At 39.9% G+C, this 144,179-nt stretch overlaps 2 long non-coding RNA genes and 1 other non-coding gene across 4 annotated transcripts; 2 read left to right on the top strand and 1 right to left on the bottom strand.

Moving 5' to 3' along the window:
* Window positions 1-33,550: 33,550 nt before the first annotated feature.
* Window positions 33,551-33,657, top strand: LOC131252412 (small nucleolar RNA R71). The gene has a single exon (XR_009174434.1). It is a non-coding gene; the product is annotated as a small nucleolar RNA R71 (small nucleolar RNA).
* Window positions 33,658-54,830: 21,173 nt separating this feature from the next.
* Window positions 54,831-90,085, top strand: LOC131251343 (uncharacterized). Of its 2 annotated transcripts, XR_009173756.1 has the most exons (4): window positions 54,831-54,935; window positions 86,194-86,395; window positions 88,386-88,511; window positions 89,477-90,085. It is a non-coding gene; the product is annotated as an uncharacterized LOC131251343 (long non-coding RNA). The 2 variants fall into 2 exon arrangements; XR_009173755.1 differs by lacking the exons at window positions 54,831-54,935; window positions 86,194-86,395 and having other exon boundaries at window positions 88,278-88,511; window positions 89,477-89,547; window positions 89,754-90,085.
* On the bottom strand, window positions 55,462-66,934 carry LOC131251344 (uncharacterized). Its single transcript, XR_009173757.1, has 3 exons — window positions 66,828-66,934; window positions 66,551-66,635; window positions 55,462-55,811 (listed from the first exon to the last, which is right to left on the bottom strand). It is a non-coding gene; the product is annotated as an uncharacterized LOC131251344 (long non-coding RNA).
* Window positions 90,086-144,179: the final 54,094 nt, after the last annotated feature.

The raw sequence follows: 144,179 nt of genomic DNA, 5'->3' as shown, positions 1-144,179 counted from the left end.
GGTGCACGGTTTTCACTTCATATTGGGGATTTTTCACTTTCTTCCTCATTTCTTCTTTCTTCTCCTTGGAGCCGAACTTCGACTCGTCGAACCCATCTTTCAAGTTCTTCAAGGTTAGTGTTCCAAATCCGTTTTTCTTGCATATTTGTGTCAAGATTGCTTCCTTTTCTCTCTTGAAGCTTTCTATCTTGAAAATCATTGAGATTTGGGGTTGAGATTTTGAAAAATCTGTTTTGAGCAAACCCTCTTCTCAATCCTTTGCAACTTCTTTATTCCTTTAAATCCTTGTTGCAAATGGCTTCTAGAGGTAAGAAAACTACTTCACGTGGTCCTTCTTCTTCCTCCAGGATCTACCCCTTTATCTAAACGTCATCTTCTTGTTCCCAATGATGATCCATCATTTGTTAGGGACATTAGATCTCGTAAGGTTATCGTTGAACATCTTTGTTGATGTCAATCACATTGCTCCATTTGACATCCTTCCTATGCTTGAAGTTGTAGGTTGGACTAACTTATTGCATTGGGGTGGGCCTGCATAACGGTCCATTGCCCAATCCATGTTTTCATGTATTAGTGCATTTTCACAGGATAATTTAACTTTTCAAATTTCTACTAGAGAAGGGCCATTTGACGTTGATCGTCATTTAATTTCAGCCCTTATGGAAATTCTGTGAATGATGAGGGTATTCCAATTCATAATTTAACCGATAAACCCTCAATGGCTGAAAAACGCATGCTCACTAGAGACTTGTGTAATATGGATGTTCAATGGACTCAAAAGGGAATGCGCTCCCCGCAAGGTATTTGTTACCCAAATACGAGAATTCTTCACAGAATCTTTGTGTCTAATTTATATCCTCGATCGGGTAATAAATCCGATTTAACTTCATTTATGGTTCGTGTTATCCATGCTATCTCAAATGGTACTCGATTTGTTTACCTTCCTTAATCTGTCATTTCATTCTTGATTTCGACTCCATCCTTGTCATAGTGACATTCCATTTGCATACTTTATGACCGTATTGGCTACTCATATGTTAGTCGATATGCCTGTTGATGAAGCACCAATCCATCATCGATCTTCAACAATACAAATATTAATAAGATGAAGTTGGATCTCCTTCCCGAACAAGGTGGTGGTGTTGATGGTGGTCTTGAAAAAGCTGGTGTTGATATTAATATGGATGATATTTTTGAGGAACCGGATTCGACTCGCTAATGATCCGATTATGAGCCTTCTTCATTTGATGCACGTCGAGTGCATTAGAAGATAAAGTTGAGAATATTAATGTTAAGTTGGAGAACATGTCTCGTTGCTCATGATTTGCAATTCAAATACATGCGCAAATACCTAAGGCGCTTGAACAAAGGCATGCACCAACTTGATCCTTCTATTCTGCTCCATCTTCAAGTTCTAATTCCGACTAGTTTCTATGAGACTTTTGGTATGTAATAACTTTATTACTTTGCTCTTGTTTGATTGAGTTTGAGTTGGATTCTATGCTGGATGTTTGTTCTTAATGTAATATTTATGCTGGATATCTGTGATGCTATCTTGAGTATCTCTATGACTCTTTTGCTATACTCTATTTCCTCCTCATATTTACTCTCATTCCTTTATTTAGTTCTCCTTTGTCATCTTGTGACAAAAAGGGGGAGAATGGTTTGTTGTTAATGTGATTGTGAGAGGAGTAGCATTGGTTATGTTACTCAGGGGGAGTGGGGTGTCAAGAAGAATATATGTTTGATCTTGTTTCTTGTTGAATGTTGAAACTGGTTGAATGTTAAATGTTGATTTGCATGTATTAACCAGTTGTTTTACTTTTGTTTGGTTATGTGTTTTGTCACTAATTTCACAAAGGGGGAGATTGTAAGTGCTATACTTTATATCCCTGTTTGTTGTCAAATTTGTGATGCCAAAATCACTGTTATGTTATATATAACCTGCTTAAGTGAAGCTCTCTCTCAAGGATCAACATTCATGACTTCATGAACAAGCTAAGCTCACATCAAGCAAAGCTCTCAAGTACAAGACTCAGGATCTTGAATGAAAGAACTGATCACAAGACAAGACTCTTGAATGAAAGAACTGCTCACAAGACTCAAGCTGAAAAGAAAAAGAAAGTACAAGGCAAGACTCAAGCTGAACTCAAGACTCAAGTTGAAACTCAAGCCACTTTCATGATTGAGCTACTTCAAGGTTTAGTCTACATCAAGACTTCAAGGCTCATTCTTCATGGTCTCTTGTTTCAATGTCCATACTTCTTGATTGAGGTTTGTTTGACCATAGGATGACCATAGAAAGTAGGTCATTTCGGATACATAAGTCGAATGTTATTTTACATGTGATTGGTCTGTTCTTCGACCAGTCTTAGGTCTGCTTCGACTAGTCCTAGACTTGCTTCGACCAGTCTAAGAAAATCCTCGACCAGTCGTAAGTTTGTTACAAATTCCGGATAAAATCTGTTAGCCTTCGACTAGTCACGGAATCTGCTCGACCCGTAGGAACAGTGTTTACGCATCTTCGACCGGTCGTAGAATCTACGACTCGAAGTCCAGAACCTTTGCGGGACCTACGACCCGAAGGAAACCTACGACCAGTCGTAGGTGACCTACGACCAGTCGTAGGAGGGCTACGACCAGTCGTAGAACGGTCAAAGCATATCCCGCCGGATTTTTCAAATATCTCATTAGAGCTTCGACTAGTCGTAAAGCACTCTAGACCAATCGAAGACCTGATCTTTTCACTTATAAATAGAGCACGAATCTCAAGAAATCATCGATTTAATTATAGTATTCAAGCCAATCTTCGTCGAACTTCGAGAGATAATTTTGTGCTCCATTTAAGCTAAGTGTGCTTATTTAATATCTTCTTTCCTTAGCTTTATTTTAATTGATTTTGTTTCGTATATTCCAATCTGATTTGAAAAGAGGAATTGTTATTCCCTTTCTTTGGAATCAAAATCAATTAAGGCAAGCCCTGTTTGGTTTAATTTAAAATCAATTAGAACTAGAACCATTGTAATCGAGTACTGGACATTGAACTTGGACATTCAATCATCTACTTTGATTTGGTTCTACCGGGCTGCTACAACGAAGAAGATATTCAGGTATTTTACATATTGTAAATTCCTTTCTATTATTTTGGTTTCTTTCAAGATTTGCCAGAAAAATCTTGTTATATTGGTTATCTGAGGAAAGCCAGGAAAACTCAGAAGTGGGGTTTTTTTAATTGTGTAAGCCCACATACAAAGACACAATTGTAAGGGTTTTGGGTGAACCTGGGAAAACCTATCTTTAGTGAACGCTAATATCCCCTATGTGAGGATATTAGGAGTGGAGTAGCTTTTTGTGTGGCTGTTGGATAACAGTTGGTGAACACACAGGCGAACCACTATAAATCCTTTGAGTTGTGGTTGATTGATTTATTCTTTTAATTGTTTTTATTCTTTTTGTGGGATGTATGAATGGTGGTGAATGTTGTAATTATTTCAAGCTTTGTGAGAATGTTGTAATAGCTTAGAATTTACTTTCTGCTATTCCTTTATAAGCTTGTTTTTCAATTTCATTTTGAAAGTTGTTCCAGCAAGGTTGCCCTGCCATTTTTATGGTGTATGGCTGTCCCTAGAACAATACATCTTTAATTACAAGTTATTTCAATTCAGTTCATATTTGTTTTTGTATTCCTCTTCGATTTGAGACTTGATACAAAGACCTTTCTAGAAATAAGGTTGTCCTACCATAAACTCTGTTTTTGGTGTAAGGTTGTCCTTAGAATAACGTTTGTATCAACCTCTCAAGATCTGAATTTTGAGGTTGTTTTTCTTTCCTGCATTATTATTTAATTTGGCTATCATTTTCTTTATTATTCCGCTGTTATAAGTTTTTATTTGGCATTGTCCTATTCACCCCCCCTCTAGGACATATAGCTTGGCCTTTTCAATAACCTAAACCTAACCCTAAACCTAATCCTAAACCTAAAGCTATAACCTATAACCTATAACCTAAACCTAAAACCTAAATGTACTCTCAAATTCCTAAACCTAAACCTACACCTAATCCTACTCTCAACTCCCTAACCTAAACCTAAACCTAAACTTGAAAACCCAAACCTAAACCGGATCCCAAACCCGAACCCGATTTTCTAAACCTAAACCTTAACCTACTCTCAATTCCCTAAATCTATAGCTTATAACTAAACCTAAACCTAAACCTATAACCTATAACCTAAACCTAAACCTAAAACCTAATGTATTCTCAAATCCCTAAACCTAAACCTACACTTAATCCTAATGTCTACCCCCTAAACCTAAACCTAAACTTGAAAACCCAAACCTAAACCCGATCTCGAACCCGAACCCGATTTCCTAAACCTAAACCTTAACCTATTCTCAATTCTCTAAACTTATAGCTTATAACCTAAACCTAAACCTAAACCTAAACCTAAACCTATAACCTATAACCTAAACCTAAACCTAAAACCTAATGTATTCTCAAATCCCTAAACCTAAACCTACACCTAATCCTAATCTCAACTCCCTAACCTAAACCTAAACATTAACTTGAAAACCCAAACATAAACCCGATCCCAAATACGAACCCGATTTCCTAAACCTAAACCTTAACCTATTCTTAATTCCCTAAACCTATAGCTTATAACCTAAACCTAAACCTAAACCTTAACCTAAACCTAAAACTAAACCTAAACCTATAACCTATAACCTAAACCTAAACCTAAAACCTAAAAGTATTCTCAAATCCCTAAACCTAAACCTACACTTAATCCTAATCTCAACTCCCTAACCTAAACCTAAACTTGAAAACCCAAACCTAACCCCGATCTCAAACCCGAACCCGATTTCCTAAACCTTAACCTTAACCTATTCTCAATTCCCTAAACATATAGCTTATAACCTAAACCTAAACCTAAACCTAAACCCAAACCTAAACCTATAACCTATAACCTAAACCTAAATCTAAAACCTAATGTATTCTCAAATCCCTAAACCTAAACCTACACCTATTCCTAATCTCAACTCCCTAACCTAAACCTAACCCTAAACTTGAAAACTCAAACCTAAACCCGTTCCTGAACCCGAACCGTATTTTCTAAACCTAAACCTTAACCTATTCTCAATTCCCTAAACCTATAGCTTATAACCTAAACCTAAACCTTAATCTTAACCTAAACCTAAACCTATAACCTATAACCTAACTCTAAATCTAAAGCCTAAATGTATTCTTAAATCCCTAAACCTAAACCTACACTTAATCCTAATCTCAACTCCCTAACTTAAACCTAAAGCTAAACATGAAAACCCAAATCTAAACCCGATCCCGAACCCGAACCCAATTTCCTAAACCTAAACCTTAACCTATTCTCAATTCCTTAAACCTATAGCTTATAACCTAAACCTAAACCTAAACCTAAACCTTAACCTAAACCTAAACCTAAACCTATAACCTATAACCTAAACCTAAACCTAAAACCTAAATATATTCTCAAATCCCTAAACCTAAACCTACACCTAATCCTAATCTCAACTCCCTAACCTAAACCTAAACCTAAACTTGAAAACCCAAACCTAAACCCGATCTTGAACCCGAACCCGATTTCTTAAACCTAAACCTTAACTAATTCTCAATTCCCTAAACCTTAACCTATAACCTAACCTAAACCTAAACATATAAGCTGCACTTATAACCTAAACCTATAACCTAAACCTAAGCCTAAAACCTAAACCTAAACCTAGAACCGAAATGTATTCTCAAATCCTTAAACCTAAACTTACACCTAATCCTAATCTCAACTCCCTAACCTAAATTTAAACCTAAACTTGAAAACCCAAACCTAAACCCGATCTCGAACCCGGACCCAATTTCCTAAACTTAAACCTTAACCTTAACCTATTCTCATTTCCCTAAACCTATAACCTGTATACTATAACCTATAACTAAACCCTAAACCTTAACCTAAACATATAACCTAAATCTAAACCTTAACCTAAACCTAAACCAAAACCTATAACCTAAACCATAACCTATAACCTATAACCTATAATCTAAACTTATAACGTATAACCTAAAACCTAAACGTAAACCTAAACCTAAACCTATAACCTAAAACCTAAAACCTAAACCTAAACCTAAAACCTAAATGTATTCTCAAATCCCTAAACCTAGACCTACACCTACTCCTAATCTCAACTCCCTAACCTAAACCTAATCCTAAACTTGAAAACCCAAACCTAAACCCGATCCCGAACCTGAACCCGGTTGCTATAATAATGTAGCCCAATCACATGACAAGAAACAAGAATGTATCCCTTTTAACACATGCCCCTTTTTATAAAGCTTTAATTTTTGTTGTTATTTCTATTAACTTGAATTGTAGCCTAATCACATGGCAACAAACAAGAATGTATCCCTTTTAACACATGCCCCTTTTTACAAAGTTTTAATTTTTGTTGTTGTTTCTATTAACTTGAATTGAAACACTTTTTGGCATTATTTGCTTGCATTAGTTTTATTTTAATGATCAGTTTTATTTTAAAAAAGTGCCCTCTTTTTTGTAAGAAGTTTATGCAATTCTTCATGATTCAGAATTATAATGTTTTATTGGTTTAATATTTTTTTAAGATGAAAGACAAAAAGAAAATTGTTGCTAATTTTTTATTTTTTATTTTTTATATTAAACTTATATGTATTTATGCGTGGATGAATGTAATGTGGATAAGATTGCTTGTGTTTGGATGGATGTAGTTTATGTTGGCTTTACGTAGTTTGGGTTTAGATTGATGTGAATGTGAATATGATGAAATATATTATATAATAGGTGTATATCAGGAAGAATACGATGAAATATATTGTAACAGGTGTATATTGACCCTCTCAAATTTGAAAATGTGCTTTAAAGGCTCATAAGGGACCGTCCATGACAGTCCTTTTTAAGGACGGTCCATGACCGTCCTTTTAAAGGATGGTCCATGGCCGTCCTTTGAAGGCTCATAAGAGACAGTCCATGATAGTCCTTTTTAAGGACGGTCCATGGCCGTCCTTTGAAGGCTCATAAGAGACGGTCCATGACAGTCCTTTTTAAAGACGGTCCATGGCCGTCCTTTGAAAGCTCATTAGAGACGGTCTATGACAATCCTTTTTAAGGACGGTCCATGACCGTCCTTTTAAAGGACGATCGATGGCCATCCTTTAAAGGCTCATAAGAGACGGTCCATGACTGTCCTTTTTTCATAAATAAGAATGATGGGTTTTGATTGTCCTTTAAGTAATACGACATGTCAAAATTTGACAGCCCATGCAACGGTCCATGACCATCCTTTTTGGTCATTTGAGACGGTTTTGGACCGTCCTTTTTTCGCTATTTTGGCATAATGATAGTCTGTCCCCATCCTGGTCTGCTCACAGAGACATGTTCACTAGCTTAGCATAGTTGAAAATGCTAGCGCAACATATCTTTATACGTATCTCAGGCCGCAGACCCTCAGAAAATCACCGCATTCGCATCAGCTCGTCTGCTAATATCAAGGGAGCGTATCTGGCCAGCTCCATGAACCTATTCTCATACTCGGCCACAGTCATTCCTCCTTGTAGGGGGCGAAGGAATTCACCCTACTTCTCATTACGGTACGTGAGGGGAAAGTACTTCTCATAGAAGCAGGTCTCAAAAGCTTCCCATATCCACATATACCCCTCGGGAACGATCCGAAGGATGCTGTCCCACCAGAGACTGGCTTCCTTCTCAAACATATATGTGACCAACTCAATCTGCTTTGCCTCAGTGCAGTGCAGCGACTTCAACATCTTAGAGATGCAGTCAAGCCAATATTCAACCTCCTCAGGTTTGTGAGTACCCGCGAAAGTGGGAGGTCAGAAGCGGTGGAATTGCTCGAATAAGCCACTGACATTTAGGTATCCAGCAGGGTGCACAGGTGGTGCAGGTGGAACCACATTCATGTTTTGGGCAAGGGCCCCTGCGATGGTGGTCTAAATCTATTGTTGCTGCTACATAAGGAGCATCATCTGCTCCAACCTATCAGGAGGAGCCTGATGCATGTGGGGAGTCGACAAGGATGCACGGTTTTGTTCCGGAACCAGTGGTGTAAAAGGTGTTAGCCCATTGGTGAGGCCAGTGGCCGATTGAGAATCCGGCATAATCTCCTGATTCGGGCCCAAACTAGGGTCCTTATGGCTATCGCTTAGGGGAGGTACCCCGTCACTCGATTGGCCAAGTGTAAGACGTGTTATACTCCAAGTGGCCTTAGGTGGCATTCCCTATATACAACATAGGGTGCAACTTGTGTAAGGTTTTGCATAACAACACTCAATTTCTCAAGCATTCTACACATTTCATAACAAAAGGAGCTGCAAGCATTTCATTTAACCAAAATTATCACAATACATGAGATGTAGTTTTACATGAATCGTGACAGGAGATGCATGTGAGCTAATCTAACAGAGCTTTAAACACCAAAACACACCAACAACTCTACCCTACTACTAAGCCGATTAAGGCTGTAGCATAAAAAATAAGAAAGCAAAGAAAACCCAATGATGACTATAACATAGGACTAGTCGTCTGAATCTGATGATGGAGGAGGAGCGCCCTTGTCCTGCAGATAGCACAGGAGAGCCTTCAAGGTGCGAGACGCCTTCTTAAATTTTTGCTTCATATAGGCCTGATTCTCTTCAAGCTTAGCCCGAGTCTCTCTGACCTCTTGTCACACGTTGACTTGGCCCTCCTAAATCTGAGCCAAGCGGGCTTCTAAAGCAGCCCGATCATGGTGGTGCTCATGGGTAGCAGGTGGAGAGACCTCATCAGAGTCTTGGGTCTCCTCTTCTTCCTCTTCCTGTTCTCCCTGTTCCTCGCTTCCTTCGTCTATTTCATTTTCCTCCTCTTCTTCATCACTTTCTTCCTCTTCACTTCCCATCTCATCCTCACTCTCATCGAGTTGGGCTTGACGTTGTAGAGGGCCAAATCCCATGTTGTTGAGCATAGTGTCTTTAATGAAATGGATCGGCACCAGCTCCGTGTTAACTTGGTAGCCGAACTCTCGAGCAAGCTTGCATATGAGTCAGCCAAATGGGAGTGAAATACTATCCTAGGAGAACGTGCAGTCTAAACTATCTGTAATAGGACAAATGTAGGCAGGCACAGCTTGTCCCCCTACCCAGCTTTGTATAGGAAGCCCACCTTCAAACACGTGCATTCAGAGCAATTACTCCACCTAGGATACACATTATGTGTGAATATGTGGTGGAGTAGCGGAAGTCATGAGTCATTTTGGTCGCTGGGAGGCAATTGCCTCGATTCCAATGGATCAGTCGGCCACAAAGAAATCACGTATGGCGATCTCTTTCATGTACACTCTTGAGATTCTTCTCGCTAGCATGGACCTCACCATGCTCCATCCCCATGATCCGAGCTATCATACCAACATCAACCGTGGCTCCTCGCCTTCCCACGGGAACAGTGAACTGTAGAGGCTCCAGCAATGGGTCCCGTATGTGGGCATAGAAGGCTCAGACAGTGCTCTCACACGCACGTGACTTGCCTTCAAATATGAGACCCCATCCAGCAACCAATAGAAGGTCCATTGTTGGATATAACCCAAATATCTTTTCGTCCACGTGTGCTTCACAGAGAACTCTACGACCCTAAAACCTATCATGTGCAATCCTCGGCAGTAGGGCCCTTTCGAGAGGAATTTGGGGATCGAGATCCCGCTTCGTCCTCTACTCTCATGCGGCACTTGTACTTGCTTCAGCGCATGATTTCTTCCTTGGACAGGTTGGGCGGCTAGGCCCAACTTCATCTATGAAAGCCCTCTTCTTTTCCATGAGGGAAAGAAGTGTGGAGAGAGAGAAGCTAGCAGCCACAAGCTCGAAAAGAGCCATGAGAGTGAGACAAGATGGAGGGATAGGATGGGTTGATAGATCTTGAGATTTTTGAGACACAAAGAAGGGTTTGTGTACTAAAATGGAAGAAAAAAGGGAGATAGGAGATGGGTTTGAAGAATATTATGGAGAGTGGGTATGTAATGAAGAAGATGAAGAAGATATGAGAATGGAGGGAGACTTGAAGAGAAAAATCAGATTTTTGAGAGCTTGGAGGGGTTTGGAGACTTGAAAATGGAAAAATGAAGCAAAAGGGAACATATAGAGGGGTCCCACACATGTTTCGTGGGCCCTACATGCGTGTACACCATCGGCTCGACGCGGCCCCCTGCGGCCCGACCGGCCCGCTGGTTTGGACCGCGAGGCCTCACGGTAGGCGTGATACCATCGCGGTCCACTGGACCTAGGGCGATGGTATCCACACACCCCCCCCCCCCCCCGGGGTACCGAAAATGTACGGGGGCCACTTTGGTCCCCCCCCCCTCCCCCGATTTGTGTCATTTGGGCCTTCGAGTCCGTTTGAGACGTTTACGGAGTCTATCTCGCGTATATTCATGCGTTCCAATCATTTGAGTGTGGAATATATTGAATTATCATCTAAACTCGTCGATTGATGGTCTAGAAAAGAACTGGGATCATCTCACGTGATCGCAGACGTATACGGGTCATATTCCAATGGTCAGTTTTGCTCATCGGCGAAACTTGGAATCTTACGTTCGTTTCTATATTTTAACGCTCCCTCCTAAGTCAAAGTACATCAGTGTGTGTTGTGTGTCCATAACCCAGGTCCAGTTTCATCCAAATCATGCTCTGATACCAACTTGTAACGCCCTAAATATCGAGGGTCGAGCAACATAGATAATGATGATTAAATGTTGTCCATATTAGTGCATTAAACATGAGTGGGATTACACTAAACCAGCATATCATACTCCAGAGACAATTAGATTACGAAAACGGAAGACTATGATAAATATATAAAGCATATAAGTGGTTGTAAGTCCTCAGAGTATGAACATGTCACCAGGTTAAATAATTACATGTATAGTTTTAAATTTTACAAAATGATACAATGTAATGGCATCTAATCCGTATCCCTGTAACCCCGTTGACGCAACTCCAGGTCTATATAGACCCGCCAGAGAGTTGCATGTAAGAGAACTCCTCCTCATCATTATAAAAGTCAGGCTCCATCTCGTAAGCCTCGCCATCACCCGTGGCTACAACAGAGTCTGGTTGGTGTTTTAAAACACCATCCCAGAGTGGGAGTGAGTGATCAACTCAGTGGAGCTATAAGCCAAAGGTTAACATGTTATCAATTCAGTCAAGTAGTAATGATAAAACAATACAACAATCATGTCCTAAGTACTCTTGTTAATGCAATAATGGTATGTAATAATGATGCATTCCCTCGTCTGCACTCCCTTAGCGACATCATCTTACGATCACGCATGCACCATTCTGGACATGTGCACTTCCTCGCCAAAGTACATGCAATACGGTGCATGATCATGTTAGTCAATATTAAGTTAGGCTTATTTATACAACAGATTCTGGAAGCTAAGGTACTTCCCTTTATATCATTTACCCAATCAATGATCCATCTAGGGTCGTTAATCGAAGTTAATCACATACGATAGGCAAGTTGTAGGGCAGCATCACCCCTAATTTGGAAAGCAGTGGATAAGTAAGTTCAAGTTGCTATGGAGGGCTCGTCACCTCAGTGTAGGCCTAGTTTATACTTGAGGTCACTACATAAAGGCTCGTCACCTTAGTGTAGGCTGACAGCTCGAATACAGTGTCCCATACCATTGTATTCGGGTCACGAGTTTGGGTTCCTTAATGGGCACTATGGGGAGGCTCGTCACCTTAGCATAGGCTAACAACTCGACCAAGGTGTCCCATACCACCATGCCCCGCTCATGAGTCTTAGTGGATCGTGGCACCAAGGTTAAACGGGTTTTTCAATGGTAAGTGTTACGTTAGATTCAAACAGTAGCATCCATACATGGTGAACATACATTAGGCCAATCGGGTTACTTGACAAGCTCGACTAGTATGAGCGCACATTAAATTAATCGACATAGAGCGCATATGCACTCCTCGTGGCCTAATCACTGTCGATCATCACCGTACGACTCAGATTCATCGAACGTATCCGTTGTGGTGAACTAGTTCGGCCACCAATCATAAACCGTTATTGATTGCCTGGACTACGTATTAGTCCCAATCATACTCAAACATAATAGGCATTCATATGTGATAGTTAAACAACATGTGACAACCAATTCAAATATAAATCTCATTTTAGCATTTTAACAAACACATAGTACACATGTTGTCATACATAAGCATTTCATCCATAACTCACGTAGTAGCAAGATAAGTTACATGAAGAAAATTGTAACTATAGATAAGGAAATTGAGAATCATATCTCAACACCCTCATTAAATACATTTCAACAAGCATTTGCTCATTTAGGCATTTTATCAAACACTTAGACTACACATATCAACATACATGTAATAAATTTGTTATAACATGTATTATAACAAATCCTTCCACAAGGAGTTGCCACACATACAACAATCATATATTCTCAATCAATAATCATGGCAAGCACAAATCATGATTCCATATTCATTCAAACATTTCAACAAACACATGGAATGCATTATATTCAACATAGTTCATATATATATGTGTGTGTGTGTGTATGTGTGTGTGTGTGTAATATACGGGAAACATCGCATCTAAATACATGTGACAGCAATCAAGTCAGTCATAAATCATTAACTGACATTGAAAGTCTTGAAAACCATAACCTAAATGTTTATAGTCCGCACCTTTCACTGATACGCTCATTACTAATTCGATTCGTACACTAGGTCTTTGTCTACGGCACAACGGCTACCTAAATCATGAAATAGGTTAGCTATTTCACTAGTTTCTCTATTTAGATCCTTAAAATAGATTAGGGTTAGGATTTCTTACCCAAAAATGAACTTGGATTCGGTGGTGTAGCATTACAAGAGGGATGATTCGGCACGTGGAGTTGTGGGAGTGAATCCCAGCAACAAACCACTGATCTCACTCTCTTCTCCTCACTCCTTTCTCCTCTTTTCTCTCTTCACTCTCCTAGGGTTTTAGGAAATTCGTATGGAATGAGAGAGGGATGGGTTTAGGGCTTTAAATAGGCCCAAAAGTCATGTCAATGGCCCCAGTGCCATCGAATACTTAGGTTATAGCCAAGAGGTGGCTGTTTTGGGCCAATAAAGCTCATATGGAGGTCCATTACCTGCATTCAGTCTGAAAAAAGTTCCCTGGCAATAGATCTATGTCAGGTTAAGATTTCGGTCCGATTAAATTTGTGGATCGACCGAGGAGGACCAGTTTCACTTCAATAGTTATTGCCACCCGATCGGGGCCACAAGTACACTGACATGTGTAGAGAAATTTTCCTGATCCGAGGGTGTAGTTGGGTTAGAATCTAACGGTCTGAAATCTTAAATTTGGCCTGTAAGCGAACTATCCAATTCACTTAAGTTTGAGTTCATTTTCTAAAGATATTCACGTTTCTCAAGCACTTCGCTCCAGGCTTAAGTTGTGCATTTCGGGATATTATTTGGGCTTGATTCCGATGATGGTAGTCAGGCCCAGTAAGTCGGTCATAATCGTATAGTTTTATGGTAATCGGACTTTCGACGCATGGTCCAGGTCCGATACGAAGTTCCAATGTGCACCCGACACCAACTGAGTTTTGAGATTGATCTTAGGTTTCTAGGTAATGTTGGGTTAGCAATTCTATTGGTTTTGGGTCTTGCAGTTCGTATAGAAAGTGATTCGAACTAATTCGCCGATTAATTCACCTCAGTACTTAATTAATTTTTGTTTAATTTCTGAAGGATTCGGTCCTTAATGATTTCTGCCTGAGGTGGATTCAGGTCCTTATACGGATTTTTTCGAGATGTTACACTTCCCTATGCTCTTACAACCCATCCTTTCACTCCCTCTCTCATCTCTCTTCCCTCTCTCTCTCTCTCTCTCTCTCTCTCTCTCTCTTCTTCTTCTTATTCTTCATTTTCTTCCTTAGCAAGGGAGGAACAAAAAACGTCCATGCCAGCCCTCCCATTTCCAGCCACATTCACCTTAGATCTCCTTTAATCCAGCCATTAAAAGCCCATCTCCACCATTGAAGGATCCTCATTGGAGCTTTGGAGCAGTACGAAGGAAGAAGAAGGAAAGGTGGGTGCTTCTCTCTCTCTTTCTCTCTTCCCTTCTCTCTCGACTCCTCTCTCTTTTTCTCCTTCCCATCTTACGGCCCACCTTAATTGTATGGGTTTTATCCATGTTGCCTAGACCTTGGGGCGTGTTGCTGTCCGCCAGTCGTTCCACCTTGCTGGACCGTTTGGATAGGCTTAGATAAAGGGAAACACAAAGATCAACTTGATCAACGCTGGGTGGCCCGCCTATGTGGACCCCTTTAATGCATGTATTTTATCCATGTCATCCACCTACTGGGCCCGCCGTGCTGCCGTCATAGGGCCTGCAAGGCCGTCCGTCCATGTAGGGCTGTCTGGTGGGAAAACATAAATATCAGCTTGATTCTCAGCCGTGAAACCCACCTGTGGGGACCCTACTGTGATGTGTCCCTTTTATATCCACCCTGGCCATTGTCTGGCAATCTAAAGCCTGGCCAGATGGGCTATGACCTGGGGGACGGGCTGCTGTCCAGCAGCAGACGATGTTGGAAAAAAATAAAAAAAGTATCTATATATATATATATATATCAATTTGATTAAACACTGGTGGACCACACCGACGTGGACCCCACCTTGAGGAATGTATTGTACCCATACCGTCCATATGCAATGGACTAGATCCAGCGCTTTCGTGGGCTCAACCACAACAACAGTTGAACCGTCCACCTACTGGACCACATGAAAGGAAAACACGAGTACCAGCTTGATCCAAAAAAAATCTGGTGGGCCACTCACGTGGACCCCACCTTGATGTATTTATCTGATCCACACCGTCCATCCTATTTCCTAGCTTATTTTAGGCGTTGAGCCGAAAAATGGAGCTAATCCAAATCTCTGGTAAGCCACACCACCAAAAGATCATTTCACTAGTGATAAACTGTCAGGGCCCTCTGTGAATTTTTTTTTAATCCTTTAAAACATATCAAATATTGGGCTCATTAGACCTGTCTCGAGCCCTGGAACCTAACCGATGGAGTGGATCGACCTTATGTGGGCCCCCCTATTAAAAATCATGGAAAAAAAATAATAAATGCAAGACGCCGCTGCTTCCAGCATCCAGCTGCTTAGGATGGCTGGGACCGTGGGGCCCAGCAGTAGACCCTACCATGATGTATGTTAAACATCCACACTGTGCATTTGATGGGTCCCCTTTAGAAATTAGGACACCCTAAAAATTAGTCGTACATGGAACTCAGGTGGCCCACACCATCAAAAATCATGTGAAGATGTGCTAAATCATATAAAAGCACTTGCTAGGTTCCATTTGAGATTTGGATGCACCTAAAACTTAGTCTGACCCCTTAACCTAGTAGGACACACATAATTGATGGGCTGGATTTGTGAACCACGGCTTAGTGGGCCCAACAAATAATTATGAATGTTTCAATGGAGGGTAAACCTCTCAACTGTTGTGCATGGCATGGCCCACACAAGCCACAGATTGACTTAATTTTAAGTCTTAGGGCTCACCGTGATGAATATGATTATATACATAATGCCCAATCATTTTTTTAGAGCTCTAAGGCCGTGGGACACCATTGCTATGACAGGTCCACCTTATATATGGGCCCAATTAGGTGTCTAGATTGCTGGATGTCCAGCAGGCCCAGATGGGCTGGACGTCTAGCCATCGAGCCCACCTTGTTGTATGTATAATATGTACAGGTTGCATTCCAATTTGTTGGACCATGGACTGACATGTAAGGCCCACTATGATGTACGTGATAAATGTAAACTGTTCATCCATGTTTAGGGCCATGGCCCCCACTGTTTTGAGAGGCCCACCCTACGTATGTGCCCAATCATGGGCTGCCTTATGCAGGCCCACCATGATGTATGTGTGTTACACACACTATTCCTTTGTCCTTAGGGTCGTGGGTCCATGGTCTTGTGAGGTCCGCCATGAGTTATATGTATGTGCATGCTGCCCATCTACTTTCCTAAGCCATGGGTTGCTTTATAAGGCCCACTATGACTAATATGTTATATCCATTATATTCATCCATTTAGGAGTAGTGGGCCACCTTGTGAGGCCCTGCCATATAAATAAGTAGTATGCACATGTTGTCCATCTGTTTACCAGATTGTGTATAGGTCGTGGACCCCATTATGAGTTAGATTCCATATTCCAATTGGGTCGTACCATATTGAATGTACCATATTCATGCTGGCTACCTTTGGTGAGGCCATTTATGATGTACAAGGGCTCCATTTGTTGTATGATTGGCTGCCCTTTGTACAGTTGTGAGGCCCACCTTGATGTGTGTATTGGAAACACACTGTTTATCAGTTCCCTGGTCACGGGCTGCTCCATGAGGGCCTATTATGATGCGTGTGCTGCACATGTTGTCCATCTATTTCGTTGGATTTTATAGGCCGCCCCATAAGGGCCCAATATGATATATGTGACTAGATCCTTGCCGCCCACCCAACTTGACTAGTTTTTGGATGAATTGTAAAGCACACATTGTTGGATGTTGGTTACACCTTGGCTATTTAATTGGGGCATGTGGGTTGTCCATGAAGTCCAAAATAATGCATGGGTAGGATGTTATCCTTGGCCATGATGTTTTTGGGCCATAACCTGCCCCTCATGTAGCCCATTTTGGTGTATTTAGGCCTTGGGCGTTTACTTGGAGCCCAACATGGTGTGTAGAATATTGTGGATGATGCCCATTAATTTTCCAGCTATTATGTAGGCAATGGGTTGTCTCATGAGAACCTTGTATGAGGTCCAACATGGTTTGTTTATGACCCTTACATGAGGCCCAGTATGGTATGTTTATGGCCCTTGAGAGAGGCCCAATATGATGTATTTACGACCCTTGTTAAGGCCCAATGCGATATATGAGAGGCCCATGTGATGTGGCCAATGTAATGTGTAATTCCACTATAATTATGTTTGCCCAATCATTCTCTTGGTTAGTATAAGCCTTGGGTCCCCATCATGAGATAGATTCTATGGGCCATGCCTTGGGAGCAATGATGGTTAAATGTCTACATTGTAAGAGCAATGGTGGTTAAATGTCCATCTTGTGATCCTTCATAGGGCCCATTGATTAGTCCTGTTCTCATTCCCTCCTTAGTGGGTGTAAGTGCTATAGTTTATATCCCTGTTTGTTGTCAAATTTGTGGTGCCAAAATCACTATTATGTTATATATAACCTGCTTAAGTGAAGCTCTCTCAAGGATCAACATTCATGACTCCATGACCAAGCTAAGCTCATAACAAGCAAAGCTCACAAGACAAGACTCAAGCTGCAAGACTTCAAGAAGAGTTCAAAGCAGTTAATACACTTTCAAGATTAAGCTGCATCAAGGTTTGATCTACATCAAGATTACAAGGCTCATACTTCAAGGTCTCAAGTTCCGAATGTTTCAATGTCCATACTTCATGTTTGAGGTTTGATTGACCATAGGTTGACCTTAGAAGTAGGTCATTTCGGATATATAAACCGAATGTTTATTTTACATGTGATTGGTCTGTTCTTCGACCAGTCTTAGGTCTTCTTCGACTAGTCCTAGACTTGCTTCGACCAGTCTAAGATATTCCTCGACCAGTCGTAAGTTTGTTACATATTCCGGATAAAATCTGTTAGCCTTCGACTAGTCCAGGAATCTATTCGACCAGTCGTAGGAACACTGTCGACTGATCTTCGACCAGTCGTACAACCTTCGACTCGAAGTCCAGCGAAGGTTTACAGGACCTACGACCAGTCGAAGGAAACCTACAACCAGTCGTAGGTGACCTACGACCAGTCGTAGGAGGGCTACGACCAGTCGTAGAACGGTCAAAGTATATCCCGCCGAATTTTTCAAATATCTGTTACTGCTTCGACTAGTCGAAGAGCATTCTAGACCAGTCGAAGACTCGATCTTCTCACCTATAAATAGTGCATGAATCTCAGAAGAAATCATCGATTTAATTATAGTATTCAAGCCAATCTTTGTCGAACTTCTGAGAGATAATTCTGTGCTCCATCTAAGCTAAGTGTGCTTATTTAATATTCTTCTTTCCTTAGCTTTATTTTAATTGATTTTGTTTCTGCTATTCCAATCTGATTTGAAAAGAGGAATGATTATTCCCTTTCTTTGGAATCAAAATCAATTAAGGCAAGCCCTATTTGGTTTAATTTAAAATCTATTAGAATTAGAACCATTGTAATCGAGTACTGGACATTGAACTTGGACATTCAATCATCTACTTTGATTTGGTTCTACCGGGCTGCAACAACGAAGAAGATATTCAGGTATTTTACATATTGTAAATTCCTTTCTATTATTTTGGTTTCTTTCAAGATTTGCCAGAAAAATCTTGTTATATTGGTTATCTGAGGAGAGCCAGGAAAACTCAGAAGTGGGGTTTTTTTAATTGTGTAAGCCCACAGACAAAGACATAATTGTAAGGGTTTTGGGTGAACCTGGGAAAACCTATTTTTAGTGAACGCTAGTATCCCCTGTGTGAGGATATTAGGAGTGGAGTAGCTTTTGTGTGGTCGTTGTTTAACAGTTGGTGAACACACAGGCGAACCACTATAAACCCTTGTGTTGTGGTTGATTGTTTTATTCTTCTATTCTTTAATTATTCTTTTGTGGGATGTATGTATGGTGGTGAATGCTGTAATCATTTAATTCAAGCTTTGTGAGAATGTTGTAATAGTGTAGAATTTATTTTCAGCTATTCCTTTATCAGCTTGAATTTCAATTTCTTTTGAAAGTTGTTCCAGCAAGGTTGCCCTGCCATTTTTATGGTGTATGGCTGTCCCTAGAACAATACATTTTTAATTACAAGTTATTTCAATTCAGTTTGTATTTCTTTTTTTAATTCCTCTTCGATTTGAGACTTGATACAAAGACCTTTCTAGAAATAAGGTTGTCCTACCATAAACTCTGTTTTTGGTGTAAGGTTGTCCTTAGAACAACGTTTGTATCAACCTCTCAAGATTTGAATTTTGAGGTTATTTTAATTTACTGCATTGTAATTTACTTTGGCTATCTTACTCTTTACTATTCCGTTGTTATAAGTTTTTATTTGGCATTGTCCTATTCACCCCCCCTCTAGGACATACAGCTTGGCCTTTTCAAGTGGTATCAAAGCCTAATAGCTCCTTTTTAATTCTTGGATTTAATTCCTGAGCTAACGATTTAAGCTATTTAAGATGTCAAATTTTGATAGCCTTTCAGTCACTAGGCCTCCACCCTTTGATGGCTCTAACTATGCTTATTGGAAAGCCAGAATGAGGATCTTCCTCAAATCAATGGATGAAAATGTGTGCCAAGCCACAGTGACTGAATGGAATCCTCCTATCATGGAAGTTACTGGGGTTGATGGTTCAAAGTCTATGAAAACCACACCATATTACCAATGGACCACCCTTCAGAAAAGTGAGAGTAGTGCAAATGCTTAAGCACTAAATGCAATTACTTGCGCACTATCACCGGATGAGTTCAAAAGAATCATTTCCTGTGATACTGCAAAGCAAGCTTGGGATACATTAGAAATGACACACGAGGGTACTACAATTGTCAAAAAATCTAAAGTCCAACTCCTCACAACCAGATTTGAAGAAATTCATATGGAGGAAAATGAAATGTTTATGGACTTTTACACCAGATTGAATGACATTGTAAACTCAATGTGGGGTCTTGGCAATAAAATCTCAGAAAGTAAAGTATGTGCAAAAATATTACGCTCACTTCCTGAACGGTTCAATTCTAAAGTAACCGCGATCCAGGAAATTCGTGATACGGACAATATGAGGGTAGAAGAACTAGTTGGTTCACTACAAACCTACGAGTTAAACTTTAAAGCTCCTAAAGGTAAATCTATCGCACTAAAATCTTCTAAATGTAATTCAGAAGATGATATGGCTCTAGATGATATGGCTCTTTTAGCTAAAAAATTTTATAAGATTTTCAAAAGCAAGAAAAGGGTTGATTTTCAAAAATCAAATGACAAAAAGAAGTTTAGACCCAAATCTCAAAAATCCTTGAAAGATAGTCAATGTTACAACTGTCTAGAATATGGGCACTTAGCAAATAGATGTCCTAAAAGGGACAAACCCAAGAAGAAGGGTATGCTGGCTACATGGGATGAATCATCTGATTCTGAAAGTTCTTCTGAATCAGAAGATTCTGAAACTGAGTCGGGCAATGAGGTTAAAGCTCTTATGACTCTAGCCAAATTCACATTTTCAGATAATGACTCAACAAGTGAAGAAAATCTGAATAGTGAATGTGAAAATGAAGATGATCTTCAAGATGCTTACAATGCCCTATATAAGGAAAGTTGTAAAATTGCTGTCAAACTTAAACTTCAAAAAGAGAAGTTTTCTAAACTCAAAAATTGTTTCGAATCACTTGTCTTAGAAAAATCACAAATTTCAGATTGTTTTGAAAAATCAAAATGTGATTTGGAATTCAAAAACTCACTAATTGTTGATTTAAAATCTAAAATTGAGAATCTTAAAACAGAAGTATCTTCTCTTCTGAGTTTAAAGGACACATGGAAATATGCCCAAGGTGATCCTAAGTTAGAGAAACTTTTATCCGGATCAAGAAAATGTGGCGATTGATCCGGGTTGGGCTATGATAAAAATCTACCTCCTAAACAAAAGTATACTCCTCCTATGTTTGTTAAAGGAGAGTCCTCAAACTCAAAAGGGAAAAGTATTTATCAAGATTTTTCTAGAAATTCAAAAGCTTTTCAAAAACCTAGAAACAGCCATGTCAACTTTAATCAGAAACGAAATCCACTAGCTGAAAAGATAGTTGATTTACTCAAGGAGCTCTTAAAATCTAACTCTACAGGTCATTCCTACAAATATACACAAAAGAAGACCAACTATGTTCCTAAACCCAAAACAGTTATGAAATGGGTTCCTAAAGTCACCTGCTTGGTTGCTCACACTGCTTTCAAAGCAACAAGTCATTCAAAGTGGTACCTAGACAGTGGATGCTCCAGGCATATGACAGGTGACAAAGCTTTATTCACCGATCTAAAAGATATGACTGATGGTTCAGTCACATTTGGTGATGGAAGCAACTACAAGATTTTATGCCAATGTACGGTTCAACTTTTTAATCTTCCGGTGTTTAAAAATGTTTTATACATTGAAGGCCTAAAGCACAACTTGCTTAGTATATCACAAATATGTGATAATAACCACAATGTTCGGTTTTCTAATCAAAGCTGTGAAATACTAAACAATAAGGGTTCTGTAATATTAACTGGACGTAGAACGTCTAAAAATTGCTATATTATTAGTGAATCTAGGTCATCTAATCAAACATGTTACATGGTCCATACAGACGAGACTGACTTATGGCACAAACGTCTTGGACATGTTCATTATCGAAATTTATATCGATTGAGCAAATGAGAACTTGTAAGAGGTTTACCCAAACTTCAGAAATTAGATAAAATATGTGGTGAGTGCCAAATAGGCAAACAAACAATGAACTCACACAAAAAGGTGAATTCAAATACCACATCAAGACCACTCAAACTTCTCCACATGGATCTGATAGGACCTACCAGAACGGAAAGTCATGGTGGTAAAAAGTATATCCTGGTAATAGTTGATGACTTTACCAGATTTACTTGGGTAGTCTTCTTAAGGGATAAATCTGAAACCCTTGAAGAAGTAAGAAAAGTTCTCAAAAGGATTCAAACTGAAAAATCCTCTCAAATCAGTAAAATTTGTAGTGATCATGGATCTGAATTTTAGAATAGCAATTTTGAGAGATTCTGTACCGACCAAGGAATATTACATGAATTCTCTACTCCCAAAACTCCACAACAAAATGGAATTGTAGAAAGAAAGAATAGGGTGCTTCAAGAAATGGCTAATGTTATGTTGAATAGCATGAAGCTCTCTAAAAATCTTTGGGCTGAAGCAGTCAACACAGCTTGCTATATTATTAACCGAGTCTACACTAGAAAAGATAATAATAAAACGACTTACGAGTTGTGGTTCAATAAAAAGCCTACTGTTAAATACTTTCGAGTTTTTGGCAGCAAGTGCTATATTTTACGTGATCGTGAAAATTTGGAAAAGTTCGATATGAAGAGTGATGAAGGTATTTTTCTAGGATATTTTTTAAATAGTCGAGCTTATAGGGTCCTGAACAAAAGGACTGGTGTGATTCAAGAATCCATTAATGTTGTCATTGATGATCATTTAAACACACCAACTTCTAATTCAGATAATGATGAAGTACTAATCATTGATAAACCTGATACTTCATCGAATCAAACTGATTCTGAGTTGAGGACTGTTAAAGATCATCCAACCACACAAATTCTTGGAAACCCTCTCACCGATGTTCGCACCCGGAGACAACTCGAGGATATATGTAATTATGTATGTTTTACATCCCAAATTGAACCATCAAACGTAAAAGAAGCTCTTGCTGATGAAAATTGGATTGTTGCGATGCAAGATGAACTCAACCAATTCATAAGAAATGATGTTTGGTATCTCGTACCAAGACCTAAAGATAAACACATCATTGGAACAAAATGGATATTCAAAAATAAGTCTGACGAATGTGGAAATATAATTAGAAACAAGGTTAGACTAGTGGTACAAGGTTATACTCAAATTGAAGGAATTGATTTCGATGAAACCTTTGCACCAGTAGCACGTCTTGAATCTATCAGACTATTTCTATCCATTGCATGTTTTAAAAAGATAAAGATCTATCAGATGGATGTGAAAAGTGCTTTTCTAAATGGCGATTTACATGAAGAAGTCTATGTTGAACAACCAATGGGATTTGAAGATTCCAAAAATACTGATCATGTATATCGGCTTAAAAAAGCACTTTATAGATTAAAACAAGCACCTAGGGCATGGTATGAGAAACTAACGAAATTTCTTTTAAGTCATAATTTTCAAATGGGATCTGTTGATAAAACTCTGTTTGTTAAAAAACATAATGATCATATCTTAATGGTACAGATTTATATTGATGATATCATTTATGGATCAACTTGTACTGACTTGACTACTGAGTTTGCAGATTTGATGAAATCACAGTTTGAAATGAGCATGATTGGGGAATTGACTTATTTCCTTGGATTACAAGTAAAGCAACAACCTGAAGGAATATTCATTTCTCAATCTAAGTATGCCTTGAATCTAATCAAGAGATTTGGATTTGAGAATGACCAAAATTTTGATACTCCTATGAATACTACCCTGAATCAAAAGACTCTAATGGTAAAAATGTTGACTCAAAACTTTATCGGAGTATGATTGGTAGTTTGTTATATTTAACTGCTAGTAGACCTGATATTTCTCTAAGTGTTGGTATTTGCGCAAGATATCAATCTAATCCAAAAGAATCTCACTTGATTGCTGTCAAGCGAATTATTAGATATGTCGCAAGTACTGTAAATCTTGGTCTCTGGTATCCTCATGAAACCAATGTCCAATTAGCTGGGTACTCGGATGCTGACTGGGCTGGTAATCTAGATGATAGAAAATCAACCAGTGGTGGTTGTTTTTTTATTGGAAATTGTCTAGTTTCCTGGTTTAGTAAGAAACAAAATTCTATATCACTTTCAACAGCCGAAGCTGAGTATATCGCAGCCGGTAATGCATGTACGTAGCTTGTTTGGATGCAACGAATGCTAAGTGATTATGGAATTAAACAGGATTCTATGTTATTACACTGTGATAATTCCAGTGCGATAAATATTTCAAAAAATCCTATTCAGCATTCTCGTACTAAGCACATTGACATTAGATTTCATTATATATGGGAATTAGTAGAAGAAAAAGTTATATCTCTAGAATATATTCCTACTGAAGATCAACGTGTTGATATTTTTACAAAACCTCTTGATAAAAGCAGGTTAAAAAAGATGAAATTTGATCTTGGCATGTGCATTTTAAATTGATAATTTATGCCTTCTTGTATTATAGTGTATATATTTGCTAGATTGAATTCTAATTTTTGTATAATTTGCAAGATATTTGTATTTTTGAGGAACTGGATTCTGACTCTGCTAATGATCCAGATTTTGTACCATCTGATGTTGATGCACATCTAAGTGCATTAGAGGGTAAAGTTGAGAATATTAATGTTAAGTTGGAGAACATGTCTGTTGCTCATGATTTGCAATTCAAATACATGCGCAAATATCTTAGGCGCTTGAACAAAGGCATGCACCAACTTGACCCTTCTATTCCTGCTCCTTCATCAAGTTCTAGTTCTGACTAGTTTTTATGAGACTTTTTGGTCTGTAATAACTTTATTACTTAGCACTTGTTTGCTTGGGTATGAGTTGGATTCTATTTATGTTTTATGCTGAATATTTGTTCTTGATGTAATGCTGGATATATGTGATGCTATCTTGAGTTCCTCTTACTCTCTTACTTCCTCATGTTTCCTCTTATGACTTCCTTTCTTTAGTTCTCCTTTGTCATATTGTGACAAAAAGGGGGAGAATGGTTTGTTCTTAATGTGATTGTGAGGGGAGTAGCAGTGGTTATGTTACCCAGGGGAGTTAGGGGGAGTATATGTTTGATCTTGTTGAATGTTAAATGTTGAATATTGATTTGCATGTATTAACCAGTTGTTTTACTTTTGTTTGGTTATGTGTTTTGTCACTAATTTGACAAAGGGGGAGATTGTAAGTGCTATAGTTTATATCCCTGTTTGTTGTCAAATTTGTGGTGCCAAAATCACTATTATGTTATATATAACCTACTTAAGTGAAGCTCTCTCAAGGATCAACATTCATGACTCCATGACCAAGCTAAGCTCATAACAAGCAAAGCTCACAAGACATGACTCAAGCTACAAGACTTCAAGAAGAGTTCAAAGCAGTTAATACACTTTCAAGATTAAGCTGCATCAAGGTTTGATCTACATCAAGATTACAAGGCTCATACTTCAAGGTCTCAAGTTCCGAATGTTTCAATGTCCATACTTCATGTTTGAGGTTTGATTGACCATAGGTTGACCTTAGAAGTAGGTCATTTCGGATACATAAACCGAATGTTTATTTTACATGTGATTGGTCTGTTCTTCGACCAGTCTTAGGTCTTCTTCGACTAGTCCTAGACTTGCTTCGACCAGTCTAAGATATTCCTCGACCAGTCGTAAGTTTGTTACATATTCCGGATAAAATCTGTTAGCCTTCGACTAGTCCAGGAATCTTTTCGACCAGTCGTACAACCTTCGACTCAAAGTCCAGCGAAGGTTTACAGGACCTACGACCAGTCGTAGGAGGGCTACGACCAGTCGTAGAACGATCAAAGTATATCCCGCCGAATTTTTCAAATATCTGTTACTGCTTCGACTAGTCGAAGAGCACTCTAGACCAGTCGAAGACTCGATCTTCTTACCTATAAATAGTGCACGAATCGCAAAAGAAATCATCGATTTAATTATAGTATTCAAGCCAATCTTCGTCGAACTTCTGAGAGATAATTCTGTGCTCCATCTAAGCTAAGTGTGCTTATTTAATATTCTTCTTTCCTAAGCTTTCTTTTAATTGATTTTGTTTCTGCTATTCCAATCTGATTTGAAAAGAGGAATTATTATTCCCTTTCTTTGGAATCAAAATCAATTAAGGCAAGCCCTATTTGGTTTAATTTAAAATCTATTAGAATTAGAACCATTGTAATCGAGTACTGGACATTGAACTTGGACATTCAATCATCTACTTTGATTTGGTTCTACCGGGCTGCTATAACGAAGAAGATATTCAGGTATTTTACATGTTGTAAATTCCTTTCTATTATTTTGGTTTCTTTCAAGATTTGCCAGAAAAATCTTGTTATATTGGTTATCTGAGGAGAGCCAGGAAAACTCAGAAGTGGGGTTTTTTAAATTGTGTAAGCCCACAGACAAAGACACAATTGTAAGGGTTTTGGGTGAACCTAGGAAAACCTATTTTTAGTGAACGCTAATATCCTCTGTGTGAGGATATTAGGAGTGGAGTAGCTTTTTGTGTGGCTGTTGTTTAACAGTTGGTGATCACACAGGCGAACCACTATAAACCCTTGTGTTGTGGTTGATTGTTTTATTCTTCTATTCTTTAATTATTCTTTTGTGGGATGTATGTATGGTGGTGAATGTTGTAATCATTTAATTCAAGCTTTGTGAGAATGTTGTAATAGTGTAGAATTTATTTTCAGCTATTCCTTTATCAGCTTGAATTTCAATTTCTTTTGAAAGTTGTTCCAGCAAGGTTGCCCTGCCATTTTTATGGTGTATGGCTGTCCCTAGAACAATACATTTTTAATTACAAGTTATTTCAATTCAGTTTGTATTTCTTTTTTTTATTCCTCTTCGATTTGAGACTTGATACAAAGACCTTTCTAGAAATAAGGTTGTCCTACCATAAACTCTGTTTTTAGTGTAAGGTTATCCTTAGAACAACGTTTGTATCAACCTCTCAAGATCTGAATTTTAAGATTATTTTAATTTACCGCATTGTAATTTACTTTGGCTATCTTACTCTTTACCATTCCGCTGTTATAAGTTTTTATTTGGCATTGTCCTATTCACCCCCCCTCTAGGACATATAGCTTGGCCTTTTCAGTGGGCTAGCTCAAACGGATGGGCCCCCACTATTATTACTATAATCCATCCCACCTTATTGGGCTATCCCAATTCTTTAGGTCCCCATTGATGCTAGTAGAAGTACCCAAACCTGGAAGGCCATCATTAGGACCATGAGAAGGCCATCTAGATCTACCCATGTTATGAGGCCAGTACATCATCACTGTAGATGGTAAGATTGGTGGTATTAGATTTGATATACCCACCGTTGAGGACCGATCCTCATGTTATGAATTAGATCTCCTGTCCTTCTAGGGACCCCGCCATATGTAGGTCGATCATTGATTTCTACTATGTTAGTATATGCATTGGGTATGTGTTAACATAACATTATGTTTGTATGAGGTCCGTCAGGATCGTACGAGTCTCATTGTGATTGTGTGAGGTCTATTTTGATGGTGTGAGGCCCATTGCTTGGGTGAGGACCATTGTGTTGTGATAATGTGAGGTCCATTACGATGCGTGAAGACCATTGTGTTATGATGGTATGAGGTCTATTGCAAATATATGAGGCCCATTGCACGAGGCTCGTTGTGATTACTTGAGGCCTATTGTAACCATGTGAGGCCCATTGGGTATGGGGCCCATTGTGATTGTATGAGGCCCATCGTGACTATGTGAGGCCCATAGTGTTATCTGAGGTTCATTGTGATTATATGGGGCCCATTGTGTTTAAATAAGGCTCATTGTGTTTGAATGAGGCCCATTGTGATTGTATGAAGCCCATTGTGATTATGTGAGGCCCATAGTGTTTATCTGAGGCTCATTCAATTATATGGGGCCCCTTGTGTTTGAATGAGGCCCATTATTACTAGATGAGGCCCATTGTGATGTGGGAGGCCCATAGTGATTGTGTGATCGATCATTGTTAAGTTCGATAATCATGCATAGCTTCATGTTTCATGCCATACGCATTATATGTATGCGTGTTATGAGTGATCATAGCACATGCCATTGGGTGGATTATTGCATGACTGGACGATATGAACATTGTACGCCCTAGGGACATCAGGGCCATGACCTCTATAGGCATGATGTGGATGGCTAGTTGGGACACCAAAAATGTTATTTGAGCATTTAGGGCACTTAGGATGTCCTTGGGTGAAAGCCCCTAAACCTCCATGGTACCAGGAGATGACCTAATGTCGAGACCGAGTGAAAAACATGAGTGCCCGAGTGCCTTTACCTTTAGGCCCCATCTCTTACTGTAGCGTGGTCAGTTGGGAAGGGGTGTGGCCTTACCTGCCTGAGTGAGGGGGCATAGCTAGGCTAAGTTTGACCTGCTCATAAATGGGTCTGCTACCGCCGAGCCTTGTTGGTGATTGGATGACCACGGGTGGGTAGTGAGGTCTCTTACGCTCACTAGGCTGTGTGGCTTGGAGAGCGGCAGTCAACATGTAGTGTACTAGACCACGATTATGATCCCAGAGATGTATGGTTTTGATATTGTGATAACTCATCACTGTTACACATGTGGGTGGGCACACGTCGGCCAACGCTGATGTAGGCGGGGCCTAAGGGCTTAAGCAAGCAACCAGTAATTGGCAGGCTACTGTGCTGGCAGGTTACCGTGCTTATAGTATGGCGGAACCTTGTCCCACATTAGACACTATGGCGGTCACATGCAGGCTTGCTAGTAGGAGTTGCATACTTAGCTCTTGATCCATTTATTCAATCATTCACTATACACTTGAGCTAGTGATGCGCAACCAAATCATTATGTATATCTTCGCAATGACCAGGATTTTGGTTGGGCGTGCGACCAACCTAAGATAAGGAGTTTACCACATTGAGTCTAGCTATCCAAATTTAGGTATGTGACTGGTTTGGATAGAAGTCCTTTGTGATGGACCCCCATCGGTTGTGATATTACGCGCTATCCTCCTGATTACACACTGCAGCTTGGTCATCCACATTACATGCTCTGATATCATATGATCTATCCTCAACACATAACATTTAGTTTACTATGTTTTTGCATGGCCTAGATGAGGCCGATGGTATTCATGGCTCGTTAGGTATTGCATATTGTATTGTATTCTCAGTGATTAATATTTAGCTTACTATGTTTCTGCATTTGCATAGCTGATCTACATTACTTTCTCAGTTCATGGCACTGGCTCATTATGTATTTGCATTGCATATCCTAGATATTATTGTAATATTTCTATAGACTTGCTAGTACTTTCGCTTACTCTGATATCTATGTGCTTGACCCTTATCTTGCGCACACACTTACACCACCCTTTAAGCTTTCTATAGTCTTATGCACGATAGATGTGTGAAGGCGACGCTTGGGCAATTGTAGCTGAGCAAGAGCAGGAGCATATGATCAAGCTTTGTGGAGATTCTGTTATATACATGTATTGCCTTTCAACATTGTAATCAGCAATTTATTATTAGTGGATATATGATGAGGATGTTTCCATTATGAATTGGGTGGTTATGATAAAAAAAATCACTTACAAATCCTCCTTGTAGGATCCCAGGATCGGAATCTGGCGTATATGTGCTGGGAGCCGAGAATGGGGTACTACGGAGGCTGTCAGCGCCGGATTCGGTGATCGGGAACTCTGTGAGCACGGTTTCTGAGTTCGGGGCGTGACAGTTTTCTCCAGAATATGTTTAATCTCCCTGTTAGAAATCTCAGCTTGCTTGCTTATCTGCGAGTGGTATGGAATGCTCACCTGATGGGAGATGCCATATTTCTTCATTAAGTTTCAAATGGCCTATTAAAGAAGTGTGAACCTTCATCACTAATGATGGCCCTAGGTGGTTCGAACCGAGAAAGGATATTTTCTTTTAAGAATTGAATGACCATTTGATGGCCATTGTTCCTGCACAGGATTGCTTCGACCCAATTAGTGACTTAGTTTACTACTAACAAAATGTACAAATTACTAAAGGATTGGGTGAATGGCCCTATGAAATCGATGCCCCAACAATCAAATGCTTTAATCATTAGATTGGGATTCAGTGACATCATATTTTGATGAGACAATGCTCCCAATTTTTTACAACGCTCACAAGCTTTTTAGAACTCATGAGTGTGCTTGAACATAGTGGGCTAATAAAAGTCATACTGCAAGATTTTAGCCATGGTCTTTTTAGCAGAAAAGTGATCACCACACGCCTGAGAATGATAGAAGGATATGATACTTTGGTGTTAATTGTCTAGCACGCATCTCCTTAGAATTTGGTCTGGGCAGTATTTAAACAAATATGGTCCATCCTAGAAGAACTTACGTACTTCAGTGAAGAATTTTCTTTTATCTTGCGCAGTCCAATGTATCGGCATGAACCTTTAGCAAGATAATTTATAATATCAGTAAACTAAGGTAATTGGGAGAGTTTGAACAATTGTTCATCAAGGAACATGTCATTTATGGGTGCTGTCTCAAGGAGATTGAGGAGATCAAGCCGTGAAAGATGGTCATCCACCACGTTCTCTACTCCCTTTTTGTCTTTTATTTCTAAATCAAATTCCTAGAGTAGAAAAATCCATATTATCAAGCAGGGCTTAGCATCATTCTTGGAAAGAAGGTACTTTAGCGCCACATGATCAATGTAGATAATGATCTTAGATCCAATCAAATAGGACCTAAATTTGTCCAAAGAGAATACTACAACCAAGAGTTCCTTCTCCGTAGTAGAGTAGTTCATATGGGCAAAGTTTAGAGTTCTACTTGCATAATGAATAATGTAGGGTTTCTTCTCTGGCCTAACACTGCCCCAATAGCATAGTCGTATGCGTCGCACATGATCTCAAAAGGGTTGCTCCAATCGGGTGGCTGCATGAAAGGTGTGGTAGTTAACATGCCCTTGAGCTTAGTAAAAGCTTCCTGGCATTGCTCAGTCCACTCGTCTGGTACATCCATTTGAAGTAGATTACATAAAGGATGAGAGAGGTGACTAAAGTCCTTTAGGAATAGTCTGTAGAATCCAACGTGTCCTAAGAAGGATTGCACATCGCGTATGCTTTTGGGAGGTGGTAGGTTAGAGATAAGATCAATTTTGGCTTTGTCTACCTCAATTCCCTTAGATGAAATTATATGTCCAAGAATAATTTCCCTGTGAACCATGAAATGACATTTCTCCCTATTTAAAAGCAAATTCTTTTCTTCACATCACTTCAACACACTTTTAAGGTTTCCCAAACACTAACTGAAGGATGGACCAAAAATAGAGAAGTCATCCATAAAATATCTAGATATTACCCCACCATGTCAGAAAAAAACTTAGCATGCATTGCTGAAAAGTGGCTGGAGCATTACACAGTCCGAATGGCATCCTTAGGTATGCAAAGGTGTCATAAGGGCATATGAACATTGTCTTCTCTTGATCTTCAAGGGCTATCTCTATTAGATTGTAGCCCGAATACCCGTTAAGGAAGTAGTAATATGAATGACCAACTGACCTTGTAAGATTTGGTTAATGAAGGGTAAGGGGAAGTAGTTCTTCCTCGTGATGGTATTCAATTTTCTGTAGTCAATGCACATTCTTCAATTAGTAGTAACTCTAGTTGATACGAGTTCATCGTCGGCATTGGGTACTATGGTGATTCCGGAAGTCTTAGGAACCTTCTCAGTTGGACTCACCCATTGACTGTCGGATATAGAGTATATGATACTCACATCCAACAATTTAAGTACCTCTCCTTTAACCACTTCTTTCATATTTGGATTGAGTCAACATTGTGGTTGCAGGAGGTTTTCATATTACCCATAAGATGAATGCGGTGAGTACAAATCAAATGATCGATTCCCTTGAGATCTGTAATCGACCATCCAAGGTCTCCTTTATGTTCAATGAGAGTAGCGATAAGCATACTCTCTTGTTCTTGCTCAAGGTGGGAAGGAATCACCATCGGGTATGCTCATCTTGACCTAAGTAGACATATTTAAAATTAGCGGGCAAAAGTTTTAGGTCAAGCTTCGGTGCTTTGAGGCTAGATGATAGAGGCACTATGTCGGTTTGGGGTAACTTCTCAAATTATGGCTTCCACCGGTTAACTACCAGTACTGGCGCAATATCAAGCATGGCATCTATCTCCCTAATCGTGTCATCATCTAAATTGGGGGAGTGTGCCAACCATGTCTTTAGAGGGTCAGAGGATAAGGTTATCAGAGCTCTATCTTCCACGGAAGTGTCTAAAATATTAATGTCTTAGGCCTCATCATCATCCTCTGCTTGTCTGCTCATGTTGAAAAAGATATTGAGCTCCAACATCATATTTACAAAAGACAAATTCATGACCCTATTCCTACAATTAATGATAGTGTTGGTTGTAGCAAGGAACAGGCGGCCAAGTATGACAAGGATTTGAGTGATTATATCTGCGATGGGTTAAGTATCCAGGACGATAAAATTTAGTGGATAGTATAATTTATCAACTTGGACCAATACATCCTCAATCATCCCTCTTGGTACACAAACGGAGCGGTCAACAAGTTATAATGTGGTCTAGGAGGGTATTGATTCACCTAGACCTAGTTGTTCGTAGACCGAGTAAGGAATCAAATTTACGCTGCCCCCAAGTTAAGAGGTGCATTCTTAATTTGGTGATTCTCAATTATACAAGTGATAGTTGGGCTACCAAGATCTTTATATTTGTTGTGGCACATTTTGCTTGACAATGGCACTCACTTTTTCTGTCATGAAATTTTTCTTTTTGATACTTTGCCGCCTCTTGGTTGTGTATAGGTCTTTCAAAAATTTGGCATATGAAAGAATTTGTTACACAGCATCCAAAAGAGGGATATTAACCTTCACTTGTCTCAACACCTCTAGAATATCCTATGAGTTGGCTAGAGGTTTTAGTGTAATCAACCGCTAGGGGAATGGAGCAATTGGCTTGCTTTGAGGTTCCGGTTCTAACATGTGTGGGGCAATGCTAGGTCTATCATTCATTCATGTTTTCTTCTAGGTCCTTAGACTTTTCAGCCCTTACCAGAATAGATTTGTCAATTATTTTTCCACTCCTAAGAGTGGTGATAGACTTGGCTTGCTCCATTTGATTTGAAGAGCTTGGGTCACAAATTCCGTATTGAGGTTTAAGATTGGGAAGAGATTGGGCTAGAAGCATCCCTTTCTCCCTACTCATTAAGTGTGACTCTATCCGTTGAATGGATGATGCAAGCATTCCCATTGTTATTTTAAGATCCTGGAATGTTTGCGTCGTAGTCTAATTGATTAGATCTTGGTTTTGGATGTGTTTTAGGACCGGATCCTCTTGAGGTTTCCCTTAATTTAAGAGTTGATCAGGGAATCCTTGTGGAGTAGCAGTTTGTCCATTCCTCCAACTGAAATTAGGATGGTACCTCTAGCTGGGGTTGTATGTATTTGAGTTGGGTCCACTGAAAGGTCTTTGGTAAGTATTCATGGCGTTCAATTGCTTATTCAATACCTCTTGAAAGCAGGGGTTGTTGGACAATTTTCAGTTGTGTGTATGTTGAAAACACAGATACCACAAACAACTTCCTTAGCCTTTTCCTTCTTAAGTTCCATGGCTTTTATTTTCCATGTAAGGTTAACCACTTTAACATTTATGTCATCTTCCACTTTCAAAACATATATTCTACCCCTCTCCTTTGATTGAGTAGGCTTAGCAGACGTGCTAGGTCTTGAGGAGATGCCCCATGATTGTGCGTTTTTGGCAAGTTTGTTAAAGTAATCCCACACATCATCGACATCTTTGTTCATGAATTCCCCATTACACATTGTCTTGACCAATTAACGCATGGAAGATGTCAGTCCATCATAGAAGAAATGTGTTATGCGCCATGTTTCAAAGCCATGTTGTGGGCATGAACTGACAAGATCCTTGAACTGCTCCTAACATTGGAAGAATGTCTCGTCTTCCTTTTGGGTGAAGTTCATGATCGACTTTCTGATGGTGTTCGTCTTATAGTATGGGAAAATTTTCTTAATGAACTCCTTAATCATGGCATTCCATCTGCCAATGGATCGTGGACATAGTGAATGCAACCACGTCTTAGCTTTTTCTTTTAAGTAGAAGGGAAAGAGTTTTCATCTGATCGTGTCCTCAGACACATTAGGAAAATATAAAGTAGCTATTATCTCATCAAACTCTTTCATGTGTAGATATGGACTTTCAAATTCAAGTCCATGGAACTTTGGAAGGAGTTGGATTACCCCTGGCTTAATATCTATATTTCCTATATTTTTTTTAAAAATTATATAGGAAGGTGTGCTCACCCCTGCCAGTTGTAAATAATCTCATAAGATACGAGGCGAGGGTGCATCATGCACCTCATTCTCATCTTAAATTTCCTCAACTGGAGGTTGAGGTTGGTTTGCATGTTGATTTGCAGTCATCACTTCCATTGTCTCTAAGGATCTCAAGTGGTGTCTAATTCGGTGATAGATAGGCAGCCCATCGACTAATCCTCCTTCACTTAAGCGACGTTGAGTGTAGTCACAAACCCACTTGGGCATGAAATAGTCATAGCCTTCAAGTAACTAAACCTAAACCTAAGAAATAAAACTAGGGAAACTAAAACAAATAAGAGATCTGAAATAAGAGAGAGAATTAGAAAGATGTTAACGGATCAGCGATTGCTATGTTAGAATCCTACAAAATAGAAAACCAAGTTATATTCTACAAACAAGTTCAGAAAAATCCTAAGCTAGAAATAAAACAAAAAGTCAATCATAATCCTAACCTAATTCTAATACTAATTAATTTCAAAAAAGCGCATCCATAGTCCCATGCAACGGCACTAAAAACTTGCTCAAAACCCCAAGTATAGGGCCGGATGTAGTAATAATCTCGGTGAGACCAAGGTCAAATCCACAGGGACTAAACTCGTATGTTTCTGAAAGTAATTAGAACTAGAGCTAGAAGAAGATTTAAATTAGAAATCTAGAATAAAGGAAGTAATTGTGAATGGTGTTAATTGAAACTTGTGAATTTAAATGTGGGAACTAGGGTTCTAAGGCTCCACTTATAGCTATTATGATGTTATCTTACTCGATTCAAGAGATCCAACTGGAATCGAAATCTTATCTTATTTCGTTGAAGAGAGAGAGATGGTCAAATCCCTGAACTTCTCATTGATCTAGCCTTAATGGAAGAGAATTGTGAAGATTGGAAGGGATTCTATCACCCAACCATGCCCAGGAGATGATGACAAACAACAGGATTTACCAATCCAACAATCTCAAATAGGAAAAGAAGATATTCAAAGCTATCGCAGCATCTACTGTAAATTGAGTCACAATAAACCATTAAAAATTGAAAATATTCCTTAAAATTAACTAGAAATCAATGAAGTTCAACATAAACATGAATTAAAGCAAAGTAAACATCCCAATCACACTAAAAGCTTCACCTCTTAGCCCTAGCTAAGAGGTTTAGCCAACCATAGACATGCTTGAACTAAGAACTCTTAAACAAAGCATAAAAAAAACAACTAAGGAAGAAGAAGAAACACTCTTGGTAGCGGCTCTCCACCCTTTGCTTCACTCCTCACATCATAGAAGATACTTAAGAACGTCCTAGGGACACCTATTTATAGTTGTGAAGCTCCACCTTACGCACCGACTTGGAATCTCGGTAATCCGATTGCGAAAGCATCTTAATTTACGTAGCTGCATTACGCATCGGGTGGACCAAAGTTGAGTCTAAATTTAGAAAGGATTCTATTTCAGCAGTTGCCTGATTTTGGTTGGACCAAGATGGGTTTGGTTAGACCGAACTTAAGTTGGCGGTCGAACCGAATTAACTCCAAAATTCATCATTCTTCGCTGGAGCTTTTTGTGCACTTTTGACCGCACTAAATCCTCCCTTCGATCAGACCAAACTGGGTTTTGTTTCGGTTAGACCGAATTGTCCATCAATTGAACCGAATTGGCTTCTAAATTGCATCATTGGTCACTAGACTATTTTGTGTGAATTCGGTCGGACCGAACATGGGTTCGGTCGGACCGGAACTTGTCTATTTTTTCTGCTACAGATTCTGCAATCTTTCAGTCCTTTTCAGCTTTTGAACTTGGTTCCTTTGATCTTTGACATGTGAATTCTTCACGTTTTGGTCTCCTAAGATCCATTCTTTGCCTTGGTGATTCTTGAGCATTAAATCCATGCTTTTGGCATTCTTTTCAATCTAAGCTTTCAAATTCACCTTGCAACACACATGTATAAAATATACCTTTAAGCATTATCATGTTCATAAAACTAAGATATAAATGGGAGAGAATATGCAATATTTGACAATCAACAACTGCAAGAATTATCATTATGGTCAACAAGCAGAATACAAAACTAAAGGAATTAACAAGTCTACTGCTTGGTAATGTCCGACCTCAATTAGAGAAACTAGTGTGGACCCGAAATCATAGCCTAGCCACGTCAGCTGTTGGGGCCTCCCATTCCCGTTGATTAGTTCTTATTGGTGGACGAGCTACGAGTTATGAGAGCCTGGCTCCTATTCGCCTACGCCAAGAAGTTGTACCATCTTAGGTGCATGGGGCGAGCCTTCACTTGATTTAAAAACAAACACTCTTCAGTTGTAAGCTCGACACTCCTGAGTTGGAACCATAAAATATAAGTCCCGAACAAATGCCCCCAGGCGTTGGGGATGATCTTGCTTGGAGCCAACTTCTGGCGAGATGTGACCTCTCGCACAATGTGATGGATGGGGAGTCGAAGGTCACACTGCAAGGCGACCAGATAGATCGCCACCTCGCCCTCACAAGGAGCACCCAAAACTTCACAAAGTTTGAGAGCTCGGAGTACCGCAAAATCTAGTATCTGGTACTCCGATTTGTTCGTACCAGGTCGGCTTCTCTCAGCCTTGACCCAAAAGGGCCAACATCCATGGGGCTGCTCAGCAGAATACTGAGTTGTTGCCCTCTCTACTGGAGTAGCTGCCATTAGTCGTTCCCGACCCAATGGCAATGGAGATGGTGGGTCTGAAGGAGCTCCCAGCCGGGAGTTTACACTCTCCATCTCAGAATCTTCTTGAAAGGTTCTCTGATCAGACCAATCGTCTGAAATATTGAACATACCGGCCAGAGAAAGAAGTAAACAAATTTAAGTAAGGGAGATAAGGGAAGAAGGAGGTTAACGGAAGAGGATTTTCGACTTACTGGAAATCGCCTAGTCCAGTGGTCAAGAGAAGCGTAAGTGCTATGGTTTGTATCCTCCTTTGGTTGTCAAATTTTGTGGTGCCAAAAACACAATTTGTGTCTTTTGTAGTATGTTGTGTTATATGTTCAAGACACTGCATCACTTTGCTTCAAGTCAAGAACAAAGAACTGCTTCAATCCATGATAGTATAAGCTACATCAAAAGAAGCGACCTTATTCAAAATTTAATGTATATAATTCAAGATGAAGAGTAATTCAAGATCTAGAAGATCTCAAGTTCAATACTACATCAAGTACAAAGATCTCAATCTTTACAATCTTCAAAGGTCTACTATCATCTGAAGAACTGAAGTCTCAATGTTCATACCTCACTTCCAAGGTATGATTGACCTTAGATTAACCTTAGGGTAGGTCATTCTGGATACATAATTCAAATTGAATCTATTTACATGTAATTGGTCTATTCTAAGACTAGTCATGAGGCCTATTCAACTAGTCCTAGAACTAGCTTGACCAGTCCAAGAAATTTCAGGACCGGTCCTAAGTTGTTGCAATTTTTTAAAATTTTTTGGTTGAGCTATGACCGGTCCTGGAGACTGTTCGACTGGTTGTATGAATAATGTCGACTCCAACCTAGACCAGTCATGGAGATACAACTCAAACTACAACAACCATTTTTGGTGTCTCACGAACGGTCTTAGGGTGTTCACGACCAGTCGTGGAAGGCACACGACCGGTTGTGGACTACCTTCGACCAGTCGTGGAACGGTCTGATCCGATCACGCTTAAAATTTTAAAAATCCATTTCATCTACGACCAATTATGGAGTAGCTGGACCAGTCATAGACATAGTTTCTGCAACTATAAATAGACGACGAATTTCAGAGTTTGATAATCCAATTCAAGTATAATCAAGGCATCACTCTGAGATAATTTGTGTTCATTTTTAAGCTACATTGTGCTTATTTAATATTCTTTTTTGTTAGCTTTATTAATTTGATTTTATTTCTACATTCCAATCTGAATTGAAAGAGGAATTGTTGTATTCCTTCTTCTTGGAATCAAAATCAAATATAGCTAGCCCATCAGGTATAATTTAAAATCAATTAGAACTTAGAACCATATCAAAGTGAGTATTGGACATTGAACTTCTACATTCGAACTTCTACTCCGATTGGTTCTTCCGGGTTGCTTCAAACAAAAGGAGAAATTCAGGTATTTTATATTATTGTAATTTACATTCTTTTTGGTTTCTTTTGGGATTCGCTAGAAAAATCTCATTCTGTTGGTTATCTGAAGAGAGCCAGAAAACTCAGAAAGAGGGGTTTTTAAATTGTGTAAGCCCATTGAAAGACACAATTGTGAAGGTTTTAAGTGAACCTGTGAAACCTATTTTGATAGTGAATGCTGATATCCCCTGTGTGAGGATATTAGGAGTGGAGTAGCAAGCTGTGTGGCTGTTTTATAACAGTTGGTGAACACAAAGGCGAACCACTATAACTCTTTGTGTTTTGTGGATGTGTGATTTATTTTTCCTATATTTTATCATTCAAATTTGTGGAATGTATGTGTGGATGTGAATGTTGTAATATTTACATTTCAAGCACAGTGGGGAATGTTGTAATAATTTAGATTTAAATTCTTGTAATTTATTTCAATTCCTTGCTATTTATTCATTCCTTTTCAGTTTGAGATTTTGATACAAAGAACGTTCTAGAAATAAGGTTGTCCAGCCATAAACCCTTGGTTTTTATGGTGTAAGGTTGTCCTTAGAACAACATTTGTATCAACCTCTCAATACTTATTTATTAAGGTTACTTTTCATTTCAGCATTGTGAATTGATTTCCTTTATTTGGCTATCTTATTATTAAATTCCGCTGTAATTATTTTAAATTTGGCATAGTCTGTAATGACCTTAGAAATTTTGTGCTTATCTTTCCTTAAGTAGTTGTTTTTGGGGTAATTAGCGCTATACTCAATTGCTTGTGAAATCTGCATCAATCACTTTAAATTGTATCTGATGACTCTAAACTTATAGATTAGTTAGCGCTATGTTACTCTGAAATCTGGGATCTATCGCTAAATCCAGTTGTTCTTGAGAATTTTTAGAAGTTCTGGATCGGACCTAGACCGCGCGTCGAAAGTCCGATAGCGATGATCTTAGGCTGTTGCCGTCACTATGTTGGGCTTGACCATCACCTCGAAAATCAAGTCCATGTGATGTTCTGGGTCGATTTATTTGAGTTCGGAGTGAAGAGTGTGAGAACGGTTGGATATTTATTAAGCTTTTATGAAATCTGAGTCGTGTCGCTTGCGCGATGATTTTAAGCAATCTGACCGTTGGATTCTGACCCAATTTCACCCTTTGATCAGGGAAGGTGGCCCAGGCATATCCTTGTGCTTGTGGACCTGATCGAGATTCTGTGAACATTGAATTGACTGTGGTCCGCCACGGCTGATCTGAAGAGCCGGTCGGTATGAAAACTCAGCCTGACCTAGATCCATGGTCAGTGAGCTTAAGTCCAACCTTTCGTGGTATTTGGCCCACCAGAAGTGCTTCGTTGGATCAAAAGAGGCTTGCTTTGGTTATAACCTAAGTATACCTTGTCCCTGGGGTTATTTTCATCAATTTGAGGCCTATTTATAGTCCTTAAACCCTAGCTCTCTTTTCCATACGATTTTTCTCTAACCCTAGCTTGGAAAGAGAGTGGAAAAGAGAGAGATAGTGAGAGAGAAGTTGGTGAATCATCTTGAATTCTTTCCTGTTCTTCTTCATGCTTGAACCTTCGCTTTAAATCGTTATTCTGACGATTCTGAGTTCATCTTGGGGTAAGTTAACCTAACCCTAATCTGTGTTAGAGCTTAGATTAGTCTTGGTGTTGTTGTATCTCATTTCTATCCTTGTTTTTGGGTATTCTATCGCCGTTGACGAAGATAACTCGTCTAAATCAGTTCGGTGTTTCTTTTCTGGCTTAAGGTGCAGCCTTTAAGTGTATAGGTTATGGTTTTCAAGGCTTTCAATGCCAGTTAATGATTTATTCTTGTTATGGATGAGATTTCACATGCCAAATGTTGTGTTTATGTTGTGTTCCAGATATGCATGTGTTATATGGAGATTTGTGTATTCTACGTGTATGTATAAAGTATTGTATGCGTATAAAATATGCACTTGTGTTTGCCATGATTATTTGTCGTGTATGTATGCTAGATGTATGTGCGATAACTCCTTGGTAAAAGGAATTGTCCAAATGCTTGTATTTCAACATACGCCATGTATGTTGTTTTATGTATTCTAAGTGTTTGTAGAAATGCCTGAATGATCTAAAGTGTGATGTTTCAACCTAGTATGGACGTTGAGAAGCGATTCTCAACTCTCCCACTAGTGTGCATGATTTCCTTCTTGCTAGTTACATTCCTTGTTATTTACTTTCAAGCATTTCTTATGCTTACATTTATGTTAAGTTGATATTCTTCAGATGCTTGAGTACCACATGATTTAAGTTGTTGCTCCATTACTGTTCTACATTTAATATGATTATCTGTTGTAGTGTACTGTGTTTGGGACTATGAATAGTCCAGGAAATCGGTAATCTGCCTTAAGGTTGTGGCTGAGATTGCTTTCGCCACAGCGAATGTAATTAGACGAACCCGAGCCGTATTAGAGTTGGTGGCAGTGGTTTGGCCATGCGGAGTGTTTGCGCACTCTATGTCGTTCAACCCAACGTGCGCTCGTGCTAGTCGAGTTCGTTAAGTAACCCGATTGTCCGATGTATGTTCACCATGTATTGGACGTTACTGCTTGAATATAGGGTACCGAACTTACTAGTGAAATCCTATTAACCATGGTACCTTGATCCGCTAAAACTCATGAGCCGGACATGGTGGTATGGGACACCGTGGTCGAGCTGTCGACCTACGCTGGGGTGACGAGCCTCCCTGTAGTGACCAGTGAGCAACTAAACTCGTGAGCCGATTATGGTGGTATGGGACACTATATTCGTGCTGTCGGCCTGCATTGATTGGTGACGAGCCCTTTGTAGTGACCTCGAGCATGCCTGGATACCGCATTGAGGTGACGAGCCTTAGTGTAGTAACGAAGGTGTGATAGGCGTGCATTGATTGGTGACGAGCCCTTTGCAATGACCTATAACCATATGATCGTATGAGATGTCTAGGATTGACGACCCTAGAATGGATCACTGTTTGGATGGTGATAAGAGGAAGGTACTTTAGCTTCCCAATCCTGCTGTATGAAAAAGGACTAATAACAACTTGGTAATCATATCCATGCACCGCATTTGCATGTGCTTTGTAGATGTGGCGCACTTTGAGGTGGTGTCATGCGTAACGTAAGATGAAGACGCTGAGGGTGTACGCATGAGGGCACACATCATTCTGCATACATCCTTGCATTAACAAGAGTACTTAGGATTTATTTAATATTCTGCTTTATCATTACTACTTGATTGAACTGATAACATGTTAACCAGTGCCTTATTATTCCACTGAGTTGATCATTCACTCCCACGTTCTGGGACGGTGTTAAACACCCACCAGACTCTGTCTTAGGTTCTGATGTTGCAGATGTTGATGCGACTTCTGAGGCAGAGCGGGAGATGGATGATGATGAGGCTGCTTTCTCTTATATGCAGTTTTCAGACGGGTTCTAGTGAGCTTGTTCTGATGCATGGGACTCTGGGATTATTTTTGAGATTTAAATGATGTAACTTGATACTTGAAATTTTGATAGTAACACTTGAATTACGACCTGGTTTGTATATGTACTTCAGGGATTCACACTTGTACACATATATTTCTATAAGTCTTCCGCTTGCTTTCTTCACTTATCCCTGAATTATATCTGTGCTTTGGCTTAATCTATTCCATGTTTTATGTACTAATACAGACAACATACATCCATCATTAAATATGCTGCATAAGTGATGTTTTGGAACTCGGGAGCTGAGTTATGCTCGACCCCCGAATTTTCGGGCGTTACATAGTCCTATTCACCCCCCCCCCCCCCCCCTCTAGGACATATAGCTTTAGCTTGTCCTTTTAAAGTGGTATCAGAGCCTAATTGCTCGTTTTAAATTCTTTGCTCTTGGATTCATTTCCTGAGCTAACGATCGAAGTTATATATAAGATGTCAAATTTTGATAGCCTTTCAGTCACTAGGCCTCCACCATTTGACGGCTCCAACTATGCCTATTGGAAAGCCAGAATGAGGATTTTCCTCAAATCAATGGATGAGAGTGTCTGGCAAGCCGCAGTGACTGAATAGACCCCTCCTACCATGGAAGTAACTGGTGTCGATGGTTCAAAATTAATAAAAATTTCATCGTATTTCTCATGGACCACTCTTCAAGAAAATGAAAGTAGTGCTAATTAAAAGCACTAAATGCAATCTCTTGTGCACTATCACTAGATGAATTCAAAAGAATTATATACTGTGATACTGCAAAGCAAGCTTGGGATATTTTAGAAATGACACACGAGGGTACAACAATTGTCAAGAAATCTAAAGTCCAACTCCTCACAACCAAATTTGAGGAAATACCTATGGAAGAAAATGAAATGTTTGTGGACTTTTATACAGGATTAAATGACATTGTAAACTCTATGTGGGGTCTTAGCAATAAAATCCCAGAAAGTAAAGTGTGTGCAAAGATACTACGCTCACTTCCTGAACGGTTCAATTCTAAGGTAACCACGATCCAGGAACTTCGTGATACGGACAATATGAGGGTGGAAGAACTACTTGGGTCTTTACAAACCTATGAATTAAATTTTAAAGCTCCTAAAGGCAAATCTATTGCTCTTAAATCTTCTAAATGTATTTCTCAAGAAAATTCTAATTTAGAAAATTCTGAAGACAATATGGTGCTTTTAGGAAAAAAGTTTTACAAGATTTTCAAAAGTAAAAAGAGGGTTGATTTTCAAAAATTAAATGATAAGAAAAGATCTAAAACTAAAACCTAGAAATCTTTAAACGATAGTCAATGTTACAACTGCCAAGAATATGGGCATTTAGCAAACAAGTGTCCTAAAAAGGACAAACTCAAAAAGAAGAGTATGTTGGCTACTTGGGATGAATCCTCTGATTCTGAAGCCTCTTCTGAATCAAAAGATTTTGAAATTGAGTCGGGTAATGAAGTTAAAGCCCTTATGACTCTAGCCAAATTCACTTTTTCAGATAACGATGATTTAACAAGTAAAGAAAATTTGAATAGTGATTGTGAAAATAAAGATGATCTTCAAGATACTTATAATGCCTTATACATGGAAAGTTGTAAAATTGCTGTCAAACTTAAACTTCAAAAAGAAAAATTTTTAAAGCTTAAAGAAAATTTTGAGTCTCTTATTTTAGAAAAATCCCATATTTCATATTGTTTTGAAAAGTCTAAATGTGATTTAGAATTTAAAACCTCCCTGTTTGAAAAACTTAAATCTGAAAATGATAAACTTAAGCTTGAAAACTCTTCTCTTTTGGGTTTAAAGGATACATGGAGGTATGCCCGAGGAGATCCAACGTTTGAAAAACTTCTATCCGAATTTAGAACATGTGGTGACAGATCTGGTTGGGCTATGATAAGAATATACCTTCTAAACAGAAGAATACTCCTCCTAAATTTATGAAAGGAGAAACCTCTAACTCAAAAGGGAAAAGTATTAATCAAAGTCTTTCTAAAAATGCTAAAACTTTTCAAAAACCTAAAAGAAATTATATCAACTATAAAACTCAAAACCAAAACCCTTTAGCTGAAAAAATAGTTGATTTGCTTAAGGAGCTCTTAAAATCTAACTCAGTGGGTCACTCGTACATCAATTACAAATACAAGAAGACCAACTATACTCCTAAACCCAAAACAGTTATGAAATGGGTTCTTAAGGTTACTTGCTTGGTTGCCCACACTGCTTTCAAAGCTACAGGAGATTCAAAGTGGTACCTTGATAGTGGGTGCTCCAGGCATATGACAGGCGACACGGCTTTATTCACTGATCTTAAAGATATGACTGATGGGTCAGTCACATTTGGTGATGGTAGCAACTGCAAGATTATTGGCCAAGGTACGGTTCAACTCTATAACCTCCCCTTATTTAAGAATGTTTTATATGTTGAGGGGCTAAAACAAAACCTGTTAAGCATATCTCAAATATGTGATAACAATCATAGCATGAAATTTTCTAATAAAGGTTGTGAAATCTTAAACAAAAAGGGTTTTGTAATATTTACTGGTCACAAGACTTCTGAAAATTGCTATATTGTAAGCAATGGTAGCTCATCTAATCAATCGTGCTACATTGTCCATACCGATGAAACAGAATTATGGCATAAATGTCTTGGACATGTACACTACCGTAATTTATACAAATTGAGCAAGAGAGAACTAATAAGAGGTCTACCTAAATTACAAAAACTAGACAAAATATGTGGTGAATGCCAGATTGGCAAACAAACAAGGAGCTCTCACAAAAAGGTGAACTTCAATGCCACATCAAGACCACTCGAGCTTCTCTATATGGATCTTATAGGACCAACCAGGACGGAGAGTCGAGGTGGTAAAAAATACATACTGGTAATCGTGGATGATTATATCAAATTCACTTGGGTAGCTTTTTTAAGAAATAAATCAGAAACCCTTGATGAAGTAAAAAGAGTTCTCAAACGAATCCAAACTGAAAAAGGTTCTCAAGTTTGTAAGATCCGTAGTGATCATGGATCTGATTTTGAGAATAGCATTTTTAAGAAATTTTATACCAATCAGGGAATATCGCATGAATTCTCTGCGCCCAACACACCACAACAAAATGGAATTGTGAAGAGAAAAAATAGAGTACTTCAAGAAATGGGAAATGCAATTTTTAAATAGTATGAAGCTCCCTAAAAACCTTTTGGCTGAAGCTGTAAATACTGCTTGTTATATTATTAACCGGGTTTATACAAGTATGTCAAATAACAAAACTGCTTATGAAATGTGGTTCAATAAGAAGCCTACTGTCAAACACTTTCAAGTTTTTGGCAGCAAGTGCTATATTTTACGTGACCGTGAAAATCTAGGAAAGTTTGACACTAAAAGTGATGAAGGGATCTTTTTACGATATTCTTTAAATAGTCATAAATATCGCGTACTGAACAGGAGGACTGGTGTGATTCAAGAATCTATTAATGTGGTCATAGACGATCACTTGAATACACCTGCCCCAAGTTCAGATAATGATGTTCTTTTAATCGACAAACTCGATACTTCATCAAATCAAACTAATACTAAACAGAGGACTATTAAAGATCATCCAACTACTCAAATTCTTAGAAACCCTCTCACTGGTGTGTGTACTCGTAGACAACTAGAAGATATGTGTAATTACATGTGTTTTACAACCCAGATAGAACCGGCCAACATAAAAGAAGCACTTACTGATGAGAACTGGATAGTAGCTATGCAAGAAAAACTTAACCAATTTGTGAGAAACAATGTTTGGTATCTTGTTCCTAGACCCAAAGATAAACATATTATAGGAACTAAATGGATTTTCAAAAATAAGTCTAATGAACTTGGTAATATAATTCGAAACAAGGCTAAACTGGTTGTACAAGGGTACACTCAAATTGAGGGTACTGATTATGATGAAACCTTTGCCCCAGTAGCTCATCTTGAATCAATCAGACTATTCATATCCATTGCTTGCTATAGAAAATTCAAAATTTATCAAATGGATGTGAAGAGTGCCTTCTTAAATGGTGATCTACATGAAGAAGTGTAAGTTAAACAACCAATGGGTTTTGATGACCCTAAGAACACTCATCATGTGTATCGCCTTAAAAAGGCTCTATATGGTTTAAAACAAGCTCCCAGGGCATGGTACGAAAAAATGACTAAGTTTTTACTAAGTCATAAATTTCAAATGGGAAGTGTAGATAAGACTCTTTTTGTTAAAAAACATAACGATGATATCTTAATGGTTTAGATCTATGTTGATGGTATTATTTATGGATCTACCTATATGAACATGACTATTGAGTTTGCAGATTTAATGTAATCTAAGTTCGAAATGAGCATGGTTGGGGAATTAAACTATTTCTTAGGGTTGCAAGTAAAACAACAACCTGATGGCATTTTCATTTCTCAAACCAAATATGCTCTGAACTTAATAAAAAAGTTTAGATTTAAAAATGGTAAGAATTTTGATACTCCTATGAGTGCAACTTTAAGACTCTTAAAGGACTCTACAAGTAAATGTGTGGATCCTAAATTATATCACAGTATGATTGGTAGTTTACTTTATCTAACTGCAAGTAGACCTGATATTGCTTTTAGTGTTGGTATTTGCGCTAGATATCAATCTGATCCTAAAGAGTCACATCTAAATGCTGTTAAGCAGATTATTCGATATGTCGTAAGCACTGTTAATTGGGGTCTCTAGTATCTATATGATATTAGTGTTCAATTGGCTGGGTACTCTGATGCTGATTGGGCTGGGAATATCGATGACAGAAAATCAACCAGTGGTGGTTGTTTTTAGATTGGAAATTGTTTGCTTTCTTGGTTTAGCAAGAAACAAAGTTCTATATCGCTCTCAACTGCTGAGGCTGAATACATTGCAGTAGGAAATGCATGTACTCAGCTTGTTTGGATGAAACGTATGTTAAGCGATTATGGAATGGCATAGGAATCAATGATATTATATTGTGATAATTCCAGTGCAATAAATATTTCTAAAAATCTAATCCAGTATTCACGTACCAACCACATCAACATTAGGTATCATTACATTCGTGAATTAGTGGAAGAAAAGCTGATTTCTTTAGAATACATTCCTACTGAGACTCAACTTGCTGACATTTTCACTAAACCGCTAAACAAAAGAAGGTTTAATAAATTAAAATGTGATCTTGGTATGTGCAATCTAAATTGAATATTCATGCATATGTGTATCACAATGTAAATATATTTGATAATTTATTAGTTTAAATTTTAATTTTTTATGAAAAATGCATATTTATGTTAGTACATGACCAGTCGAGGAAGTGCTCGACCGGTCGTGGTATGATCGGTCGTGGACGGGCCAAGACCGGTCGTGGAGTGCGCTGATCTCTTTTATTTGGGGAAAAATGTTTTCTACTTCATTTCTTCCTACTTCTCCAACGGGTGTGGCACGACTAGTCGTACCCAACTGCTTCATTCTTCAAGGTAAGTACATCATTTCATTTTTCCTTGTAGATTTATGCTCCATTCACTCCATTTTCTTCATTGGAGTGGTTGATTTCAAGTTCTCTTGAAGATTTTGGGGTTTTCTACTCTCAAATCTGATTTTTGTAAACCCCACTCTATCCTCTTTGCATCTTCTTGATTCTTTGAGCTTCTTCATACAAATGGATGCTAGAGGGAAAAAGAAAACATCCTGTGGTCCATCATCATCTAGATCAATTCCCATCTCTCGGCGCCATCTTCGATCACCCGAAGATGATCCCTCACATGTGCGAGATTTGCATATGTGCAATGTCATTATTGAACATCCTACTGATCTTGAGCACATTGCTCCTTTTAGTATCCTTCCACTCCTCCAAGTTGTAGGATGGGCTAACATCTTACATTGGGGCGGGCCTGCATACCAATCTATTGCTCATGCCATGTTTGCATGCATCTCTGAATTTTCATCTAAAAATTTAACATTTAAAATTGATGCCAAAGAAGGTCCATTTGATGTAAACTGCCTTCTGATATCTGGCCTTATGGACATACCTGTCAATGATGAGGGTATTCCTATTCATACTTTAACTGAAAAACCCTCAGAATTGGAAAAATGCATGTTCACTAGAGATCTCTGCAATATGGATGTGCAATGGACACATAAAGGGAATGCACTCCCCGCAAAGTATTTGTTACCCAACTACAGGGTTCTCCATAGAATTTTATTTTCAAACTTGTATCCTCGTTCAGGTAACAAAATTGAACTGACTGCATTTATGGTTCAGATTTTGCATTCTATTATCTCTGGTACTAAAGTCTGTCTGCCTTCTTTGATATGTCATTTCATCATTCAGTTTCGTCTCCATCCAGGTCATAGTAATATTCTGTTTGCTTATCTTATAACTATGTTAGCCATTAAGATGCAAGTTGTTATGCCTGTTGGAGAGGCTTCTATCCATCATCTTATTTTTAACAATTCTAATATAAATAAGATGAAATTGGAATTGGCTCCTGGCCAAGTGGATGTTGGTGTTGGTGGAGCTGAGGCTAGAAATACATATGAGGCCGATGATCTTCCTCCTGATGATGTTAATATGAATGATATCTTTGATGAACTTGAATCTGATTCTACTAATGATCCAGATTACATGCCATCTGATTTTGATGCTCGTCTTCATGCTCTTGAGGAGAAGGTTGAAAATATGAACGTTGCCCATGATCTATGGTTTAAATATATGCGGAAGTATCTTAGGCACTTAAACAAGGGCCTTCATCGACCTGATCCTACTATTCCTGCTCCTTCATCTAGATCTGATTGAGTGTTTTATCCTTTGGTCTGTATTAACTTTAATATTATTTTACCTTGTGTTGGTGTGAAAACTTTATTTGGTTTGCTAACATTGGTTTAAATTGGTTAATGGTTTGTGGACTTTTAACTTAATTATATCTTGAGTAAGTTCATCTCTTTATTACTCTTTTGTTTCTTATTCTATTCCATTTATGTGCTTCCTTTGTCATATTGTGATAAAAAGGGAGAGAAGATTTAGTTTGGACAGTTTGGAATGGATTGGGGTAGCATTAGTTTAGTGGATATATGTGTGTGTGTGTGTGTGTGTGTGTGTGTGTGTGTGTGTGTGTGTGTGTTGCTACTCAGGGGGAGTAAATAAGGGGTGCTAAATTGTTTGTGCTAATTAATGACAACTAGTGCATAATTCATTATTTAGCATGTTGTGCTTCTCTTATTTTTATTGAAGTGTGTTTTGTCACAAATTTGACAAAGGGGGAGATTGTAAGTGCTATGGTTTGTATCCTCCTTTGGTTGTTAAATTTTGTGGTGCCAAAAACACAATTTGTGTCATGTGTAGCATGTTGTGTTATATGTTTAAGACACTGCATCACTTTGCTTCAAGTCAAGAACAAAGAACTACTTCAATCCATGCTAGTATAAGCTACATCAAAAGAAGCGACCTTATTTAAAGATTCAATGTATAAAATTCAAGATGAAGAGTAATTCAAGATCTAGAAGATCTCAAGTACAATGTTACATCAAGTACAAAGATCTCAAGCTTTACAATCTTCAAAGGTCAACTATCATCTTAAGAACTGAAGTCTCAATGTTCATACCTCACTTCCAAGGTATGATTGACCTTAGATTGACCTTAGGGTAGGTCATTCTGGATATATAATTCAAATTGAATCTATTTACATGTAATTGGTCTATTCTAAGACTAGTCCTGAGGCCTGTTCAACTAGTCCTAGCACTGGCTTGACCAGTCCAAGAAATTTAAGGACCAGTCATAAGTTGTTGCAATTTTTTAAAATTTTTTGGTTGAGCTACGACCAGTCCTAGAGATTGTTCAACCGGTCGTGTCGACTCCAACCTAGACTAGTCATGGAGATATGACTCAAACTACAGTAACTATTTTTGGTGTCTCACTAACAGTCTTAAGGTGTTCACGACCAGTCGTGGAAGGCACACGACCGGTTGTGGACTACCTTCGACCAGTCGTGGAACGGTCTGACCGATCGCGCTTAAAATTTCAAAAATTTGTTTCATCTACGACCAGTCATGGAATACTCAGGACCAGTTGTAGAGACGATTTCTGCAACTATAAATAGACGACGAATTTCAGAGTTTGACAATCCAATTCAAGAAAAATCAAGGCATCACTTTGAGATAAGTTTGTGTTTATTTTTAAGCTACATTGTGCTTATTTAAATTCTCTTTTGTTAGCTTTATTAATTTGATTTTGTTTTTACATTCTAATCTGAATTGAAAAGAGGAATTGTTGTATTCCTTCTTCTTTGAATCAAAATTAAATATAGTTAGCCCATCTGGTTTAATTTAAAATAAATTAGAACTTAGAACCATATCAAAGTGAGTATTGGACATTGAACTTCTACATTCAAACTTTTACTCTGATTGGTTCTTCCGGGCTGCTTCAAATAAAATGAGAAATCCAAGTATTTTACATTATTATAATTTACATTCTTTTTAGTTTCTTTTGGGATTCGCCAGAAAAATCTCATTGTGTTGGTTATCTGAAGAGAGCCAGAAAACTCAGAAAGAGGGATTTTTGAATTGTGTAATCCCATTGAAAGACATAATTGTGAAGGTTTTAGGTGAACCTATGAAATCTATTTTAATAGTGAACGCTGATATCCCCTGTGTGAGGATATTAGGAGTGGAGTAGCAAGCTGTGTGGCTATTTTATAACAGTTGGTGAACACACAGGCAAACCACGATAACTCTTTGTGTTTTATGGATGTGTGATTTATTTTTCCTATTTTTTATCATTCAAATTTGTGGAATGTATGTGTGGATGTAAATGTTGTAATATTTACATTTCAAGCACAATGAGGAATGTTGTAATCATTTAGATTTAAATTCTTGCAATTTATTTCAATTCCTTGCTATTTATTCATTCCTTTTCAATTTGAGTTTTTAATACAAAGAACGTTTTAGAAATAAGGTTGTCCAGCCATAAACCCTTGTTTTTATGTTGTAAGGTTGTCCTTAGAACAACATTTGTATCAACCTCTCGATACTTGTTTATTGAGGTTGCTTTTCATTTCAGCGTTGTGAATTGATTTCCTTTATTTGGCTATCTTATTATTAAATTCTGCTATAATTATTTTAAATTTGGCATAGTCCTATTCACCCCCCCCCCCCCCCCCTTAGGACATATAGCTTGGCCTTTTCAAGAAGTAGTAATGGTAGTGGGAGCAAATGAGAGAGGGCTTCGGATTTTTCCTCCCCTTTTATAGAAGTACTCGGTCTCAAGCATTAGTTACCCACATTTAATGTCGTGGTTGAAGAGGCGTTACAACTCACGCCTCCTTCCACATGGTGACCGCCCATTCACCGGTTAACCCGACCTCCAAGGCAAAGCCACGAGCCCGCACGTCACTGGCCATGAATCGAAGAGGTGCCGTCCTACCACATGCCTCCTCGAGCGCACCATCATGATCATTATGGATAACCCTTGATCTTTGCGACAACTACCCTTCACTCTTATGTAATAATGACAAATCGATCTGACCACCTGACCTCTCGGGCGTAAGACATTGTATAAGTGTCAATCCACACCGACTTAAGTCCCGAGCTTACAAAAGATGCTCTGAAGTAGGGAGGCTACTGTTGTTAGAGCATAAAAAGAATGGAGAAAGATTGAAACGGTAAAAGATCAAAAGAGAATTGAAGAAATGAGAAAGATAGAAGAAAATAAAAAATCATAGTCAATGGTTGCGTGGGCCGTGCAATCAACTTCCCCATTGCGTGGGTCGCACAACCAAGATCAGAGCTAGATTGTTACGGACAGTCAGATTTGATGCAAGGTGGGCCCCATTGCACAAAGATCGAGGGTTCGCACGTGTGGAGGCCTATAAATACCCCACTCCCCATCTCATTTGAGGAGAGGAAGAATTTTGGAAGAAGAGCAGAGCTCTGGAGGAAGAAAGAAGGTGAGATGGGGAGAAGTTATTGGCTGCGCGGGTCGCGCAACCAATAACCCGTTGCGCAAATAGGCTGTTATACATCTAGTAATGAAAGAGGCCAAGGTGCTGCTGAAATCACCCAGGTCGATCTTCATCGCTCCAAGCTCTCCTTTTACATAAGGGACAAGCTTGAAAAGGGGAAAGATCGAATGATCAAACCAGCACAACATTCCTCCTAAGGAGATAACCGAAGCATAAGTCGAAATGCTGCCCAATTTGAGATTCGATTCGACATTTGAACTTCGTCAATTTATGTATTTCAAATAATCTATCTTAGAATCAAGGGATATTAGAGGATGTAAATGAATCAGTATTGTTAAAACAATGGTTGTTCTGCATATGCTCTCTTTGTTATGTTCTAATTAGATAACTCCCCAAATCAAATGCATTTGTTTCTTGTTTGAAACAAAATGGCGACTCTACTATGGAGCATAAAAAGAATGGAGAAAGATTGAAAGGGTAGAAGATCAAAAGAGAATTAAAGAAATGAGAAAGAAAGAAGAAAATAATAAATCATAATCAGTGGTTGCGCGGGCCGCACAATCGACTTCCCCATTGCACAGGTCGTGCAACCAAGATCAGAGGCAGATTGTTATGGATAGTCAGATTTGATGCAAGGTGGGCTCCATGACATAAAGATCGAGGGTTCACACATGTGGAGGCATATAAATACCCCACTCCCCCTCTCATTTGAGGAGAGGAAGAATTTCGAAAGAAGAGCAGAGCTCTGGAGGAAGACTGAAGGTGAGAATGGGAGAAGTTATCGGTTGCGTGAAGCACGCAACAAGGATGTTATACAACTAGTAATGAAAGAGGCCAAGGTGCCACTGAAATCGCCCAGGTCGATCTTCATCACTCCACTCTCCTTTTGCATAAAGGACAAGCTTGAAAAGGGGAAAGATCGAATCATTAGGCCAGCACAACATTCCTCCTAAGGAGATAATCGAAGCACAAGTCAAAATGTTGCCGAATTTGAGATTCGATTCAACATTTGAACTTCGTTTATGTATTTCAAATAATCTATCTTAGAATCAAGGGATATTAGAGGATGTAAATGAACTCAGTATTGTTAATACAATGGTTGTTCTAGGTATGCTCTCTTTGTTATGTTCAAATAAGATAACTTCCCAAATCAAATGCATTTGTTTCTTCTTCGAAACAACATGGCGACTCTACTGTGGAGCATAAAAAGAATGGAGAAAGATTGAAAGGGTAGAAGATCAAAAGAGAATTGAAGAAAAGAGAAAGAAAGAAGAAAATAATAAATCATAGTTAATGGTTGCGCGGGCCGCGCAATTAACTTCCCCATTACGCGGGTCGCGCAACCAAGATCAGAGGCAGATTGTTATGGATAGTTAGATCTGATGCAAGGTGGGCCCCATGGCACAAAGATCGAGGGTTCACACATGTGGAGGCATATAAATACCCCACTCCCCCTCTCATTGGAGGAGAGGAAGAATTTCAGAAGAAGAGCAGAGCTTTGGAGGAAGACTGAAGGTGAGAATGGGAGAAGTTATCGGTTACGCAGGTCACGCAACCAGTAACTGGTTGCGTGAACGACGCAACCAGGATGTTATACAGCCAACAATGAAAGAGGCCAAGGTGCTGTTGAAATCGTCCAGGTCGATCTTCATCGCTCCAAGCTCTTCTTTTGCATAAGGGATAAGCTTGAAAAGAGGAAAGATCGAATGATCAAGCCAGCACAACATTCCTCCTAAGGAGATAACCGAAGCACAAGTAGAAATGCTGCCGAATTTGAGATTCAATTTGACATTCGAACTTCATCAATTTATGTATTTCAAATAATCTATCTTAGAATCAAGGGATATTAGAGGATGTAAATGAACTCAGTATTATTAATATAATGGTTGTTCTGCATATGCTCTCTTTGTTATGTTCTAATAAGATAACTCCCCAAATCAAATGCATTTGTTTCTTGTTCAAAACAAAATGGCGACTCTACTGTGTAGCACAAAAAGAATGGAGAAAGATTGAAAGGGTAGAAGATCAATAGAGAATTGAAGAATTGAGAAAGAAAGAAAGAATAAAATAATGAATCATAGTCAGTGGTTGCACAGGCTGCGCAACCAATAGTTGTTTGCGCAGGCCGTGCAATCGACTTCCCCATTGTGCGGGTCACACAACCAAGATCAGAGCCAGATTGTTATGGACAGTCATATCTGATGCAAGGTGGGCCCCATGGCATAAAGATCGAGGTTTTGCACGTGTGGAGGCATATAAATACCCCACTCCCCCTCTCATTTGAGGAGAGGAAGAATTTTAGAAGGAGCAGAGCTCTGGAGGAAGACTGAAGGTGAGAAGGGGAGAAGTTATTGGTTGCATGGGTCATGCAATCAATAACCGGTTGCGCGAACCGCGCAACCAGGCTGTCATACAACCAAATGAAAGAGGCTAAGGTGCTACCGAAATCGCCCAAGTCGATCTTCATCGTTCCAAGCTCTCCTTTTGTATAAGGGACAAGCTTTAAAAGGGGAAGGATCGAATGATCAAACCAGCACAACAACTACTAAAAAAATAAGCAAAGGCTACCGACTATAGAGGTTTATGGCTACGGCTTTAATCTGTAGCTAATTAGCTACGGATTTAATCCGTAGCTAAAACATACCTCCCCATATGACCTTATGAGAGACTGACGATGCTTAAGGGGCTCCATGGGGCCCATTGCAATATATTTATTTTATCTAATCGGTCCATCAATTTTGAAATATTATTTCAGTGCATGAGCCAAATAATTAGAAAGATCAGAAGCCTAAGTGGACCACACCATGAGAAAGAATGAAAAATAAATTTATATTGTTAATATGTGGTGTGGTCCACCTAAACATTAGATCTGACTCATTTTTTGGATAAACACTAAAAATGAGCCATTAAAATGAATGAACGGAGTGGATAATTAACATACACAACAGTGAGACCCACAAGTCCTAAAATAAATCACCCTTAAAATCCCGTCTGCATACCTCTCTCATGCACCCTATTTCACAAAAGCAAATCCCTCTCTCTCTCTCTCTCTCTCTCTCTCTCGCACTCAGCCCTCTCTCGATCTTTTGGGCTCCCTCACCCTCTCTTTATTTCCCAGCCCCATTTCCCTCTCTGTTTCCCAACCTCTTTGTCTCTCTCGCTAGGGTTTTCCAAACCCCCTTTCGCTGCAGAAGGAGAAGAAGAAGGAGAAGGAGAAGGAGAAGAAGAACAATTAGTCGCTCTCTCTCTCTCTCATTTCCCTTTCCCCTTTACAGATAATCGTAAAATCCCTAAATCCAGCTTTCTTAGCTACATCCGAAGCCAATCCGATCGATACTTCATTCATCACAGCAATCACAGAAGGAAATCAAGAAACTGATCTCTCTAAAGTATCATTACAAGAAAAATGGGCAAAGGCTACGACTAAAAATTGTAGCAAAAGCCCTTTTGCTAAGGATATGATCCGTAGCACGTCCGCCGCTATTGGTGGGGTAGCTAAAGGTCTAGCTATGGACTACATCCTTTGTAATAGATACCAATCACCACAGATTATATCCATAGCAATAAATACTAATAGCTACGGATTATATCCGTAGCAATACCTTTAGCTACCCCACCAATAGTGACGGACGTACTATAGATCATATCCATAGCAAAAGGGATTTTATCCGTAGCGCAATACATACCAATAACACCAATAATATCTGTAGCAATAGATACCAATAGCTACGAGGAAAAGCCGTAGCTACAGCTATGGATTATATTTGTAGTTATTTTTTAAAAAATTGTAATAATACGACCTGTTTCCATTGTAAGAACCTGTTGTGATTGACAACTCATTTAAGCTTAATGCTGATAGAAATAGTACATCAAATGCAATCAGAAAAAAAATGAAACGATGCATTTATTAAAAATAACAATCAAATCATACAATGCATCCTACATTCACATTTCTAAATAAACAATACTTCACTTTGCTCAACCTATCATAAGAATTACAACTAAGGCCTTCCCTCATGTGCAAGAAACAAATACACTCCAACACAGTAAACACCCTCCATATGCATTCAATAATGCTTACATTTTTACAGAATTTTCTTCCTTCAGACGGTCAATTTCAGCAAATGCAGAAGATAAAGCTTTTCTTTCCTTGAAACTGCAGATGTAACTTCCGTGGACTTCAACACAAGATCACTTTCAAGTTCTGAAACCCTTCCCTTGAGAAAATGAATTTCATCCTCCACTGACTTCTTTAGTTTGTCAGCCTGTATAAAACAACATTTGTAGACACAATCAAACAAGCATGCCTTTGTACACATCTCAAAAGGAAGAAAGATTATATAAAAAAACACTTATATATGAAGAAATAAAAAATGTACCTACAAATCTTCTAAACTATGGCAAAATCCAACATGAGTAATGTGTTCAAACCTAGGATGGACTTTTAAACTCAAAACCTAGGTTTAGGTTAAGGTTATAGGTTTAGGTTTAGGTTTAGGTTTAGGTTTTAGGTTTAGGTTAAGGTTATAGGTTTAGGTTATAGGTTTAGGTAAGGTTTAGGTTATAGGTTATAGGTTATAGCTTTAGGGAATTGAGAATAGGTTAAGGTTTAGGTTTAGGTAAGGTTTAGGTTATAAGTTATAGGTTATAGCTTTAGGGAATTGAGAATAGGTTAAGGTTTAGGTTTAGGAAATCGGGTTCAGGTTCGGGATCGGGTTTAGGTTTGGGTTTTCAAGTTTAGGTTTTGGTTTAGGTTAGAGAGTTGAGATTAGGATTAGGTGTAGTTTAGGTTTAGGTTAGGGAGTTGATATTAGGATTAGGTGTAGGTTTAGGTTTAGGTTAGGGAGTTGATATTAGGATTAGGTGTAGGTTTAGGTTTAGGGATTTGAGAATACATTGAGGTTTTAGGTTTAGGTTTAGGTTTAGGTTTGAGGTTATAGGTTTAGGTTTAGGTTTTAGGTTTAGGTTTAGGTTAAGGTTAGGTTATAGGTTATAAGTTTAGGTTATAGGTTATAGGTTATAGGTTATAGTTTAGGTTTAGGTTATAGGTTTTGGTTTTGGTTTAGGTTAAGGTTTAGGTTTAGGTTATAGGTTTAGGTTAAGGTTTAGGTTAAGGTTATAGGTTATTGGTTATAGGTTAAAGCTTTAGGGAATTGAGAATAGGATAAGGTTTAGGTTTAGGAAATCGGGTTTGGGTTTGAGATCGGGTTTAGTTTGGGTTTTCAAGTTTAGGTTTAGGTTAAGGAGTTGAGATTAGGATTAGGTGTAGGTTTAGGTTTAAGGATTTGAGAATACAGTTAGGTTTTAGGTTTAGGTTTAGGTTTTAGGTTTAGGTTAAGGTTATAGGTTTAAGTTAAGTTTAAGTGTAGGTTATAGGTTATAGCTTTAAGGAATCGATAATAGGTTATGGTTTAGGTTTAGGAAATCAGGTTCGGGTTCGGGATTGGGTTTAGGTTTGGATTTTCAAGTTTAGGTTTAGTTTAGGGAGTTGAGATTAGGATTAGGTGTAGGTTCAGGTTTAGGGATTTGAGAATACATTTAGGTTTTAGGTTTAGGTTTAGGTTTTAGGTTTTAGGCTTAGGTTTAGGTTAGGTTTAAGTGTAGGTTATAGGTTATAGCTTTAAGGAATCGATAATAGGTTATGGTTTAGGTTTAGGAAATCAGGTTCGAGTTCGGGATCGGGTTTAGGTTTGGGTTTTCAAGTTTAGGTTTAGTTTAGGGAGTTGTGATTAGGATTAGGTGTAGGTTTAGGTTTAGGGATTTGAGAATACATTTAGGTTTTAGGTTTAGGTTTAGGTTTTAGGTTTTAGGCTTAGGTTTAGGTTTTAGGCTCAAGTTAAGGTTAGGTTATCGGTTATAAGTTTGGGTTATAGCTTATAGGTTAAGGTTTAGGTTATAGGTTTTGGTTTAGGTTAAGGTTATAAGTTTAGGTTTAGTGTAGGTTATAGGTTTAGGATAGGTTTAGGTTTAGGTTATAGGTTATAGGTTATAGGTTATAGTTTTAGGGAATTGAGAATAGGTTAAGGTTTAGGTTTAGAAAATCGGGTTCGGGTTCAGGATCAGGTTTAGGTTTAGGTTTTCAAGTTAGGTTTAGGTTAAGTAGTTGAGATTAGTATTAGGTGTAGGTTTAGGTTTAAAGATTTGAGAATACATTTAGGTTTTAGGTTTAGGTTAGGTTTAGGTGTAGGTTATAGGTTATAAGTTATAGGTTATAGCTTCAGGGAATTGAGAATAAGTTAACGTTTAGGTTTAGGAAATCAGGTTCAGGTTCGGGATCGGGTTTAGGTTTGGGTTTTCAAGTTTAGGTTTAGGTTTAAGTTAGGGAGTTGAGATTAGGATTAAGTGTAGGTTTAGGTTTAAGGATTCAAGAATACATTTAGGTTTTAGGTTTAGGTTTAGGTTATAGGTTATAGGTTTTGGTTTAGGTTTAAGTTTAGGTTTTAGGTTTAGGTTAAGGTTATAGGTTTAGGTTATAGGTTTTGGTTAGGTTTAGGTTTAGGTTATAGGTTATAGGTTATAGCTTTAGGGAATTGAGAATAGGTTATGTTTTAGGTTTTGGAAATCGGGTTCGGGTTTGGGATCAGGCTTAGGTTAGGGTTTTCAAGTTTAGGTTTAGGTTTAGGTTAGGTTGTTGAGATTAGGATTACGTGTAGGTTTAGTTTTAGGGATTTGAGATACATTTAGGTTCTAGGTTTGGGTTTAGGCTTTGAGGTTATAGGTTTAGGTTTAGTTTTTAGGTTTAGGTTTAGGTTAAGGTTAGGTTATAGGTTATAAGTTTAGGTTATAAGTTATAGGTTATAGGTTATGGTTTAGGTAATGGGTTTTGGTTTAGGTTTAGGTTAAGGTTTAGGTTTAGGTTATAGGTTTAGGTTGAGGTTTAGGTTTAGGTTTTAGGTTATAGGTTATAGGTTATAGGTTATAGGTTAAAGCTTTAGGGAACTGAGAATAGATTAAAGTTTAGGTTTAGGAAATCGGGTTTGGATTTGAGATCGGGTTTAGTTTGGGTTTTCAAGTTTAGGTCTAGGTTAAGGAGTTGAGATTCGGATTAGGTGTAGGTTTAGGTTTAAGGATTTGAGAATACATTTAGGTTTTAGGTTTAGGTTTAGGTTTTGGGTTTTGGTTAGGTTTAAGTGTAGGTTATAGGTTATAGCTTTAGGTTTAGGAAATCGGGTTTGGATTTGAGATCGGGTTTAGTTTGGGTTTTCAAGTTTAGGTCTAGGTTAAGGAGTTGAGATTCAGATTAGGTGTAGGTTTAGGTTTAAGGATTTGAGAATACATTTAGGTTTTAGGTTTAGGTTTAGGTTTTGGGTTTTGGTTAGGTTTAAGTGTAGGTTATAGGTTATAGCTTTAGGGAATTGAGAATAGGTTAAGGTTTAGGTTTAGGAAATCAAGTTCGGGTTCAGGATCGGGTTTAGGTTTGAGTTTTCACGTTTAGGTTTAAGTTAGGGAGTTGAGATTAGGATTAGGTGTAGGTTTAGGTTTAGGGATTTGAGAATACATTTAGGTTTTAGGTTTAGGTTTAGGTTTTCTGTTATTGGTTTAGGTTTTGGTTTTAGGTTTAGGTTAAGGTTTGGTTATCGGTTATAAGTTTAGGTTATAGGTTTTAGTTTAGCTTAAGGTTATAGGTTTAGGTTTAGGTTAAGGTTTAGGTTTAGGTTTAGGTTATAGGTTATAGGTTTAGGTTTGGTTTAGGTTTAGGGTATAGGTTATAGGTTATAGTTTTAGGGAATTGAGAATAGGTTAAGGTTTAGGTTTAGCAAATTGGGTTCGGGTTCGGGATCGGGTTTAGTTTTAGGTTTTCAAGCTTAGGTTTAGGGTAAGTAGTTGAGATTAGGATTTGGTTTATGTTCAGGTTTAAGGATTTGAGAATACGTTTAGGTTTTAGGTTTTTGTTTAGGTTTTAGGTTTAGGTTATGGTTATAGGTTTAGGTTAGGTTTAGGTGTTGGTTATAGGTTATATGTTATAGGTTATAGCTTTAGGGAATTGAGAATAGGTTAAGGTTTAGGTTTAGGAAATCAGGTTCGGGATCGGGTTTAGGTTTGGATTTTCAAGTTTAGGTTTTGGTTTAGGTTAGGGAGTTAAGATTAGGATAAGTTGTAGGTTTAGGTTTAGGTTTTAGGTTATAGGTTAAGGTTTTAGGTTTTGGTTTTGGTTTAGGTTTAGGTTTTAGGTTTAGGTTAAGGTTATAGGTTTAGGTTATAGGTTTATGTTAGGTTTAGGTTTAGGTTATAGGTTATAGGTTATAGGTTATAGCTTTAGGGAATTGAGAATAGGTTAAGGCTTAGGTTTAGGAAATCAAGTTCGGGTTCGGGATCGGGTTTAGGTTTGGGTTTTCTAGTTTAGGTTTAGGTTAGGGGGTTGAGATTAGGATTAGGTGTTGGTTTAGGTTTAGGGATTTGAGAATACATTTAGGTTTTAGGTTTAGTTTTAGGTTTTAGGTTATAGGTTTAGGTTTAGGTTTTAGGTTTAGGTTTAGGTTAGGTTATCAGTTATAAGTTTAGTTTATCGGTTATAGGTTATAGGTTAAGGTTTAGGTTATAGTTTTGGTAGGTTAAGATTATAGGTTTAGGTTTAGGTTAATGTTTAGGTTTAGGTTTAGGTTAGGTTTCAGTTATAGGTTTAGGTTTTGTTTAGGTTTAGGTTATAGTTTTAGGGAATTGAGAATAGGTTAAGTTTTAGGTTTAGGAAATTGGGTTCCGGTTCGATATCAGGTTTAGGTTTGGGTTTTTAACTTTAGGTTTAGGTTAAGTCGTTGAGATTAGGATTAGGTGAGGTTTAGGTTTTAGGATTTGAGAATACATTTATGTTTTAGGTTTAGGTTTAGGTTTTAGGTTTAGGTTAAGGTTATAGGTTTAGGTTATAGGTTATAGGTTATAGCTTTAGGGAATTGAGAATAGGTTATGGTTTAGGTTTAGGAATCAGGTTCGGGTTCGGGATTGGGTTCAGGTTTGGGTTTTCAAGTTTAGGTTTAGGTTTAGGTTAGGGAGTTGAGATTAGGATTAGGTGTAGGTTTAGGTATAGGGATTCGAGAATACTTTTAGGTTATAGGTTTAGGTTATAGGTTTTGGTTTAAGTTTAGATTTAGGTTTTAGGTTTAGGTTAAGGTTATAGGTTTAGGTTATAGGTTTAGGTTTAAGTTTAGGTTATAGGTTATTGGTTATAGGTTATAGTTTTAGGGAATTGAGAATAGGTTAAGGTTTAAGTTTAGGAAATCGGTTTCGGGTTCGGGATCATGTTTAGGTTTGGGTTTTCAAGTTTAGGTTTAGGTTTAGGTTGGGTAATTGAGATTCGGATTAGGTGTAGGTTTAATTTTAGGGATTTGAGAATACATTTAGGTTATAGGTTTGGGTTTAGGTTTTAAGGTTATAGGTTTAGGTTTAGTTTTTAGGTTTAGGTTTAGGTTAAGGTTAGGTTATAGGTTATAAGTTTAGGTTATAGGTTATAGGTTATAGGTTATGGTTTAGGTTATAGGTTTTGGTTTAGGTTTAGGTTAAGGTTTAGGTTTAGGTTATAGGTTATAGTTTATAGGTTACAGCTTTAGGGAACTGAGAATAGATTAAGGTTTAGGTTTAGGAAATCAGGTTTGGGTTTGAGATCGGGTTTAGTTTGGGTTTTCAAGTTTAGGTCTAGGTAAAGGAGTTGAGATTCAGATTAGGTGTAGGTTTAGGTTTAAGGCTTTGAGAATACATTTAGGTTTTAGGTTTAGGTTTAGGTTTTGGGTTTAGGTTTGGTTTAAGTGTATGTTATAGGTTATAGCTTTAAGGAATTGAGAATAGGTTAAGGTTTAGGTTTAAGAAATCAGGTTCGGGTTCGGGATCGGGTTTAGGTTTGGGTTTTCACGTTTAGGTTTAAGTTAGGGAGTTGAGATTAGGATTAGGTGTATGTTTAGGTTTAGGGTTTTGAGAATACATTTAGGTTTTAGGTTTAGGTTTAGGTTTTATGTTATAGGTTTAGGTTTTGGTTTTAGGTTTAGGTTAAGGTTAGGTTATCGGTTATAAGTTTAGGTTATAGGTTAAGGTTTAGGTTATAGGTTTTGGTATAGGTTTAGGTTTTAGGTTTAGGTTAGGTTTAGGTGTAGGTTATAGGTTATAGGTTATAGGTTATAGCTTTAAGGAATTGAGAATGGGTTAAGGTTTTGGTTTAGGAAATCTGGTTCAGGTTTGGGATCGGGGTTAGGTTTTGGTTTTCAAGTTTAGGTTTAGGTTTAGGTTAGGGAGTTGAGATTAGGATTAGCTGTAGGTTTAGGTTTAGGGATTCCAGAATACATATAGGTTTTAGGTTTAGGTTTAGGTTATAGGTTATAGGTTTTGGTTTAAGTTTACGTTTAGGTTTTAGGTTTAGGTTAAGGTTATAGGTTTAGGTTATAGGCTTAGGTTTAGGTTTAGGTTATCGGTTATTGGTTATAGGTTATAGTTTTAGGGAATGGAGATTAGGTTAAGGTTTAAGTTTAGGAAATCGGTTTTGGATTCGGGATCAAGTTGAGGTTTGGGTTTTCAAGTTTAGGTTTAGGTTTAGGTTAGGTAGTTGAGATTAGGAATAGGTGTAGGTTTAGTTTTAGGGATTTGAGAATACATTTAGGTTATAGTTTTGGGTTTAGGTTTTGAGGTTAGAGGTTTAGGTTTAGTTTTTAGGTTTAGGTTTAGGTTAAGGTTAGGTTATAGTATATAAGTTTAGGTTATAGGTTATAGGTTATAGGTTATAGGTTATGGTTTAGGTTATAGGTTTTGGTTTAGGTTTAGGTTAAGGTTTAGGTTTAGGTTATAGGTTTAGGTTGAGGTTTAGGTTTAGGTTATAGGTTATAGTTTATAGGTTACAGCCTTAGGGATCTGATAATAGATTAAGGTTTAGGTTTAGGAAATCGGGTTCGGGTTTGAGATCGGGTTTAGTTTGGGCTTTCAAGTTTAGGTCTAGGTAAAGGAGTTGAGATTCAGATTAGGTGTAGGTTTAGGTTTAAGGCTTTAAGAATACATTTTGGTTTAGGTTTAGGTTTAGGTTTTGGGTTTAGGTTAGGTTTAAGTGTAGGTTATAGGTTATAGGTTATAGCTTTAGGGAATTGAGAATAGGTTAAGGTTTAGGTTTAGGAAATCAGGTTCGGGTTCGGGATCGGGTTTAGGTTTGGGTTTTCATGTTTAGGTTTAAGTTAGGGAGTTGAGATTACGATTAGGTGTAGGTTTAGGTTTAGGAATTTGAGAATACATCTAGGTTTTAGTTTTAGGTTTAGGCTTTATGTTATAGGTTTTGGTTTTGGTTTTAGGTTTAGGTTAAGGTTAGGTTATCGGTTATAAGTTTAGGTTGTAGGTTTTGGTTTAGGTTAGGGTTATAGGTTTAGGTTAGGTTTAGGTGTAGGTTATAGGTTATAGGTTATAGGTTATAGCTTTAAGGAATTAAGAATGGGTTAAGGTTTAGGTTTAGGAAATCAGGTTCGGGTTTGGGATCGGGTTTGCGTTTTGGTTTTCAAGTTTAGGTTTAGGTTTAGGTTAGGGAGTTGAGATTAGGATTAGGTGTAGGTTTAGGTTTAGGGATTCCAGAATACTTTTAGGTTTTAGGTTTAGGTTTTGGTTTTAGGTTATAGGTTTTGGTTTAAGTTTAGGTTTAGGTTTTAGGTTTAGGCTAAGGTTATAGGTTTAGGTTAGGTTTTGGTTTTGGTTTAGGTTATAGGTTATTGGTTAAAGGTTATAGTTTTAGGGAATTGAGAATAGGTTATGGTTTAAGTTTAGGAAATCGGTTTCGGATTCAGGATCGGGTTTAGGTTTGGGTTTTCAATTTTAGGTTTAGGTTTAGGTTAGGTAGTTGAGATTAGGATTACGTGTAGGTTTAGTTTTAGGGATTTGAGAATACATTTAGGTTATAGGTTTGGGTTTAGGTTTTGAGGTTATAGGTTTAGGTTTAGTTTTTAGGTTTAGGTTTAGGTTAAGGTTAGGTTATAGGTTATAAGTTTAGGTTATAGGTTATAGGTTATGGTTTATGTTATAGGTTTTGGTTTAGGTTTAGGTTAAGGTTTAGGTTTAGGTTATAGGTTTAGGTTGAGGTGTATGTTTAGGTTATAGGTTATAGTTTATAGGTTACAGCTTTAGGAAACTGAGAATAGATTAAGGTTTAGGTTTAGAAAATTGGGTTCGGGTTTGAGATCAGATTTAGTTTGGGTTTTCAAGTTTAGGTCTAGGTAAAGGAGTTGAGATTCAGATTAGGTGTAGGTTTAGGTTTAAGGCTTTGAGAATACATTTAGGTTTTAGGTTTAGGTTTAGGTTTTGGGTTTCAGTTAGGTTTAAGTGTAGGTTATAGGTTATAGGTTATAGGTTATAGCTTTAGGGAATTGAGAATAGGTTAAGGTTTAGGTTTAAGAAATCAGGTTCGGGTTCGGGATCGGGTTTAGGTTTGGGTTTTCACATTTAGGTTTAGGTTAGGGAGTTGAGATTAAGATTAGGTATAGGTTTAGGTGTAGGGATTTGAGAATAGATTTAGGTTTTAGGTTTAGGTTTAGGTTTTAGGTTTTGGTTTTAGGTTTAGGTTAAGGTTAGGTTATCGGTTAAAAGTTTAGGTTATAGGTTATAGGTTAAGGTTTGGGTTATAGGTTTTGGTTTAGGTTAAGGTTATAGGTTGAGGTTTAGGTTAAGGTTTAGGTTTAGGTTTAGGTTATAGGTTTAGGTTTGGTTTAGGTTTAGGTAATAGGTTATAGGTTATAGGTTATAGTTTTAAGGTATTGAGAATAGGTTAAGGTTTAGGTTTAGGAAATCGGGTTCGGGTTTGGGATCAGGTTTAGGTTTGGGTTTTCAAGTTTAGGTTTAGGTTAAGTAGTTAAGATTAGGATTAGGTATAGGTTTACGTTTAAGGATTTGAGAATACATTTAGGTTTTAGGTTTTGGTTTAGGTTATAGGTTTAGGTTAAGGTTATAGGTTTAGGTTAGGTTTAGGTGTAGGTTATAGGTTATAGGTTATAGGTTATAGCTTTAGGGAATTGAGAATAGGTTAAGGTTTAGGTTTAGAAAATCTTGTTCGGGTTCAGGATCGGGTTTAGGTTTGGGTTTTCAAGTTTATGTTTAGGTTTAGGTTAGGGAGTTGAGATTAGGATTAGGTGTAGGTTTAGGTTTAGGGATTTGAGAATAAATTTAGGCTTTAGGTTATAGGTTTTGGTTTTGGTTTCGGTTTAGGTTTTAGGTTTAGGTTAAGTTTATAGGTTTAGGTTATAGGTTTATGTTAGGTTTAGGTTTAAGTTATAGGTTATAGGTTATAGGTTATAGCTTTAGGGAATTGAGAATAGGTTAAGGCTTAGGTGTAGGAAATCAAGTTCGGGTTCGGGATCGGGTTTAGGTTTGGGTTTTCTAGTTTAGGTTTAGGTTTAAGGATTTGAGAATACATTTAGGTTTTAGGTTTAGTTTTAGGTTTAGGTTATAGGTTTAGGTTTAGGTTTTAGGTTTAGGTTGAGGTTAGGTTATCGGTTATAAGTTTAGTTCAGAGGTTATAGGTTATCAGTTAAGGTTTAGGTTATATTTTTGGTTTAGGTTAATATTATAGGTTTAGGTTTAGGTTTAGGTTTAGGTTAGGTTTCGGTTATAGGTTTAGGTTCTGTTTTGGTTTAGGTTATAGTTATAGTTTTAGGGAATTTAGAATAGGTTAAGGTTTAAGTTTAGGAAATCGGGTTCTGGTTCGGTATCGGGTTTAGGTTTGGATTTTCAACTTTAGGTTTAGGTTAAGTCATTGAGATTAAGATTAGGTGAGGTTTACGTTTTAGGATTTGAGAATACATTTATGTTCTAGGTTTAGGTTTAGGTTTTAGGTTTCGGTTAAGGTTATATGTTTAGGTTATAGGTTTTAACTTTAGGGAATTGAGAATAGGTTATGGTTTAGGTTTAGGAAATCATGTTCGGGTTTGGGATTAGGTTCAGGTTTGGGTTTTCAAGTTTAGGTTTAGGTTTAGGTTAGGGAGTTGAGATTAGGATTTGGTGTAGGTTTAGGTTTAAGGATTCGAGAATACATTTAGGTTTTAGGTTTAGGTTTAGGTTTTTGGTTATAGGTTATGGTTATGGGTTTTGGATTTGGATTTGGTTTAGGTTTAAGGTTTAGGTTAAGGTTATAGGTTTTGGTTATTGGTTTAGGTTAGGTTTAGGTTTAGGTTATAGGTTATAGGTTATAGGTTATAGCTTTAGGGAGTTGAGAATAGGTTAAGGTTTTGGTTTAGGAAATCGGGTTCGGTTTCGGGATCGGGTTTAGGTTTGGGTTTTCAAGTTTTGGTTTAGGTTTAGGTTAAGTAGTTGAGATTAGGATTAGGTGTAGGTTTAGTTTTAGGGATTTGACAATACATTTAGGTTTTAGGTTTAGGTATAGGTTTTAGGTTATAGGTTACGGTTATAGGTTTTGGTTTAGGTTTTAGGTTTAGGTTAAGGTTATGGGTTTAGGTTATAGGTTTTGGTTAGGTTAAGGTTTAGGTTTAGGTTGTAGATTATTGGTTTAAGTTAGGTTTTGGTTTAGGTTATAGGTTATAGGTTTTAGGTTAAGGTTTAGGTTTAGGTTTTAGGTTATTGGTTAAGGTTTAGGTTTAGGCTATTAGTTTAGGGTGTGGTTTAGGTTAAGGGTGTGGTCCCCGCAAATACAGATATAAGCACGGCCTGCTTCAATTGGCCTGGCCCTTCCAATGTTGTCCATAGGAAATGGATAGCTTCATCATGGTCATAACAGCGGTTCCCACCTTGGAGGGACCCCCGCTCAACATCCGAATAGCTCCGACGCACATCCAGATCTGCTTCATCAATTTTGAGATAATATATAAACATGGGCTTGTCCAAATGGCCATGCCACCCGTATTGTTGTCCATAGGAAATGGACAGCTTCATCATGGTCATAACAGTGGTTCCCACCTTTCAAGGACCCCCGCTCAAAATCCAGATAGCTCCGATGCACATCCCGATCTACTTCATCAATTTTGAGATAATATATAAACATGGGCCTGTCCAAATGGCCAGGCCACTTCATCAATGAATCATATAGTATGAAGGAAAGAAGACTCACCAATATAGCTAGCAAGGAGAGAAAGTGTGAGTGCTTGGAATGTCGCCCTTTCTTTGAATAATGGATGCATATTCCACAATGCAATCTGAGAATGAGTAAGTTTTTTAGTTTATCCGACAATGCATATGGGCACAGATTTACATATAAAGATTTTAAAGATTGTAAAATAGAGTAAATGATTATATTAACTTCCAAGTATCGATTAAGAAGAAAACTGTAAATGATGATAGGAAAGAAATCTCGATATATTAAATTATTAAAGGACAATGAGACATACCAATACTACAGGTGCCCAGAGCAAGATAACTACACCAATGTTGTAACTAGCTGCATTGACAGAACAAAAAAATTATAAGAATGAAATGACAAAAAGCCAGGATATCAATACGAACTTGAGCTTGATTCTGTTTTCTATTACAATTAGCGAAATCAATACGAACTTACAACAATAGCGAAATATAGAGTACAAAATTCATTCAAAATTACAAAAACCAAACCAAACAACATATAGAGTAACTAGAAAAAACATGCAGACCATCAATATGTTGAACTATAAAGTGCCAAATTAGTTCAAAATTAAGGAAAAATCAAGCGTAACATCATATAAAGTAACTAAAAAAATTGATATATAGGTAGTATGTTGCAACAGCATCTAACACGGAGTAAGAAGCCATTGTCTGGAATAACATCATTAAAACAAGAAAGAACAGCCTTAGAAATGCCCAACAGAACTATTGCAAGGAAGTTCTACCAACTAAGAAATGGGATTGTTTATATAAAGGATAAGTGAGCAAGACTTGTCCAAGGGTCAGAGCAGTATAAATTCCGTAACATAAACACCTCTATAACAATAGGAGAAGCGTAGATTATAGTTAAAAAGAAAGGGAGTTGAAAATAAAAGTAAACATGATTCAACACATATTCAGTTATAATGGGAAATATCTTAAGTCATCACTTGTTACGCACTACACCAAAAGATCAATCACTCACAATCTAAGATTTTGGCAGAAAAAAGATGAAGAAAGAAATCAAATCCCACTCAAATCAGTAGCAAATTCAGCAGCAAGCTGGGTTTTACACCCATAAATAAATAAATAAAAGCCCAGGTCAGAAGATAGATTCACTTTCCATTAAAGAGGAAAGAAACATCATTGTTAAAAGTGATGCAAGGGATAGGTTGACTGCATTGAGATATAGCTTGAAAAATAAGAAAGCTTGTATTAGCTAGAATTTTATTTTTTTTGGTAGATATTGACAATAAACACAAACACAGGCATATCACATTTGTATCTCTTATAACAACAATGGAATCTTTCGAGCCCATAGCCGATCCCCTAGGTGTCATCACTCCAGGCATGCCAACTTCATTTTCTGCTGCACTAGAAGTGCTAGAAGATACAAAACCACACCACAGATCATCCCGCAATCTCCTCTCTATAGCCATTGAAGTAGCTTGAATGGGCTTGTTTGTATGCCATCCATTTATCATTTCTGCCTAATGGACTGACATGGTCATTAAAATAGCTCTCCATCTCTTTTGAGAAAAAAAGAAAAAAAAAATCATTTAGGAAAGCAGTGATTTACAGCCAGACTAAGGATGTGTTGTCCATCCTTCGAAAACTTAATATCTGAAATCAAGGCAATAATCTCTGTAAAGAATGACCTTGAACCAGGAGCCGCTTGCTCCTCAAACATGTATATGAATAGAAATCATTAACTAATGCTTTATGAGACTAGGAAGTAAGATCATTGAACAAATAGCTTCTAAGAATTTTGAATTTTTGCATTTTTCAGGACTGAAAGACTTCTAGAATCAACTTGCTAGCAAGAGTTTCCAAACAAAATGCATACACATCTATTCAGCTGAAGTGCAAACAAAGTTCTAAGAAGAGAGTAGAAAATAGACCAAAATTATTCTAAGAATTAGACAAGTAATAGGAAATTTTTGAATAATTTGGCTGTCCAGCAATCTAAATGGAATGCTAGCAATAAAATATAAGCTAGCAAGTCCTGTCAGTTGCAAGCTCGAAAACAAAAGATGCTACAAAGGTTGTTGAAAAGCATACGACATCATTCAAATGGGCAACACATTAACCCATGTGGACCCACCTTAAAATGTATCAATCTAAAATTCCAAAAATCAAATAGCCAACCTTGGAGACAAGATCAACATCCAAAACATACTAATCCTCATACCTTGTATCCTCCATAACTCAGGACTTTGTTGAGTCTCTTTATTTTGGCCGAATCATAAATAGAAACTACACCAAGATCACCATGTTTAAAATGATGGAGCCTTCTACATTGAAGAAATTCTCTGATTGTATTCTAAGCGAAAGAAGTGGTCATATGCATTAGGATGCATTTGGAATGAAAAATCAAGTGAACAAATAACTAACCATTCAACAACTGATTATTGTCATCACTAGAAACATGGGAAGCAACTAAAATACAAGTAATGGCAGAAATACAAAATAAATTCAATTGAATGTTAAATATACAACAACAATGGCCATCCAAAAATCTACCTTTCACCATGTAAGTACCATCAATATCAACCACATCTTTGTATTACTATGTATAACAGAACATATTGAGATTCAGCACATGTGAAATACAAATAGAAACCAATACAAATAGCAGAATCCAGAAAAAGAAAGCAACAGAAAATCAGAAAAGTGTACCTTAAGAATACAACATCATTACCATTGCTTTGAGCAGAATATCAATGCATGATAATTCAAATTACAGCAGGACAAAAATCACAGCAGGTAATTCAAATCACAGCAAGATAAAAATCACTGCAACAAAATACAATTGGGTATTGAAAATAAAAGTAAAAATCACAGCAGGATAATTCAAATTACTAAGATTTAGCACAACTAATTCCAACAATTGATAAAACCCAAAACAGGATATGGATTTGGTTGAATATTACAATTCAAGCTACTAGTTGCTTCTTTTTATTCTTCCTCTTTCCTTGTTCAATCGATGGCATATCTGCATATGTTTCTGGTAGATTCACCTCCTTTAAATAATTCATCATATTCAATTCAAATTTTAAACATAGAAAAAAATAGAACAGAAAAAATCTCAAAAGGTAAAATATAAAATTCACCCAGAATAGAATAACAAACAAAAGAGAAAAGAACGCAATTAACTTTCCACATTTCCAACAATGCATTCTTTAAATTAATAATAATAATAATAAAAGCAGAGACATTTAAACCAAGAAATTTAAAACAAAAATCAAAATTTCTAGCAGAGATTATAGAAATGTACCAGCAGTATCACAGAGTCCAAGATTCACTATCTGCCCATCAACCACCACATTTGCACTGAAGTTATCAAACACTATTGGAACATAATCCTATCCAAAACAAATACAAAAACCCACCAAGGAAAAGCTATGAAAGCCAAACATCTTCAGCTATAAAATGCATCAAAGGGTTCCTTACTCATGCCGGTAAGATATAAATCTCTGCTTGGAAATGCCACAAGTGAACTGACATATGAAACTGGTTATCAATGGAACCTCTCCAATGACACCTGAGCGTTACTTCATGTCATTGGGTCAGTCTATGGCATCACAAGCCTTGCTTATATGAGAAATAAAAAGGTCCTTTGCTAAAGGTTACCACGGATGGCAAGATGGAACGCCAATGAGAAACATTAAGGTAGATATGGTGCCGAAAAGCAGTTCATAAAGCTTTTGTGCCAACACGAAATTGCTTTTGGGGTGCTACAGAAACTTAGCGAACATTAAGGGCCCATTTGGATTGTGAGTTGCTTAAGATAAGTTACTTATGCCACAAGTAACTTATCTTATTTTCTACTAATTAAGAAGATAAGTATGTTTGGTAAACAACATACTTATTAGCTTCTCCTCTCTTTCGTTTCTCATATGCCTCTCCTCAGCAACTTATGAAAAGTATAAAAGCTAAAAAATTAACTAAAGTGATTGAGTACATTTAAGTAAAAAAGTTACTTATAACTAATCATAAGCCAAACTTACTTGTCTGAAATAAGTTACTTATCTTCTCTTGTAAGTAGAAAAAGTAACTTATTAGTGGTGTCCAAACGGGCCCTAAGTGGGCTTACATTTTCCAGCTATTCGGCCCTTAGATCACAATCAAGATTTGCACTGGAAGGTCCCAAACATATCTCGAAATCATTTTGCTGCTAGTCAATACTGTTAATCTTGGGAAATGGCAACCTCCAAATGTACCACAGTTCTAAGAACTCAAGATTCTCAAATTATAGTTCTCCAAACGGTAATTCATTCAACTCTGGTAGGTTAACTACCTTCTACTATAGCTGCTTTCCAGTGGCATAAGGCATGATTATCATGATCAGACTTAATTATAGTCAAGAAGAAATCCACATGAAAATATTCTACTTTATATTGAAATGGAAAAAGAAAATCATTAGCTTTTATTCTATCTATTATTCCATATAATCACCTTAAGCATCCCATTCTTAGCAATGAATCTTCCAGCTGCTAAAGTGGCACCTCCCGCAAGGAAACTGGAATGATGAAATGTCCCTCTCTTTTTCTATATGCAGAACAAAATGTTAGATCTTCAGCAAATTCTCAAGCAAGGCAGAATAGTAAATAAAGTTGTTCAATTTGGAGTGATGTTGTAATGACCCGAAAATTTTTGTGCCAAGACCCGAGTACTACCTCTATTTTCCTTAGAAGCTATTTATGGGTTAATTAGTGCTAAACTCGATTGCTTATGAAATTAGCATCAATCACTTTAAATTTGATCTGCATGACTCAAAACCTGTCGAATCATTAGCGCTATGTTACTCTGAAATCTGGGATTCATCGCTAAATCCAGTTGCTCTTGGAAATTTTTAGAAACTTGGGATCGGACCTGGACCGCACGTCGAAAGTCCGATAGCGATGATCTTAGACAATTATGGTCACCATGTTGGACTTGACCATCACCTCAAAAATCAAGTCTAGATGATGTTTTGGGTCGATTTGATTGAGTCCGGAGTGAAGAGTGTGAGAACAGTGAGAAATTAAATGTGATTTTATGAAATCTGAGTCGTGTCGCTTGCGCGACAATTCTAAGCAATCTGACCGTTGGATTCTAACCCAATTTCACCCTCAGATCAGGGAAGATGGCCCAGGCATGTCATAGTGCTTGTGGACCTGATCGAGTTTCGGTGACTGTTGAATTGAGTGTGGTTTGCCACGACTGATCTGTAAATTCGATCGGTACGAAAACTCAGTCTGACCTAGATCCATGGTCAGTGAGCTTAAGTCCGACCGCATGTGGAAAAAGGACCACCAGAAGTGCTCCGTTGGATCGAGAGAGGCCTGATTTGGTTATAACCTAAGTATACCTTGGCCCTAGGACTATTTTCATCAATGTTAGGCCTATATAAAGACCTTAAAACCCTCACTCTCTTTTCCATACGAATTTCCTAACCCTAGCTAAGAAAGAGAGAGGAAAGGAGAGAGAAAGTGAGAGTGAAGTTGGTGAATCGTTGGAGATTCTTTCCTGTTACTCTACATCCTTAAACCATCACTTTTGAATCGTTATTTTGAGCGATTCTAAGTTCATCCTTGGGTAAGTTCATCTAACCCTAATCTATTTTAGAGCTTAGAATAGTTTATGTGTTGTGGTAGCTCATTTCTATTCTTGCCTTAGGTTATCTAGTCGCCGTTGACGAAGACATATCGTCTGAATCAGTTCGGTGTGCTATTTCTAGTTTAAGGTGTGGACTATATTCGTATAAGTTATGGTTTTCAAGGCTTTCAATGTCAGATAATGGTTTATTCTTGTTGTGGGTGAAATTTCACATGCCAAATGCTATGTTTATTTTGCGTTCCTGATATGCATGTGTTATATTGAGATTTGTGTATTCTATGTATATGTAGAAGTACCATATACGTATAAAATATGAACATGTGTTTTCCATGATTATTTGTCGTGTACTTGTGCTAAATGTATGTGTGTCAACTCCTTGGCAAAAGGAATTGTCCAATTGCGTGTTTTCCAACATACGTCATGTATGTTGCACTATGTAGTCTAAGTGTGTGTAAAAATGTCTGAATGGTCTAAAGTGTAATTTATTACCCTATTTGCAGGCGTTGAGAAGTGATTCTCAACTCTCCTATTGGTGTGTATGATTTCCTATATGTAAGTCACATCCTTTGTTGTTTAATTTCCAGTATTACTTATGTGTAAATCCATGTTAAGTTGATATTCTTCAAATGCTCACACACTACATGATGTGAATTGTTGTTCCATTACTATTCTAAATTGTTGATATGAATATCTGTTATAATGGAATGTGTTTGGGACTATGGAATAGTCCAGAAAATCGGTAATCGGCCTTGAGTTCGTGGCTGAGGTTGCTTTCACCACAAAGGACGTGATTTGACGAACCCGAGTCGTATTAGAGTTGTCGGTAGTGGTTTGGCCACGCGGAGTGTTTACGCACTCTATGTCGTTCAACCCAATGTGTGCTCGTACTAGTCGAGTCCGTCAAGTAACCCGATTGTCCGATGTATGTTCACCATGTATGGACGCTATTGTATGAATCTAGGGTAGCAAACTTACTAATGAAATCCTGTTAACCAAGGTACCTTGATCCGCTAAGACTCATGAGCCGGACATGGTGATATGGGACACCGTGGTCGAGCTGTCGGCCTACGCTGGGGTGACGAACCTCCCCGTAGTGACCAGTGAGCAACCAGACTCGTGAGCCGATTATGGCGGTATGGGACACTATATTCGTGCTGCCTGCCTATATTGATTGGTGACGAGCCCTTTGTAGTGACCTCGAGCAAACCTGGATACTGCATTAGGGTGATGAGCCTTAGAGTAATAACGAAGGTATGATAGGCGTGCATTGATTGGTGACGAGCCCTTTGCAGCGACCTGAAACCATATGATCGTATGAGATTGCCTAGGACTGACGACCCTAGAATGGATCACTGTGTGGAAATCGATATGAGGAAGGTGCCTTAGCTTCCCAATCCTGGTGTATGAAAAGGACTAATAACAACTTGGTAATCATGTTCATGCACAGCATTGCATGTGCCTGGAAGAGGTGGAGCACTTGAGGACGGTTGTCATGCGTAATGTGAGATGAAGACGCTGAGGGTGTACAGGCGAGGGCATGCATCATTCTACATACATCCTTGCACTAACAAGAGTAATTAGGACATGTTTGATTGTTCTGCTTTATCATTACTGCTTGATTAAATTGATAACATGTTAACCTTTACTTTATTGTTCCACTGAGTTGATCACTCACTCCCACGTTCTGGGACAGTGTTTAAACACCAACCAGACTCTGTCTTAGATGCAGATATTGATGCGACCCCTGAGGCAGAGCAGGAGTTCGAGGATGATGAGGCCGCATTTTCTTTTATGCAGTTCTCAGACGGGTTCTTATGAGCCATGTCCCGATGCGCGAGAATTCTGGATTTTCTTTTGGAATAGATAATGTCTTTTGATGCTTATATTTTTGATAGCAACACTTGTAATATGACCTGGTATGTATACGTATTTTAGGGACTTGCACACGTACACTTATGTTTCTTCAAGTCTTTCGTTTGCGTCTTTCACTTATCCCTGAATTATATTTGCAGTTTGGATTAATCTATTCCATGCTTTATGTAGTCATATAGACAACATGCATCCAGCATCAAATATGTTGCATAAGTGATGTTTTGAAGCTCGGGAGCTGAGTTATGCTCGACCCCTGAATTTCAGGATGTTACAAGTTGGTATCAGAGCATGAATTGGATTAAACTAGACCTGGGTTATGGTCACACACCGCACGCTGTCACCACCTTAGTGTATTTGGGTGCGAGTTTATCGTAGAATTTGTGTACCCGTTGCTTCTATTGGGGAAAGTTTACTGAAAATGATCGTCGAGATCGAGTCCGTCTGCACTCCTGATCACACACAGCGACCCAAAATTTCTTCTAGACCGTCTATTAATGAGTTTAGATGGTTTATCTTCCCATCTCAGCCCTTAAAATGTCAGTAAACCTATGTTTGTATTAGATTTTAACTCGAGTGGCCCAATAGGCGTCGAATCGGACAAAGGGGCCAATCGGGGCATTTCCAGGGGGACCCAGGGGGGACCCACCTCATTTTCAAGCTTAGGGGCCAGGAGGACCTCGCCCAAATGGCGAGTCATCGCCGGATGGTCCAGAGACCGGCGATACCTTGCCGGTTCGGCGAGCCCTCGTCGCCCAGCGGGCAAGGCCGGGCGGGCCGGCTCGGGCCGACGCCTTTGGGGTCTAGTGTGGCCCATCCCTCCATGGTTGGTCGATTATAAACCCTTCTAAACCCTCTTCTTCACAAAATACCCTCCCAAGCTCTCCTTTTCTTCAAATCTCTCTCAAAACTCCACCAAAATCCCTCCCCAATCTCCTTCTTCTTCCATTTTCGTGTACACCCATTCAACCCATCTCAAAAACCCATCCCCATTGCTGTCTTCACTCCCTTTTCTTCTCATTTTAGCTCTCAAATCCTCCTTTGGGATCTCAAGTGTGTGGAAGCTTCACCATTCTTCCTATTTCTCCTTTTCTCTCATTTTCCATGGCCTTGTTTGAGTTTGTCACGGCCATCTTTTCCATCTCCACCTTTCTCTCTTTGATGGGGAAGAAGAGAACGCCCGTGGATGAAGCCGGGCCTAGCCGCCCAACTCGTGCACAGAGGCCGAGAGGTGCCACCGCAAGCACGACCGCCACCCATGAGTTTCAGACCAAGCGAAACCTTGATCCTTAAGCTCCCATTGGAAGAACCTTGTTGGCAGAGCTATCTCATGGAGTCTATGAAGGCCGTAGGGTCCTTTTAGAGGCTCATGTAGATTCGCGGCTATTTAGCGAGTTTCTGTTGTTGGAGCGCCTGGAAGGGGCTGGTTAGTGTCCCTTGTTTGAGGGCGAATATCGCACCAATGCAAGTACTGTTCGAGCTTTTTATGCCAACATTCGTGATCCTTCACTGGAACCTCTGCAGTTCAAGATTCCTTGTGGAAGCGGTCGGGAGGCCATGGTCAACGTTGCTTTGATATCCTGACTCCTGAATGTACCGCTTGGTGAGGTGCATGCCAGTGAGAAGAATTTGAGTAGTATGCGTGAGAGGGATCACTACACGTGGCTCCTGTGTGGTCGTCTGGTCGAATGGCAGCCTAATAGAAGCCTTCTATCTACCAACATGACGGACGACTTCCGCTTGCTTCACCACATGTATAGATTTAATGTATATCCAAGGTGGAGTAACCGCAGCGAGTGTATGCGCCTGATGGTAGATTTTCTATATCAGGTGGAGCAAGGAACGAAGCTATGTGTGCCAACGTACATCTTACGTCAGATTATCCTTATCGCTCGTTCGACTAGGAGGACCGAATCGCTCCCATTTGGCCGACTCATTTGTAAGCTTACACATGAGTTTGGCTATATGCTTGGGGCAGAAAAGCCAGTACCTGTTCGCCACATTAATCTGACGACCCTTAAGCAGATGGACATTGGTCCTCGTCGACAAGCCTCAGAAAGTGAGGATGAGACAGAGAGCGATGAGGAAGAGAGTGATGCTGAGGGTGGAGCTGAGATTGAAGAAGAAACAGAGTAGGACGAGGAGGAGGTTGAGGCACAGGATACGAGTGAGAGTTCTCCTCCTGTGGCACCAGAGCAAAGCGCAGATCAGGTTACCAGCGATGCCCGTATCACTCAGCTTGTGGAAGGTCAGGCTGTTCTATGCCAGGATATCATGGATCTTTGAGGCCTTGTGAAGCATAAGTTTGAGAAGATTACTCGAACTCTGAAGTCTATCCTGTGTTGTTTACAGGATAAGAGTGCCCCGCCTCCATCTCCTAATTTCGATGAGTAGCTGCAGTTGCAGTCATCCTTTGCTTTGTTTTATTGTTTGTCGTTGTTGGCATAGTAGTTGGAAGTTATTTGTTGTTTGCAACTTTAGATGTTTAGTTCACACGTTTTCCCTGGCGTGATTCATGTAATGCTGCACTTCTTGTATTGTGACAATTTCGTTAAATGGAATGCATGTTATTTATTATTGAAGTTGTGTTGTGATTACTGTGTGGGTGGATTATGTGGATGTAGAATCTTACAGGTTGCATCCTCTGTTGAATGTAGGGTATGCCTCCTAAGGGTTCAAAAACTTCGGCTCGTCTCTCTTTGGTCAAGTTGCTTGCTGGGGTTTCTCCCCTGAGCGATAGCCAAACGGATCCATAGTCGGGCCCGTCTCATACTGGTGTTGGGCCGACACTTATGATTCCACCTATGGCTCCTCTAGTCACGCCTTCGGTTCCTGAGCCGAACCGTGCATCTGCGTCGATGTCGTATGCATCTTCGTCTACTCTGCCTCCTGATAGGTTTGAGCAGATGATGCTATTAATGCAGCAGCACCACCACCACCAGCAGCAGCAGCAACAGCAGTAGTAGTTTCTATCTTTCATGGTTGGCATCTTTGCTCAATCGGTGGGGGCGACTCCACCTGCTTCACCTTTGCACCCATCTGGGAGCGCTAGTGCGAGCAGTACATTTGAGCAATTCCAGCGCTTACGACCTCCCACATTTGCGGGTTCTCATAGACCCGAGGAGGCCGAGTACTAGATTGATCACATCTCTAAGATGCTGAGACCGCTGCACTGTTCAGAGGTTGAGCAGGTCGAGCTTGCCTCCTTCATGTTTGAGAAGGAGGCCAGTTTATGGTGGGACAGTGTTCGTCGCACTGTTGCGGAAGGGTATGAGTGGTCATGGCAGGCATTTGAGGCATACTTTCACGAGAAGTATTTTCCGATTACGTACCGACATGAGAAGGAGAGTGAGTTCCTTCGCCTCCGTCAGGGAGGGATGTCGATGACGAAATATGAGAACCGGTTTACTGAGCTAGGTCTCTATGCTTTCTTGATTCTGAGTGATCAGCCGATGAGGATGCGGCATTTTTTTGAGGGGTTTAGGCCTGAGATCCGATCGAAGATGTGCTGTGCTAGCATATCTTCCTATGCGAAGTTGGTGAGCATGTCCTTGCAAGCTGAGTACGACGGGGAGAAGTCGTCCCGTATGCGAGCACCTATGGTTCCCAGACCATGACCTGACTTTCAGAGTGCACCATTTCTCGGTAAGAGGATTCTCCTCCGAGCCGTTCAGCATCGCCCGCTCAGCAAGTGCGAATTGATCTTCACTATTCGTACTGTGGGAAGATGGGGCATTTGGATCGTACTTACTTTTCACGTATGCAGGATAATGGATTTACTCCACCGCAGAGGATCAGTCGTCCGATGCCTCAGGTTATATCACCTCCACCTTTTCGTTTAGCGCCAGCTCATCCATCCTTCAGACCTTCTGTACCTAGCTTTAGGCCACCTTAGTGGCCCATGGTTCCTCCGCCGAATCGTCAGCAGCAGGCTCGAGTTCATGCACTCTCAGCTGAAGCGCCTATGGCTGACTTGGTGCCAAGATCCTTTGAGGCTACAGCTCACATTAAAGGTATTCCCGTTTCTATGTTAGTGGATACAAGGTCCACTACCTCTCTTATATCATATGCGGCAGTTAGGCGTCTGAGTTTGGGCACTGTTTCTATGAAGGGAGTGATGCTCACTACCGCTAAAGGGATCTCCTCTGCTATGAACAAGCGTTGTTTGGATTGTTTGATTGATCTAGGAAGTGGATCGATTCTTGTTTACCTTTTTGTTGCACCTCTTTACCATTTATGGGTATGGATTGACTCACGAGGATGCGAGCAGAGATTGATTGTGAAGCAAGGTCGGTGACAATCCATGGACCTGAGGGTGAGACAGTTACTTTCTCAGTTTAGGTCAGTTACCCTTTTCGTCTTAGTTATTATACTTCTCTGTTGGAGAGTATTGCTGTATCGGTGTTTGAAAGTATGCCTGTAGTTCGGGAGTTTGAAGATGTATTTGAGTCGATTCCTAGATTACCCCCTCAGCGCGAGATTGATTTTACTATCGATCTCATGCCTGGTTCGGCGCCCATTTCTTTGCCCACCTATCGTATGCCTCCGAGTGAAATTGAGGAATTGAGGAAGCAGATAGATGGCTTGTTGGATTTGGATTTTATTCGGCCTAGTGTGTCTCCTTGGGGAGCACCTGTCTTGTTTGTTAAGAAGAAAGATGGTTCCTTGCGATTATGTATTGATTATCGCAGGTTGAATCTGGTAACTGTGAAGAATAAGTACCCTTTACCTAGGATTGATGATTTGTTTGATCAGTTGAAGGGGGCACGGTACTTTTCAAAGGTTGATCTGCAGTCAGGGTATCACCAGTTGTGCGTCAAGAATGAGGACGTGCAGAAAACTGCCTTCAGGACTAGCTTCGGCCACTATGAGTTCCTTGTGATGTCGTTCGGTCTTACAAACGCACCGGCTGTGTTCATGGATTTGATGAATAGGGTATTTCAACCATTCTTGTTCCGATTCATCATTGTCTTTATCGATGACATTTTGATATATTCTACGAGTCAGGAAGAGCACGAAGAGCACTTAAGATCGATCTTGGATACTCTTAGGAAGAATCAGCTTTTTGCGCAATTCAAGAAATGTGATTTCTAAAAAGAGGAAGTCAAATTCCTAGGACATGTGGTGTCCAAGGAAGGGATAGCTGTCGATCTTGCTAAGGTAGTTGCAGTTCAGGACTGGAAGCAGCATGGTTCAGTTATGGAGGTGAGGAGCTTTCTGGGTCTAGCAGGCTATTATCAACGCTTCATACGAGACTTCTCGAAGATAGTCAGACCGTTGTCTCAGTTGACACGGAAAGATTTGAAGTTTGCATGGAATGAGAGGGCGAAAATATCTTTTCAAGAGCTGAAGGACAAGTTGACATCCGCCCCTGTACTAGTATTGTCAGAGCAAGGGGTTAAGTATACGATATATACTGACGCCTCTCGCATTGCTCTGGGTTGTGTCCTTATGCAGAAGGACAGAGTGATTGATTATGCTTCGAGACAGTTGAGAAAATATGAAGAGAATTACCCTACACACGACCTGGATTTGGCAGTTGTCATTTTCACATTAAAGCTCTGGAGACATTACCTCTATGGAGAGGAGTTCGAGCTCTTTTGCGACCACAAGAGCCTTAAGTATATTTTCATGCAGCGTTACTTGAATATGAGGCAGCGCCGATGGATGAAAACATTGAAAGACATTAAGTTCAATGTTTCTTACCATCCGGGCAAGGCGAACCTTGCGGCAGACGCGTTGAGTCACAAGAAGGCTATAGAGTTTACGGCTCCGCCAATGATAGCAGAATGGGACATGTTGGAGTTTGTGCGAGACTTTGAGCAGGAACTTACGCTGGAAGAGCCATATGAGGTTATCATACACATTCGTGTATAGCCCCTCATGGACGAGAAGATCGTTGTAGCTCAGGCAGATGATGAGCTTTTGGCAAAGATGAGAAAGCGGGTTGGTACAGATGAGAACCCCGAGTGGAGTGTTAGTTCAGATGGGGGCCTACGATTTCGTGGCCAGTTATGTGTCCCAGACATTCCTGACTTGAGACGGGAGGTTCTCGAGTTAGCCCATAATTCTAAGCTTACGATGCATCCAGGTAGCACGAAGATGTATCGAGATATGAGAAGATCTTATTGGTGGGACAACATGAAGATTCATATTGTTGAGTTTGTATCTCGTTGTCTCACGTGCCAGCAGGTCAAGGCAAAGCATCGCCGACCTCCTGGGCTGCTTCAGCCCATGCCCATAGCATAATGGAAGTGGGACTTCATCTCTATGAATTTTATTTCCGGGTTGCCGAGAACGAGGAAGGGACATGACTCTATTTGGGTGATCGTCGACCGATTGACGACGTTGACTCATTTCTTACCGATCAGAGTCACAAACTCTGCAGACGAGTTGGCTAGATTATACATCAGGGAGATTGTACATCTGCATGGAGTTCCCTTGGAGATTGTGTCTGATAGAGATACGCGTTTCACATCTATCTTCTGAACTCGTATCCAGGAAGTGATGGGTGTGAAATTGAAGTTTAGCACCGCGTTTCATCCGCAGACAGATGGGCAGACGGAACGTGTGAATCAGATTCTGGAAGACATGTTGCGAGCTTGTGTTTTGGATTTCAAGGACAGTTGGGATGATTGTCTCCCTTATGCAGAGTTCGCGTATAATAATAGTTTCCAGGCGAGTATCGGCATGACTCCCTACGAGGCATTGTATGGTCGCCCGTGCAGAGCACTGCATTGCTGGGTAAAAGTTGGCAAGCGTAGTTTGATTGGCCCGGAGTTGGTGCAGGCGACTTCAGAGAAAGTTGACATTATTCGATGTCGACTTCTGACAGCCCAAAGCAGGCAGAAGAGTTACGTTGATATGAGGCGGCGACGGCTTGAGTTTGAGGTTCGAGACCATGTATTTCTTAAGGTTTTCCCTATGAAGGGAGTTCTACGGTTCGGTAAGAAGAGAAAGCTCATGTCGAGATTTATTGGTCCATTTCAAATTCTGGATCGAGTGGGAGTAGTAGCATACCGCCTTACTTTACCCACACCACTTGCGGGCGTGCATAACGTATTTCATGTTTCTATACTGAAGAAGTACGTTCCTGATCCTTCGCATATTATCAGTTGGGAGCAAGTGCAGTTGAGCGAGGATGCTACATATATACTACGACCGACGCATATCTTATATAGGAAGGAGTAGGTATTGCGTAGCAAGGTCATCCCTCTTGTGAAAGTACTATGGACGCATCATAGCGAAGAAGAAGCTACTTGGGAAACTGAAGCTGAGGTCAGAAAGAGCTACCCTCAGATCCTTGAGGAATATGAGAAGGTACGAATTTCGAGGAAGAAATTTTTCTTTAAGGGGGGTAGATTGAAATGACCTAGAAAATTTTGTGCCAAGACCCGAGTACTACCTCTATTTTCCTTAGAAGCTATTTGTGGGTTTATTAGTGTTAAACTCGATTGCTTGTGAAATTAGCATCAATCACTTTAAATTTGATCTGCATGACTCAAAACCTGTAGAATCATTAGCGTTATGTTACTCTGAAATCTGGGATTGATCGCTAAATCCAGTTGCTCTTGGAAATTTTAAAAAACTTGGGATCGGATTTGGACCGTGCGTCGAAAGTCCGATAGTGATGATCTTAGATAATTATGGTCACCATGTTGGACTTGACCATCACCTAAAAAATCAAGTCCAGATGATGCTCTGGGTCGATTTGATTGAGTCCGGAGTGAAGAGTGTGAGAATGATGAGAAATTAAATGTGATTTTATGAAATCTGAGTCGTGTCGCTTGCGCGACGATTCTAAGCAATCTGACCGTTGGATTCTAACTCAATTTCACCCTCGGATCAAGAAAGATGGCCTAGGCATGTCATAGTGCTTGTGGACCTGATCGAGTTTCGGTGACCGTTGAATTGAGTGTGGTCCGCCACGACTGATCTGTAAATTCGATCGGTACGAAAACTTAGTCTAACCTAGATCCATGGTCAGTGAGCTTAAGTCCGACCGCACGTGGAAAAAGGACCACCAGAAGTGCTCCGTTGGATCGAGAGAGGCCTGATTTGGTTATAACCTAAGTATACCTTAGCCCTGGGGCTACTTTCATCAATGTTAGGCCTATATAAAGACCTTAAAACCCTCACTCTCTTTTCCATACGAATTTCCTAACCCTAGCTAAGAAAGAGAGAGGAAAAGAGAGAGAAAGTGAGAGAGAAGTTGGTGAATCGTTGGAGATTCTTTCCTGTTACTCTACATCCTTAAACCATCACTTTTAAATCGTTATTCCGGCAATTCTAAGTTCATCCTTGGGTAAGTTCATCTAACCCTAATCTGTTTTAGAGCTTAGAATAGTTTATGTGTTGTGGTAGCTCATTTCTATTCTTACCTTAGGTTATCTAGTCGCCATTGAGGAACACATATCGTCTGAATCAGTTCGGTGCGCTATTTCTGGTTTAAGGTGCGGACTATATTCGTATAGGTTATGGTTTTCAAGGTTTTTAATGTCAGATAATGGTTTATTCTTGTTGTGGGTGAAATTTCACATGCCAAATGCTATGTTTATTTTGTGTTCCTGATATGCATGTGTTATATTGAGATTTCTGTATTCTATGTATATGTAGAAAGTACCGTATACATATAAAATATGAACATGTGTTTGCCATGATTATTTGTCGTGTACTTGTGCTAAATGTATGTGTGTCAACTCCTTGGCAAAAGGAATTGTCCAAATGCGTGTTTTCCAACATACGTCATGTATGTTGCACTAATTAGTCTAAGTGTGTGTAGAAATGTCTGAATGGTATAAAGTGTAATTTATTATCCTATTTGTGGGCCTTGAGAAGCGATTCTCAACTCTCCTATTGGTGTGTATGATTTCCTATATGTAAGTCACATCCTTTGTTGTTTAATTTCCAATATTACTTATGTGTAAATCCATGTTAAGTTCATATTCTTCAAATGCTCACACACTACATGATGTGAATTGTTGTTCCATTACTATTCTAAATTGTTGATATGAATATCTGTTATAATGGAATGTGTTTGGGACTATGGAATAGTCCAGGAAATCAGTAATCGGCCTTGAGTTCGTGGCTGAGGTTGCTTTCGCCACAAAGGACGTGATTTGACGAACCCGAGTCGTATTAGAGTTATCGATAGTGGTTTGGCCACGCGGAGTGTTTGCGCACTCTATGTCGTTCAACCCAACGTGCGCTCGTGCTAGTCGAGTCCGTCAAGTAAACCGATTGTCCAATGTATGTTCACCATGTATGGACGCTATTGTATGAATTTAGGGTAGCAAACTTATCGATGAAATCCTGTTAACCATGGTACCTTGATCCGTTTAGACTCATGAGCCGGACATGGTGGTATGGGACACCGTGGTCGAGCTGTCGGCGTACGCTGGGGTGACGAGCCTCCCCGTAGTGACCAGTGAGCAACCAGACTCATGAGCTGATTATGGTGGTATGTGACACTATATTCGTACTGTCGGCCTATATTGATTGGTGACGAGCCCTTTGTAGTGACCTCGAGCAAACCTGGATACTGCATTAGGGCGACGAGCCTTAGAGTAGTAACGAAGGTATGATAGGCGTGCATTGATTGGTGACGAGCCCTTTGTAGTGACCTCGAGCAAACCTAGATACTGCATTAGGGCGACGAGCCTTAGAGTAGTAACGAAGGTATGATAGGCGTGCATTGATTGGTGACGAGCCCTTTGCAGCGACCTAAAAACATATGATCGTATGAGATTGCCTAGGACTGACGACCCTATAATGGATCACTGTGTGGAAATTGATATGAGGAAGGTGCCTTAGCTTCCCAATCCTGGTGTATGAAAAGGACTAATAACAACTTGGTAATCATGTTCATGCACCGCATTATATGTGCCTGGAAGAGGTGGAGCACTTGAGGACAGTTGCCATGCGTAACGTGAGATGAAGACGCTGAGGGTGTACAGGTGAGGGCATGCATCATTCTACATACATCCTTGCACTAACAAGAGTAATTAGGACTTGTTTGATTATTCTGCTTTATCATTACTGCTTGATTGAATTGATAATATGTTAACCTTTGCTTTATTGTTCCACTGAGTTGATCACTCACTCCCACGTTCTGGGACGGTGTTTAAATACCAACTAGACTCTGTCTTAGATGCAGATATTGATGCAACCCTTGAGGCAAAGCAGGAGTTCGAGGATAATGAGGCCGCATTTTCTTTTATGCAGTTCTCAGGCGGGTTCTTGTGAGCCATGTCCTAATGCGCGGGAATTCTAGGTTTTCTTTTGGAATAGATAATGTCTTTTGATGCTTATATTTTTTATAGCAACACTTGGAATATGACCTGGTATGTATACGTATTTCAGGGACTTGTACACGTACACCTATGTTTCTTTAAGTCTTCCGCTTGCGTCTTTCACTTATCCCTGAATTATGTTTGCGGTTTGGATTAATCTATTCCATGTTTTATGTACTCATATAGACAACATACATCCAGCATCAAATATGTTGCATAAGTGATGTTTTGAAACTCGGGAGCTGAGTTATGCTCGACCCCCGAATTTCAGGGCGTTACAGCTGTTCAATGGACTTTTGAAAAATAAATGTGGACTGTTGGTTGTTCAATTTCAACCATCTGTTTGTAGGACACTGATCAAATGGTTAAGACATTTTGAAAAATATATACATAGAGTAATAAATGGATGGACGGATAGTTAGACAGGTATCTGACTCATGATTTTTCTTGTAAAGTATTAGGTTTAAGAAGGTTGGAGCCAACACATGCTTCCTACAGTGTGAGATAAATGATTGAAAAATATTTGTAAAATTTAATATAAATCAACAATGGCCCTATTCCACTTCTTTTTGTCAGAAATTTATAATGGCTCTGTTCCATATAAATCAATAATTTGGATGTGTTGAAGTTTACCAACCCAAAACTCATAGTTGAATAAATTCACACAAAAAACGCAGGACAAGTTGCCTCTCAGATGTGAACTTATACACCCCACAAATGGTCCTTGACTCTTAAGTTCCTAATATCATCTTTGGTTAAGTACAACCTGCCATATCAACAAAACCATTAATACTTCACTCTTAAAATCTTACAGTACCCTAAATCCGAACTTCCTAGCAAGGAAATGGCAACCCCCAATATTCCAACACAGTTGCTTATGAATGCTTCTAAAATGCATCGACCATCGATGCACTTCTCAAAAGATGTGAATTAGCTCAAACACAACAAAATTCATCAAACAGATAGCATGCCATTTCATCAAACAGTTAGCTATATCAAATCTGAAAGATAGGAAAAGAGATACAAATAGAAGAAGATATCGAACCTATGGAGAGGAGCTTCACGACGTGTGTTTCTCCGGGCAGGAGATTCATGACTGTTGCAATGGAGAGAGAGAGAGAGAGAGAGAGAGGAGAGAGAAGAGGGCGTTCACGGCTGATGCATTGGAGAGAGAGGGAGGAGAATGAGAGAGATGGAGCAAAGATCGGGAGGGAGAGAGCGGATTAGGGAAAGAAGAGCTTAGGGAAAGCTCTGATTAGGGAACGGAGAGAGAGAGAGAGAGAGAGAGAGAGAGAGAGATACCCGTGTTTGGGCGTGGCTCTGTTTTAGGCGCTTGCCCAAATTTGGGGGTCTTCTGATGGACGGACGTAGACGGTTCGATCAAGGGCTCCGTGGGGCCCACCATGATGTATTTCGTTAATCATTTCCGATCCATAAATTTAATAAATTATTTTACTTTATGACACCAACTTTCAGGTATATTGAAGGCCCAAGTGGACCACACCATAAGAAGCAACTGCAATTTAATATCAATGTTTCCTATCGTGTGGTCCACTTGAGCCTTCGATCTAACTGATTTTTTTTCATCCTCTAAAGTAATATTTACAAATATATAGATGGCTTAGATAGAACATATAGTTTTTTTAGGCCTTATAGAGCCCCTTACAACACTATTAATTATTAATGGTGTATCAACTTTTTAGCTACGGATTAAAACCGTAGCAACTATAGCTACGGTTTATATCCGTAGTAGAAAACTAACGTGGTCTGAATCCTTTGCCCCCTTTTTTTTGGTAGTGTATGTTTCAGATCTCAATTCTCCGAAATCTATGTTGAAATCCATGTAATCTCTCACATTTGTATCTCCCGTCTACAGAGCGGTCCAAAACCCTCATTTTCATCTCCGTCGGATGCGTTTGACCTCACTGATGCATTAGAATCCTTCCCTACACTGTTGATTACTGATGGGAATCAAGGATCTGGTGTGTATCTACACAGACGTCCACCTGATGCATGGCCTGGACTTCCACATTATGAAGTTGCCATGCGTGTCCACATATAGAGATGCATGTGGAAAGGTGCGCGTGGTCTTAGGGGAACTCTTGTATGGTGTATTTGTTTATATATTACTCTTTATTTTATAGGTTATCTTCAGATCTGTATACTATTGATGATTCTCTCCCATTTATTCTCAACATTCTCTTAGCAAATTTCTTTAGCCTTGTTGGCATTACAGGTAAAACTAGAAGGCTTTTTGTTGTAACAATCCAGATATCTGATTGGACTATTTTAGTTCTGTATGATCATATTTCTTAACACTACCTAGATAAAGTATGTTGTTCAGACATTTAATTGATATGTGCAGATTCTATTCTTACTTCTATTATTGTCATTTTGGTATATCTACAAACAATTACAGGTATGTGTCTAATACAATTTCTTTCTGCTAATATTTATTCCTTAATGATGAGCATACTTGGGATGATGATAGTAAAAACCCAAATTATTTATTTTCAAGTTAATCTGTATGGTTTTATAATTATGTCCATTTTCCTAGTTTATTTCTAAGAAAGTGGGCGAAACTAGTATTTTTAAGAAAGCAGAATAGTAGTAGGCAAAAGAGAGCGTGAATGTAGGTAATTTTCAAGAACCGAGCTGAAAATCATCTAATTCTGTAGAGTTTTTATTTGCATATTCATATGTCTATGGGTATGACGAAGAAGGGGCAAATCATATTGGTTTTGGTCCCCAGACGAGTCACGTTTTGAAACGCTACTTAAATTCATGCCCAGTGGGGTACATGGAGCCCACGAATCAATGATAATAAACATCTAGTCATTGTTTTTGTTGAAAATACTAATCATTTTCACAAATTATTGTGGTAATGAAATAAGCACACTGATGATTTTGAATTTGGAGCATCACCACCAAGAAGCTAAACTGTTGTTTGGAATAATTCTGAGATATATTCAAGGTTTTTCTTTGTTTGAGCCCGTTTAAACTTGAAGTTCTTCATTTTTTTTAGTCATTTTGGAGTTATCTTGATGTTTCATTTTGGATACATTTTTAGTTTTCTGCTAAATCAGCTAACATAACTGGAGAATCTTTATTCCACTTCATTCTTGTGTTTGGAAGGTGTATTTTTTTTGCGGTAAATCCTAGATACAATAGAGCATTATGTTATAGTATTTTTAGAATTGAGTTCACTCAATCATTTCATGTAGAGAGAGTGGGTCCCACTAATGTATCTTGTACATCTGTATGACATATCTTGTATGCTTATGCACATATCTTGTCTGGTTGGGTATTTATACATATATACAATGCATATTGAGTTGTATATGTTGTATGAAGAGATGAATGAAAAGATCGAATTGGTTTTCAGCTCATTGAATTTATGTTTTCATAGCTTACAATATTTGTGTGAGGTATTATCTGATGTTGACTGAACAAAGTGACCATATTGTTCGGCACAATAGCGATATAGGTGCACCTTTCTGTAATTTAGATTGCTCATCTAGTTTGCCATCGTGCAAGCTAATGTACAAAAATCTCCTTTTCCTTGCAATTCTAAACTTTTTTTTTCCCATTGATGGGCTGCAAAGACAGTTTACCTATGGCTCACTTTTGATGGGGAAACAATTCCACTGATCATATAGGAAATTTTTTCCAATTGGGGAGATTTTTTGTGGCACACCCCATTCACAATATGTTCCATAAGATGAAATGGCCCGAGTCATGGAAAGTTGGGCCCACCTGCACTGTTTCTTGCTGACAAAAGAAACTGCCATTTAACTCAGTTAAGCTTTCTATCATAATCATCTCATAACCTTTTTCCTAGCTATTTGTGGTCCCCTTTACAGTTCTTACTTCACCAATTGTTCTTAAGGCCTTGTCCTTGGGCCATATCATTGAGGTTCATATAGTTCCTCTTCTTATTTTGTACTTATTGTCAGATATTTCTCATATTATTTAAGTGAAGTATATCATTTCATGATTTAGATAATGCTGCTTGTTTATTTAGTGTCCACTCTGACAGAGTTGTTGTTTTTCCTTCTATTTTTCAAGGTCTGCAAAGTGGCCCCCATGGAAATCCTCTCCCACATGCACTTTACAAGCAAAATATGTGCCAATATGGCATGTGTCCAGGATATCTGATAGGAGCATAGGATAGGCTTCACCGTGCAGATGATGGTGACCATCTAATTTTGCTCTTGCAATTTGCACCACTCACTATATCATATTTATCCATCCATTTGATAACCACCATTTGGTTAGTTAGGATTGATTTATCATTTTGATTTCCAACATGCACCTTTCAAGATGTGCCCTCCAATTTGAATGGTCTAAAAAGTTGTACTTGTGTGCCACGTGAGGAGTAACTGCCAATTTCAGAATGGTAACAACTCTTCCAATAGAACTTGGAAAAGTTATATGACAATCTTGATCGTACAAATAACTTAACCGATTGTGCTTTGAGCATAAAATAGAATTTCACCAAACACATGAAATTAATCATTTGATTTTGCCTTGGAATTTGAACCATTCACTGTAACCATCCATTTGATAACCATCAACCAAATGATGATTATCTTTGATTTATTAATGTGAATTTTGAAATGATAAATAGCCATGCATGAGTGCCACATATGAGGAAGATGACTCACTAAACTACCATTTTCAAGATGTTAGTGAGCTCTGACATGTTTGATGACTCCTTTGATAGTTAACTACAATTTTAAGAAAATTATGGTAACTCTTCCAACATACACATGTCATGGTTATATGACAATCCAGGCTATCCAATTGCTTGCTCAATTGTGTTCGGAGCATAAAGTTACACAGGTAACCACATATCCAGGCCATCCTAATTGTTGGCCCAACTGATATTTCAATTTGGCCCTTTGGAATTTGAGCCATTCGCTATTTGACTTTTAACCGTCAAATGGATGGTTAGGATTGGTTGATTAGTGGGAATTTCATCATATGGTCCATTCACTAGGCCCAGAACAGGCCTTCAATGCAGGAGGAACAGTTCCTAAATCATTGAAATCTGTAAAAGAAACTGTGCTATCCATGCTTCAGCTTAAATCAGAAACAGTTGGGGTTGAAAATCAAAACAGGGATTTTCTTCGTCATTTGCGTGGTGCTAAATGCAGCTGCCCAGGACCTTGCCATGCTCATTATAGGAAGGATCTTCCTGGGGTGTGGAGTCGGCTTCGCTAATCAGGTCTTTTTCTAGTTCCACTTTCGATTTATTCTTTATTTTATTTCAATTCAGTTCTGTTTAATCAACAAATCTGGCCCACCACCAATTCCCCATATCGAATTACGGGTGGTGGTGCGAACCGGAACTCACAATCCATCTTGGGCCAGCTGGGATCCCAGCCCTCCTCCTGACCGTTGGCTCTATTCTGTTGTCGACACTCCTGACAGCCTCATAGAGCATGACCACCTCGACAAAGGGAAGGCAGTGCTCAAGAAGATCCGTGGAACCAACAACGTTGAGCCTGAGTTCCTGGAGCTTGTGGAGGCAAGTCGTGTGGCCAAGGAAGTAAAGCACCCATTCAGGAACCTCCTCAAGCAACACAGCCGCCCACAACTGATTATTGATGTGGTCATGCAGGTCAGCCTCCATGGCTTTATAAGTATAAAACACCCACAACAAATGACAAAATGGGTCATTTTCATAGCTAGACTTGATTAGTCTGATTTAGTTATCTTTAATTTCAGTGATCCATTGCAGTACCAAACACCCACAATGATTAACGATGTGGGTCATCTTCATTGGTAATGTTAGTGCCTAGTTTCTGGAATTTTCTTTCCTTTTCTTTCATTTCTAAGTCTACAAGAGCATCCTGTAAAATCCTTCAATTTCTCACTGCACGGGAAGGATGTGGTGTCACTGCCGAATGGTTTATCTGCCCATGTCGTACTTGTATGGGAAGAGGTTTGTTGGTCCAATCACACCATTAATTTTGTCATTGAGAAAGGATCTCTACATGACCCTGTATTAACAAGTAGATTGGAATCAAGTCCATACTTTTTGTGCAAAGGTTAGTTACATCAGTATCTTTCTGATGCACTACTCAATAAGTTTGTTTTTGTTATTTTTTAAAATAAAAAAAAAATCTTGTATCATTTACCTATGGACATGAACACTGTAATCAGCCATTCAATCTTTTTGTAAATGGATTATTGGTAAAACTTCATGATTTTGGGAAACAACAAGTTGGGTGAGTGGCCATCACTGTGGGTTTGAGTTTACTAGAACTAGATAGCTCTTATTTCACTCAAAACCTATATCAACAAAGAGGAGTAATGTTTTTTCCTTCCATTTTCTGAAGTTGTTATAGTTTTTAGGTTTCCTAGAACTAGATAGCTCTAATTTTGCAGTCCATTTCAATTCTGCAACGAAGAAGATCATGATGTAATCTTGGAAATGGCATTAATTCATTCTCAGCTGTCTATTTCCAGCCCATAGTTTTAATGTAGAAAATTGTTGAGGAGGCATAGATTTTGGTAGCTTTATTTTCCTTTTCATGTCATTTTTTTCTTTGTATTGCTCCATTTTTGGTCTATTTTGCCATAGCGTAGAAGTTTTTGTCAGAGTTACAAATTGCATTTACATTCTCATTCCAATGGAGATGGAATTCTAATTTATTTTTGGAGGTCTTTTGGAACGTGGAACCTTACACATCTTTTACATGTTCTACATAGAGATACACATGCACCTCACGTTCCTGAGGCAGAACCTGTTACAATTGATCTTTATTGGTATTGTGAACTGTTTTCTGTATAGGACAAATACATATGAATGAGCGACTATTGAAAAAAAAAATGATTGGAATCTTATTGCAAATTCTTTGTTGTTGCCAACCAAGACTGCAAGGAATTGTTAATCAGGAAATGTTGTTGACTCTGAATAGTTTATAGAACCAATACTCAATTCTCTCGAAACATTGATGACATTGAGAAAACCCTTAAATAAACTCATACTTAACTACATAGTTTTCCTCTATTGTATTTTAGAAATTCCAATCCCTGAATTGCTGGGATAATGATGATTACGGTGTCACAGCTCGTAGCTCATTCATGAGAATTTAGCATTAAGTACTGTCCAGCAGTTGTGATATTAACACTTCTTTTCTTTTTGTTTATGTGAATTGAATCAACACTTGATAGAACTAAGCAAATTTCATAGTATGAGAAAATGGTTAACTAGAGATATCCACAGCCAAACACTAAATACAATGGTTGATCAATTCCTTCTTCCCTTTATATTTACAAATTTCCCAACTGAAGTTTGGGAGTAGTGAAACCTTTTTCTGAGTTTTCTCATTGTCAAAATCATTCTTTTCATGTTTGAATTAGTTTTCTTTGTATTATCACACTGCCAGTCAGTGCTGCTATATATATGTTTCCACTAATGTCCCCCGCGGAAACCATTGCAGGTGATCAATTAGCAATTGCTAAGGAAATTGGGTGACGACTGGGAATGGGTACAAACATGTACCCATCTTCATCTCTTAGTTGTTCATCAATCTATGCTAGTTAAATCCTCTCTACTGGCAACAAGAAATCTTGAAGGAAAAAGAATGGCTAGATGGAAAGGTATTGACTCCTGCAAAATAGAGAGAAATGTAAAGGAGATTGGTGCAAAGGGAAGAGGATCTTTGTAGCACGTGTCAGATCTAGGATATTCATCAGTTGGGGACCAGACTCACCAAGAAAAGGATAATGACCTAATGACACTTTCTTTATGTCACGCCCCGAACTCGGAAACCGGGCTCACAAAATTCCCGATCGCCGAATCCGGCGCCGACAACCTCCGTAGAACCCCATTCTCGGATCCCGGCAGCCATTCACCAGGTTCCGATCCTGGGATACTACAAGGAGGGTTTCAAATCATTAGTCTGATTCATAATGAGCATAACAAAAACATAACCTACAAACAATAAGCACAGGAACACCACCACAAAATCCACTATGATCAAAAACTTTTTAGTACATGCGGCTGAAAGGGGAAAATACAATGTAATAAAAGAAACAAAACTCCAGAAGCTCGACTGCACGCTCCAACTACAGCGAGACTATGGCTACGACTGCGTCCTGGCGTCACCTGCACGCATCAATCGTGCATAAGCTTATGGAAAGCTTAGAGGGTGGTGTAAGTGTGTGCGCAATATAAACATGCTCAAAATGCAAGGTCAGAGTAATGCGGAAATCATGGTAATGAGCTCATGAATGCAATCAGTCGTACCAAGGCTATGCGGTACAAGATATGAATGCTATCGGCCATAATACGGCCATGCGATGCGAGATGCAACTCAAGCATGCCAATCCTCATCATGTATCAGTACAGTTCTCATTCTGGATAATCACCGGGGTTCAATACACTCCAAATGGCACTGTCGCTCTCCTAGCCGCATAGTCCAAGTGAGCGTAAGAAACCTCACTATCCGCCTGACTAATAGTCTGCCAATACCTATCCGGCACGTCGATAGCGGACCCATTCGCGAGCTGGTCAAAATCAGCCTAGTATTGCCCCCTACCCTCGGGCGAGTAAGGCCACACTCCTTTCCAACCGACCACGACACAGTGGGAGACGCGGCCTCCTGGTATTCGGCCCTCGTGCGCTCGTATATCCACTTGGTCTCGACGTTGGAGTCATCCTTTGGTACCATCGGGTTTAGGGATTTTCACCCAAGGACATCTATGGTGCCCGTATGCTAGAACCAAATATTTCCGGTCTCCAATCCTGCCATCCACGATGTATCTGTGGAGGCTATGGCCCTGATGTCGCTAGGGCATACAGTAACTACAATCACACAAATGCAAGTGCATGAATCATACTATCAGTCATGCAACAGCCCTGTATATACCATGCACTTATATGAGGCAACTCCGCCTATCAGGGAGCCCATAAACAGTCTATCCAAAGGTTTATGCTATGATCGGTCATTCCTCACATCAGGCATACATATGGTGCGAATGATCATGAATCATGCATCTATACTAAACATGTAATAAGAGATGGGTCCTAGGTATAATGGAGATGGGCCTAGACGGCCTACTTACCACAAGTTTGGGCCTATCAGTGGGCCTTAGGGAGAGCTATAATGCGGACATTTAACCAACATCATCAATGTGGACGTCAAACCAACATCGCTCCCAAGGAATGGCCTTCCATGAAGTACACATTATAATGGGCCTTTTATACATCTAATTGGGCCTTGACCCAAGGACCCAAATACATCAAATGGGCTACATAACATGAGCCCCATATCTATATCAAGGTGGGCCTCAATGGGCCTCATAATATGGGCCTAATACAAATCAAGGTGGGCCTCAACAAGGACCACTAATGCATGAAGATGGGCCTCCACCATGGGCCTAAAAGTATTTCCAAAACAGTTGGACAGTTGGATGAAACACATACATTATGATGGAGCCCACACTAATAGAGGGTGTGGTTTACAATACTTACATAAGTGGGGCCCACCAAAATACTAATTTTCTACCCAGCCTAAGGCCCAATATAATGTTTATTTTCCACCCAACTTAAGGTCCAACACAATGTTTATTTTCCACCCAACTAAGGTCCAACACAATGTTTATTTTCCACCCAACTAAGGTCCAACACAATGTTTATTTTCTACCCCAACTGTTCATAAAATTACGTGGACCAAGGTAGGGCCCATTGTAATATTTATTTGTCACCCAACCGTTCAAAGGGTCTTATGGTCCTGGGGTAGGGCCCACTGGACTGGGGAGCTGTGTACACAGCCAGGGAAGCCCACGGTAATGCATGTTTATAAATGTATATATATATATATTTATTATTATAATAACTATTATTATATTCACATGGACAGGGGGTCCACTGGGAGGTGGTCCCCAAATCCAGTCCACTCATTATGTGGGTCCCATCTAGCTAACGGTCCAGCCCAAGTTTCAACAACATCCAAAACTCAGGTAGGCCCCACCAAGTAATTTTATATATTTAGGCATGTCTTCCCATGATTTTAAATGATGTGGCTCACCGGAGTTCCATATACAGCTGAATTTTGGGGTGGACGGTGGAACTGTGGGGACCCATCAAATTGACGGTTTGGATGGGAGAAATGCATCAAGGTGGGGCCCACAGCTGGGGCCGTGAGCCCCAGCCAGTCCGTCCGTCAGCGGGCGACGCTGTAGCAGCAGCAGCGCTGACGCTGCTGCCTCCCTGTTTGTTGTTGTTTTTTTTTAAAAAAAAAAATCAGTTTTTTTGCAAAAACTCCTGCATGGGACCCACATCGGATAAATCCACTCCAGCCATCAGATTCCACGGTCCAATACCGATCAAATGAGTCTAATATACGGCCTGTTTTTGGCGAATACAGGGATCTAGGTGGTTTTCAAGGGTGTTACCGCTATTTCTTATGGTATGGCCCACCTGAGAATCAGATTACCCTCCAAGTTCGGCTCAACGCCTAAAATGAGCTGGAGAGGAGGATGGACGGATTGGATTGAGCACATACATCAAGGTGGGGCCTACATAGGTGGCCCACCCCAAAAGGCATCTAACCCCTTTTTCCTTTTTGTTTTTTTTTTGCTGGTACACATCCACGTCAGTGCACACACTTTACTTCCAACGTCCAGCGTCCCCTGGACGCTGGACCAAACTCCTAATCATATTGCTACGGTGGGTCCCACGTAGATGTGGCCCACCATCATATATGTATATATTATATATTATATATATATATGATATATATGATATTATATTATATATATGATACATATTATATTATATATATAAAATATAACATATATGTATATATATATATATTTAAAAAAAAAGCATTGGTTCATCCAAGCAATGGATGGTGTGGATCATCACCTGCAATAGAGTGGGCCACACCATCTGATGTAGATGGACGGGGTAGATGTAACACATATTGGTGGGATCCACACCATTACAAAGAAAGAGAGAGAGAGCTAGAGAGAGAGATATACGGTGAGATAGAGGAACCCCGCCACTATGGGCCCTCTTGATTAAATCACATACATCCAAATGGGTCCCACCAACAAGTGGGCCCTAAAGTTTAAAGTAAAGGCAAATCACCCACCTTATCTTCCTTCTCCTTGCTCCCTTGGACTCCTTAGCTCCTTACCTTCACTTTTAATGGAGGTTGATGGACTTTTGATGGTGGGGATGAGAGATGAGAGGGTGTAGATGGAAGATGGAAGGTGGACCACACTTGAGAGGGAGAGAAAGCTTGGACGTGAGGGGGGGTTGAGTTGCTTGGGAGAGATATGAGAAATGAGAGAGAGAAAGAAGATATGGAGGGGTGAGGTGAGGTGATGGAGTGATGGGTTGGGTTGAAAAAATGTAAAGGTGTATGGTTGTTGTTGAAATTTGGAAAAGAGGAGTGGTGAGGTGGAAAGAATGGTGGACTTTTGGAAAAAGAGGGAATGGGTGTAGTACCTTGAGGTATGGTTGCATTTATGGTTAATTAGTGGGACTAATTGTGTAGAGATTCCCTCGAAATCCGCAACGCGCGGTGTTTCTTCGGAATAAACGCTGATCGGCATCTTCGTACCTGGGTATCGGTTCGGTGCGCAAGTCACGGCGTTGGAACCGCGGCGACGACGCGGTCGCTATGATATAACTTTCGGATCAAGCCGACATCGGTGCGCGGGACCTGGCTTAGGATCGTGCGCAAACACCAGATATGGTGCGAAGGTTGCCGGAATTTGACCGGAATGACCGCGGAAGCTAACGGAACAGTACGGATTAGGACACGGGTCTTACACTTTATATTTTTAGCATTATTGTAATTGTAACTGTAATTGTAATTGTAATTGTAATTGTAATTGTAATTGATTGAATGAAGGATTATAATTGATTCATTATTGAATGATTGAATGAATGAATGATTATGCAGGTGGTAATTGAATGAATGAATAATTATAATTTTTTTAATGTAAGCAATAGCTACGGATATTGACCGTAGCTATTATTAAATTCGGCATATTGCTACGAATCCAGCGCTACTTTTAGCTACAAATACTATCCGTAGTTGTATGTACTATTCGCTACAGAAATAGTTGCTACGGTTTTAGACCTATTGTTACGACACTTACAACTACGGTCGTGCTATGGACTAAAACCATAGACATAGGTCTATGGCTACGGCTTTTATCTGTAGCCTTTGTCCAATTTTCTAATAGTGAACATTCCTCCTAAGGAGATGACTAAAGCACAAGTCGAAATGCTGCCGAATTTGAGATTCGATTGGACATTCGAACTTCGTCAATTTATGTATTTGAAATAATCTATCTTAGAATCAAGGGATATTAGAGGATGTAAATGAACTCAATATTGTTAATACAATGGTTGTTCTGCATATGCTCTCTTTGTTATGTTCTAATAAGATAATTGACCAAATCAAATGCATTTGTTTCTTGTTCGAAACAAAATGGTGACTCCACTGGGGACTTATGGTTTATCTTATTTAATATTAACATTGAGGGTATTATAGAATTTTCATTGTAGTTTGGCGTCTTTCCACGCTAAAATGGCGACTCTTAGTTGGAACATCCTCCCCTAATCTCTAAGATAGATTATGTAATTCTTCAAATACTAATTATAATTTAATTTAATGTTTTCAAGGTGAAAAGATCGAGCTGCAAATTATGACCAATGGCAATTTTTGCAAGGAAAGTGCACTTTTATTTCACTGCAACCTGATTCATGGTGGAATATATGTCGAACCAGCATCCAAAGCACAGGGCTCAGCTTCCTGCAAGCAAAAATAACTCGACTCGAGCAATAGCTGGAGTTATATCTGCTTCGCCTCAAGCACCGAAAGGTGACAAGGACTGGACTATTGTACTGTCTCGCAGGACGAGAGCCCGGAATACATGGAGCCCTAAAATGAATCCGTCTTCACTAAGAGTTAGAGGACTGATAACATGCAATGCTTCCAGGAGGAACCCCGAACTCACCCCTCTTACGATATATCTTGAGTGAATAACTCCATAGTTAATGTCACATGACTTCCCAACTTTGGTAGCCCCAAGAGTCAGATGGAAAAAAGAGCAAAAAGGTAAGGCATTACTAGCAGGCTCACCGATGTATGTATCACCCCAATCAGTTAACAACAATGGGAGCACAAAGAAGTTGAATGATACTCCATCTTCCCCTCTCCTAGTAAGTCCCATGATGTCGACATACTCCCGCCCCACTTCAACTACGATTTCGTTGAAGAGAGGAGAAGCCACAGTACATATGGACTAAACGAACCAGGAGAATATGCCAACTATAGAGGACCGTATGAATGAAATTGCGGAAGTGTAGAGAACACTAATGGAAGAGTGTAGAAATCTCATAGAAGCCTTAACAACTCTCGCACACAATGTAGCTTAGATAACGGCTCCTCCGATGATGGCACAATAAATTGTAACGACCTTGGAAATTTTTGTGCTAATCTTTCCTTAAGTAGTTGTTTTTGGGGTAATTAGCGCTATACTCGATTGCTTGTGAAATTCGCATCAATCACTTTAAATTGTATCTGCATGGCTCTAAACTTGTAGATTAGTTAGCGCTACGTTACTCTGAAATCTGGGATCCATTGCTAAATCCAGTTGTTCTGGGGAATTTTTGAAAGTTCTGGATCGGACCTGGACTGCACGTCAAAAGTCCGATAGCAATGATCTTAGGCTGTTGTGGTCACTATGTTGGGCTTGACCATCACCTCGAAAATCAAGTCCATGTGATGTTCTAGGTCGATTTGTTTGAGTTCGGAGTGAAGAGTGTGAGAACGGTTGGATATTTAATAAGTTTTTATGAAATCTGAGTCGTGTCGCTTGCGCAATGATTTTAAGCTATCTGACCGTTGGATTCTGACCCAATTTCACCCTCTGATCAGAGAAGGTGGCCCAGGCATATCCTTGTGCTTGCGGACCTGATCGAGTTTCCATGACCGTTGAATTGAGTGTGGTCCGCCACGGCTGATCTGAAGAGCCGGTCTGTATGAAAACTCAGCCTGACCTAGATCCATGGTCAGTGAGCTTAAGTCCGACCTTTCGTGGTTATAGGCCCACCAGAAGTGCTTCGTTGGATCGAGAGAGGCATGCTTTGGTTATAACCTAAGTATACCTTGTCCCTGGGGTTATTTTCATCAAATATAGGCCTATTTATAGTCCTTAAACCCTAGCCTTCTTTTCCATACGAATTTTCTCTAACCCTAGCTTGGAAAGAGAGTGAAAAAGAGAGAGATAGTGAGAGAGAAGTTGGTGAATCATCTTGGATTCTTTCTTGTTCTTCTTCATCTTTGAACCTTCACTTTGAATCGTTATTCTGACGATTCTGAGTTCATCTTGGGGTAAGTTAACCTAACCCTGATCTGTATTAGAGCTTAGATTAGTCTTGGTGTTGTTGTATCTCATTTCTATCATTGTTTTAGGGTATTCTATCGCCGTTGACGAAGATAGCTCGTCTAAATCAGTTCGGTGTTTCTTTCCTTGCTTAAGGTGCGGACTTTAAGTGTATAGGTTATGGTTTTCAAGGCTTTCAATGCTAGTTAATGATTTATTCTTGTTATGGATGAGATTTCACATGCCAAATGTTGTGTTTACGTTGCTTTCCTGATATGCATGTGTTATATTGAGATTGGTGTATTCTATGTGTATGTATAAAGTACCGTATATGTATAAAATATGCACTTGTGTTTGCCATGATTATTTGTCATGTATGTATGCTAGATGTATGTATGACGACTCCTTGGTAAAAGGAATTGTCCAAATGCATGTTCCTCAGCATACGTCATGTATGTTGGGCCATGTATTCTAAGTGTTTGTAGAAATGCATGAATGACCTAAAGTGTAACTTATTACACTAATTGCGGGCGTTGAGAAGTGATTCTCAACACTCTTATTGATGTGCATGATTTCCTTTATGCAAGTTACATTCCATGTTATTTAAATTCAAGCACTACTTGTGCTTACATTTATATTAAGTTGATGTTCCTCAAGTGCTTATGTAACATGATTTAAGTTGTTGTTCCATTACTGTTCTACATTCCATATGAATATCTGTTGTAGTGTAATGTGTTTGGGACTATGCCTTAGTCTAGGAAATCGGTAATCTACCTTAAGATCGTGGTTGAGGTTGCTTTCGCCACGTCGGACGTATTAGACGAACCCGAGCCGTATTAGAGTTGTCGGCAGTGGTTTGGCCACGTGGAGTGTTTGCGCACTCTATGTCGCTCAACTCAATGTGCGCTCGTGCTAGTCGAGTTCGTCAAGTAACCAGATTATCCGATGTATGTTCACCATGTATTGGATGCTACTGCTTGAATCTAGGGTACCGAACTTACCAGTGAAATCCTAATAACCATGGTACCTCGATCCGTTAAGACTCATGAGCCGGACATAGTGGTATGGGACACCGTGGTCGAGCTATCGGCCTACGCTGGGGTGACGAGCCTCCCCGTAGTGACCAGCGAGCAACTGATCTCGTGAGCCGATTATGGTGGTATGGGACACTATATTCGTGCTGTCGGCCTACATTGATTGGTGACGAGCCCTTTGTAGTGACCTCAAGCATACCTGGATACCGCAATGAGGTGACGAGCCGAACTGTGGAAATAAAGGTATGAAAGGCGTGCATTGATTGGTGACGAGCCCTTTGCTACGACCTTAAATATATGATCGTATGAGACGACTAGGATTGACAACCCTAGAATGGATTACTGTTTGGATGGTGACATGAGGAAGGTATCTTAGCTTCCCAATCCTGCTGTGTGAAATGGACTAATAACAACTTGGGAATCATATCCATGCACCGCATTTGCATGTGCTTTGTAGATGTGGCGCACTTTGAGGTGGTGTCATGCGTAACGTAAGATGAAGACGCTGAGGGTGTACGCGTGAGGGCATGCATCATTTCGCGTATATCCTTGCATTAACAAGAGTACTTAGGATTTATTTAATTGTTCTACTTTATCATTACTATTTGATTGAACTGATAACATGTTAACCAGTGCCTTATTGTTCCACTGAGTTGATCACTCACTCCCACGTTCTAGGGCGGTGTTAAACACCCACCAGACTCTGTCTAGGTTCTGATGTTGCAGATGTTGATGCGACTTCTGAGGCAGAGCGGGAGATGGATGACGATGAGGCTGCTTTCTCTTATATGCAGTTTTCAGACGGGTTCTAGCGAGCCTTGGTCTGATGCGCGGGATGCTGGGATTATTTTTGGGAATTTAAATGATGTAACTTGATACTTATAATTTTGATAAGTAACACTTTCATACGACCTGGTTTGAGTATGTACTTCAGGGATTCACACTTGTACACATATATTTCTATAAGTCTTCCGCTTGCTTTATTCACTTATCCCTGAATTATATCTATGTTTTGGCTTAATCTATACCATGTTTTATGCACTAATACAGTCAACATACATCCATCATTAAATATGTTGCATAAGTGATGTTTTGGAACTCGGGAGCTGAGTTATGCTCGACCCCCGAATTTCAGGGCGTTACATAAATGGACAAGAGAACCAACCCGAAGGCTTCCAACACCGGGGGCAAGATCACTTGGGTCTGTCCCTATAGCAAGAACTGTGAGACAAGAAGAGGTGAGACAAGTTGTTAAGGAAGCTGTCAAAATAGAAAGAGAGCGTGAGAATATTGGTCATTTCAGATATCGAATGTCGTACCCAAAAGAGGTAGAGGACATCCCGTTCCCAGCCAACTTCAAGCATCCATATTTTTAGAAATTTAATGGAGAAGGGTCACTAGAAGAACATTTAATGCACTTTATTACTAGTATGGGGATTTTTTCTACGATATCGCAGTATTGCTTATGATTGTTTAGGTCAACCCTGACAAATAAAGCGTTCCGATGGTATTCCAGTCTAGCTCTGAGATCGATACGCACTTGGAAGCAAATGCAGGATGCCATTATGTCAAACTTCTTCTCTTCAGAATGTGATGCCAGTATCACAGAATTAGTTTCTGTGCGGCAAAGAGAAGGGGAACAAGTAGAGAAGTTCATAGACAGATGGAATACATTGGGAGCCTCATGTGGACAACTGCTGGAAGAAAAGAAACAGGTCAAGATGTGTTTGAACTCCATGAAAACAGGAATCATGTTCGGACTCACTAGTGCCAATATCAGGTCTTTTCGTGACCTAGCCACTAAGGCTCATGCTTTAGAGTTGATGACTCAGAAGATGCCAGCGTTTCACTATGAGACAACCAGGAGGGGACCCAGCAGGATGGCCATAAATACCATAGATCGTGAAAAGAGAAGTCAAGATGTAAGAGATTCAGTGGGGAAAAGGTCCGAATGGAAAGAAGAATTGAATCGGCCAAGAAACAGATACAGTGGAAAGAGGCCCAGAGCGCTCAATTGTTATGAAGGGTTTGTATTCGATAGGGAAGATGTTGTCCCTATGATGAACCAATTCCTAAAATTCAGTACGATAGAACTACCAGTACCCAAACGTCCTGAAGATGTGATAAGAACAAGAGAGAGCGATTTTTGCCGCTATCATTGCCTGGTGGGACATCCGACGGAAAAATTTTATACATTGAAATGTATAATACAACAAATGATAGACAGGGGTGAAATAGTGATCAGAAAAGAAAAAGAAAGGGATGCAATGGCAACGGCGAATATACTGACATTCCAAGAGAAGGCCCAAGAAAAGAAAGAGAAAGAAGATTGTAAAGCGACAAGAAAAGTAGTAGTAATTACGCTACGATCAGGAAAGAAGATAATAAGCCCTACGAAGCAGAAAAATAGGAATTATAAGAAGGGAAATTGTCGAAGGATAGAACGATAATGATAAGAGAGAAGAAAAGAACGAGATGGCAAAAGTGACCTACGATGTAGTAAGTCATTTGAAGGGCATAATGGCTCAATTAAGCATCTACGATGCACTTAAGCTGTCAGAAGAATTTCGACAAAGCTTGGTTCAAGCGCTATCCAATCATGATGTCAGAGAAACTCTGTTGGCAGAAATGGAAGGTGAAGAATATAAAGAGTAAGAAGACTACCTGCCAGTCGTTTCCTTCTTCGACGATGATTTAGTCTATGACACCGGGCATAATAGATCGTTAATGATAGAGGGCCATATCCGTGGCAAGAAGGTTAAACGGATTATGCTTGATAACAAGTCTGCAGTGAATCTCTTACCACTCTCAATGTTGAGTAAACTGGGTTATCATCGTTCCGATCTATGCCCTAGTGGAATGATGATACAGGGCTTCAATCAAGATGGGCAACGTGCACTCGGTAAAATTACAGTGACGTTGGAGAGAGGAGAGCTAACCACTGATGTCGTGTGCCATATTATAAACGCAGCAACGACATACAATCTTCTCTTAGGAAGGCCATGGATACATCAGTACGGCATCGTACCCTCTTCATCAATACTTCAAATACCGTAAAAATGGGATACAATATAAAGTACTGGCCGATGCAAATCCTTATATAGAAGCTGAAGCCTTCTTTGCAGAAATCGATTATTATAAGGGGTTCGCTAAAGAAGAAAGAAAGAATGATGAAAATAAAGTCCTAAAGGACATTCAAGTAAAGATGATAAAAGAAGATACAGAAAAGGTAAAATCATCCAGAGCTGCAGAAACGAAGAGGAAATTCTATTTTATACCGAAGCATCTGAGATAACCAGGGGCCATTAACTTTGTTATCACCTGAACAATTGAAAATCTTATAGTCCAATTATATTGTGCCATTGCCATATGCTGAAAGAAATAAGTCATTTGCGGCTGTTCTGGGAAGGTTTTAAGTCAAGGCTAGTGCAAAAAACCCGGAACTAATAGAATTCTATGCCCCAACAGAAGCAAAGATAGGGGAAGAGGCTAAGAATAATGTGTATTGCGGCAAGCTGACATTGCAAGATCTTAAAAAATATAGCCTGGTAAGCAAGAAAATTATGAAAAACATGGGTTTTGATTACGAAGAACCCACCGGCCTAAATCATGGGAAAGGAATTGAAATCCCTATTGGGGTTGGTCAGGAAAAATAAGGAAAATTTCAAGGATTGGGGGCAGAATCATTGGTAAATATAGTCATAGTTGGGCAGTTATTAGAGGAAGATCCTAAAATAATCAAGCATCCTAAAATAGCCCCAAAGCAAATAGAAGATGGGGAGCAGCCAACGATAGACAGTTTGTAAGAAGTAAACTTGGGTACAGAGGAAGAGCCGAGGAACATATTCATCAGCACCGGTCTTTCTGAACAGGATGCCGAGAAATACGTTGAACTTCTCAAAGAAAATAGAGACGTCTTCGCTTGGACATATGCAGAGATGTCAGGTCTGGAGCCATCAGCAGCGATGCATCGGTTGAACATTTCTAAGGAGAAAAGGCCCGTTAAACAAGCATAAAGGCGATTTCACCTGGAGTTGGTTCCCCTGATAGAAGAAGAAGTGAACAAGTTGATAAAAGTTAGGTTTATCAGGGAGGTCAAATATCCTAAGTGGATATCGAACATTGTCCTGGTAAAGAAGAAAAATGGACAAGTCAAAGTGTGCATTGACTTCAGGGATCTGAATGAAGTTTGTCTGAAAGATGATTTTCCTCTCCCAATAACCAAATTGTTGATTAACAGTATAACTCAGTATGCATCATCACCTTCATGGATGGCTATGCAGGTTACAATCAAATTAGAATGACACCAGAAGATGAAGAAGCAACAACATTTAGAACTTTATTGGGAATTTATTGTTATAAAGTCATGTCGTTCGGTCTCAAGAATATTGGGGCAACGTATCAGAGGGCATTGCAGAATATCTTCCAAGATATGATGCACAAACATGTTGAGTGTTATGTTGATGATTTGGTGGTCAGGTTAGGTAATTATCAGGAACATCGTGAACATTTAGCATCAATCTTCCGTCGACTCAAAAAGAAGCAGCTAAAAATGAATCCATCTAAATGCGCATTTGGGGTATCATCATAAAATTTCCTCGGTTTTGTTATTAGGCACAAGAGCATTGAAATCGATCCAGGGAAAGTTGAAGCCATTCAAAATATATCACCTCCTACGACATTGAAAGAATTGAAAAGTTTACAAGGAAAGTTGGCATACATTCGCCATTTCATTTCAAATCTGGCAGGGAGATGTCAGTCATTTTCTCATTTAATGAAGAAAGGCGCAGAGTTTGTATGAGACAAAGCCTGTCAGAATGTGTTTGATTCAATAAAGGAATTGCTGAAGCAACTGTCGGTATTGATAGCCCTGATAAAAGGGAAGCCGCTCATTTTATACATATCTGCAGCCGAGAATTCATCAAGGGCCTTGTTGGCACAAGTGAATGAATCTGGGAAAGAGACCGCTCTTTATTATCTGAGCAGAACTTTAATGGGCGCAGAATGCAATTATTCGCTGATTGAAAAGGAATGTTTGGTGTTAATATTTGTGGTGCAAAAGTTGAGACATTATTGTCTCTCCCATGACATAACTTTGATCTCAAGAGCAGATCCGATAAAGTTTTTGATGACAAGACCGATGCTATCTGGGAGACTTGCCAAATGGATGTTGTTACTTTCAAAATATACTATTACGTATGAGCCAGCAAAAGTGGTAAAGAGGCAAGCAGTGGCGGATTTTCTGGCAGCACATCCTATAGCAGAATGTGAGACTATTAGCGATGATTTTCTCGATGAATAGGTTATGTTGGCCAAGTCACAAAGCCCATGGCAAATGTATTTTGATGGTGCTTCTGGAGCATCAGGGGCAGGGGCCGGGGTGATATTCATTACTCTTCAAGATGACTTGTTACCTTACTCTTTCACGTTGGATGCCGCATGTACAAACAATGCAGCCGAATATAGAACTCTCATCATCGGAATGGAAATTGCTCAAGAACTGAAGATAAAAAAATGCTGCATATCTTCGAGGATTCTAATTTGATTATAAATCAATTGACAATCAAATTTGAGATAAGAAAGCAAGATCACTTGCCATATTGCCGAAAAGCACAGCAGTTGCTAGAGCAGTTCTGTCATGTTGATGTCAAGCATGTACTGCGGTCAGAAAATGCAAAAGCAGATGCTTTGGCTAGCCTTGCAGCGGCTCTGTCCTACCCAAATCGAAGTCCTCTCTAGGTGACTATAGAAGAAAGAAGATTTTTACCCTCTTCAAAGGTCATTGATGAAATTACTGAGATGCTTCCTATATCGTGTTTGGAGGTGACGACAGATGATTGGCATCGCCTTTCGTACATTACATCAAATATGATATCTTGACAAAAGACTTAGCACAGAGACAGCAAATCAAGCAAAGGTTGAGCAGATTCATCATACGTAGTGAAGTGATGTATAGAAAATCTTACAATTGGATGTTACTACATTGCTTAGATGAATAAGAAGCAGACTGGATGCCACGAGAAGCGCACTCTGGAGAATGTGGGGTGCATCAAGCTGGACAAAATTTATTTCATCAGATACATCAAATGGGGTATTATTGGCCTACCATGTTCAAAGATCCGATAGATTATGCGAAACGGTGTCACGAATGTTAGATTCACGGAGATATTATACACATTCCTCCAGAAGACCTACATCAGTCAGTCACCTCTTGGCCTTTCACTACCTGGGGACTTGACGTTATTGGTCCTATAAATCCGCCTTCATCTAAAGGAAAATAGTATATTCTAACTATCGACTGATTACTTCTCCAAATGGACTGAAGCGGTTGCACTGCGTAGTGTCAAGAAGAAAGATGTGGTTAATTTCATCCGACACGCAATAATATATTGCTATGGTATCCCAAAGAAAATTGTTGTATATAACGCTACTCCTTTAAAAAACAAAGCCATGGAAAAGCTGTGTCAGAAATTCAGCATTCATCATTCATTTTCAACACCTTATTATCCACTGACCAATAGATTAGCAGAGGTGTTTAATAAAATGATAGTTAAGATATTGAAGAAAACATTAACAGGAAACAAACATGATTGGGATGAAAGGTTGCAAGAAGCATTGTGGGCATACAGAACTACCCACCAGACGACAACAAAATCAACATCGTATTCATTGGTTTATGCCGTAGAGGCTGTCATGCCCCAGACTCAGTAACCAGACTCACAAGGAACCTGATAGTCGGTTCTGGTTGTAACAACCTCCGCATTACCCCATTCTCGACTCTTTAGGCAGGTTTCGATCCTGTGATCCCACAAGGAGGATTTCGATAACCGTATAACCATTTCCAATACGAGCATACCCAATATTATAGCAAGTAAATTTTAGAAATAACAAAAGGACGTATTACAAAATCCACTATAAATTGAACTTTTACAAGTACATAGCTGAAAAGAAATACATCTGATAACGAAAGAAGTAGGAAGAAGATCTGCAACACCGGAGGTCCTCGGTGCAACTCTAATCGAAGCTCAGCTGCTACGACGCCGAACTAGGATCCCCTGCATGCATCAATCATGCATAAGCTTACAAAATCTTACAGGGTGGTGGAAGTGTGTGACAATGGTACTCAAAAGAAGATGGAGAATGTAGGAGGGAGTCATAATTAATACCAATACCACTAACCTTACCAAGGCTGTCATGAACGCAAGGAGCTATACCAAGGTAGTAAAATCATGCAGGAAGCCATACCAAGGCTATATAACATAATGAGTACCGTAATGCAATGAGTACTAGGCGCCATGCCAAGGCGATGCAATATACAGCCGATGCAAATGCAATGCGAAGTAATGTGAATACTCATATCCAACCCACATATCAAGTACATTTCCATCATAAGGAAATCACCGGGGTCTAGTACACTGTAGAATGACTGCCGCTCTACAGACCCGCATAGTCAAACAAGTGTAGGAGACCTCACTACCCGCCTGTGGACAACCAATCACCAGCAAGGCCTGATGGTAGCAGACCCATTCATCAGCTGGTTAGACTCAGCCTAACTATTACCCTCTTTCCCTCAGACAGGTAAGGCCACACCCCAATCCAACTGACTACACGATAGTGGGAGTCGCAGCCTAAAGGTATAAGGCCCTTGTGCGCTCATGTTTCCACCCAGTCACGGCGCTGGAGCAGATCCTTGGTACCATGGAAGTTTTAGAAATTTCACCCATGGGCATCCTATGCACCCTATATGCTTAAGTAACATTCTGGTGTCCAAACATGGTCATCCATGATGTATCTGTGGAGGCTACAGCCCTGATGAAGTAAGGGTGATAATGTTTATATGATATGCAATGCCAGATGCATGAATCACACAATCAACCATGCATCAACTCCAAGCATCTAACGTGCTCAATAGGGGATACTACGTCCCTCGGGGAAGGTATCATACACCATGATGTATCTGTGGAGGCTACAGCCCTGATGAAGTAAGGGTGATAATGTTTATATGCTATGCAATGCCAGATGCATGAATCACACAATCAACCATGCATCAACTCCAAGCATCTAACGTGCTCAATAGGGGATACTACGTCCCTAGGGGAAGGTATCATACAATGCCCAATGACACAATCATAACCACACACACAGTGTCATTCAAGCATACAATGATGCACATGGGCTATGAAGATGAATTTATACGATTATGCAGCGATATACAATGTAGTACATTCCTCCTATCCAAGAAGGGACCAAAACTAAGTATTTAAACAATATCCATAAGGAACCAACCTTTAGTGGAGGCCCAATTACCTGGGGTAGTCCATGAGACTAAGTATATAAGCTATAAGACTAAATAATGTAGAAATGGCCCTAACAAGAGTCTAAGATGGGCATCCAATCACACTTAGATACTACCGGGCCTAGAGAGGGGTCTATAATGGGGACGTTTAACCACCATTCCCCAAAAGGCATATCAACCACGAACTATATGGATAGAAGGCCCAAGGCCCATAATCATGATAAAAATAGGTGGTCACATACATATATCCCTCATAACGGGTCATAAGAAAAAGGATCTAATGCTACATTCAACAACATGGGCCCCAAGAGGGGAATTAAGGCCCAAGGCCCAATTCTCAATGGCCATTGAATTCCATACATTAATTTGGACTTGGTGGGCAGCCTGCGTACACAATGTATGGTCCAAAATAAGTTTAAGTTTGGATGAAACGTGCCCCCACTACATCAGCCCAATAACTAGCAATTTAAGTGGGTAACCAAGGGCCCAATACCATCCTTATCTCAGCCCACAAGTCCATCAAAATAGTGGATGTCGGCCGGATGTATGGTTGGGCCAAGCTAGGACATCCCTGCCCACTCTGGGCCCACTGGATGTCCCAAAATTTTGATCTTAAGATGGGATCCTCATATGATCATTAAAAGTGACCCAAAAGAATGCACTAATTAAGCGCAAAGATTATAAAATATAAGTATGCAACACATACCCGAGTTCTCAATATGGTGGGTCCCATGTCCAATAAAGTTTCAACCATAACAATGTACATTTAAGGCTCCTTAATAAATGTTTGGCCCACTTAACTTCCTGGGCCTACTAAAGCCCAGAAATTAGTCAAATAAGTGGGAATGATCTCATGAAGGCCAACAATATTCACAGGGGGCCCAACTAGATGGAGGGTGTGTATACATCAAGAAAAGATTAAGTGAGCTTGCTACTAGATTGTGAATCCAGTAGCAAACCAAGGCAGAGAGTGCCTCCATGATCGGGCGATCCAAGGCTTGGACGGCCTGGACCAAACATGCGTTAAGGTAGGTTCCACATACATTCACATTAAGCCTTAAAAAAATGGCTTAGGGCCTATGGTGGGCCTTTAAACATCCATCGAAGAACCCATGGGCCTACCTTAGGACCACCCAGGAGGACATCCAACCTTAACTGGTTCCCAAGAGGTAGCCCACCTCTAACCAAATACAAATCAAGGCCCAAGGCCTAAACCAATCCATGGCCTAGTGGGCTATACACTAAGCCCAACACTTAAGCAATATGGTGGGCCCTCAAGTAAGGTTTGGGCCCAACCATAAAGATCATGAGTCCACTCATTGTGGTGGGCCTAATGGGTACCCCATTATTCCAACCATATGAGAAATCCTTATATTTAAAACAAGTGAGTTGGGCCTCACATCTCGGCCCAAGTATGGGTTTAATTTAATGGGCAAGCAAAGGCTCAACTACTTGAGTATTTTGGCCCATAAAATCCATCAAAATAGTGTATTAAATATAGGCACAAAGATCAGAGGCCTATCAAGAAAGTTTTAAGACATTGGGCCTAGGAAACCCAACAATTAACTATGAATATTATTCCAATAAAATTTCAATTGAAGTGAGCCTTAAGTATGCACTAATTAAGCCTAAAATCTAATAAAAATAGGGCTAGATATGTGTAATAATATCCCAAAATTTGGTGGACCATGCTGCCCCAAAACATTCATTTATGGGCAACAACCATGGGCTCATTGCTGAAATTTCAGCCCACCCACAATCTAGCTTGCTGGAAATTCAAAAGTAATTAATTTATATATTTATTTTAGTTTTTGGTGACCCATACATGTCACAGGGGGGTCCACCAGATGAAGGGAGTAAATTAGATACATAAATCAGGTGGGCCATGCTGATGGACATTCAGTCCAGCAGCAACCCAATGGGCTGGGCATCGCATGTGTAGGCAGCCCTATAGGCCTGGGTAATTGGCCCATAACTCACCCAAATGGACCCCAAAATGGAAACTACAGAGGGACATGCTCATGTATCACATGGAACAAGATTGGATGGGTGGTGGGACAACCAAATACATCAAGGTGGGCCCACAAGGTGGCCTGGACGGCCAGCCAAGGCTGGACGCCCCAGCCTGGGCGTCCCAGCCTGATGGGCCACTGTAGGATGCACCACAGACAATACAGGGGCCTAATAGCCTTGAAAATTTGCAGGGTGGTCCTTCCATAGGTGGGCCACACTTTTACAAAATTTCACAATTTTTTTATGATTAAAAGTATTTTAATTAATTTAGACAGTCCTGAAATTTTGTCTAACCTGAACGTCCCAACATGGTGGGCCGGTCCAGCCCTTGTCACAGTGTGCACAGGGATCCTTTGGCCCTAAAAATTGGTAGGTGGGTTCTAACATAGGTGGTCCACCTCAAGAATTAATTTTAGAATTTTAAAAGCATGATAAGTATTTTTAAGAATTAGGATAGCAATGTATGTTAGAAAATTCTGGTAGTGCAGAAATCCTGCTAACCCCATGTTTGGCACCACATGGGGTGAGCCTAAGCTTGTCCAAACCCATGGAAAATTGGTGGGAAGGGTGGCCCTACTCATGGAAAGAAAGTGGGGTCCACTGGGGTGGCCCACTTATTCCAGAACTCAGGTAAATATGCTCACTTCCAACTTGCAGTGCTGGTGAACTGTCTAGAAATTTCTGGACAGTTAGCCCACTTTGGCCCATCCCATGGGTCTCAATCATGGGATAAATGGCGTGGACCCCATTCCACATCAAAGTGGGGTCCATGAAATACAAAATCCACAAAGAAATTTAGGAGAAAGGGGCATGGAAATAGATCCAAACATTAGCTCAAAAGTCATGCTCTAACTGGGCTTGAAATCTGGACAACAACATATGTTGTCCATATTTCGACCCATATAAATTAATCCAAAAGTTTATTGCCTTGATCCATCAAGTGGGGTCTACCTTGATGGGTTAGAAAAACTCCAGATCCATTATTGCATTAAAATCTCCATGAAGAATTAAGTTTGGAGGCCACCTAACCCATGCATGCATGGTGGGCCTGGACGTCCAACAAGGTGGGCCTGAACGTCCCATCTCCCTAATAGATCTGAGATGTTGTTGACCTTATTAGTGGGCCACACATCATTAGTAATAAATAGAAGAAGAATGAGAGAGATCTAGCCATTGGTGGAAGGTCCTGCCATTAATGGACCTTCCACACTATAATCCATGCCATCCACCATGTACATATGTTACATGTAAGCTACTATACATCAAGAAAAGTTGCTGGAGGGTGGGGACACCTTTCCCTACTATGCATGCAAATGCTTAAATGGCCTATGAGATGCTAGAATGAAGAGGAAGTAAGTCATGGTAGGTCCATGGAGAATGGCCCACCATGGAAGGAATGAGTAAGATCTAGGCCCATGACCTTCATCCTAGGAGCCATGTAGGGCCTCCACCATGGATTGGTGGGCCCTACATGCTGCTATGCATGTAGCAAAAGGAAAAGGAGAAAGGGAAGAAGAAGAAGCACCCACCTCTTGGATCTTCAAGCTTCTACAATCATCATATGCCTCAAGCTTCAAGGGTCATGGATCAATGGCCAAGATGGGATTGTAATGGTGAGATGGAGAGGAATTAAAGAAGAAAATGGGCTAAAATGAAGGGAAGATGGGCTGGACGTCCCAAGCTAGCAAGGAAAGAAAGGAGAAAATGAAAGAAAAGGGAGAGAGAAAAGTAGTTGTAGAGGAGTCATGATGGCCATGTAAGGTGTTAGGATGAAAAATAATGATGGGTTTCTTATTTAGGGAAGTAATGATGGGTTTTTGGGGAAGAAATCTCATCATGAGTTGTTAGGCTCTAGGTAGGCTAGGTAGCTATCTAGGGTAGCTTTTATGGGAGAAAGTGCATTAGGGTGGGCTCCATGGGAAAACGTGTACACCCTACTAGGTGGGGTCCACAAACATGATCAAAGGCTCAAAATGATGTGTGCCTACAACTTATGATATACAACTCGAATGGAAGCATGGGACGTGGCATCGGAACCGCGGCAACAATGCACATAAGATGGCGTAGGTTTCGGTTTGATCCGAGTCGGGTCAACGTGATCGAACTCAAGGATGACCGCAAACACTACCCGAAGGTTACGGGTCATCGGGATTCGACCGGAAGGACCGCGAGACCAAGATGAATGAGATGCATACTCACACACACACATGCACACATGCGAACTCGGGTCGGGCCTCATAGAGGTGGTCATCCCAATCGAAATACAAGTACCGTCACTAAGAGTGGCAGTAAATTAATCAATTACAGATGATGAAAATGCAAAAATAAGACTGGAGGAACTAGATTTGCTCAATGAGAGACGCCTAGCAGCTCAATAGCGATTACAGTCGTACCAGGCATGGATATCTGCCACCTTTGATAAACGAGTCAAGTATCACTCTTTTAAAAAAGAGGATATGGTGTTGATGCTGAAAACACCGATAATGGTCACCCACAGAATAGGGGGCAAATTCGAGCCCAAATGGGACGAGCCATACATAATAAAAGAAGTATACTCTAATGGAGCGTACAGAGTCATAGATTAAGATGGATAGGGTATCAGTATACCAGTCAATGCTCACTTGATCAAAAGATATCGTCCCTGAAGATGCTACTAATTTTGATCCAAAATTTTATCAAAATAATGCTTCTGTATCAAAAGGGGATAAGAATAAGCAAGGCCATGGCTATGTACTGTCAGATGAATGAATAAAGAAGAAATTTATGAGTGCATCAAGACTACATATCAATAAGTGTTATAAAAGGAAAGTGACCATCGTTATCATCATCAAACGAGCTCTTCAGAATTTTATTGAAATTGGTATCGTCACCAAGCTGATATATTGTGAACAATACATATGAATATCGCTGAAGATATAAGTAGAAGTAGTGATGTATCAATCTCAATCAGAGATATCTATCATTCTCGCGACAACGATGGCCACCTTCCATTATCTTTTAGGTAGCCTAGCCAAGCCCTAAAAAATGACCAGCTACTCATAAGACCTATCATTTCCGCCATTCGGGTAGCAGTGAGAAGCCAGTGGCCCTAAAAAGCCCGTGAAGGCCATCATATGCATACCCATGCGGGCTGTGGACGAAGCTAACAACTCAAAGTCCTAAAAGGGCTAAAAGTCTTCAACGGCTAGTCATGCGTAACACCCATGCTGTCTGTATAGCTTTCTGACAACATCATGGGGAACAGATGAAAATGCCTTCCCATGAATGGGTCCAACCTTGCAAGTGAAGAAAACGCGGGCTATAGTGTGAGCTCTTTAGCCTTGTCCATAGATAGGCCAACCATGCGTAAGACCCCCAGATCTTTGGCTTGATTTCAGTAGTAACTCATGAGGAAGGGCCTAAACCTACTCATTGATGGACTGACAACCTTAGATTTGGTACCCCAAAGGTCTCTTTGTGTGCCCTATGAACTCTAGAGAGTTACTGCGACCAACCCTGTGCGTAAATCCAACTGAGTTCACAGCCCCGAGAGCTTCACTGGGCCCCTCTGATGGAACGCGGTTTGTGAACTCACCAGGCTGTGAGAAGTCCAGTGGACTCCTAAGAGTTACAGAGACTATCATGTGAGACCCGACTCCACTACTCAAGAATCTGAAAAACTACGTGGCTCCACTACTCAAGAGGAAAACTATGTGTGATTATCTGACCAAACTAAAACTTAGCACCTCCAACTAAGACCAAAAATCATATAGGAAAATCCCTTACTAACAAGCCATAAGAGATACTAAAAAAAAGAGGGAGAATGGTATAACACATCAATCAGAAGACTGCATAAACATACAAGGGAACCATTATCAAGAACATCATAAAATACTTGTATAACTTGCAATTCCAAAAGTACTTATAATAACTAAAGAAAATATGTCAAAGTTTTACATCTCATAGTTCTCCTCTTATGCCTAATGTTGCTAAGTATTGTTGTAAATTTTCTTGAAGATTAACTTGAGCAGCTGCGTGTTCCAATCTGGCATTTGAAATAATTTAGGTAGGATCCGGGATACCAATTAACTTTTTTTTTCAAGGAGGTAATTAATTCTTCATTCATAGCTAATTCAGACCTTTCAGCATCCACGAATGAAGGCTACATTAATATTCAGATCTTCCTCCAGATCCCGCTTCTCCAGCTGAGCGATTTCTTGCTTCAAAAGGGCAATACGATCCTGAATAGTCGTCTTGTTATCAACAAAAGTCTTTAGTTGCTCCTGTAAAGATAGCTATTCTTGGTTGTGATGAGAAATGATGGGACCAATCTGAGAAACTTTCTCCCCAGAGTATGCAAGTTGCTTCCTATACTCCAAAATCTCGGGCGGGACAATCGCAGTTTCAGCGGATGTTAGAGCAATTATTGAATTATGGAATCTAAGGAGAGCGTCGTGTATAGAAGAAATGTTGACTTTCGCCATCTATGCAACACTGTCCAGAACATCTAAAGCAACAACCAGATCTAACCATTAATCAGGATCTTTAAACATCTCGACAATAGCTAATATGGAATTCCTAATCAACGCCAATTTATACGTAGAGATCTTCTCTAAAGATAGTACATTTGATGAAGTCCCAATAAAACTAGAACTTGTCGTGCTAGTTTGAGGTAAGTTCCCTATTAAAGAACAAAAGATATAAAGTCATAACAAAACTATAAGTGCAGATAATATGGAAAGTATAAATGAAGAAAAGGGTGTACCTTCTGCTAGTACCGGAATAGTGAGAGGTTGTATCTCTCTAGTAAGAAGGGGACCAGGTCCCACCATCTTAGTAAATGATGGAGCCCTGGCTTCAGTACTTGAATCAATGGTGGTGGGAGTTAGTAGATCAGTTGATTCTACTGGAAAAGCAATTTCATGTGCCATTGCCCGTGGGGGTATCGAGAATCTCGATGAAGCCGCTGGTACAAAGGGAGGTATATCTACGGGGGAAATACTATCTGCCCCAGTATTGACAACATGATCACCTGAAATAAAAATACATAAGACAGGGAAGGATAAAACAATGAAAGCAAAAAAAGGGGGGGAGGGGGTAAGATTTTCTTACATGGTGAATATTCATCTTCTTCTTCCCCCACTATGGGTGAAGTCTTTTTAGGAACAGCCTTAGATGTCGAAGGGACATGTTCTTCATCAGCATGAACATTTTCTACAATGACATCTTCTTCGCCGCTAATGTCAACTTCCCCTCCTCATAGTCATCATCTTGATCCTCTTTTTCCGCCTCATATTCATCAGAAACAGTATTTCTAAACAAGGAAGTTGAACCTTCGCTCTCTGAATCTCCTTTGCTGTCTTCTTCAATGACAACCTGTTTCCCTTTAGAAAGAAGAGACTGGTTGCTTCCCGGTTGAGGATCTGCGCTAACTAAAGCCAGAGAAGCAGAAGCAACAGTCCCTTCTTGAGGTGAGGGGAAGAATCTTGGGCACGCGTTCGAGATCTTGTCATGGGTGAAGAAGGACTGGGATGGCAGTCCCAGGGGCAAGAGAAGAGGTCGACTAATGTTGAAGATGAGTAGAAGAGGTTGGCTGGTCTTGAAGAATGGCAACGTTCTCTGGCACAGGGGAATCAGCCTCTATGATTTCCTCTTTTTTCGAGCAGTGTTGAGGAACTTTTTCAAATTCACGAATGACAACGTAAGCTATCCATCCTTCTATGGTATTAACAGGCTTCTTCTCATGAATAGGTTCATCTATGGATATTTTGATGCAAAGATAATAAGCAAAAGGAGTGTGACTGGTCTCCGCTATGAAGCCTACTCCCTCTTCAATTGTGCGACCCCTAAGCCTTAGTGGTGAAAGCCAGATGGGCTTAGCTACTGACAGACCTTTTCTGACCAGGTAAGACTGGTGAACCCACCATCTCATGTGATTATATGAAGCCTGAGGAATACGAATGCAGCCCGGGATAATGAAGGAAGAATTAGCTCGGCCTACCAATTGCTTCCATACCATTACCTAATTAAATGGACCAGTGCCATAACTCCGCATCCTTCGGGTCACTAGTCCACAATCTTTAGGAACCACCTGATCAAAGCCAAATTGATGAGCAAAACAACTGGGATAGTACGGTTCTCTCCAGAATTTTATTCCCTCCCTCAATAGGAGACTGCATGATCTGATCGATAAAAAGAATGCCCTTTCTCCCTGAGTAAGCAACTCTGTGTCTAACTTGTCTGTGTCTATTGTGTAACGGGGCAGGTAGAAATGAAAATAATTAATCTTGGCATCAGAAGATATAACATGTTTTGGCCGTGTCAAATGTCTACCCTTAGTCGGAAAATTATACCAAATTGACCTCATTCATGGTTGAAACTCTCTATAATCTTGGAACGGGGCAACCCATGTGCCTTCCCACCATGATATTCGATCAAATTGTATCAGCATTCGAGTTAAATAGTAGTAGAATCCCATTTGGGAGGTTGCTCTGTCAGATGGAAAATCAGTTTGAGATAGAGGGAACCTCAGGCGAAGTTGTCACTACCCCCAGCATCACAACCCTCAGCATTACTCGCATGCATCTTTCAGTTAGACATGGAACGAGGCCTCACCCTAAGGCTAATGCACCTTTAGTAGAAATTCATGTGCCACCAGAAGAGGTTGCAGCTGCACCTCCTGCCTCTTCTGCCTTAATAGAGGCCACTCTCGCCCATCTCAGCGTGCAAAAATAGGAGATCCAAGATCGCCAAACTCAGCTGGAAAGAATAGTCACTTCTATCCAATTTGATATTATCCTTTCTGCGCATGTTAGATGCTCCTTTTACGATTATCTTTTCTATCTGACATATGGTTCAACTGTTTATGATGATATATTTCACTATCTGAATGAATATCTTTAAACTTATATCATTATATGACCTAACTATTCTATTCTCTTACACTCTGTTTTATCCATTATCAAATGTTATTGGAATATTTCTTGATTAATTCTTTGCCCATGACGGACAAAAATGAGGATAAGAAACCTACCCACCAAAACAATGTGTGTTTCTTGCAGAAATTTTTGTTTCCATTATTGCAGGTTTTTCTTGGTAAACACTAAGGGGCAGCAACATGATTTTATATTATATGTCAAGTCTGGAGTTGTAAATTTTATTTTTGATATGTAAATTTTATTGTTTTAGTATGTTATTGGTATGGACCATGGCATTGTTGTAGGTTAAGTTGTTTTTGTCACCTAATTGACAAAGGGGGAGATTGTTAATGCACTTATTTACACTTATGTTTGTCAACTACGTGACTAGTTGTGTCTTGATGTCAGATGAGTTCTTGGCAAGAGAAGACTAGCGACACAACTGGATTAGAAGAATCAAAGCAATTGAAGATAAAGAAATGCTTATACGATCATGACCTTGCAAATAGATGATCCCAACCCACAATAGGAATACCTACTTAGGACATCTATTCAAAGTCAATCCTAAGTTCATATTTTATCCTATAGTATTGGCTTTTACATATCTCAAGTTATTGAATGATTAAAATGACAAAAATAGGAAAATCTGTCCACCTTCGATAGGAAGAAGGTGTCACCGATTGTCACCTTCGGTGTTACCGAAGGTGCTCAAAATTATCCATTAAGCTCACAACATTAATTTAGTCCTATCGACTGGATAATTCAGTGACACCGACTGCCACTAGTGAACAATGTTCGGTGCCACCGAAATGGACATATTTTGACCAACAACTTGAGGGATTAATTCGGTACTACTGATAGATAATTCAGTACTACCGATAGATAATTCGGTACTACTGAAGCAAGTTCGATGGTACAGAAGGTCGCTTGTAGAGAAATGGATAAAAAAGTGGTTAGATTAGATAAATGTGATTATGGTTAGCTTAGGCTAGGATTATGGAAATTTTTGCATGATTGGGACTTAATGGTGTATTAAAGGGACATGGGGTGTTATGGTGTGATAATGTCATGCATAGGATATGGTATGGAGAAGAGTTGACTTTGGGTACACATGAGAGAGGGGTGGTATGGGAGGGTGACATCACACACATGGGTAAAGATTCTCTCACCCATGTGTGACATGGTGTACGTGTGCATGACATATATTGTGCACATGTGTGGAATGAAATATATGGCACCATGAGCACATGATAAGTATCTCACTAACAGAGCATTGTACAGATGTACGGGCGGTACCTCTGCGATCGCGGCGATGGGGTAGTCGATATGAAATAAGTTTCGAGGCCTTGGGGTTCCGGTCAGTCGGGTGTGCACTATGCATGACTAGTTCAAGTTTCACCAAGGGCGTCGATTATCGTGTACATAAGCATAAAAAATGGTACTGAATGGACGAGGTCTTACAATCTACCCTCCTAATAAAAATTTCATCCTTGAAATTTCTAGTCACAAATACATTATCAAACTCATAACATGGAAAGTCAAACATACATATCACCATATATACCAAACAATCATCCAAGCACTAGAGGGTATTGCTCGCGGCTATCTGCCTCATGTCTGGGTACTAATTATAATCTTTAGGTTCTCAACTTGGGAATCTTGTTTTGACTAGGTTCTCAAACTGGGAATCCTAGCTTCATGTCTCTAGATTCATATAAATCAGGGGCACTAATAGCATTTAAGTTTTCGATCAATTGTTGTGAGAGACTTAGTTTAAGTTCTTCTATGTTTTCCAGTTGTTGACTTTGCTCGTAAGCAATCCCATATCTTATGCTCTGATACCACCTTCTGTAATGCCCCAAATCTGGGGACGGACAGCTTCTGTAATGCCCCGAATCCGACACTCAACTTCCATATACCAAGTCCCGAGTTTAGTGCACTACAAAGAAGATTTTTGACTGATTTTTTTAGAATAACACCTGAGCATGATGATCCGTAATCAGTAATCACAATACTAAGTAAAAACCTCCATTATAAATCTTGACGGTTACAAGTACAATGCTTTTCCAAGAGGTACACAACATCAATATTGCCAAATCACAAAATAGATACAATGCATTGAGAAAGCTATATCCTCCAAGTTACTCCTGCACTGAAAAAATGGTAAATAGGAAGCTTAGAAAAAAAGCCTAGTGAGTACACTCATGTGTGCATAGTGTACAAGCATGCAGTAACAATCAAAATATAAGAGTACACAAACTGAAGCAATGTGACCAAGTAATGCTACATAAGCCAAGCGGGCATGATGCAATGCAAGAGATGATATGCAAACGTATACCAGGTGTATGCATGCATGCAAATCCTTCTCTAAAAGTCCACATCACAATACAGTTATCATCACTGGGAATCACTGGGGCCTAGTATCTGGAACAAGTCTGAAACTTGTTGAATAGAGGCCTCACATACCCGCCCTGTTAGTGGGGGGCCTATAGCCATGCCAATACCCACCCGGCACGCCGGTAGCAAACCTATTTCAAGGGCTGATCAAACCCAAACACACTCGCTCCAACTCTTCAGCTAGGTGTGGTTGAACCTCTTCTCACTCGACCGCGTAAATGGGAGTCAGGCCTACTATGGTCTACAACACTAGATGACCCATGGCATCCGCCCGGTCTTAACAATGAGGCTCGAGGGTACCACTCGAGGTTTAGGAAATTTCACACAGGGGTCTAAGACCCAGTATAAGAAACCTAAATTTTTGGTGTCCACAAATACCAACCACAATGCCGTTGTGGTGGTCTCATCAGTATAACCATGATGTTATTGTGGTGTTCAATCCATCTCATGAGGATGCTATGCAAAATGCAATGATAATCCATAAGCACGCTATGCAGTATAATTGCTCTCAAGCAATGATATGCATGTAAGTCACAAATGCATACGAGGCAATCCTAATACCAATCGAGCTCCTCTGCCAATCACATCCGATCTACAATCCACACTCATTGTGGAAATGATATTCATGTAATATCAGAATTGGCATAAACATAAATTATAATGTAGCATCAAGTGAGCTTTAGGGACTTCAAGCCATGGACCGTGCCCGATATATTCACTTAGGGACTTCAACCCAAGGACTGTGCCATCACCACATGCATAATTAGATTCTAATCCAACATCTCAACAAGTCTAGCTATCATCTCAAGTGGAGTAAGGACTAGTTCATTTCCACACTTGAATAGGCTGGTTAATGAGTCGCTACATCCTAATCTTATGGCTTGTTAGGTGGTCCATTTAATTACCACCATCCGAGGACTCAATCATAACTCATTCACAAGGCCCAAATGGGACTTGTCATACATACATCACAAGGAGTCTCATGCACTTACCAAGAAGCCCAAACATAGGCCCAATATGCACTTCTCAAGGAGTCTTATGTTCTTAGTAAGAGGAAGTAACCTATGGGCCCGATAGGTTTACCACTAATGGGCCCGCAAGGCGTCCACTCAAGGTGGGCTTTAAGGCTAATAGGCCCACCGCTCTAATGCCATTGTGACATAATTAGTGGAGTCCATAAATCAAGCCCAATACTATTAATAAGATGGGTTCAACAATCAATATGACACACGTCCTAAGTTCACATACCCAAGGGATTACATCATCGGCATGGTCCACAAGTCTGGAGTGACTACACAATTCTCATATGCCCACATGGTCCTACGGCCACTCCATTATCAAAAGTCCATATGGTTGTGAGGCCACATAAATGTCACTCTACTTGTCATAATAAAGGACTTAAGGTTAGATGGTTACGTACTTTCATTACATCATAGTTCACATAATAAGGCAAAACTTTCTCATGATCAGGCGGCCAGTACCACAATTTCACATAGTTTAGTATGTATATGATTACTATCATGATCTAGCATCCATGCATATTTCAAAATATCCAAACATAGTTGAATAATCACAATCGTACACACGAATACAAGGCTACACTAATTATGCTAAGTCGTTGGCAACAACCGTCTCACACTTCACATGGCTAATAATCTTGGTTTAACATCACATGATGAATGAACCAAGGGCCACGTTTAATCACATCACATATAATTTAGCAGTTTTTACTTTCACTTTACTAATGAGTTAAATGTAGGGATCATATTTGTGTCACATAATACCGAGTTGAGGACCACTCTATTATCAAGTTGTATAATCCAACTTTTATCATAATTCTCATGACTAAGAAAATCTGCACATACAACCTGATTGTTCATGGTTTAGGTGACCATGACTGTGCCCATAAGCATGTGGTCATATCATTTGGTGGCCACCATTGCCACCTGATTTCATGTAGTTGGTTGGCCTTGGGTGCATTTCACATTCATATAGTTAGATGACTAAATATACTCCACCATTGCCTGTGATTATGTGGCCATACATACATTAAATACCCACATGATTAATGGGCCAAATAGGTATATCACACCCTCACATCACTAGAGTCTACATATTCATTATAATCGAACATGTTTAAAAGTTTAAACACATGTCATATGATCCTACTACTTAGGGCCGCACTCTAACCAAGGTGCCAATTGGTGAAGGGCTATGCACTCATTATATAATTAGGTAGTTTAAGGCAGTAACCCAATCCCACACAATTTTGGCCTGACCGCACACACAACACAATTTCACATGATTCAAGATTGCATACATATCACAAGTACACATAGGCTAGTGGTCAGCCAAATATCACATGACCGCATAGTATGGGCTACACATACGTCACATTTTACTTCAATTTTAGATTGTCCATACACCGTATAATTACTTGACTAAAGGCCACAACTTAGCCATGCATAATTTAAGGCCGATCTTATATAATATGGTCCTGTGGTGGTGAACTGCACATGCTGCACAATTTCACAAGGTTTAGGGCGGCAGATACTTCATAGTTCAACATCACGTGATCATATATTTAGGGACTACACATATATTACAAGTCCCAATATTTAATTAACATTATTATATATATATATGTGTGTGTGTACAAATATATATATATATATATATATATATATATATATATATATATATGGAAAAAAGTTCTATGCAGTCGAGCTCTTGGAGATTCCCATGAGGTTGAGTTGTGTGTGACCTACCATAATGTGTGTCAACCCTCAACACCATTAGTCAGATGCACCAATCCATGGTGAGCCTGGGGCTTAAAATCAAGTCAATCTGTGGCTTGTGTGGGCTGCACCACACACAAAAGTTGAGAAGATTACCCACCATTAAAACATTCGTAATTATTTGTTGGGCCCAGCAAGACGTGGTTCATAAATCCAGCCCATCCATTTTGTGTGTCCAACTTGGTTAAGGGGTTAGACCAAGTTTCAGATGCATCTAAATTTCAGGTGGACCCCAACAAGTGTTTTTATATTCTCGAGCTTCGAGTTGTACAAACGGTTCAATGTGATCAAAGTTACATGGGTCCCAAAGTGATGTATTTATTATATCTACACCGTTCATCTATTTTTAGAGATCATTTTAGAGCATTATCTTAAAAACGAATCATATCCAAAGATTATTTGGACCATACCACCACTACCAAAAAAATGATTAAAGGCTACAGACTATGCTTGTTTTTAGCTACGGACATAGACCGTAGCTAAATTACTATGGCTTAAAACCGTAGCTAAAAAATGCCCAAACCGTAGCTAAATGCTAACACCTCCACATGTTTCTACAACCTAGGACAACCCATAAGGGACTCTACGCGGCCCATTAGAATGTGTGTGCTCCATCTTAAATGTCTATCTGTTTTGAAAGAGCATGTTAGGGCAAGAGCCCAAAAAAGGAAGTAGATAAAACGCTCAAGTGTACCACACGATAGGAAATAATGGAGCTTAATACCTACCATTGATGGATGGTGTGGTTCAGGTGGACCTTCGATTTGCCTAAATGTTGAGATCATTCCCTATAAAAAAAATTACAAAATTAATGGATGAAGTGGATATATCAAATGGATCATGATGAACCCCACAAAGCCCTTAACAGGACCGTCTGTCCAGAGCCCATGCGAACACGGAATCCTGGCGGGGTATTTTACCCAAAAGAAAAGTCACCGCCCTCATTCCCGCTGTCTTTCTCAACCCTACCCCTCTCATTCCCTCTCTCTCAACCCTACCCCCTCATTCCCACTCTCTCTCCCTCTCTCTTTCCACCCAGGATTCCTCTCTCTCTCTCTCTCTGTGTATGTTAGATCCAAAGAAGGGAGAGAGTCGGATATGCCAGCATCTAGATTTCAAAATCACAGCCACCGGAGTTCGATTAGCCACCGCTAACTCAAATCGAAAGTTGGATTTAGTGGCCACATACCTCTAATGGTAACCACCACTCATCTGTTAAACCTTATTCTTCCTCCCATTTATGATTTGAAAACCCCTCTTTATTTCTTCTTTTTTTAATGGATGGGAGTTCTAAGAGCTTGTTGCTGCCATTAATGGTTTCCGTAAGCTCAGCGGCGATGACGGTTGCAATTAACACTATTGGTTGTCGTATTTGGTGGGCCTTCAATCTGTTGTCAGTCAAGCAGATGATGATGGAGTTTATCGGACATGTATTCTGGTTACTGTCAGTAATGGGTTTAAAATCCTATCGATTTGGGTTATTCTATCCAGCAGCCTAACATTGCTCGAAGTTTTGGGAGTTTGTGTTGTGAAGACTACTAAAATTTTTAGGTGGTTTTTCTTTTGCCTTTTGTTACTTGCAATGTCGACTAAACATGATTTTAGATCCTAATAGTTGGATTTCAGAGAGCCATTATGTAATGCCTCCTGTGTTTTGTGCATGTTAACTATTTGATAAAATGTCTTTTTGTGTGGTTTGTAGTATCTTATGTCTAGATGTAATCTTGAGTTGGTAAATGTGGTACACTCATCTGCAGCCACAGTAGTCAAGTGTATTTCCATTGGCAACTTTGAAGCTATAAAAGTTTTATCTCGAGGCATACTTGCATATGCCTTACAAAGAGCTAGCATGGTGTTGTTATTAAGCCCTCATCTGCTTTCTTTTGTTGTGCCATTCTCATGAATGGATGATAAATGGAAAAGGCTTTTTCCTCCATGACTGGTTAACATGTTCTCCCTTGTTTCAAAGCTAAGTTTGCAAAAAATGTATGTATGGTTTCTTCCTTCTGTCATGCAAAATTTCAGTTACAGATGGAATGAAATGATAATTTAAGTTGTTTTTCATCCATTCTTGTTACTTAAGTTTTACTTGTATTTTCCTATTAATTGGGCAATTTTCTGCCAAAGGTGTGGGCTATTGTGAATTTGAAGATTTTCTTGGTTTCAGAGTTCATTATTGCAATACAGGTACTACCTCAAAACTCCTCTGCATTATATGTCACTGTTCATGAAAATTTGATTCATGGTCCTTTTAATTCTCTTGTAACTCCTTTGGAATAATTAGCTAATTGTCTTGGTGTAAGCAGGATGTGGAATTACTTAGGACATGCTTACTACTGCAGGTAAACATGGAAATGTAACCTGCCTTGGTTCTTTTAGAGTTTCGCATGGTTGTTTGACGGATCTTGTTAGCATCCGTGCTTCTGGATTTTGAAATCACTCATTGTCTTGATTCTTCTATTGTGATCAATCCTTTATTGCTCAAAGGCATGATTTTGGGGTATGTCGATTGTTTTCTTCTTTTTTTTGGATGTGGTCACTGAAAATCTTAATTTTTTTGACCCATTTCACAACATTAGCTGGAGCAACTGCTCAGAGTGGATGTCATGAAAGAATGGATTATCTTCTTCAAATTGAACATGATGTGGTTTATTTCTTTAGGCATTGTGTTCAAGTGAAGATTCCTTGCATTGATATTTCTTGCATAAAACTTTGAAAGATTTCTTGCATTGTGTTCAAGTAGAGATTTCTTGCCCCTTTTTCTGGTAGTGGATGTATTGCCTGTAATGTTGTGGATTGTAGGTTACTTGGCTTGGGTATCCAACTCCATATATTTTGTGGGGAGCATTTATCTACTAATGAGTTTGAAATTGATTTTTCAACTGATTTCTAGTGGAATATATTATAGGTTAATTGTTTCATGAAAATGCGATTTGGGTACTGTAAATTTTACATCCTTGAAGTGGTAGATTCATGTTGTGGGTGCGACTGATTTATTTTATTTTCCTATATTCAACAGGTACATAGTTGAGGATCAACTGGCTGTAAACTTGAAAAAGCTTGACATAGACTTGAAATGGCTTGATATCACAGAGACTTAGGAGTCACTTACCATAGGATTCTTGCAAATTTTGAAAGGAACATCAATCTATGTCATTGGTGATTCCACAAAAATTAATCAAAAAGTTGCTAAAGAACTTGCAGTTAGTCTTAGGTATGCATACCTTACATATTTGGATAATAGTAGATTTTCAAGCAAGATGGCTTAGATCACCCAATTCATAAGCAGAAGAGGGAATTTTGACATTAACAAGCAGGGATAGTTAGCTGAAAATTCTTTATCAATGGCAGAAATGATGGGGACATCCACCCCTACGAGCAGAGGAGAAAGCGTTGATGGTGCTAGGATAGGTGAACAGATAAAAGGTTCCATGATAGGAGGATTGCCTTGATCGATTGCCTTAACATCCCTAAAGTATGACAATTGTTGTGATCCTATCTTTCTTTTTAATTATCCATTTTCATGCTGAATGAAATTCTAATTCATGTTCAAACCAGAGGTTTGCACAATACTGCTTAGGTTCTCAGTTTGTAAAGAAGCAGGACCCATTTTTCAATGATCTCAACCATGGTATGATGGTTTCACTGAAAATGGCCCACAAACTAGAGATTCCCCAGATTGGAAGATCCTACGCATAGAATTTTTTTACTCTTTTTTTTTCGTTTTGTCGAATGTAAACCATTAGTTATTTCTGTCAATCTGAGGATCTTCACTGCATGGGCCATTAATAATGGGGCCCATAATATCGACAATTTGGATCAATGAATGGTAATCGCCTAGTTGTACAAACTGAAAACCCAATGGTACCTTACAAACTTTCAGCCAAAGTATTGTATAATACCATGTAAAAATCATGTTATACATATCAAAAAAAAAATGCAGCACTTCTCACAATTTCTATAAGTGGCCTGATTAGAGATTTTATCAATAAATAAAAAAATCTATCTTTGACCAAATACGTGTATCTAAAATGTATTTCCTTCAATGTCAATGGTTATAAAATTTCATGGCATTCCTAGGGTTAACATATACATGTCCTGGGTGGGCGAGTGGGTACAATGGAGCACACTGTTCCCCACAAGCTCTGTATTACAGAACCTTGTTCTGTTGTTGGTAATTGCATAAATTCCTAGCTTTTAACTTCATTTTGCAAGCAATCTCACCTTGGTGACCTAAGCTTGGCCCACATGTTTGAATGCAAGGATAAGTACTTAATAGACAATCACTCCATTGATGAGAAACTATAGTGTTGCGTTTCAAGGAAAACAAGGTGGCTCGTCTAACTAGGGTAGCATTAGGTAAGGTACTACAAGAAATTTGATTATGCATCACTTATTTCTTCTCATAACATGGGTCCTTATAATTCTATTTGCAAGTACACTTCAAAAGAAATTTGATTATGATTATGTTGGGATCACTTTGTAGGCATTTATTGCAGAAGGTCATCAAATAAGTTCCTGCTAGCTAGACAGACAGGAGAGGTTTTTTGGAACGTGGAACCTTGCACATCTTTTACATGTTCTACATAGAGATACACATGCACTTGATGTACCTGAGGCAGAACCTGATACAATTGAGTTTTATTGGTATTGTGAACTGTTTTCTGTACAGGACGAATACATATGAATGAGCACACTATTGAAAAAAATTTATTAGAATCTTATTGCAAATTTTTGTTGTTGCCAACCAAGTCTGCAAGGAATTGTAAATCAGGAAATGTTGCTGACTCTGAACAGTTCATAGGTTATGTTGTGAAAAGAAATGGTCACTTGTCTTTCTTTCTTAAACTTAAAATTCTTGGTTTTTGTTTTCCTTCTGGTAAGGTGGAATTTAAGTTTGACTTTGTTGGTCGGTGGCATTGGTCCAATTTCATAGTCTAAGCAGAAATTTTCTTTTCTTTTTCTTTTTGCTAGTAAAGCTTTGATTTGAAATCAAAACAAAAACTTTGACTTGAAATTGAAGAAACAGACCATTTTGTTGCTTAGGATTGTTTTTTATTGCTTAAGTGTTCATTTTGATGTATGCCCTTTCGATGTAGGTTGGGTACCTTATGCATATTTCCCAACGCTGGAGGAGTCATGGGCAAGTGCACAATTGACCAACAACATCAATGCGTTCAATGTACAACCTATGGAGGTGGAATTTGCATACTAACGCGCTGAACAAAATAGATATATGGGATCATCCAGAGCAAAGAATGCCAGTATAATAGAGGACAAAATGGAACCGACATCTCTACAAGGTGTTTTTTTTCCCTGTTCTCTTTTTCTTTTTCTTTTTATGCACAATCAATTTTAGGCTTTATGTATGTTTTTTTGGTAGGCTAAAAAAGAGAGAGAGTATAATATGTGTTTGCAAGGAGTATTGCCTGATATTCATGCCATTCAGTTTGTTTTATGCTTTGCATCTTCATAGTTCCATGCTTAACCAGAATCATTTCTGCATGTGAGCATTTACTAGCATTCATAACGAGGCAGGAGCCCTCAAATTGTTGTTACCTTCTTTCAAGTCTAACTTCAAAGTAATCGGTGAACCTAGTATAACAGGATTGAGTCAAACCACATCCTAGCTTGATATCTTTATAGGTCCATATCATATCAACGGAAGTATTTCTAAGAAAATAAGAACTAAAACCAAAAATAGGGTTACATTTAGAAGTGACTTGGGATTCGAGGCTTCACTCATTTCAACTACAACGTGAAATGAGTGAAATTGTTATTTTGGAGGAGAAAAGACAAACTGATAATCTACACAATGGGGCTTCAATTTTCACAACAGCCCAAATCTGATAATGCCATGTTCACTAGTGCAGGGAGACAGTTACATTACCTTAGCATGTAAGCATTGGCACGTGTATCATTCAATTATAAGATAATTAACTAACATTCACTTGCCTCTGTTTAGTAGTTGACTACGGTTGGACTATTCCAATTATCTTATCAATTTGATGCCACTAGATAAATTAATCTTTTGATGAGTAGAATGACCTGACTCTAGGACCAAGTCATCTATGTGATGAGCCCATATGAAAGATGGCTGGGACGTCATGTCACAAACATTTTTTAGATTCATGGTTCAATTCAGTTCAGGTTCAGTTCGCAGTTTGGATTCTTGAGGTGCTTAATGAATCCAATTCACTGAGCTTGGTTCACCATCAGTTGTTTTTTTCAGTTTGTAGTATTGATTTACTAAGTGTGTTTACTCTGTTAGTCATTTTGTGAAGTTTGTAGTATTGATTATTAAACTTGTTCACCATGGGACCCACTTATACAAATTGAAACCTAAAATTGTTATACCCTACTTATCAAAATCCTATTATTGACCAAATGGCTGTTTATGTCCCGATAAATCAGACACTGACTGGCAGTAACTGGAAAAAAGTTTACAAATGCTAGAATTTGCATTCGAATGCTGGAAATTGTGATCAGATTGCTAGATTTTTTTACAGTTCTGGAAAACTATTTTTCTTACAAAGGTATTTATATTGGAAATAGTCTAAGACTCCTAACAAATTAAATATAATAGAACAAATAACAATTGAAGTAAATGGATGTTCAATATCACTTTATGAGGAATCATCACAAACAACCAGTTGCATGTGAAGTTCACATGCAAGCCTGCTCATGTGCCAAAGTGTCATGTGTAGGACATCTGAGCGATGCATAAGGTGGTACTCACTATGACAATCACCTGTTGCAAAAAACAGGTCAGCCCGCTCATCAGGAAGCCACCCTATATGAAAATAATGAGCATTTTTAATTGGAATGGTTAACTATTTGATTCAACGTGCATGTCTGTCCTACCTGATCAGTGGATTTTTCTGATTTCTATGCCAGGTGGCCTTCATCTTATGCATAACCTGATCTGTCATACACATGACATGAACAGGGTTTCATCTGAAGTTCACATGCAACTGGTTATAGGTGATCATTCCTATTAGTATTGAATTGACTGTAATGATGGTTATGTCTTTGAATAATCCCCAAAAGTTCGTCGCAAGAACTTGCTCAGATGTTTGTCCAAGAGTTGGTTTTGAAAGTAACATTTGTTTAGCCTTTATCAGCAAATCTTTGGCTGACAGTTATATCATCTCATCTTTTGACACATTGCGGGTCATCTTTCCATACTCATAACTGTCCTTTGTTTATCTACAAATTTTTATTGTTGTAAGCATGGGGTCTTATTCATTTGCATATGTTGTAATGTCTCGAAAAAATCCCTACAAAGACCCGAGTACAACCTCAGGCAGAACAACACAAGGACCGCATCCTGTCGTATAATTTAGATGGGATTTAGTTAAGTACTAAATAATCCATGGATTAAGCTTGGGCCACCATTTTCATATTTGAGGAGGCCTAAAACCATGAGTATCACTGACTCAATGTCATCTTAAGACCTAAGAGAAATCTGAAGGGCCTGTCGCTCTCGGGAGTACATTGAAACTCGGTAACGAACTTAAACTGCACGTCGAGGGTCCAATGACCATGAAATTATAGGATGATGTTCATCCTGCTGGGCATGAAAACCATCATGGGAATCAAACCCAGATAGTGTCCAGAAACGTCCAACTTGAGTCGCGAGTGAAGTGCATGGGAAACGCGAATATCCTTAGAGAATGAACTGAAACTTAAGTGAATTGGGCCGTTTTCTCTCATGCAAAGTTGAGGATTTCTAACTGTTAGCTTATGACCAAACTTCACCTATGGGGAAAGGAAATTTCCCTGCACATATCTGTATAACAGTAACCCCAATTGAGTACGTACGACCGTTGATCTGACACCGGCTTTCAATGGTCGATCGGCTTATTCGATCGCACCAAAATCATGTCATAGCATGGATCCATTGTTAGGGAGTGTACCCCAAGAGATAGATGAGTTGTGGGCCTCCCTATGAGCCTATTCATCAAAAACAGTCGCCCACTGGGTATAAATTATGTATAAAGTGGCCCTGGGGCCATTTGCATCACAACTAGGCCTATAAATAGCCCTCATTTCACACTTTCTCTCCCTTATACGAATTTTACAAAACCCTAAGGAAGAGAGAGGAGAAAAGAAGAGAAAAGAGGAAAGAGAGAAGAAGGACTTTGGGAGATCTGTACAGAAACCTTCTTCCACGGATCCACACGCTAAATCACCGCCCCATTGCGCTACCAAATATCTGTTGGTTATGATTTTAGGTAAGAAATCCTAACCCTAATATTGTTGTAGAGATTTAGGATAGTTATTTGTCAACCTAGCTAACTAGTTTCATCATTTAGGTGCCCGACGTTCTATTTTGGAAATGTAGAATTTAGACCGAGTCTGAATTGAGCATTCCAATGAAAGGTACGGACTAAAAATGCTTAGGTTGCAGTTTAGCAATGCTTTCATGACAGCTAATGATTTATGTCTGTCTTGATTGCTGCCATATTGTTGTAAATACGTTGATTTCTATATGAGTTACACCTATGAACTGTGATAAATAAATGATGCACCCTATGTGTTTGTTAAAATGTCTAAATAGGAAATTGTTGATGATTAGTGCTTGTTATGATTTCTAATCTAGGATTCATCATTGTCATATGCATATAGATTTCTTGTATGAATAATTGATAAAACATATGTCGTAACTAATGTAGTCTATGTGTTTGATAAAATGTTTGAATGAGAAATTGTTGATGATTTGTATTTACAATAAGTATTAAGATAGGATTTCCTATTATCTTATGCATATGTATGTAGTCCCCTATGAAATCAACTGATAAATGCATGTTGTATTAGCATGGTCTATGTGTTTGATGAAATGCCTACATGAAAAATCCACATGGATTGCTTGTTGAATGCTTAGAAATACTAGGATTATTGAATTGTATTGTAATGGTGGACCGAGCTCTATAAATTATTCAAATATGTGGATAGCTAGCTTTAGGGAGGCTATCCATGCTTTGCACCCAATGTCGATTTGCCTGAGGTCCTCCGTAGTCGTTCACATCAGTCTAATGTAAGCTCGATCATTCTTGTGCTTGGTGATTGTATAACATTTAATAGAATCTGGGATACCACCATTACCATTGATTTAGCCTACTCATAACCATTACTGTTGTGATCCAACTAAAACTCATGAGCCGGGCATGGTGGTATGGGACACTGTAAGACCCGTGTCCTAATCCGTACCATTCTGTTAGCTTCCGCGGTCCTTCCGGTCAAATTCCGGCAACCTTCGCACCATATTCGGTGTTTGCGCACGATCCTAGGCCAGGTCCCACGCACCGACGTCGGCTTGATCCGAAAGTTGTATCATAGCGACCGCGTCGTCGCCGCGGTTCCAACGCCGTGACTTGCGCACCGAACCGATACCCAGGTAAGAAGATGCCGATCAGCGTTTATTCCGAAGAAACACCGCGCGTTGCAGATTTCGAAGGAATCTCTACACAATTAGTTCCACTAATTAACCATAAATGCAACCATACCTCAAAGTACCTCACCCATTCCCTCTTTTTCCAAAAGTCCACCATCTTTCCACCTCACCATTCCTCTTTTCTCATTTTCAACCTCAACCATCCCTCTCCTCCACCAATTTCAAACTAAACCATACCCCTCATCACTTCTTTCTTACAACCATCACTCCACCCATCCCTCCACCCATTATTTCTATCTCTCCCTCTCATTCTCTAGCAAATTTTCCAAATCCCATGAGAAATTTCACTCATCCAACACTCCTCTCTCAACTTCAAGTGTGGCCCACCCTCTCATCTCCAATCTCAACCATTCATCCTTCATCAATCTCCATTAAAAGTGAAGGTAAGGAGCTAAGGTGTCCAAGGGAGCTAGGAGAAGGAAGATAAGGTGGGTGTTTTTTTCATTAATTTAAATTTTAGGACCCACTTGTTGGTGGGACCCATTTGGATGTATGTGATTTAATCTAGAGGGCCCATAGTGGCGGGGTTCCTCTATCTCACCGTGTATCTCTCTTTATCTCTCTCATTCTTTCTTTGTAATGGTGTGGATCCCACCGATAGGTTACATCTCCTCCGTCCATCCACATCAGACGGTGTGGCCCACTCTATTATAGGTGATGATCCGCACCCTCTACTGTTGGGATGGGCCCAATGCATCTTTTATATGTGTATATATATATATGTATGATATATTTTATATAATATATGTATATATATGTATATAATATATAATATAATATGTACTTATATATATATACAATATAAGATAAATATTAAATGTATTTGTATATATATATATATATATTGGTGGGCCACATTCACGTGGGACCCACCACATTTTTGTGAAAATATACGGACCGTCCAGCGTCCCTGGACGCTGGACGTTGCAACAATGGGTAAACAAAAAAAAAAGAAAAAAGAAAGGGAGTGGTGGGCCACTCATGCAGGCCCCACTTTGATGTATATGTAAGATCCAAACCGTCCATATTGTTCCTCAACTCATTTTAGGCGTTGAGCCGAAAAAAATGAAGTTGATCCCATTTTCTGGCGGGCCGTACCATAGGAAACAGTGTTCCTACCTTCAGTTTACTCCCTAAGGCTCCTGCATATCAAAAATAGCCCGATATTGGACTCTATGGGCTTGTATCAAGCCATAGGGACCCATGGCTGGAGTGGATTTTGCGGATGTGGGCCCCGTCTATGAAAATCCGTAAAAAAATAAAATTTTCAAAAAAAAAAAAAACAAAAGAGGGAGGACGCTGCTGCTGCCACGCCGTACGGCGGGTGACGGACGGGCGACCGGGCTGGGGCTCACGGCCCCAGCTATGGGCCCCACGTGATGCGTTTCAGACATCAACACCGTGCATTTGATGGGTCCCCATATTTCAGCCGTCCACCCCAGAATTCAACTGTATATGGAACTCCGGTGGGCCATATCATTGAAAATCATGTGAAGACATACTAAAACATATAAAATCATTTGGCAGGGCCTACCTGAGTTTTGGATGTCGTTGAAACTTGGTCTGTACGGTCATTTAGATGGGACCCACATAATGGATGGGCTGGATTGTGAATCACATCTCGGTGGGCCCCAAAACAAAAAAAAATTAAAAAAAAAAAAAAAAAAAAAAAAAAAATTTTAAAAGCAGCAGCAGCGCTGCTGCTGCTGCATTGACGGGCGGCCACGAGGCAGGGACCCACGGCTCCATCCGTGGGCCCCACCATGATGTATATTTTGTATCCACACCGTCCATTTGGTGGGCCACCATTTGACATGGACCCCCCCCTCAAAAATCAGATCAATCCAGCGTTCGGGCGGCCCACATCACAAGAAAAAGTGTGAATTGAACTCTACCATTGAAACCCTTTCTGGGTCCACAGAATTTTCAGATCAAGCTGAAAATTTTTGCTCCCCTCCTCCCTGGCCCGTGTGACCTTATGAATAAGTTGGATTTCAAATGAACATTTCAGTGGGCCTTACCCAAGGTCCAAGTGACCTTATGAATAGGTTGGATTTCAAATAAATATTATGGTGGGCCCTAGGCCCATGTGGTGGAGCCATATTGATGTATTTCTGGCCATTGGGGAGGCCCACCTTGATATATATATAAGGCCCATGAGGTTAGGCCCATTCGACGTATTGGTGGCCCGATGTCGAGGCCCACTCTGATATATATAAGGGCCATGTTACGAGACCCATTGTGATGTTTTCAAAGGCTCATGGGTTATGGCCCATTGCAATGTACATAAGGCCCACTAATGCGGCCCACTTGATTTATATAAGGCCCATATAAGATGGCCCATTTGATGTATCTGAGAACTATGGGTCGAGGCCCAATGAGATGTATATTAGTCCATTGCAATGTGTGATTTCCTATGGTTGTGTAATGGTACTTTATGGCGGGCTATGCCTTGGGAACAATGTTGGTTTGACGTCCACATTGTAAGGACAATGTTGGTTAAATGTCCGCATTGTCACACTCCTTAAGGCCACTGATAGGTTCATACTTATACTCTGCAGGCCCTAGGCCCATTTCCGTGATACGCAGAGCCCATCCCTATATGCATGTTTAGTATAGATCCATGGTTCATGATCATTCGCATCATATGTATGCCTCGACGTGAGGAGTGACCGATCATAGCATATGCCTTTGAGCAGATGGCTCCCTGATAAGCAGAGTTGCCCCATATAAGTGCATGGTACATACAGATTGTTGCATGCTGATAGTGCGACTCATGCACTTGCATTAGTGTGATTGTGATTACTGTATGCCCTAGTGACATCAGGGTCATAGCCTCTACAGACACATCGTGGGTGGCTGGATTGGATACCGAAAATACTGTTTCTAGTATCGCGACGCCATAGATGTCCCCGGGTGAAAATCCCTAAACCCGATGGTACCAGAGGATGACTCCAATGTCGAGACCGAGTGGATATATGAGCGCATGAGGGCCGAATACCAGGAGGCCGTGTCTCCCACTGTGTCATGGTCGGTTGGAAAGGAGTGTGGCCTTACTCGCCCGAGGGTAGGGGGCAATACTAGGTGAGTTTGACCAGCTCGTGAATGGGTCCGCTATCGACGTGGCAGGTACAGGATATTGGGCGGATAGTGAGGTTTCTTACGCTCATTTGGACTGCGGCTAGGAGAGCGACAGTGCCATTTGGAGTGTATCAAACCCCGGTGATTATCGAATGAGAACTGTACTGATACATGTTGAGGATTGGCATGCTTGAGTTGCATCTTGCATCGCATGGCCGTGTCATGGCCGATAGCATTCATATCTTGCATCGCATGGCCGTGTTATGGCCGATAGCATTCATATCTTGCACCGCATAGCCTTGGTACGGCTGATTGCATTCATGTGCTCATCATCATGATTTTGCATCACTCTGACCTTACATTTTGAGCACGTCTATATTGCGCACACACTTACACCACCCTCTAAGCTTTCCATAAGCTTATGCACGATTGATGCGTGCAGGTGACGTCAGGACGCAGTCGCAGCCATAGTCTCGTTGTAGTTGGAGCGTGCAGCCGAGCTTCTGGAGTTCTGTTTCTTTTGTTACATTGTATTTTCCTTTTCTTTCGCATTGTACTTAAAAAGTTTTTGATCTTAGTGGATTTTGTGGTGGTGTTCTTGTGGTTATTGTTTGTGGGTTATGCTTTTGTTATGCTCATTATGATTCAGACTGATGACTTGAAATCCTCCTTGTAGTATCCCAGGATCGGAACCTGGTGAATGGGTGCCGGGATCCGAAAATGGGGTTCTACGGAGGCTGTCGGCGCCGGATTCGGCGATCGGGAATTTTGTGAGCCCGGTTTCCGAGTTCGGGGCGTGACAGACACCGTGTCCGAGCTGTCGACCTATGCTGGGGTGACATGCCTCCCCATAGTGACCAATGAGCAACTAAGACTCAGGAGCCGGGCATGGTGGTATGGGACACTATGTCCGTGCTGTCGGCCTACACTGGGGTGACAAGCCTTCCCATAGTGACCATCGAGCACTAATGGAGATGATAAGTCCTTGTTTGAATGGCCCTCATCAAATTACTCAGCCGATAGTTCTATGCCAAAGTACCGTTTGAATGACTTGGGCATGAATGGAATTGGATGACGAGCCCTTTCCTTATGTTTTTTTTTTAGTTTTATGTTAAAAGCCATCCCCTTGGAACTGAGTGATCCTACTCGGTTTGGGTGATGACCCATACAGGTTAAACCTCATACATTTAGGTATCACATTGTGCCTTTAGAATTATTGTTTTGTGAGAAAAACGGGTGACACCTAAATTTGGATCAAGGGACACTGGTAAGGAGTCGCTACGTGCAATGATGAACTATGTGATTCATATAAGGACTTGTGAGATAATGTCGGTATCCTAGCTTCGCCAATATGCTAGATGAATTCAATTTAATAATTACTTGGTGAATATAATCATTCACCACACAACATTAGTTAGGATGTGCCAAGAAGGCGTTGGAGTTGCACCGTTTTGAGGATGTGTTATCATATGCGAAATAGGTTGTCGGAGTCGCTTGTGAGGGAGCTTTGATGTGAGGGCATGCATCATTACTTGCACTCTATTTTTTGCATTAAAAAGTAATTAGGAAGTGATTGTTATGGTTGCCTTATCATTATAGTTTTGATTGACTTGATAATATGTGTAACTTTTGCCTCATAGAACCACTGAGTTGATCACTCACTCCCACTCTGGGAAGGTGTTTTAAAACACTAACTAGACTCTAATTTAGATGCAGGTGTAGATGAATTTTATGTAATGGAGCAGGACTTCTTGGATGAGGAGGAGGAATTCTCCTACTTTCAACTCTCGGGCTGGTCAATGTAGACCTCGAACCGATATGCAGGGATCACTAGGACATCTGGGCTTAGTCGAACACTTTTACATATTCATTTTTTTCATTTTGAAACAATACATGTATATATTGAACCCAATTACATATTCATACTCTGAAGGTTTTGTAAAATACCTACATGCTTAAATAAATATGTTTTAGACTTCTGCTTGCTTAATTTGATTATATCTGAAGTATGATGTGTTGTTTAGTATAATCATACGCATGCTTAACTCATTAACATGGAAGAAATCTAAATATCATCATCCATGCTGCATAAATGATGTTCTGAATCTTGGGAGTAGAGCTTTCCTCGACCCTCGAAATTCAGGGCATTACAAGTTGGTATTAAAGCATGATTTAGATTAAACAAGACTTGGGGTTATAAGCCACATGACGCACTCTAACTTAGGAAGGGGGCGATGGAATTTTGAGACGATATTAGTATCCCAAAGTTTCGCCGACAGGCGAGACCAAAAATGGTAATTTAGTCCACAATGTATGACTGAAGGACTTAGATCACGTGCAGTGACCTAAGTGGCCTTTGGGCCTTCAGTCGACGGGTTTGAGTCGTCAGTTGACGAATTTCGAACATGAGTCGGATCGAGGTGGTGCGAATACACGCTCATTGGACCATGAAAACTGGACCCTACGGGCCTAAGGACCCGAACCAAGGAGTTCATTAGGGCCCAGGGGGTCCCACGGACCAAAAATAAACACCAGGGGGGATGGCCACAACTGGCCAGGCCAGCAGGGTGTGGCGGCACCACGAGATCTGTGGCGCACCGCCAGCCCGACCAGCAGGGTGAGGCCGCGCTGTGGGATTGGCGACGCACCGCCGTCGGCAGAAAATGGTGGGTCCCTCCCACATGTGGGGGGCCCTTTTAAACCTCTCTACCCCCCTTTTTCCCCTCATTTCACATATTCCCAACCCTTTAAACCCTTCAAACCCTTTAAAACCCTCTCTCTCTCTCTCTCTCTCTCTCTCTCTCTCTCCCAAATCCTCATTTCTGTACATCCAAATCTCCCATTTTCTTTACATCCTACCCCCCTCCACCTCTATTTCTCTAAAACCATCAATTGCATATCCTAACCTTCCTTGCATTTTTTATTTCTACCCACTCACAACCCCAATCACTCTCAATCCTTCAAATCTCTCCCTTATTCTCACTCATTTGAGCACAAAACCATCCTTTTTGTGTCTCATAACCCCTATACCTTCAAATCCACTCCATCCTCGAAGTGTTTCCATCTCCATGGCCCTTTTTGAGGTCATGGCCACCATCTTCTCTATTTCGACGCTCCTTTCCCTCATGGGAAAAAAGCGATGGGCCCAGGACGAGGCTGGGCCAAGCCATCCGAGACGCTCCAAAAAGAGGACAAGTGCCGAGACAAGTGCAAGCACCGAGCGGAGGTCAAAGTGGGACCGCAACCCTCAAATCCCGATAGAGAGGTCTCTACCGGCGGGCATCGACCTCAGTAAGTTCCGTAATTGCAAGGTTATTTTCGAAGCCCATGTGGATGAAAAATTATTTGGGATGTATCCAGTGATTGACCACCTCCTGGAGAATGGGTGGGGCCCCGTGTTTGAAGGAAAAACACATACTAGTGAGTGCACCGTACGAGCCTTCTATGCACACATAAGGGACCCAACTCTTGAGCCTCTCTAGTTTACCATCCCATTGGGGAGAACAGAAACCGGGGTTGATGTGGATATCATGACCCGTATCATGGGAGTAGAGCATGGTGTTGTGCATGCCAGTGAGACTAATCTCACTAGTGGACAGGAGAGAAATCGCCGCACTCACTTTCGTTGTAGCCAACTCATCAATTGGAGGTAAGGGAATAGCCTCCCTTCGACATGTATGATAGAAGATTACTGCCCACTCCACCATATATGCACGTACAACGTGTATCCTCGATGGAGCAACCGTATAGAATGCACTAGATTTATGGTGGATTTCCTGCACCGAGTTGGACAGGGAGAAAAGGTGTGCCTGCCCACTCTTGCCTTGACCCAGATAGTTAGGACGACATAGTCTACTCGGGGGGACTCATCCCTCCCATTCAGCCGACTCATTTGCAAGATCACCCGCAACTTCGGATTCAAGCTCCACATGGACAATCTCACCCCTGTCCATTTCATCAATGAGACTACCCTCAATAACATGAAAATAAGCCATAGGCAACGCCAAGCCAGACTTGAAGAATTCGAGGATGAGATAGAAGAAGAGACCTAAGAAGAGGAAGACAGTGAAGAAGGGGGAGACTGAAGAAGGGGAACAGGAGGAAGAAGTGGGGGCTCAGGACTCCAACTAGGAGCCTCCCACTACTCGTGATGACCTCCATGACTAGGCCACCCTAGATGCCTACATGACAAAGATTGAGGAAAACTAGGCTGATTTGAAGCAGAAGTTCGAGGAAAACTAAGCCTACCTGAAGCAGAAGTTCAAGAGGATGTCCCGTACTCTGAAGACCATCTTGTGTTGCATGTATGATAAGGGAGCTCCTCCGCCTTTGCCGAAATTGAAGGATTAGTAATATAGTTCATAGTTGCTTTCTTCTTCTTTTTTTTTTTTTAAGAATAGCCTTGGATAGGCTTAGTTTGGATGCTAGGTTAGTAAGTGTTGAAACCTTTTGTTAGTCATCTTTCATGTGTTCCTTGTCATAGTACATGTAATGCCATATCATATGTAACTGTGAAAAATTTTGTTAGATGAAATACATGGAGCTCCTTTTATTTAGAAATGTGTGGAATATTTGAGAAAATTTGATGATGTTACCCTAACTCTATAAATGTTGTACCCTATGTTGTATATAGGGAATGCCTCCCAAAACTACTGGGAACATGGCACATCTCACACTTGGCAGGTTGGTTGACGGGGCCCCTCTCCCGAGCGATAGCCAAACAGACCTAGTTTGGGTCCAAGTAGTGAGACGATGTCGGATTTACAACCGGCCACTGGCCCCACAAATGGGCCAACGCCGAGGGCACCACCGGTTCTAAGTCAGAACCTTGCGTCTTCGTTGACGCCACACATGCCTCAGGCAGCCTCTCCCCTTGATAGGTTGGAGCAGATGATGCTCTTAATGTAACAACAACAACAGGTCCTGGCGACCATAGCGGTGGTCATTGCACAAAACATGAATGTGGCCCCACCGATGCAACATGTACATGCCACTGGGATAATGGCTACAAGTGGCCTATTTGAGCATTTTCAACTCCTCCGTCCTCCCGTTTTTATGGGTACTCATAGACCCGAGGAGGCCGAGTATTGGTTGGATCGCATTTCTAAGATGTTGAAGCCATTACACTATACTGAAGCGGAACAGGGCGAACTGATTACATACATGTTTGAGAAGGAGACCAGCCTATGGTGGGATGATGTCCTATGAACTATTCCCACAGAATTTGCATGGACGTGGGACGAGTTTGAGTTATGTTTTCATGAGAAATACTTTCCCCTCACATATCGTTTGAAAAAGAGGGGGAATTCCTCCGCCTCAGACAGGGGGAATGATAGTGGCAGAATATGAGAACCGTTTCACAGAGCTAGCCAGATATGCTCCTTTGATTTTGGCAAATGAGCCAATGAGAATGCGGAGATTTTCAGAAGGATTGCGGGCTGACATCCACACAAATATGTGTTGTGCTACATCCCCAACTATGCTGAGTTGGTGAACATGTCCCTGCGAGCTGAGCAGGATGGTGAACGGGTGTCCCGAACATGCATGCCAATGGGCCCAAGGCCTAGGCCCGAATTGTAAAACCGGTCATTTCATAGCAAGAGGCCGCATATGAACTCGCCTCCAAGACCAATGGCTCTGCCGGCTCAGTAGAGGTGTTCCGATCTTTGGTGTACCTACTATAATAAAGCGGGCCATTCTGACCCCTACTGCTTTACCAAGATAAGGGATAACGGCTACACGCTGCCTCAAAGGGTCAACTGCCAGCCACCGTATACTATTTCGGCCCTACCTCTACGATCTGTAGCACCGGCGCAACCATACAACTGACCTCCTGTATCCTGAAATAGGCCACCTCAATAACCTATGACAGCGCCACCTAACTACCCGCAATAGGCTTACATACATGCACTCGCCGCCGAAGCATCTGAATCAGCGGTTGCAGTACCACTAGCCTTTGTTGTCACTGCCCACATCCAAGGTACACCTGTATGCCTATTAGTGGACACAGGGTCCACTGTTTCAATGATAACATGCTCTATAGTCAAGCGATTAGGGTTGGACACTACCCCTATGACTGAGGTGAGAGTCCTTGCCATAGCAGGGACCTTCTCAGACGCCACTAAGTTTTGTAAGAGTTGCTCGATAGACTTAGGGAGCAGACTGGTGTGCATTGACCTCATTGTAACCAAGATATATCATTATGATGTCATCCTCGGCATGGATTGGCTCACCAAAATGAAGGTAAAAATCGACTGTGAAACCAGATTGGTGACTACCCATGGGCCCGAGGGCACGACCTTCACCTTCCCAGTTCAGGTCAGTTGTCCCTACAACATTCGTTGTTACGCTTCCCTATTAGAAAATTTTCACTTGGGGACATGCCAGTAGTCCAAGATTTCACGGACGTATTCAGAATGATCCCTGGACTACCTCCTTAGCACGAGAGTGACTTTACGATTGACCTTGTGCCAGGTGCGACACTTATCTCTTTACCGATGTACCGCATGCCTCCATGTGAAATGACGGAATTGAGGAAGGAGATTGATGATTTATTGGACTCAGGTTTTATATGGCCGAGCGTATCTCCTTGGGGAGCCCCTATGTTTTTTATGAAAAAGAAGGATGGATCACTGCGGTTGTGTATAAATTATCGCAGGCAGAATCACGTCACGGTAAAAAACAAGTATCCTCTGCCCAGGATAGATGACTTGTTCGACCAATTGAAGGGGGCTCAGTACTTTTCTAAGATAAACTTACAGTCCGGCTATCATCAGTTGCACGTCAGGAATGAAGACGTGCAGAAAATAGATTTCAAAACTAGCTTCAGGCACTACGAATTCCTCGTGATGCCGTTTGGACTTACGAATGCACTGACCGTATTCATGGATCTCAGGAACCTGGTGTTTTGACCGTATCTATACCAATTTGTCATCGTATTCATAGACAACATTTTGATATACTCAAAGAGTCGAAAAGACCACAAAGAACACCTGCGAGCAGTCCTTGATACTCTTAAGTAAAATCAGTTGTTTGCACAGTACCAAAAATGCGACTTCTAGAAGGAAGAAGTCAAGTTCTTAAGACATGTGGTTTCCAAGGAAGGAATTACTTCTATGGTGACCACGGTACAGGATTGTGAGTAGCCCGACTCAGTTACAGAAGTGAGGAGTTTCCTCAAACTTGCCGGCTATTATCACCGATTCATTAAAGATTTCTCCAAAATAGCCCGACCGTTTTCTCAAGTTACTCAGAAAGATCTTAAATTTGCTTGGAATGAGAAAGTGGAGGTAGCCTTCTAAGAATTAAAGAACATGTTGACGTCTACACCCATATTAGTGCTGCCAGAGTAAGGGGCTAAATATACTATTTACACCGACGCCTCTTGAGTCGATTTGGGGTGTGTACTTATGCAGGAGGATAGGGTGATCGCCTATGCCTCACGAGAATTGAGGAAACATGAAGAAAATTATCCCATTCATGATCTGGAGTTAGCGGCAGTCATTTTCGCATTAAAGCTTTGGAGACATTACTTCTACGGCGAGGAGTTCGAGCTCTTTTGTGACCATAAGAGCCTCAAGTACATTTTGACACAGAGGGACCTGAATATGAGGCAGCGTCGTTAGATGGAGACATTGAAAGACTTCAACTTTGAAGTCTCCTACCATTCGAGCAAGGCCAACCTTGTGGCCTATGCATTGAGCTGCAAGAAAACTATATAATTTGCAGCCCCACTGATGGTAGGAGAGTGAAATATGGAGTTTGTGCGAGATTTTGAAAAGACGCTAATAGTTGAGGAGCCATTCGAGTGCGTCACACACTTCCACGTGCAACCACTTATTGATAACTGAATCATTATGGCTCAGAAAGAAGATTAGCTATTGGTGAAGATGAGATAGCATGTGAGTAACAGTGAAGAATCAGAATGGAGGTTTGCGATATCGTGGCTGCTTATGCGTCCCTAACCTTCACGACTTGAGGAGAGAAGTTCTAGAGGCCGCACACAGTTCAAAGTTGGCGATGCATCCATGTAGTATGAAAATGTATCAGGATGTGAAGCGTTCGTATTGGTGGGACAACATGAAGGCCCAAATAGTAGACTTTCTGTCCCAATGCCTCACGTGCTAGCAAGTCAAGGCCAACAACGTCGACCCCCTGGTTTACTTCAGCCCATGCCCATTGCCGAGTGGAAGTGGAATTTCATATCTATGGATTTCATTTCCGCATTACCAAAGATGAGGAAAGGCTGACTCCATTTGGGTGATTATGGATCGGTTGACAAAGTCGGTCCATTTCCTCCCACTTAGAGTTTCTAATTCGGTGGATGACTTGGCAAAGCTATAAATTAAGGAGATAGTATGACTACATGGTGTTCCTCTAGATATTGTGTTGGACTGAGACACAATTCACGTCTATCTTTTGGACTCAAATACAAGAGGCGATGGGGGTGAAACTGAAATTCAGTACTGCGTTCCACCCTTAGACTAATGGGCAGACCGAGCGGGTGAATTAAATACTTGAGGACATGTTGTAAGCATCCGTGCTTGACTTCAAGGACAGCTGGGATGACTTTCTCCCATATACCAAATTTACCTATAACAACAGTTTATAAGCAAGCATTGGCATGGCTCCTTACGAAGCCTTGTATGGACGCCCATGTCGGGCTCCGCATTGTTGGACGGAAGTTGGTGAGAAGAGCTTGGTTGGACCAGATCTGGTTCAGACAACCTCAGAAAAGATAGATATTATCAGGCGTTGACTCCTTACGGCTTAGAGTAGGCAGAAAAGCTACACTAATACGAGAAGGAGACAGTTGGAATTCGAAGTTGGGGACCATGTATTCCTTAAAGTTTCCCCAATGAAAGGAGTACTCCAGTTTGGTAGGAAAGGGAAACTCACGCCGAGGTTCATTGTGCCTTTTTCAGATTTTAGACTGAGTGGGTGTAGTGGCATACCATCTCGCCTTGCTCACACCACTCGCAGGCGTGCACAACGTATTTCATGTGTCGATGCTGAAGAAATATGTTCTCGACCCTACCCATATTATCAAGTGGGAGCAAGTGCAGCTAAGGGAAGACACTACCTATCTATTGTGGCCCACACGTGTTCTAGATAGGAAAGAGCAAGTATTGCGCAATAAGGTCATCCCACTCGTGAAATTGTTATGGACACACCACACTGAGGAGGAGGCTACTTGGGAAACAGAAGCTGAAGTTCGGAAGAACTACCCACAAATCCTCGAGGAGAATGAAAAGGTACTAATTTTGGCAATGAAATTTTTCTTTAAGGGGGGTAGATTGTAATGTCCCAAAAAAATCTGTATAAAGACCCAAGTACAACCTCAAGCAGAACAACCCAAGGACCGCATCCTATCGTATAATTTAAATGGGATTTAATTAAGGCCTAAAACCATGAGTACCACTAACTCAATGTCATCTTAAGACCTAGGAGAAATTCAAAGGGCCTGTTGCTCTCGAGAGTACATTGAAACTCGGTAATGGACCTAGACTGCACGTCGAGGGTC

This window comes from Magnolia sinica, chromosome 7 (genome assembly GCF_029962835.1).
Source record: "Magnolia sinica isolate HGM2019 chromosome 7, MsV1, whole genome shotgun sequence".
Classification (NCBI taxonomy): domain Eukaryota; kingdom Viridiplantae; phylum Streptophyta; class Magnoliopsida; order Magnoliales; family Magnoliaceae; genus Magnolia; species Magnolia sinica.
Note: the sequence above shows the minus strand (reverse complement) of the source record. Positions and strands in the feature narration are given on the sequence as shown.